This window comes from Talpa occidentalis, unplaced genomic scaffold (genome assembly GCF_014898055.3).
Source record: "Talpa occidentalis isolate TD23 unplaced genomic scaffold, MPIMG_talOcc4v2.1 talOcc4.15, whole genome shotgun sequence".
Taxonomy (NCBI): Eukaryota; Metazoa; Chordata; class Mammalia; order Eulipotyphla; family Talpidae; genus Talpa; species Talpa occidentalis.
Window position 1 is genome coordinate 45,918,201 of NW_023601543.1, and position 140,231 is coordinate 46,058,431.

The following is a 140,231-nucleotide window of genomic DNA, read 5'->3' on the forward strand; positions in this document are numbered from 1 at the left end:
GCCTTGTGGATCCCCTTTGAATCTGTCCCCCAGGGTTGACAGGGAGCCACTGATAATCATCCTGGAGAGAAATCACTCCCAAGGCCCCAATGACTTCTCCAATTCTAATTCACAGAATGGGAAACAAATATCCCTGGGGAAGGAGAGGGGCCCTACTCTGTCAGTCACCCAAGACCAGAGTCCACATATCTGATGCCACACTGGATTCAGATAAGAGAAAGAATTTCAGCATGTTAGAGGTCAAGCCTCCTCCCAGCCCCCAGTCCAGGATGAGGGCAGGGTTGCAAAGGTGGGTGGTGGTGGCAATGGCAGCAGCAGCGATGGCGGCAGCAGCAGCAGCGAAGTCTTTGTCGGTGGTGGTGTTGGCAGTGGCAGTGATGGTAGCAAGAGGAGAAGGAAGTGTTATTTTTGCCATTTCATTAGGAGGCCCGAGGTGCTGAGAGAAGGCTTCAGTCACAGGAACCCAGAGCACTGGGAGGGGAGGGAGCGGGAGTTGGGGGGTAGGTGGCAACAGCGACCAGATTAAGATTGGAAAGGCCTTAGGCCCTGCAGGGGACCAGCAGAATGCAGCCCAGACTTGTACTACTTTAAAGGCACCAGGCCGAAGGAGCAGCAACTCAGAGCAGCAAAGGCACCCTGCTGGGAGGTCTGTTGGGGCAAAGGCCTGTGTAAGGGAGGCAGGGTGGGAGTGCTAACTGGATTTTTTATTTTTATATCAAGACACTGTTTAAAATTTTTACAAAGGACAAACTCCATGGGTTTCCGTTAGTGTTTTAAGAACTTTTCTTTAAAAAAAAAAAAAGCCAACAACAACAAAAAACATGGCCTTTTTGAAAGAGAAATGACAGACACAAAAGAGACTCTGTAAAGAAAATGGGGTGAATTTCTGATAGCATTACCCCAAGGGCAGAGGCAGAACCCAGATTATACCCAGGAGCCTGATAATGACATGGCCTCCACAGAACCTCATTCGCCAAATCTGGTGTCCCCTGGTCTAGCCAGACTTATGCTCCTGGCCTTTGGAAGAAGCAGCAGCTCACCGGCGGCTGCTGCAGCCCTCCATGGAGACACAGAGATGGCTGGGGATCTTTCCCCTGTATTCCAGCCCCATCCAGCATTATCCCCTTTCTCCTTCCACCCCATGGTCTCACTCAAATCTGTTTCTTTCTTGGGGTCCTGTTCCTTGGTCAAATTGTGTGAGTATTGGTGGTGGTTGCTGGGGGAGGGATCCAGAACCAGAGAGGTCTGGGCCTGGAGCCCTCCCTACCGGAGCCTCTTTGCACACATGGTCAGTTGAAGGAGCATTTGTTCCATTTTTTTTTTAAATTCAACAAGACCCAGAAAAAAAGACCAGGTCTGCGGGAGAAAGAGCTACTCTGCTCTTTAAAGCTCCCAAGTCTGGAGTTGGTCGGTGGTGCAGTTCCAAGAGAGGCGGAAGGTGAGCACCAAGGGGTTGTCCAGCTGGTGCCTTCGGGCCCCCCGGAGTGTGTGTGGCCAGGCTCTGGGAGCTGGCTGTAGCTGCTGCTCCCTGGGTCCGTGGCTTCCCAAGGGTTCATTTGTGTCCCCATTTGTAGGGCTTGTTCAGGATTACTTCCATGTCTGTGTTTTTGTACATGCGGGTGCATGTCCACACCTGTCTATGTTTGTGCAGCTGGGTCTGCTGTCAGGTGTAGGTGCGTGCGTATACATATATGTCTGTAAGTGTCTGTGTGTGTGTGTGCGCGCGCACGTGCGCCTGCATGTGTGTGTGCATGTTTCTCCATGGGTCTGGGAGGGAGCCAGAGCATAGGCTGTGCTCTAGCTTGGAGCTATACCCGGGTAGTGGAGTGTGAGTGGGGCAGCCCAGTACTGTTGAACCCTGCAGCAAAGGTGTTATAGGGGTGCAATGTTTGCAGCCCTACCAGGGAGTTGGGAATCATAGTGATGGTGTTGGGGGTCATGAGTGGGATGTCATCTGGAGAGCGCCTCAGGGTCAGGGTGTAGTCAGGCAGTGCAGTGAGTCGCAGTGTATCGTGGGGGGGGCCAGCCTCACATTCATGGTGGGTGGGGCCCAGCTGTAATGCTGCCAGCTCCTCCTCAGGAGCAGCTCCCAATTCAGGGGCCCCGGCTCCCCTCTGAGGGCTAGGCTGCCGCAGGGGCTCCTGACGCCGTTTGTCCTTACGGTAGTAGAGGGCTGCAAAGGCCAGAACATTAAGGAACAGAAGGGAGGCCCCCACAGCGATGGTGACACTTAATTCAGTGGAGTAGTCGCGGGGATTTTCCACCAGAAGTGGTCCTGCATCCTGATCCCCATTCCAGGACCCTGGGGCATTCTCGTTGCTGTAGGCAGGTGAGATGGCTGGCCGCTTGGTGCTCCAGGTCTTGCCGTTGGGCCTGCGGGTGATGTGGGAGCTGTGGGTGGTATCCGGGGGCGGCACTTTGGTGGTTGTGGATGTATAGTGGAACATGTCATGCAGGTTGTATAGGTGGGGCACCAGATGTTTCCAAAAGGCCACCTTAGTGGCCCGGTAATGATCTCGGACTCTGGGTTTCAGCCCGATGTGAAGGTAGAGCTGGTCTCGGGGATTATATTTAGACCAGGCCACTTCCTCAAAGCGGTTGGCTTTGGTGTGAATGAACTTGGTGTCCTGGGGGACCGGCTTGTTGGGATCCCTGCAATATCACATGGAAATCTGGGGTCACCACTCTACCTAGATGAGGAAAGGGCCCAACATTCTGCTTCTCGCCCCTACCCCAAACCTCGTTTCCAATCTGAAACCACCCAATGTTTCCATCTTTTTCAGGGTCCCTCCCTCTGTCCACATACCTCCACTTCCCCAGGCCTTGAACTCCTATTGCCCATGGTGCCATGGCAACCGTCTCATCCTTCTACGTGCTCATCCTCTAAGATCATGCTATAGACCACTTTTCTTCTCACAGGCTACTAAGCATCCACCCATCTGTTCAGCTGCCTGGTTTCTTCCAAGAGCCCTTTAAAGGCTCTTTCTGGAAGTATTTTGTTCCCACTTCACATGGCCTCTGATCCTCTAACCTTGAATCCCATATTTCTGCTAGTACTCTCTTTCGCTCCTGCTCAGTCCTAATGTTAACTGAGTTCTGAGCCTCAACATTTTTGAGGGGAGAAAAAGACATGAAAGGCTCAAGAGAGGGCAGGCAGGGAGGGGCAAAAGAGTAACCAAGCAAGATTTGGAGAGTATTTTAAGAAGAGAGATGAGGGAAGAGGTTTAAATGGAGAGGCAGAAGGGAGGGCATATGGGGCCCCAAAGAAGAATCCCCACTTTCTCCTTACCCTGTCTTGGCAAAGTTGGTCCAGTAGGTCATGACAACAGCACTGAGCATGACATCATTCTTGGAGAAGTTGCAGGGGAAGAGGTCAGTGGGACCTACCATAGGGACACCAAAAACGTAGGGTACTTCATCCCCATGAGCTGCATCTGACCAAGCAGGCTTCATGAGGCTCTGGCAGTGATGGTAGAAGGCGTAGAAGTAGGTTGGTGAGCCATAGCGGGCGTGCAAATCAGCTGTCACTACTGAAGGCTCCACCCACTGGTGGTCAGTAAACAGTGCCACCAGAGTTTTACGACGGGTCTCAGGGTTGTCACGGTCTGCCCAGTCTGTGTACATGAACTTGATGGTCTCTCGCAGGGTGTCTTTGCCCTCAGGATAGCCATAGAGATTGTCCACAAAGTTGGAGACTGAATAGTCAAAGTCAGTGCCAGAGACACCATCTTCAGGGTCCACCACCCCTTCCACAAACTTGAGCCCCTCGCCCTGGTTGACGCCCAGCATGATGTCATAATTGAGGAACTCACCCTGTTCCATGAGGATCTCGGGGTCATCAGGGATGACGTCACCATCGATCACAGGGCCAAAGGCCACATGGTAGCGAGCTGGCTGGATGTCCTGCTCTACCAGCTCCTTGGCACTCTTTTGCCGAAGACAGTCCACCATGTCCACTGTGTCTAGCACATTGCAGCCCACCTTGTCTGCCAGCAGGCTGGTATACTTCACTGGTTGGTAGTTCACGGCCCAGCTGGACAGAGCAGAACCACTTTGGATGATGGCCCTCTGGAAAAGCCCTACAGGAGACAGGCAGCACCAGGTCAGTTCCTTTGAGTCATCCACAGCCTAGGCCTCCCTTGTTTGTCCCCGAGGGACAATGAAACACCTCCTCATTCCTTTGTCACTGAGGCTGCCCAATGGGTAGAATGGGCCAGGAGGGAGACATAACCCTCTGAAATGCGGCGATGGGCTAGGGCCAGGCAAGGGGTTGCAGACCTCTTCCCTTCTTGCCTCCTTGTCCTGGGTGATGGTTGGCAACTTGGGGGTTAAGGAGATGCCAGGGAGAATTAACCCCTTGGGACCCAGGCACCAGCTTTCTTATGTTCCCTCTCTTTATCTCTCCTTGTCTTTCCCTCTTGCTTCCTGCCCAGCTGGGCCCAGCTCTGTGCCAGCGCACCACCAGGGAGCTGGCACTTCCACCACAAAGGGGTCTTTTTCATGAGAGATGAGAAATACAGGCAGGAGCAAGCCTCACATTCTGTGAGTTTGGGGAAGAATTCCCAAGGGCAAAGGCCTGGGGGTCTGAAAGGCTCCAGGAACATACCCAGTTTGCAGTCTCCACAGAGACTTTCCTTTTCCTGAAGCTACTGATGCCTCAGGGCCAGATTTCCCCTTCACTGAGAGGGAGCCAGTCCCCCAGACTCAAAAAGTAGATGATTCTTCCCCTGACCCTAGGATTAAAAAGGGTATCAGTCCCTCCCTGGCCCCAGCATTCCCAGGAGGAGCCGGCCTTTGGACATACAATTCCATTCCTCTAGGAGAAAGGCAGTTTGCCCAGGTGGGAAGAGAGGTAAGGAAATATAGATTACTACTTAAGAGAGTAATAATAATAATCAAAAGATTATTCTTCATGAGTCAGTTATAGAAAGAGCAAATCATTAAAGCAGTTAGGTCTCAGGGGACACAGATCTCCTGTGAGATACAGCAAAGACCCATTCTAGGAAAAGCCTTCTCCTCAAGGAGGAAAAGCCCCTCACCAGAGGAGGCCCTGTTCCTCTCTTTGGATACAGCCTGTCACTTCACACTTTGTGGCAAAAAGACATTCCTGTTCCCATTCCTGTCACCTAGAAATATTCCAAGGTGGGGTGTTCTCTTGCCAGGACAGTCCCTGGAGGGACAGAGACAGAATTTCTAGGTCATAAAACGTGATTTTGGGCTCTCAGAGAGACGGGCCTTCTTCAAAGAGAATATCACTAACTCATGGGGCAAATCAACCCCACCAGCGAGAAAAATCAATGCAAAAAGTGTCCTCTCTCACAGATGCCCTTACTTTAGAGAAGGACACACATTTCAGGTAGATCTATTCTTTGTGAGATGCTCACCTTTGCCTCTCAGAGGGAGAATGTGCTCTGTGGCCCAGAGGAGGAGAGAATATTTCTTTTTTTTTTTTTTTTAAGATTTATTTATTTATTTATATAAGAACGGGGTACAGGCCAGATGCGCGGGAGGGTGAGAGGCTTCACCAGAGACAGAGCAGGGAACAGAACAGGCAGACACGAAATACACTGCTGAGGGGAGCAGTGAGCAAGGCAGGAGAGGTCTGCTGCGCCATGTGGGACCCTTCACAGCCGGCGGGGATCAAACCAGCACTGCAGAGGCTGCAAACAGCTTCACAGTGCTGTGCTCAACCGCCTGCGCCACCAGGGGAGGCCCAAGAACATTTCTTGCTGAGTGAAAAAGGGCTATTTATCCCCTTGGGAGAGTCACTGGCAGGGGGACCCACTGTGAGGAGAGAGGCTTTCCTTCCTGTTAAAAATGAGGGTCTCAGGCCTCCCTGGTGGCCTAGGGGTTGTTTCAGTGCTGTCACAACTACTATGGCCTGAGTTAGATCCCTGGCTAGGAGCTAACCCACATGGCTCAGCAGACCTCTCCTGTCTCGCCTGCTCCCCTCAGCAGTGTATTTCAGTCGATCTGCGGCTCTTCTCCCCACTGTGTTTCTAGTGAATCCTCTCACCCCCTGCACCTCTGGCCTACACCCTAGTTCTTCTACACATACACACACAAAAATAATAAACAAATAAACAAATAAATACATACATACATACATACATACATACATACATAATAATGAGGTTTCTCTGGCCTACAACCCAGTTCTACACACACACACACACAATGCATACATACATACATAAATTAAAATGAGGGTTTCTCTTAGGTGGGCTGGACAGCCTGGGAGGAAGTCTGAAGGCCAATAATGGACAGCAATCCCTCAAAATAGTCCTCTCTAGAGGTTTGAGGTCCTTATTCTGGCCAGTCTCCTCCCTCAGGGGCAGTTCCCTCTTGCATGCACTTGTTCTTTAGAGAGATAAGGCAGAGAATGAGTGGTTTTTTACATCTAAAAATTAATATCCACCCTAGCTCTCTACCCTGACGTCACATGTTCTTCCCAAATAGAAAGATTTCCCCTGCTCAAAAAGAACTATTGTCCTTTCAGAAAGAGACATTTTACTTCCATGCTGCCAAATAAGATTACCACACCAGAAGAACATTATTTTCTGGGGATGTAAATGGGATTCTCTCTTCCCTCTCTCACATTGGGTGGTTCCATAGCATAGAAATGGAGGGCTGGCTGATTCCCCTGGGTGTCCCTGGGGCAGAGAGCTGGGAGCTCAGGAAGGTGGGAAGCCTGAGGCTCAGGATGGGCAGCCAACACTTTGCTAGTTCACGTTCTCCCAAGAGCTACTCACCCTCGGAGTGGTGGGACAGCGTAAGGAGGCTGACACAGGATGCTCCGATGCCTGAGCCAAAGACAGTAATGCGGCGGGGGTCACCACCGAAGAAGGCAATATTCTCGCTCACCCAGCGGAGGGCCTGGATTTGGTCAAGGAGCCCATAGTTGCCTTTGGCAGCCTGATCTCCAGTGCTCAGGAAACCTGGATTCAACAAAAGGCAGGAGGAAGTGAAAAGGGAGGCATGAGGATTGGGGCTGTGATGGCCAGCAGGGCCGGGGGCCTGAGGACAGAGGATGGGCTGGCAGCACAGTGCTTTCCACCCAGCTGACATCAGCCACGGACCCTATCTGCGAGACCAGGCAGCATCAATATGGGAAAAATCAATTCCCTGCCGCCCACCCATTCTCCAGTTTGGAAGAAGTCACCAGGCCCTTTGAAGAGAATGTCTTGCATTCACTAGAGACAAGCCACAGGAATCTCCAACAGCCAGGAAGGCAGCTTCTGCCCAGATGCACTCTCTGGGACATTAGCCTGCCACCCGGCAAGAGAGCGTGGAAGGGCAGTGATGCTGGAGTCAGATGGTCCCTGTTCGAGCCCTGCCCACCACTCACTAGCCATGTAACTGTGGGCAAGTGATTAAAAACATCTGTGAAATGGCGATAAAAATACTGCAGGATTGCACCATGGAGAAAATGAACATAAGCATCTTTAGCATGCTCAGCACATTGTCAGTCTACTGATACTTCTCTTTTCCTTTTCTCTCTGGGGAGAAAGCGAGGACCCCTTGAAGCAACAACCTTTACACTCTCCTTGCCCTTCCTATGCAAGTTAGTCCAGCTCCATCTCTTTCCAGAACCTTGGATGCCCCCCGCCATCCCTTATCCTTCGGGCAGGTCCTCATTTCTCTTTCTCCAAGACATAACAAACCAGAAACTCTGGGATGGGGCCCAGCAAACTGTATTTAACGAGCTCTCCAGGTGATTCTGATGCCTGCTAAAGTTGGAACACCACTGGGTTAGACAAGCTTTTTCCTCCAGTGGAGAAATGGGGAAGCCAGTGCAGTGTGTTACCACAGAAACAGGTTTTCCCGCCCACCCACTGAGATTTGCTGCTGAGGAGACATATCACCATGGAGACTACCTTCCCACCCACCTGCTGGGATTTGCTGCTGTGGAGACTTGTTGCCATGGAGACTACCTTCCCGCCCACCTGCTGGCTATCCCACAGAGATGTCCTATATTCCCCCACCCTGCTTCCATTTTAGACTAATCCTGCCGCCTCATTTCATCTCCCTTCCCTGGTCCTTAGGCTCCTTGGGAGGTTCTGTCTTCTCCTGCCAGAGGCTTTTGGAGGGGTTCTTTCGAGGTGGGTAGCCGAGTTGCTCCGACACATTGGAAACCCATACCTGGATCAGTGTTTTTTTACTGGTGAGTTAAAAGCTCATCCTCAGTACCTGGAATCAACTTTGTGAGAGGACATGTTTTAGGAGGCTCCCTCAGCTCACAGAGGGCTCTCCAGGATTCTGGGTTCACAAGCGGAAGCTGAACTCAAACAGTCCCCGGCAGGCCAAGACCTCATCACTGTCTTTCTCTAGCCCTTCTGTTTCCAGCTTTTGCAGAAGAACTCATTTCCCCCACTTCAAGTGTGTTAGTGATTTACCTCTGGTGCAATTAAGTATGTAAAGAACTTGGTTATTCCTCTCAGACCTAGTCACAAGCCCTGTTTAGTCCCAGGTTCCCAATGAGGAAATGAGAAAGAGTTAGAAAAAGCCTGACTGAGAATGAATGGATAAGCCCTTGTTCTTCTAGACAAGGCAACCAGCATCTGCTTTGCCTGGCCCATTCACTCACTGAAGCTGCTCCTGTGAGTCTTAAACAGTATGCTGACCAAGATCCAGAGCAACTGTCCAAGCCCTGAGACACTCTGGCAAAAATCTCTAGGTGCTGGGCCTCCCTGGTGCCACAGGGATTAAAAATCTCAGCGCTATCAAGCTATCACCAGCCACTGCAGCATGAGTTAGATCCCGGGCCAGGGAACTACCCAGATGGCTCAGCAGACCTCTCCTGCCTTGCCTGCTGCTCCCCTCAGCAGTGTATTTCAGTCAGTCTGCCCATTCTGCCTCCCCACTCTGTCTCTGGTGAATCCTCTCCCTCCCCCTCCCCGCTTCTCTGGCCTACACCCCAGTTCTTGTATGCATAAATGAATAAAAATAAATCTTAAAAAAATCACTAGGTGCTTCTCTTAGCCCACTTATTCTTCCCTCCCTCCTCTCTCCTTCTCTCACATTATCTTTTCCTTTTCTCTTATTTAGGCAATAGCAGACTTGGCTCCAGCCTTTGCCAACGAATCACTCAGTGAAATGTGTCAAATACATCTGTCCTAATCAGCAGGAAGAGCCTGCAGTTGGATGTAGTAAAGTAGGCGTCTCTCACATGTACTGATTCTCTGGGTTAGGAACAAAGGGTTGAAAGGGTTGAGTGCAGGATTTGACCATCGGTCTCTGCTCCTTCAGACCCCAAGTCTCCCACAATAAGGGGTGCTAAGCATGTGGATTATGCCAGGTCAATCATCCCTACTAAAAGAGTTCTGCGTGAAGGGCTCTATAGCACTGGATAGAGCAAATGCAACTGGTGGCAAGCTCGAACAATCCAGTAGTTTGGGAGAGCAGTCACTTACTGCTAGTTCCCCAGTAACCCAATCATCCCGACAGTACTTGAGAATCAGGACTGAAACATCAAACTCTACAGGCTGTCAGAATAAATCCCAGTCAGTCTCCCTGAGAACAAGTTTACACCGCAGGAAACGGTGAGCTGCTTGTTAATAGAAGGAGGCAGAATCTGGCACATTGTATCAAAACCAGATATCTGTGTCACTCAAGACTTGACATTTACCAGGTTTTCAGTTTGCCTGAAGGGCACCTGAGCAAGGATATTGAATTAAATTCTGGAACCCTGAATAAAAATTGGCAGGCCCATACTTTCTCAGCCCCAGGGATATCAACATCCTATGTATTATATCCTTTCTTGTGTTGGTCTCAAGTCCAGTAGGGGCATCTCAAAGAATAACTACCCCTCTGCCTTGGGCTAACCTGGGACCTCCAAGTTCATGAATCATCCAAGATGCCTAGAGTAGCACCTTAAGAGTGAGCTGTCTGGGCCTGCCCTGGTGGCGCAGAGGTTGAGTGCTGGGTTGTGAGGCTGCCCGCAGCCTCTGCAGCGCCAGTTCAATCCCGGGCCACTGGCGGGGGTCACACCAAAAAAAAAAAAAAAAGAGTGAGCTGTCTGCTTGGGCTCAGTGCAACAGAAAGGCTGATGGCATGGAATTGGGGTCCCAAAGCAGCCACTCACTCTGAGAAAGAAATCAAAAAAGCCTCAGCCACACAGCAAAATCCCCAAGCGACAGTGACAAACACAAGTTCTACAACTGACACCAGGAGACAAAACATATTGTATGTACCCAGAATCCAATCGATGGCTTATTGGTCACCTTCATGTTCCAGAGCAGGCACTGAAGGGAACTTCTGATGGGGAGCTTCCAACCAATGATCAGTTTATGACTTTTTCTGAGGTTTGGGTAATAATATTTTGATCATTAACCACTTAAGCCCAAAGAATATTTCTACCTCCAAATGTGCTATTCTGGTTATTCAGATGAGAGGAGGTGGTAAAGTGGGGGTTCTTAATCTGAGTTTCATGGATGAGCTTTAGTGGAACCCTTCAAATTGTTTCTCTGTGTGTATGCACACGCACACTTATTTTTCTAGGAGAGAGTCTCTGTCTGGGAGCTTTCATCAGCATCTCAAAAGGGTCCAAGACTGCCCCAGAGGTTAAGAACTTCTGCTATAGAAGCTGCAGACTAGAGCAGCTGAGGTGTGGTGGAGTAATCAGCAAATCGGGATGTTATAGGGTGTGTTCACCAGCTTGTGGCTGACACTTCCAATCCTACATGAATCTCTTTCCTGCCTCCTTTATCTGCATCACTCTTGTCCTTTTCTCTCCTCTTTTTTCTTTTCTTCCTTACTTTCTTTCCTCTTTATTCCTCCACATCCACTATCTCTTTTCATTCATCCCTAGCTCATTTAACAATAGGGAACTGAAGCATATTAGTCTTCTCTGTGCTTCCCAATAAACCTTATCGAATGGAACTTTGTGTTTATAATTTGTAAAATCATCTGAGTTGAATATTTTCTGTCATTCTCTTGAAGAAAATAAAGCAGCAAAATTTCATCTGGCCTCCCACTACCACGCATATATGCCTGCATACCTGTGAGTGTTCGTTACTCCAGAAATTGTGTGGCCTTAGCATGAGGGTTTACAGTCACTTTCAATGGCACTGTTTTCACCATCAGACTCAGATGTCCTTTCTCAACAGGACAGAAGAGCTTACACGAGTCTTGCCATGATGTCTGGGGTGACTCAGAAAGACAGAGGGACTGCAGAAGAACCATGAAATCCAAAGCCCACCAGACAGTAAAGAGACCAGAGGGGCACCTGCATGCTTCATGTGGGGTATTGAGGTGCCACTGAAGGGGACACAGGCTCCACCTTTTTTCATGGGATATAACTTCTCCTGTCTGAACCCAAAAAAGTGTCCTGCCGTTCCACATAGTACTAAATAGGGTTAGCCAATAGGACAGTGCCTTCCTCTGTACATCCAGAAGTAAAACACAGTAGCAGGGCCTCTGGGATTCAAACTGGCAAAGAAATACACTCCAAAGCAAATTCAAAGACGATCCACTCAGCCAGCTGGTCATGGAGTAAGCCAGACCTAACTGCTGGCTTAGCACCCAGACCTATGGACCTAACAGAGAGCTTACACTCCTCTTGGAACTCTGAGGCTACGAACCCTGCAGGGGAGAGGTTGGCTTCTTCATACTACCCTAGGGATACGGGGCTGCATACTCCCTCTAAGACCTGTGTGCTTAGTTGCCCCTCTGAGGTACTTGTTTACCTCAAGACCTTGGCCATGGAGAGGTACCATCCATCGGCAAGGGAAGGTACAGGGTAGAGTGTGCGGATGACAGAGCATGCGTGGGTAGAGGATGATTGGGTGCATTTGAAGAGGCTTTTGGAAAATCAGTGTGTATGTGTGGGAGTGTGTGTGTGTGTGTGTGTGTGTGTGTGTGTGTGTCATGGGATGGGAGCGCAGGGGTTTGTATTCATGGAGGGAATAGAAGAAATGTGCATATGTGTATATATGGGCTATGCCAAGTATGGAGTGTGCATGCATGAGTGTGGGGGTGAACAGACGTTTGTGTACATGTGTGGATATGCATGGAAGGTGTGGGTAAATGCATATGTATATATGTGTGTGGTCAGGTGGGAAGGTGTACCCATGTATGTGTCGGGGTATATACGTGGGGTATGTATGGGAAGAGTGTATATGTATGCACATGTGTGTATGTGTATGTGGGGATCTATGCAGGGAGCCTTAGGGTGTGTGCACATGTGGAGAGAATATATAAGTGTGATGCATGATTCAAGTTCAATAGTCCCTTGCCTTAAAAAAAAATAGGAATGATGCATGGGATATGTGTACAGATGTGGAAGCAGAAAGAAGTGGTATGCATGTGTGTGGCTAGTATTCGTGGATGAGTGGGCTGGGGAGGTGTGGCTGAGCAGGTATGCACATATACAGGAGGGAGGGGAGTGCTGCCTTGTGTTTACGTGGGGGAGGCAAGCGATGTATGTGTGTGTTTATGGGCATGTGGAGTGGGTGTGGAAGTACAGTGTGTAGGGGGATATACAGAATGCTATATGTGAACATTAAAGATACACACATGTGGGATTTAGTGTGGATATGGATATGCAGGATGTGGGTCATTGTGTGAAGCATGCATGTGGAGGTAGAGGGAAGTGTGGATGTGGTTATGTGTAGCGTGTGTGGGTGTAGATGTGGATACAAGGTCTAGAGAATTGGAGGGAGGAATTTATAAGAATGTGTGTGTATGTGTGTGTAGAAGGTGAGTGAAATCTGTAGAAGTGGGGTGTGGATGCACAGTATATAGAGGTACACAAACAAGGATCTGCATGTGAGAGAGACTAGATGTGTAGAGTGCATATGGCATGGGTATGTGTGTGTGCATACGTGTGGGGGCTGGAGGTGTGGATATGGAGGGGTCTATGTGTGTACGGGTATATGTGTGTGCTTCTGGGGGACTGAGAAATGATTGGATATAGGAGGGTGTGAATGTGTGAGTCTGCGAGTATATGGGTATGTGATTTGCTGGAAGGAATATCTGTATATATGTGGGGTGTTTAGGGGTGAGGACAGGACATGAGAAAATTAAGGGACTCTACAAAACTCAGTCAAGCAAAAGTCCAGAAGCAGAGGCCTGGCTTGAGACCTAAGAGAAGGTGTGAGATTTGGATGGAAATTCTACCAGCATCTAAACATTCCAGGAAAGGGTCTGGGGACATGGGGAAGCTCTCAGCACTTGGGTAGGGGTCAAGTGGGATACCATTTTGGCTATGGTAGTTAGCACCAGCTAGAGAGCCAAGACCCCCTGTTCTGAACTTCCCAGCATTCTCTCCTCCCTCCTTAAGAAACTAGGCTTTCTTCTAGGTGCCTCGTAGGCCTAGAGTCCTGGGACCTGACATACCTAGCACTCCAACACGGTAGTTGAGGGTGATGACGATGACGTTGCCATAACTGGCGAGGACGCTGCCATCAATCATGTTGCCTGTCCCTTCCATGTAAGAGCCTCCATGGATGTAGACCATGACAGGCTTAGCTCCACTGTCCCGGATGTCTGCAAGGAGAAGGGGTGAGACACAGGCTGGGTTAGATGCCCTTCCTCCCCCACCCCTGCCAGCCCTGGGTGGGGGGGAGCAGCAAAGCTATCCCAGGTGCCAGGACACCACCACCAAGTCTGAGGGCGGGACTCATGCTCGTTCTGGAGCTTGAGCACTGGCCAGAGACGGTTAGACTCCAGTGATGTTTTGAAAGACTCTGGTTTTAAGCATCTCCTAGCTCAAGGCAGCCAGGCATGCCTGATACAGCTGGGCCTACCTAGGCCATGGCTAGGCCCCGGGGACGGTGGGAGGTGGGGGGACAGGTGGAAGCAGAAGGGCTGTCCCTTGGCTTGATCTGGTGAGTCTGCCCTGGGCACCCAGGAGTCCTGGGACCTGACATGGCTTTAGAGAGTAGGGGCTGTGGAGCCCTGAAACCCCCAAGACTAAACCAGTAACATGGAAATATGGCCATAGGCAGCAGCTGGCCCCCCAGTGCAGACAGAAACAAAAGGGGTGGGAATAAGGGGTGGCACAGGGAGAGAACAAGGAAGGAGGTGGGGAGGGGGAGTGAATGGCAGAGATGGGGTAGGGGGAACCTCATTGACATGGTTTCTCAGCCATGTGTCCATTTACCCCATTCTCCCTGGGCATCAGGCAGGCTTAACAGGAAACACTGGGGATGGGGGAGAGGAAAGAGGCAGAACTTAGAATGAGAGAGCCTGCCCCCAGTCAGCATTAAGATGAAGATGGAGCCTCTCCAGAGACCATTCAACAAGGGAACTTCAAAAATGGCTGCCCCCAAGCCCAGGCAACATGGCGGGACTGGGCAGTCAAGAGCAGGCTCCTAGCCTGGTCGACTCTACCTGAAGCCTCTCAGTCTGTGAGCTGGATCAACACTCTGCCACACAGAACAGCCTTACAAACCAGAGTGGGCCCCCTGAGCTGGCTGGCCCCCCAGGGATGGAGGGGCAGGGCCAGGGCCTGGATGTTTTCCAAGGAGGAAGGAATACTTGTTCAACTGTCATCTGAGGGCCTTATGCTGCTTACTGACTGGGCTGTGGTGTCCTGGAGTGTAAACCCATAGTCTTTCTGGCCCTGGCCTGAACCTACCACAGCCCCAGGCCTTGAGGTCACATCTCTCTTCCTGGGAGAAGGCTCAGGAAGTTCTAGGTGGTTCTATTTTCCCGCCCCTTTGGATGTCACTGCCTTACTCCTCAGTTCAACATCCGGTGAGACTCCTCTCCCAGGAGCCAGTCTCCCCATGAAACACAGGTGGGTCCTCAACAAAACTCAGGCCTCTTCTTGCCATCCAGTTTCCTTTGTGGACTCTCCTTACCTTCCCCCAGACCTGAATTTTCCCTTCTCTCCCTGCTGTTTAGTAGAGCCAGGTGACCATGAGCCACAGAAGATGGGGGAGGAAGCCTTCTCCAGCTTCTACAGTAGGACTGAGAGGGGTGGGGGACCCTGGTGAGGAGGATGCCCTCCCCATAGTTCTGCTGTGGTCCCTTGCTCCCGCCAGCTATGTCCATCGCCCTGGAACTCCCAGTGGCCAACCAGGCCAAAGATGGATGAACAGCCAAACGGCCTTATACATAACAGAAACACACCAACAGACGGACAGACAGACAGATGGGGCTTCTCCCCATCAAGAGGGGGAGGGGCTCTGTGCCATGCACCAGCCGCCGCGCCCTGCAGCCCCCAAATACCTTCATCTTCATCCCCGTCATTATCCGCTAAGTCCTCGCCCTGTTTCTTAGCTCCGGATCCTGGGGACCAGACACGGGGAGACACAACAGCACAGAACAGAGAACAAAACAGAGAGAGAATTCAAAAACAGCATGACTGCAGTGTGGCCCAGCGAGCCAGCTCTGGGCCTGGGCCCAGGACAGGCAGGACGGATGGCAAGAACTGAGGGAATGGGTGGGCTGAGGCCCAGAATTTCATCAGGATGATGGTGTTGCAGGCCCCTGCTGTGCTGGCCTCCCTGCACCTTCCTGGCCTGCCTCCTTGTCCCCAACAGCCCATCTCAACCAACTCCCTTCCCAGATAAGGAGGAGGTAGCACCAGGTGGGCCAGGGCACAGAGCCAGAGACCCCCAAGGGAAATAATTTCTTCTGGGTGGAAGGGGCTGCATGTGTTTACACAGGCAGTTGGAGATGGAGAGCAGGGGCAGGTACTGAAGGGCAGAGGCCGCACTGCCAACATGTGTGCATATGGAAGTAGCTGCCAGGGCTGAGATGGGTGCTGGGGACCCCAGACCTGAGCTGCCATGGCTCAGTAGGAAGACTCAAGCTGGGCCTCAGCTCACCCTGATTCCCAGAGGAGAAAATGGGAGATGATGTATTCCCTCACTGGGGCCCCCCTGTTCTGGTGGGTGGCAAAAGGGCTCTGTGCCCACAGGAGCCAGGCCTGAGAGCATCAAGCATTGCTGATATGTAGAGAGAGCCTGAGAGTGAGGGAGGGAAGGAAGGAATGGGAAAAGGAGAGAGGTACAATGAGAGAGAAAGAGAGAGAGAGAGAGAGAGAGAGAGAGAATGGCAATAACTCCTACCATGTACTAAGTTACCAAGTTCCAGACACCCTACACCTGTTTGATCCTCACACCCCAATGGGATAGGTACTATCTTTATTCTTGTTTCACTGATGGGAAACTGAGGTTCAGAGAGGAAAAGTGACTTGCTTAAGATCACACAGCTAGGAAGCACTAGAGGTGAGATTCAAATCCAGGTCTGCTTGACTCCAAAGCCCATGGTCTTTCCACTGCACCATGCCACCTTTCTGAGATGGGGAAGGGGAAGAAAAAAATGAGAAAAGAGGTGGAGCATGGAGGGGCAAGGAAAGGAGGGAGAGAGAGAAAAGGAGAGACTAGAGGAGAGAGAGAAGCAACATTTAGGATCTGGGGTAAGCTGGCACCAAGTCTCCTTCCTGTTCTAAGGAGCCAAGAAGTGCACCTTGAGCAAGGCTGTGGAGAAAGGGGGCCTACTATTGCCTGCATGATGGTTAGTGTGTGGAAACAAAAGTCATCCTACTGGCACCCCAGGGCTTACCCCACCCTCCTATCTGTGACACCAGATACTCTCAGACTGGAGGCAGCAAGTACCCCTTTCTCAGCTGTTTGGCCTCTGGTGACCAAACTCCCTTACAGCTACTAATCAAGACAGGAACAGCCCTCACATTATAAAACGGCTTTGAACACAAGCAAGAGTCCAGCCCGAGGGGCAGAAACCGCCTCTGGCTTCCTGAGGTACCTACCATCTTAACACCTGCCAGTACAACCCTCAGAAACTCTGTGGGACCTGGGACACCATTACCCATACCACATCCCTACCAGAGGACAACCCCCTAAACTGAAAGGAATCCCTCATTCCCAAACCTGATGGAGGTAGAGGTGGGAATGTGGTCTTCCCTAGGAAATCCTTTCCTTGCCACAGGTCCTGACTTAGAAGATGTGTCCCCTTTTTCCCCCTCTGGGAGTGTCCCTGGGTTCCTGCATTGCCCCAGTGTCCTCCACACAGATGCCTTTGTGGGTGCTTCATCTTAATGCCTGCCAGGTACCTCCTTGCTGCCATGCCTCTCCCCAGGCCAGCTCCACCACCATTCCCCATGCAGATGCTGCTGCTGCAGGATCCCAGCCAGGCCAGCCCTGCCTAACCTATGCACGCCAGCATGTGTGGATAGGGATGTGAACTACTTGGGCAGAAATTGGTACTGGGGACCCTAGTTCTGCACTACCTGGGTCCAGTGGGCAGACTCAAGCTAGATGTCAGTTGACTCCCATAGGAGAGAATTCAAGATGAAGCTTTTCCTCTGGTCTTCCTTGTTGGGTACCCCTTGGTCTAGTTAATGGCAAAAGGGGTTCATGCCCACAGGAACCAGGCCCCCCAAACCAAGCATTGCTCCAAGATGTGGAAAGATATCTGGGCATGAGTCTTCCCCCAAAGACAAGATCTGTAACTGTTCCAGTGGTCAAGAGGCCTTGGCTAGGGACCTGATCTGAACAGCGGAAAGATCAAACGCCCTTTCCCATGTTGTCCCTCCCAGCTTAGCCGGGGGAAGCGGGGCTTAGGGGAACCAATTGAGTTTAAATACTAGGCCAAGAGATTCTTCACAGCAGCGATCAGGTCTTCAGTCATTTCTTGATCTGTCCTCTACCTCATATCCCGACAGCACCTAGCACATGGCCTTGCCCACGGTGACCAGTCATGATTGGGAAATATTTGCATTCGAGTGGAGCTTCCAGTCAGCTCTTGAGCCAAACTCGCAGGGCTGGACTGGACTGCCCTAGGTTCTCCTCTCCCTGGAGCCCTAGGGAGATCATTCCTCCCGAGAAATGGTAGTTACATGTCATCGTCTCCTTCCTGAGCCCTCAAGTAGGTAATTCATAGGAACTCATTTAAGAAACACTTTTCCTGAATTCATTTATAGGCCAAAGGAATGTTAAGGCCAGAATGACCCCCTACCACCTTCATCTGTGGAAACAATTTCTGAAAGGAAAAGATTTGCCTCAGATCTCACTGTGAGTTAGCAGCACAGGTGGGACTCAGTCAGGCTTTGCGGTTCCCAGATCTTTCTGCAGCACCGATGCTTCTTCATTCACACACACACACACACAAAATGTTTACTGATTGCCTACCATGTGTGAGGTCTGGGGCTGGGTGGGGGATGTGGTGGAAGTCTACCCGGAGGTGTAGCAGGCCTCACCCATGCTTGGGTGTGCATTGAAAGCACTCAGCACACAGGCTGCTCAGCATGTACATTCTGGGCTCTGCCCCTAGATCCTAACTCAATAGGGAGCATCCCTGTCCAGGCAGCCTGAGAGCCCTTCTCTGGGGCTCCCTGCCCTAGAATTTCAAAGGCAAACCAACTCCAAGTTTGCAAAAAGAGTTGCAGGGATCAGGCTAAGATTTCCCACCTGTTCCTAAGGTGGTTACTCTTTCCGATTTGGCCCAACCCATCCATACTTTGCCAATTTTTTTCAGAGTTGGGGCGGGGAGAATGACCAGGTGGGAGCCACTTCTGCGGCTACAGTGGAAAGAACACTGCCCTGAGGGCCAAGAGTCCCAGGTTTTGGTCCCACCTCCGACACAGACCAGCAACAGGGCTGTGAGCAGCAGCAAGTCACTCCCCTGGGCCTGTTTTCCTCACCTGTAAAATTGAGAGGCTCATTCCTGCCTTAGAAGCTTCCAGAGATGTGAAGACCTTATGAGGTTAATTATGAAAGCACTTTGCAGAAAACCCAAAGTGGTATTAGAACAGGGAGAATTCCTCTATAGCAGGAACAAATTCCTCCCAGCAAGAGGGGGCATTTTCAAACAAAGATCTCACGTCCGTTTAGAGTCACAGTTCCCAGAGACCTCCAAGGTCAGCCGCCACACCAGTCTGGGTCACTCAGCTACACTCTGGCTAGCGGTGGTGGGTGGGATGGTGGGATTGCTCAGCCTGTGTGAGTGGGCGTTTGCTCTAAACTTCAGGGCTGGAGAGTTGAGTCTAGGCTTTTGACCCAGGGAAGGACACGAAGGGAAGAGCCGGTGGCACCCACACTAGGAGAAGGGCAGAGTCTCTGGCTCCATCTTGGCTGCCTAGTTTCTCCTGAGGTGTCTGGGAGAGAAGCACTGGCTCTGTCTTTGGCCCATACATTAGGGTGGAATTTGGGGGCTGGTGAGATTGGAAGAAATGGGACTGCTGCTTCTGCTCTGAACCTGCCTGAGGCCCCCAAATCCTCCCTGAAGAGCAGCCAGGGCCCTTGGATGACATGGAGCTTATGCCCGCTCACCGACTGCCCCCTGAGCCTGGGATACTTGAAGGAAGGCTGGGTCCTCAGGGGCAAGGGCAGGTGGGCAGGCAGCCCTCCCTCTCTCTCTCTCTCCCTCCCCGCCGGCTCGCTACCTACCTCCTTTCCTACAAATTTTCTTGTTGGGCTTTCGGGCGCATTCCTTGGAAATCCGCTTTACTGTAAAATGAATAAAAAACTAAAAAATAACAGGAGGCCTCTGCCCAGGGGCATGCACCCCCCACCCCCAGGCCCCAAGAGCTGCTCTGCAGGCAGCACATGGCAGAGAGCCTGGCCCACCATCTCCTTATTTCTGTTACTTACCTTAGTGTGACCCCCGCGGGAGGAGGCATCAGCTAGTGAAAGAGGAGTCACCTAAGCAATGCCCACCAGGCTTGCCCCCCGCCCAGCACACACAACCAGCGCCCTTGGCCACACACACCTACACCTTTCCAAGCAGGTGGGATGGCAACAGGGGGGCCTGGTGGAGCCAGCATCCTCCCGCGGGCAGCTGCCAGCAGTGACCCATACTCCCCCAGGGACTCCCCATCCAGCACTCTGGCCCTAGACCTGTCAAAGCTCTCAGGACTGGCCAGGTCCCTCCTGAAAACAGTGTCACTCACACATGGGAGCTCAGACAAGGCTGGGAGAGGGAAGAACAAGGAGGCGGAAGGGGGAGGCCAAGCAGAGTGATGGTTAGAAGCATTTTCATAGACAGACGGATGCATGCTGCAGGGCGCACAACCACATGCCAGCCACAAACACAACAGGGCAGGTGGGAGGCAGGAAGGGCACAGTGCCTGGCCACTGCACTCACCATCCTCCGTGGGTACATAGACATTCAGGTAGAGGCAGTCTTCATTGGGCTCCTGGATGTAAGTAGCGACGATATCCAAGTTGGCAGTGAACCAGACAGGCAGCATGACTTCGGGCACAGCTGTGTGGATGTTCTGGGGGCACACTGGGGGAAAGTGTGTGGCGTTCCGGATGCCGGACCAGGATGGGGGTGGTTCAGGGGGCAGGAATCGTTTCTCGCCGATAGGGGGAGCTGCGTAGGGCACCCCCAGGTATTGGTCCACAGGCCCCAGTATCTCACTGGGCAATGGTACCCGGGCACCCCTTAGCTTCCCAAAGTGAGTATTGACTGTGGGTGCCGGGGCCTGGGTGCTGGCCCTTAGCACCAAGCTGAAGAACCACAGGGTGAGGCACAGGCTCCGGCCAACTGTGGGCTTGGGGCTCAGGGACAGTGAGGGCAGGCCAAGCTGCAGCCACATGTTCCGGGCAGGGGGACTGGCAGGAAAGGCAGACTCCAGGGTCACAGCATCAGCCCAATAGGCAGCCCCTTCATGGCCACACTGACTTGAACCTCAAAACTGAGCTCTCAAGGGACAACTACAGGTGCCCAGCAACGACGAGAGTGGTCTTCCAAGCACCACGGCTTCAGAAAGGGGACTCCCTCAGGGCCAGACAGGCCTGTGGAAAGAGGGAAGTAGTCGTCATCCAAGATGGTCAGTCTTTGGGGCCCTGCAGGGCTTCCACTATTCTCTTGCAGTTAGGAGAGGTCTCACATGCTCAGGGCTCCAGGGACGCACAGATGAACTCCACTGCCAGTAGGAACCACTCTATGCGCCTGGCGGTTAGAAAATTCAGGGGGATTGACAGAGTGACAGTTGTTGCCACTGCAAATTCCCGGTGCCCAACTTCAACTCCTCAGCCAGTGGAACTCACGGGGGAGCCAGAGTGGTAAGTAGTAGGAGGGCATGGAGTGATGGAGTGATCTGGAAATGGAGCTCAGGACCCTTGTGTGCTGCAGGATCACTGAGCTTTTGAGCCCCAGAACCGGTAACCCCACACAGGAACAGCCACATCAAGGAAGGAGAGGAGAATTAACCTCACTCCAGTCTTTCTAAGGCATAAAAAGGGAAAGCCACAGATAGGCAGAGTCTGCAGGGAGAAACTTCACCTTCAGGCAGGGCAGGGCAGCCATTCACCAGAGTCCCCAGACCCTCCTCTGCCCCTCCTCAGCCCTCATGCCTCTCAAATTGTCAAGACCTGGTCCATTTCGTGGGCTATCTCTAATTCATACAGAGTGCCAGAACTGAGGCAGAAATCGTTTTGCCTAGCACCCTAGGCATTGTTGATGCTTAGCCAGTGTAAAATAAACAATGAAGTATGGGGAGGGTGGGGGGAGAGGCGCACACATTGAGAGACTCATAGAAATAAACTCACAAAGACTCAAAGAGGCAGAGAGGCAGTGAGAGATCAAGCCAGGATGGCAGACACTGCGATATTCACTCACAGAGACATACATTCCAAACCCACAGAGATTCCCTCATATAGTCCCACATTCTTAGAGAGAGAACCTCATAGGGCCAGAGACTAACAGAGAGATACATTCAGAGACACACAGACACCTACTGAAATATAATCACACACACCGCATAGGTAAATACCCAGAGACACATGCAGCAAAATAGTAACACATAAGTGGGGACAGAAACAGTAAGACATTCAAGACACACACCTTCTGATACATATATTCTCAGGCACACATAGACACTCCTGCATGGACACACACACACACACACACACACACACACACACACACACAATTTCATTCCCCCCCCCATTTCTCCTGCCTTCAAAGACTGCAGGCTTACTCCTTTAAGAAGTGACTGAAGGGGTGGGGGAGGGAGATTGGGAACGCCCCAGCAAGCCACCACGAGAGGGGAATGAGAATGTCAGAGAAAGACAACGAGACACAAACAGAGAGAGAGAGAGAGAGAGAGAGAGAGAGAGAGAGAGAGAGAAAGAAAAGAAGAAGAAGAAGAGAAGAAGAAGAAGAAGAAGAGAAAAAGAAGAGAGAGGGAGGAGGAGGAGGAGGAGGAGGAGAGGAGGAGGAGGAGGAGGAGGAGGAGGAGGAGGAGGAGGAGGAGGAGGAGGAGGAGGAGGAGGAGGAGGAGGAGGAGGAGGAGGAGAAGAAAAGGAGGAGGAAGGGGGAGGAGGAAGAGGAGGAGAAGGGGAAGAAGGAGGAGAAGGAGGAGGAGGAGAGAAAGGAGTAGGGAGGAGAGCAAAGCAATTAAAAGGGTGGGGGCTCAGAGGCTATGGGGAGCAAAGCATGGGGGTGTAGATCTCAGACAAGGACCAGAATGCACCCGAGAGGGAGGGAGACTGTAGGGAAGAGGAAGGAAGGGGTAGGAGTAGGGAGGTGGGGCAGGAGGGAGGGAGTGTATGTGTTTGTATGGGGGGAATAGTCGGCAGCTGAGTTCACACAATCCCCCCATTCACTGTCTCCATGGCAACTCTGGGGCACAGACTGCTCATTCACACGGCTTCCCCGCCAGCAACCCCCCCACCATTAACCCCCTCGCTGCTGCCCCTCCCCACAAATTCCATTAACCCTTTTGGGATGCCTCCCCCCTCCTATAACCCTTAGGCGCCAAATGTCATTCCCCTTTGAGTCAATTCCTTGTAGCCCCTCCCCTGCGAACACCTAGACAAATCAACCGACCCCCAAACGCCCTCTGTACCCTAGAACCCACTATGAGTCCCCAAGGCCACGATATCCATCCTGGTCCAACTTGCAATTTGGGAGAAGACAAGGGGAGGCAGCAATGCTGGGGATTAGAATGGCATCTGGGGGCTCCGGGAGCCAGAGCAGTATTGGGTGAGGGGCATTGTGCAGGAATGGACTGGTATTGAGAACTGCAATACTGGGGGCTAGGGGAGTTCAGAATGGTATTGGGGGATGGAGCTGCATTGGAATGGGGGAGGATAGGATAAAGGCCTCCGTTGGGGGGGCCTGCAGAGAGTGGGGGAGGGAACCTGGCTAAGAGATGCTACCATGGAAGAGGGATGGGGCTGCACTGCGGGGGAGGGGGGCTGGCAATATGCAACGCCAGAATAGGGCTTGGGGCCCTCAGCAGGGGTATTTTGATGAGCATGCGGGCCGGGCTAGGAAAATAGAGGGGCCACAGGCGGGAGGATGGTAGGGATGCGGGATTCAGGGAGGAGGTGAAGAGAAGCGGGGGAGGATTGAGGGGTCCGGGGTGCTGATGGAGAACACGGGGTTGAGAAGGATGGGGAGCACTGACTGGGGCGTGGAGGAGCCCGGGATTGGGAGGGAATAGGATCGGGGCAAGGTATGGGCAGCTAGAGGATGAGAGACCGGGGCAGGCGGCCTCACCTGTTCCCCCGGCTGTTGCAAGCGACTGTACCGGGCCGCGGACCACCCATATCGCCTCCAGGCCAAGGGCTCCGCACCCGAATCCCCGAGATCTGTTCTCCGGCAGCCTGGCTGCTGTGCCCGCGCACCGAGGGGGCGCGCTGCGCGCGCCCGGACACGGGGGGCGCGGTCCCTGCCATTAACTCCTTTTGTGCCAGAGATGGCTCAAGTCCTGGGGCATGGCCCAATTCTTGCAGTACTCCAGCACCCAACTTGCTCTCTCTCCCTTCCTCCCTCTCTCCCTTTTTCTCAGCAGTGCCCTCTCTCTCTCTCTCTCTTCTCTTACAAATGCACGCACGCACGCACGCTCCTGTGCCCTCGCGCGCGCGCGCGCGCGCGCGCACACGCGCACACACACACACACACACACACAGCCCTTAAGTCAGACAGGTGATCTTCCAGGTATGCTAAACTTTACCTGCAAAGCATGAGAGCCTTAAAGGGAGAAACTGAGGCACTGCCTACAGGAACCCTTAGCTATATTCCACAAGGGCCCCCCTGCACTTCCCTCGGCATCCCTCACCTCTTTTGAGCTCCAGCACTATACTATTGAAGCACCAACCAGGGTGTGTGTGTGTGTGGGGGGGTGCTTTGCCCTCATCTTGTCACTGTCCCAAAGGTCAAGGCCTTTCTGTCAGCTCTGCTAGAGCACATCAGTGTCACCATGCCACTTGTCTGCCAGTTTCAATCTCTCCTTTCCAGATCCATCCATCTTTGTGTCTTGTTTCAGTATGTGGTACACCTGTGCTGTTCACCATCCCCCCCACCCCACCTCCAGTTGCAAGTGTTCCTTGTCCAAGCAAGTCACTACCCCTGCATCTCCTCAGAATGTACCAGAGAATGGGTCAGAAGCAAGCTGGGGTCATGGCTGCCTTTGCCTTACTGGACGCTCCACTCCTTGTGCACACAACTCTTTAAACTTAAGTCCTGTATGAGCAAGGGCTTTTTGGACCTCAAAGAGGGGTTGTTTTTTTTATTTCTTATAACTTGAGTATTATTGATGCTCTTGGTTTTACCAGCATACTTGGCACTTCCCAGTGATGTGGGGTAGCTATCCCGGATGTTCTCCTGAAGTTGTCAAAGCTTCCTGTACCACCCACCCACAAGGCTGGGGCTGGTCCCTTCCAGTCGCAGCTAGGCACACCAGAAGACTCCATTGCAGTCAGCTAGCTGGCTCTTCTAGATAGCCTGAGATCTAGGGTGCAAAACCCAAAGGCCAGGAGGCTGCGCATGGCCCTGAACAGTTCCAAATGTGACTCTGGAGCAACAGTTTTCAGTTTCCTCTACTGTAAAATGGAAGTGAGCAACTGTCAGCTGGGTAACTGCCAAGGAAGGTCATGTGAAAACAAGTTGTTCTAGCAACAGAGCAGAGCAAAGGGTGTTTCCTTTTGCTGGCCCCCTCTTACTCCTAGAATCGCACTGTCCTTGCATACCTGTTCGATGGTGATACTTGCCAACGGAGGGCAATTTTTCATCTCAGAAATGTGACTCTCAGGGAAGCTCTCTATCTAGGATACCACTTGGTGCTGGGGATGGGGACCCACAAGGTGGCAAAAGGGCAGGCAACCTCTGTCATCCCCACAACCTGTAACTTGTCAGGGCTCAGCATGAGGGGTATAGAAGAAGAATCAGATTCCACTGATTTTTCCTCTGGTCGAATGATTCCTCCCTAATCCCAGTGGCATAGCCCCTATGGAGAAAAGCTGTAAAGAGCTTCAACAATGAAATGAGAAGGTAAGCTGTCCTCCCTAAGAGATGAAGGGCCCAAACCTTAATATGCTGCCAGGTGGGAGAGGGAAGAGAGAGCAACAATCCAATAGAATTCAGAAGATGGAAGGTAAACAGGGGAGATGATCTGAATGGAATAAAGGCTCTGACTTGCTAACCCAGCCCTCCCCCTGACCCAGACCCCGGGATTCTCCCAAGTGCCCATCTTCCCAGACATGCAGATCTCACACACTCCCTTTGCAAAGAAGCTCTGTGTATTGGGTGCAACAGCTCTGGGGTCTCTATATAAATAATATACAAAACCCAACAGCTCAATGCCTCACATTAACAAAAATACTAAAAACGCATTAAAAATGGAGCCTGAGGGAAGAGGCCCAACCACTACTGGTGCCAGCCTGGGAGGGGGATTGGGAATTAAGAGGAAAGGGTGGGCCACATCCAGTGCACAAGCGGTTCCTCCACGTGGCTCAGTAGCGTCCAAATATGTTGGTACTGGGCTGTGGCTGGGTATCTGTAGAAAAGGAGAGGTTATCAGGGGTGGGAGAGCAAGCAGGGCATGGGTGTGCATGAGGACCCACCCCCACTGATTCTATGGGGCTCTCCCTGGAGGAGGGGCAAAGGCAGGCTTACTGGAGAGCTGTTGTTGGAGTTGCCGAACCAAAGCAGCTGTCTGTTGCTGTTGCTGCGTCTGCTGAAGCCCCTGGCGCTGGAACTGAGATGAAAACACAAAGCAGAGGATTGAATTTGAATCTTCACTACCTCTCCAGTCTCATTTTTCAACCCCTTTTTAGAGAGCCATAGCTAGCCTCCCCCTCTCTACCCCCTTGGACATTGTACCCAACCTAATCCACTGGCTGCACGCCCAAGCTGCACAGCTGTCCCTGAGCCCAGGACTGTCTAGTCCGGCAGCTACCTGGGGCTGGGACTGGGGCTGGGGTTGGGGGGGAGCCGCCTGCTGCTGCTGCTGGTGTGCTTGTTGTTGCTGCTGCTGTTGCTGCTGTTGCTGCTGCTGCTGCTGCTGCTGCTGCTGCTGCTGCTGCTGCTGCTGCTGCTGCTGCTGCTGCTGCTATGAAAACACAGAGATACTTCTGAAGGGGAGAGAGGGCGCTGAGTCTCAGCGATGGGAGGGGTGAGGACAGGGGAAGAAGCAACAAGGAGGGAACTCTGAGTCTACTGCCTGCTCTCCTGAGAAAGCTGCAAAGAAACCAAATCAAGAGTAGCTAAAAAACAAGTCCCAACTCTCTCCCATCAGGAACCTCTGAAAACAAAAGGAGGTGGGGAGGAAATTCACTTCTCAGCTCTGACTCTGGGCCAGTCACTCTACTTGGTGCTTTACAACCCTGCCTCAGCCATGCTAACCACCTGGCTGAGCAGGCACTTCTTCCTGGGCTCCCAGCGGCCAGATGAAGTTCCAAGGTCTTACCCGTAGGATCTGCTGCTGCTGCTGCTGCCGGATGTGGTACTGTTGCTGCTGTTGTTGCTGCTGTTGCTGCTGTTGTTGCTGCTGTTGCTGCTGCTGCTGTTGCTGTTGTTGCTGCTGGGGCTGTTGCGGCTGCTGCTGCTCAGGCAGGATGGAAGCCGATCGGACGCCAGCCTGGACACCCTGGGCACCCAGTGGAGCCATGGTACCTATCATGGGTGTTTGCTGCAACGCCTGGTGGGAAAACCTATAAAGATGAGAGGCCTAGAGGTCAAGGCCTGGCGCAGGGTGGGGAGAGCGAGTATAAACCCTGGGTCCCCAACCGGAAAGAATCTTCTGCAAATCATTTCTTCCTGTCATGAATGTTTTGGGTTCTGACAGTCTTCTAGGTTGGGGAGTAAAGGACAAAGACAATTGTTTTTGTTATTGTTGTTCCCCAATAACATTTCAGGGCCTTAAAGACTATTGAGGTCTGCTACTCCTTATACTTTCTTTACCCTAATCTGTCATCACTGCAACAGGCTGCTGGCTGGGCCCATCCTAAGCCTTCACTTACCTCCCCCATGCATGTAATCGATATTAATCTCCCAACACACTCAGCACATCACATCATTTTCCTGAGTAAGAGTCCTTTCTGGGATTGTGTCTCAATTCTACATAGAGCAGTCACGGCCCTGTATCAATCTGCCCACTCCCTACTTCTCTGGCAGGTTTTTTTTTTTTTTAAGATTTATTTATTTATTTATGCGAGCACTGGGTACAGTCAGAAGTGCGGGAGGGTGAGAGAATTCACCAGAGACAGAGAGGATAGCAGAACAGGCAGACTGACGAAATACACTGCTGAGGGGAGCAGCGGGCGGCAGGAGAGGTCTGCGCACCATGTGGGACCCTCACCTGGTGGCCGGGGATTGAACCAGTGCTGCAGAGGCTGCGGGCAGCTTCGCAGCCCAGCACTCAACCACTGTGCCACCAGGGAGGCCCTCTCTGGCAGCTATTTTACACTCCATCCAAGTTCTTCTCCTTCCTGTCCTCTCAGCCACCCTGCTCATTCCAGTCCCCATGTCTTTGCTCACACTTTATCCTCAACCTGGAATGTCCTTCTTTCTCCTCTCCACAAATCCAAATCACAGCTATCCTTCAAAGGCCAACAGCAGTCATGAAACCATGATGTTACTATCCCACACTTTTTCTGAATTCCCTTTTTCTACCATAGCACACAGCTGCACACCTGATTACATCTTTTCTCACTGTGTTCTCTAAATGTTTTTCTGGCTCATTTCCCCAAATACAGTAAAAACTCTGTGGTCAGGGACTTTGTATTCTTTTTATAACTTTCCTCACCCCAATTGGTCCTAGCAGAGTGTTGGCCACAGGGTGAGCAGTTGGTCAACACTTCTAAGTAAAAGATCTTTCCTCTGGCCTACTCTGCATGTTCTACATCCTAACCCACAGAGCCCCAAGGCACGAGGATGGTGTCTTAACTGTGGCTTGACATTCAACATGGCGGGAGGACTCATCTGCTAGTCTGTTCTGGTGGTAGACTTTTCCAATACTGGCTTGATGACTCCCAAACATGCAATGCACCTATAAACCACAGCTCTTTCCTTATCAGAGTTCTATCAATGATTTCCCCTCTCTGGGGCTTGCAGAAATTTTGGAGAAGGGTGAAACACCTGGTTACCAGGATCCCCTCCAGCTCGGCATTTTGTGGCCACAGGCTATATGACTACATCAGAGTCCCTGACATCTCCAAATGGTCTGTCTGTCTAGTTGCATCACCTGTAGGAACAGGTTTTCCCAAGTCAAATGCTCCCTTCTATGTCAGTGTATCCTCCCAGTCCCCCTATTCCCTTGGGTACCTTTGAGTGGAGGTGAGCCCATGTCCATAGGTTGGGGCCTGCTGGTGCACATAGCCACTGGGCCGCTGTTGCAGGTGGCGAGTAGGATCTACAAGAGTAGGATTGGTAGAAGGGTGGGTGCTCTGATAAGGCTGGCTGGAGTAGTTGGGGGGCACCATGGTACCTGCGGGGCCTGCGTGTTGCTGCAATCCCACATGAGAAACATAAGGAGTATAGCCCTGGAGGAAGGACAGAGGGAGTCAGGGCTAAGAGTGAGCAGAGTTGCTTGCCTGCAACTCCCCAATTCGCACCATCTCATGCCCTTACCTGGGAGGTCTGCAAACCATAGGAAGAGCTGGGAGTCATCTGATGGACTGATGATTGCCCCAACATCCCCTGACTCTGCTAAAGGGAAAAAGGAGACAAACTCAAACTCAGGAAACACTTTCCGCCATCTTGTTTCTTGTATCTCCCACTCTGCATCTCCTAGCGAAGATCTCATGAGTCTCCTCAGTCCTGTGACCCTCAAAACCCCCTCTCCCTGACGGCCCTCCCTATTGCCCCTCTCACTATCTTTGCCTGGAGCTGTTGGCGAAGACGTTGCCCTTGGGGCACCGCAGGCTGCTGCTGTCGGTACACAGAGGTCTTGTAAGAGGAGGGTTCCAGTCCCATGACGCCAGTCATGGTTGTGGGCAGCACTCCAGGGTAAGGTGGTCGGGTTGGCAGCTTCTGGATTGGTAACCTTACAGGGCGGTATGGGTCCACACGTGGGCCACCTGGAAAGAGGAACAGGCTGACCTCTCTAGGCCCCTTGTCCCTCTATCCTCTGCTCAGTCATCCAGAGCTGCTTGGAGGAGTGCCACCATCCCTTGGGCAGGAGGGGCTTTCAGATAATGCCCTCATTTCCAGTGGTTAGTATTCACCTGCAGGGAGTGGCTGATTCTGGGTGTAGAGGCCTATGGAGCTCTGCCGGTAGCTAAGGTGGGATATGGAGCCAGGGTTAGCGTGGTGCAGGAGGTCTGGAGGCACCGTCACACCATAGGGGCCGCTCCGCCCTGGGCCCATTCCATAGTCCTGCGTGAGTGGCAGAGGAAGAAGGTGAGTGGGCTAGAGTTGAGGGATGGAGCGAGGTGGAGTCAGGGGTGAAGTGGAACCCAATGGACACAGTTAATTTCTGTGATTCTGATGGAATCCCTTCCCCCACACACCCCCACTCCCCACACAAAGCAGAGAGCGGAAAGAATGCTAAGGATGGAGAAGTGGTGGGAAAAGTGTACTGGGCGGCACTAGCCTCTGTCTTGGTGGTTGGCTGGCTGCGTTTCTTGCCCTTGGTGGACTTTTTCTTGCGTTCCTCAGTACTGGGTGGAGCAGCCCCAGGTTTGTCAGTTTTGGGGGGCTCTGGAGCCTTTTTCTCAGGTTCTAGCAGCGTGGGGGCAGGGGGTTCCTCATCTTCTGGTGGTAGCGGCAATGGCTCCAGGTAATAGGCCCGGGGCCGGGGCCTCAGGTGTGTGTGGTAGAGCAGCAAGCGCTGCTGCTCCTCTCCTCGGGCCACTCGCCGGTCGACCCGGACTGTTCCGAACCAGCCCCAAGAGAGTGCTGCTGATGGCTTCAGTCCCTCAAAAAGATCCCAGGGGGAGATCTTTTGTTTGGTGGAAACCTGCAGACCCTGCTCCAGAAAATGAGAAACAGTGAGCTGTTGAGACTTGGAAAACAGAAGACAGACCTTGAGGACTTGGAGGAGAGAAAAAATATCTGTGGGCAATAAAAGAAAAAAAAGTCATGGGTAGATACAGGTAGATGGTGAGTGGAAGACAGACATGGACACACACACATAGGAAGGAGAGACAGGAGAGAAGAGGGTGCACGGGTAAGGGGAGCAGAGAGGAATACACAGTCACAGGCATTGATGTTCAGGGGAAGACAGACAGGCAGAGAGAGAGAGAAAAGGCAGTGAGAGACTAATGACAGGCAGAGAGAGAGAGAGAGAGAGAGAGAGAGAGAGAGAGAGAGAGAGAAGTGGAGAAGGAAGTGGAGACAGACAGACATAGGCAAAGTGGGAATCTGGTAGAGACACTCAGAAGGACAATATGCATTGTGCAATGTGAGTACAGAAGTGTCTAAGAACACTTGTAACAAAGATGTTTCTAAGAAAGCTCAAGGAGGGAGGGAGGGGAACACAGATGGTCTGGGAAATGAATGCAATGTATATATGGGTTGGACTTTGGATTTTAAACTCTGCAACCTCTTCTTCCTCTCCCTCTCTACTATACACAATGATTATGGCTGCTCAACTGACAGAGAAAGGAGAAAGAGAATGTTGTGGGATATGGGTGGATGTGGGAGAGAAATACAGCAATAAAAGAGATACAAGCTGTCAGACAGACAGATGGGTGGGGTACAGGCAGGGATGGAGTAGGACAGCAGGCAGGTGGGGCAGAGGAAAGAGGAGGAGGGCTGCTGAGAAATGAGTGGTATGTTAAAAGGTGGGTGGGGGTGGTGAGAGGAAAGCAGGGGTTAGGGGAGACTCAGGAAGAAAAGTGAGACTCCAGAAATGGGGAGAAGAAATGTAAATCAAATCAAGTGATTAGCTCAAAACCCAGGAAATGGTTTGGTTCTCGCTGGCAGAACCAGATGGACTCCTGAGCCTGATAAGGCTGCTATAGAACAAGGTCAACACTGGGAAGGTTCTTGACCCAAAGGGAAGAGGCGGTGAGGCGGGGAGTGTTGGGGGCAGGGAAGAAAATGGAACATGCCTCCTTCTTGAAGATGGAATCGAAGCCAGCAATCTTGTTGCCCTTGGTGTCTATAAGGGAGCCCTGTGGCTCACACGTGATGACATCTCGGTTTTGCTTGGGCAGTGGCAGCAGCTGGCGAACCTTTTCCAGACTGTCTGATTGGTGTTCCCCCAACTCTTTCTGCAGGCACAGGAAGATGGGATAAGAGTTCAAGGACACAGAAAGTCTCAGGCAACAGCACATAACCTGGCATGATTAGCTGAGTTAATCCTCATTGTCTGAATAACAAAGAAAAAAATGGATGAAAAGCAATGGTGGCTGGTGGGCTCTGGCCGGAACACAGTCCCAGAGGCTAACTAGCAAACACAAAGTCAGGGGAGAAGGAGCTAAGATTCAGTCCCCCAGGCCTCACCCTAGCCAATTTGCTCACCCGAAGCTTCTTCACCAGATTCATGTATGCACGTTTGTTTTCCTCCATGCTGCCCTGAGAGATGCTAGACATGTCTGCAGCCAGGGTCCCGTTGATGAGCACACTCAGCATGTCCAAAACAGTAGTGAAGAGTTCACTGCAACAGGAGAAAGGCAGAGAGGTGAAGACAAAGGCCTCAGGGTGAGACATAAGCTTAAGATGTCACCCCAGGACACCAGAAGCGGGCAGGGAACCCAGGACCTGGGAGTCCCCAGTATCAGCCACATCAGCCATACCAGTCGCAGCAGGTTGTGCCCCTGGTGTGGGGGGAGGGGGCCTCTTAGGTACAAAACTGAAGGGAGAGGGCGGGCATGCTTTACTTGTTGGACTGCATGTCAACAGTGCCGCTGATGATGATCTCCAGAAGCAGCACAGCCCACTCCGTGGTCTGCTGGGTGCTGCGCTGCACCGTGTCAAACATGCCCCCCACCTGCCGGGGCCACAACAAATCAGTCAGATGGCTCAGGGATGAAGCATTAAGGGAAAGCTTAGATTAGAACCTGGGCTGGGTGTGAGACCTGAGGTCACGTTCCAGTTTTACCTATGAGTTGTCTTGTGATCTCAGACCAATGAGATAATTCTCGACATTGCTGGGCCTTGGTTTCCTTACTTATAAGACGATACAAGTTGGACTAAAGGATGTCCGGGATCCCATTCAACATTCCAAAACAGATTTTTAGAGCTTCTAGAGCCCAGTCAGGATCTACAACACTGAAGCAGGGTCCCTGCAGGGATCCAGTCCCCTGAACCACTTTCAGGTCCCGCATCCTTTAGGAGAGCTGAGTAGATATATGATGACCCAGGAGAACCTGGCCCCCTCCCCCCAACCCGCCTCCCAGGCTGGGTTTCTTTGCTCTGCAGTTTTAGCCCCCTCCCATACCTACCCCATTCCGGCTCCCCCTCTTACCAGGTTGAGCCGTAGTTTGAGTGCCTCATGCATTAGCTGCTTTGGTTTACAATCATCTAAGTACTGGTCATCCCGCCAATTGGTGACAATCTAAGACAGAAACGAGTACAACACACACTTCAGGGATCTTGTTTCCATCCTGAAGTACCCGAGGCATTCAGCAGAAAGGACTGAAAGTTCAGGTACACATTAGCCTCTTATTTTATTTTTTTAAAGATTTATTTATTTATGCATAAAAAAACTGGGGTGTAGGCTAAAGGTGGGGGAGGGGTAAAAGGATTCACCAGAGACAGAGTGTGGAGCAGAACAAGCAGATCTACTGAAATACACTGCTGAGGGGAGCAGTGAGCGAGACAGGAGAGGTCTGCTGTGCCATGTGGGTAGCTCCCTGGCCAGCCGGGGATCAAACTTGTGTTGCAGCGGCTGGCAATAGCTTGATAGCACTGACATTTTAACCCTGGAGCCAACAGGGAGGCCCCACATTGGCCTCTTAGGTGCATCCTTCTCCATCTTCCTGCCTAGCTCTGAGGCCCAGAGACCTGTACCTGGTGCACCTGGCTGAAGAGAGAGGTGAGGAGTCCCTCACGCTGTTCATCCTGCCCTTTCAGACACGTCAGCACCAGAGATAAGAAGGGCTGCTGGCTCAACAGGGACATGCTGGAGATGGGAGAAGAAAAGAACAAAACCATGGCTTGCAGATCTCAACTTCTAACCCAATTCCTCAAAGGCCCAGACTCCACTCCCCTGAGAGCTAGCCTCATGCCCATTCTTATTCTGTGATTTTTCTACTTTTCTATGACTTTTATACTCAGCCAACAGCCCCAACTTTTCTTCTTCCATGGGCTTGTCTATCCTTTCCACCCTTCAATCCTGGTGATCCCCCTGCCCCCAACCCACCCAGAGCTTCTTTACCTCTTCTGCTTTTGTCGATCACGTTCTTTGCGTGAGGAAGAGGAAGCCAGGTGCTGGCCCTTCTCCAACTCCTCCCCAGCAGCCTTTAACACATGTCCCTGGACTGAGGTAGGCAGTTTAGCAATGAGAGGGGCCACCAGCCATACGCCAGAGCGCTCTAGAGAGCTGGAGGACAGATGGAATATAGAGGGTTACAGAGGAGCCAGATAAGGTGGAACAATTCATCCTCTCCTTTCCCTGATGGACACGCCTGGCATCTCCATGTGGCTGGAATCACGTATGCTACCAGAAGAGAAACTCATAAGGGGATGGGTCCTAACATGTTTCTACCCAACCTGAGCACAGGCTTGGTCTTGCTGCTGCTGGGCATGTTGCTTGCGGTGTTTCCAGAAGATGACCCTGTCTCCGCTGACTGTTGGAAAACCTCGATTGTAGCCTTGGCAATATTCTCTAAAAGGGAGTTCATCTCCTGGGGAGGATGAAAGGCACAGGGGTGCTAAGTAGATAGCTGGGGCAAAGGAAAACAAATGGTAGAACAGAGAGGAGATGAGAGTGGAAGGTGGCATCTATGGAAGTTGATGGGAGGTAGGGACCAACTCTGCCAGGTGCCCTCTAGCACCTCCATCTCTCTCCAACTCCCCACGACCTTCCCCTTTACATACCTCCTAGCAGTTATGACCACAGAAACAGCCTCCAACCACCGCCAACCTTCCCCACAGCTCAGAGCCCCAACACTCCCAAAACCCATTTCCCTGATCATCTGTTCCACATGTTTGCCATCTTCCTGTCCTCTCTTATTTCTCTCAGCTCAAGAGCCCAAGAGCAGGACCTAGGTTCTTCTCTGGTAGCCCACCTCCCTGACTCATGGAGCCAGAAGTGGGCATGGGAAAGGGAGGACTGGGCACCACTCACATTGTTAGGGGTCTGCTTGATCATGAGCTGCAGCTCCAAGGAAGACTGGCGCATGGTCCACTGGTCCAAATTCTGTGATAGAGACCCCACCCCCAAGCTTATCATCATCATCATGTCACCCCCAGCCACTCATCAACCCTGAGGCCAGTTCCTGCTCTCTCACAACCTTGAATCACACATGCCTAGTGGTCTGACATGGACCTCCACGACCCTGTCTTTATCAAAGACTCCACGTAAATCATCCAGAATGGTTGAAAAACCTATCCAATCTTAAAGCGTTCAAGAAAGAGTCACATCTTTCCCCTAGTTTCCTGTTCCAGAGTCTCACATTCCTTAGCATCAGGAAGTATCTGCTAATGCTTAACCTAAATCCTTGATGTTAAAGTTGAAGCCTGCTTCTCCTGTTTTAGAGCAGCTGCTCAAAGTCCTTTAGAGACCCAAAGGCTACAGTTAACTAATCTCTCTTCAGCTTTATCTCTTGCAAGCTGAAGAGAGCTCACTCCTTTAGCTTGTCCTCAATGACTTTATTTTTCCACCTTTTGCAGTCACCTGAATGTCTGAAGTAGTGTGGCAAAGCAGAGAGTGCACACGTGTATCGAGGTTCATGTACTAACTAAACTTACTAGCTGTGTGACCTGGGGCAAGTTACTTAATCTCTTCAAGTCTTGCTTTCTTCAACTGGTCAGAGATACTCATACTCACTTCACAGGATTATAAAGATGAGATGAGAAAGCATACGGAGGGGGAGGGCCAAGTAGAGTACCCAAAACAAAGCAGATGCTCAATCAATAAGAGTAACTGTTACTACTTGTCACTGAGCAGCGACCAAAATGCCAAACCTACAAGGCCCCAAACTAGGCCTGCCAGATGTTCTGCTTCCCACTGATAAGCTATGTAGTCCCGCTCCAGAGAGCTATACTCTCACCCAGTAGTCCATCTAGTCTAGACTATTATTGACCTGACTTTTAAACCCACGTTAGAGCTGTTTCTCTCACCAACTTTCACCTACATACTCATTCGCCTTCCTCTCTACCTAACACCCGTTCTTTTTCTCTCAAGGTTCCCACTGTTTCACTCCAATTCTGGGCCCCACTGCTTCCTCTAAGACCTTCATCGTCTTGGCCTACCTGGAGAATACGCTTAATACGTTGCCGCTGGGGGTTTTCCCCATCTTCATTGTCCAGCAGTCGATGTGGATAGCAGATGAGCTGCATGAGGCGCTGGGCCTGGGCACTACTCAACACCGGGTCTTGTAGGTCATTGCTGTCCTCACACAGCGATTTAAGGCAACGTTCTCCTACCCATTCCTGAGGAAGCTGATCATCAGGGGTCTGGGGGAACTAGTAGGGGGCCAGATGTAGGGGGATGGACTGGGGTCTGGTGAGGGGCATGATGTATGGTAGGGAGGTGGCTTGCTCTTGGCTGGAAACAGGACTATATTACACAGAGGCATTTAGGAGGTATGGGGGGAAGGTGAGACTGACCTGTTGGCAGATGCTGCGTAGCACGTACTTGGCATAGACATCCAGACTGGCTGTCTCCACAGAGATGTTGCGGCCACTCTGCCTCCGACCGCCACTGCCACCTCCTCCCTCCTCCTCTGGAAGTTCTTCTGCTCCTCCTGTCACAGTGAAGCCCGAACCCTTCAGTTCCGCATCCCCTGTGGTTCACAGGCAGGAGATAGGGAGGGCAGAGTGAGATCTGAACACCGTGTGGAGACCCACCCTGGGCCCACAGAGGGAGCAACTCTCCAACTCCTGCCCCATGGAACAGAAATACACCTCCCTCCCTCTTCTCCTCCCCAAAGGTCAGAGACCACCTTCAGGAGAGAGACTGTCCTTTGTAGTTTAGCTGGCATTGCACCCTCTACACACTTCTGGCACTGCTTCCCCTTCCTACCCCCATACCAAGTACAAACACAGCCTTGAGAACAGCAAACACAGCTCCATCCACGATGCGGTTCTGGGAGGCGGCCAGCAGGTGGCGGTCACAGGAGGAGCGGATTCCTACGGCAGGCTTGTCTGGGGAGGAAGCTGAAGTCAGGGGAAGCAAAAGTAGAATCTGTGGGGTGGGGCAGCCATGCTTTCTACTGCCGGTTGCCTCGATGGGGTCACCTACTTCCATCTGACTGGCAAGGATTGAGCTGAGGTGTCTTGAAAAGGTGGAGGAGGATGCGGCAGGTAAGTCTGGCCCCTGGTTCAGAGTCCTGCTCGCTGCAAGCTATAAAAAGCCAGACAGACCACATTGAAGCACGTGTAGGCAAACTGTATATGGGTTTGCAGGTGATGGGGGCTCCAAGGGGAGACAAGATAGGGTGAATAGAGAATAAAAAAAAAGGTAAGAAAAGGTAGAGGGGAGGTGGCACAGTCAACTGCTCTGTAGTCTGGGGTGAATGGCCCTGGGGTCTAAGGGTCAAAACACAGGAAGATTAGGCTACCAAGATAGGGTTAAAGACCCTCCCAGCTTGAGGCACACCACAGGATGGCCTGGTGACCCCAGGGAACCCCAATGGACAACGAGAGTGCAGCCATCAAGTGTGTACTGCAATGTAGAGTGCAGAAACTAAGGGTCACGGATTGGCAGATCACCAGCATTAAGGAGTGAAGGGATGGCGGCACAGCGAATCAGGTCTTCCAGGAGCAAACACTGCCGCGCGATGAGGATGGCAACAAAAGTAGCCAGGGAGTCGTGAAAAGACAGATCACTAACCTGGAGGAAAAAGCAGATGGAAGTGGTGACTTGGTGTGGGGAGAGGGTGCCTATTCAAAGTGGTATGTCTCCAGTCTCCAGCACTCTGTTCCTCTATTATCTGAATTCCTGTCACCAGATCCCTGCTCAGGTAACTGCCATGGCCCCCCACCACCTTTCACCATTCCCCAGCAAGACCCTGCCAAGTCTCACATCTACGTTGCAGAGGAGGTCATTGAAACCACAGGTGCCATTGTTGGAGGAGCAGCACAAGGCCTTTAGGACTCCTAGCCACTCTGCACTCAATGACTTGCAATAGCCAGTCAGCTCTGCACACAGGATTGCGATGTCATTCACCCTGGGGAAAAGTACAAATACCCTCAGGAAAAACCCTGTTTCATAAAACCTCAGGCTCATTAACTTTTCATCTCCACCTAGGCAATAACCACGGCTGCAGTAGCTCCCAGGCATCTCATTCCTCCCACTCTCAGGCAACAGTGTGGTGCCCACACTAGCACGGCCCGTACCTATCGGGATCATGGTGCCCCACACAGACGTGCATGAGGGCGTTGCAGACAAAGCTGTAGCGGTTAGCAGGGTTCTCGCTAAGACTCTTGCCTAGCCCCGTGTAAGTGAAGGTGTGAGCTGCAGGGTTCTCCAAAGTGTCGATCATGAACTCAGGTGCCCAGCGCATATTGGATTCTGATGGCTCCACGTTGCAGTAGATGGTGTTCTTCACCTTGGAGCAGAAGTCGCTGCAGGGGTGGGGGAAAAGAAACAGTTCGTCGAAGAAGGTCTGGTGGTACAGGGATGGTCAGGGAAGGGGAGGAAGAAACAAAGGAGAGAGTGAGGGACCAGGGACATTGGGACAAGAAGGGAGATGGGACAAAGTAGACTGGGCAAGAAAGGAACCCAGGAAGACTAAGGCACAGAAGCCTGTGGAGGCAGGGAGGCAGAGTGTATGCCCCATGGAGGTGGGCTGGAGGCAAGGTCGACAAGGAAGAAGGCCCACTCTCCGGAACCAAGAATACATGGAGGACGCCATCCCTGATGGACCCTGCAGAGACAGCAGGGTCTTGGGCTGTGTTGTGCTCCTGAGTTAGGTGGTCATGGGAAGGAGATGGGACTAGATCCCACTCTCTGTCCCTTACTTCCGTCCTCCCTTACCTGAAGAGCTCCCCAAATTTGCTCTTTAAATGGCTACAGGAGGTGTACAGATCATAGAGATAAGCAAGGATACAGCGTTCTGCCGAGGAGCCATCGGATCGGTTCATCCCATGCTTCACTACACCACACAGCCTGTCATGAGGGGATAAGGTCAGCAGGGTCAGCAGATAGTGGGCAGGGGCCGGGGCACAAAGGTCCCAGGACACAAGTCTCTTGGCGATCCCTTTCCCCTCCCCTACCTGAATGGCATGCACTTTCCCACAGTGAAAGCCCCACATGTTCCTCACAGGTCACTTCCACCAGGCAGCACCAGAGCCCTGTGTGGCTTACCCCTCAAAGACCTGTGCCATCTGGTCCTGGTTGAGGATGAGGCAGGCATGATAGTGCCGCAAAACAGCTACGATGCACAGGCACAGGCTGGTAGTGTAGCTGCCGACCAGATCGGAGGATTTGAGAAGCAACTCGGCCTCAACTACGCTCAGTTCATTCAGTAGCTAGCAGAGCGAGTGGGGGGTAAGAAGTGAGAAGAGGCCCCTCGTGTTACACATAATCCACTGCCTGTGAGGAAACTGGCGAGGCCAGGCCTGAGCCCCTTTCTGCAGGAACCGCCTCAGTCCAGAAGGGCCCTGTTGCCATATGCCACTGTCCTTTATTCTATTAACAACACATGCCTCATCGACGATCTAACCAGTCTCCAGGATACAATTCTATGAACTCCACAGTGGGAGGACAGCTTGTTCCCAATGTTCTAATCCGTCCCTGGGGCCTCCCCGGGGAGCTCTTGAGTCTCTATTCCTGCCATCTTAGCTCATGTTCCACTCCCCTGTGCTAGTATTTCTGCTCCTCCAAATAGACCCGGACACTGGCTTAAGCCTCTACTCCTGTCCTTATGGCCCCATATAGCACAAACTCCTTCCACCCTTATCTCCCCAATGTCCCCACCTGAATGGCAAAGTCGATGAGGCCACTGATGCTGAGTGAGTATTCCATGAGGTCGAAGATGAACTGCACATGCTGCACCAGAGGCAAGTGGTATGACATGCCAAGGGCAAAGCTCGTGATCTGCTCCAGAACATTCCGGGAGACCTGATAAGGGCAGTGGGAATGAGTGAGACAGGGAGTGGTGAGACGTGGGAAGAACCAGGGAAGCAGGAAAGGATGATGACGGCAAGGGATGAGATGGGGAGGCTTGGTCTGCCTGGGGGTAAAAGATAAGAAAGGCAAACAGGACACGGGGCCAGAATGTGGGAAGGGGGCTGGACTTAGGGCCACACCTGAGCTGTGACCTGGTGTTGGTCATAATGTGAAAGGTGCTGGAACTTAGCAAAGATATCTTCAGCAGTGGGGAAGGCTTCAGGCCTGTTGCGCCGCCGCTTCTGTCCATCCTCCCCACCTGAGGGGACAGTCGAAAGGGACCAGTCAGGACGGGAAAGAAAACTAGTTGATGAGGGGTGGGGAGGGGGTTATGGAGAGAAGGATATGGGAGGGAAGGAGGGAGGGAAAGGGAGGGAGAGGGAAGGAGGGAGAGAGGGAGGGAGGGAGGGAGGGAGGGAGGGAAGGAAGGAAAAGGGAAGAAGGAAGGCAGGGTCAAGGAAGAAGGGATGGGGGAGGGACGAGGGAAGGGGACAGTGAAGCAAAGGTTCCGAGGACCACAGACTATGTGGACCTTAGAGGAATACATACAGGGAGGTGCTAGGTGGAGGGGAGGGAAGGGAGAGGGAGGGCGGGCATATGGGGCTTACTGTGAGGTACCTAAGAATGTCAGGTCTCCAGGATTCAGAGGCACAATAGGAGCAAGCTGGTCTGCAGAGGGGGGGAATGAGGGGGGAAGTTTCAAAAGGACTAGAGCTCTCAGGAGACTCCAAGAGACAGGACATTGGGACATGGCTGGGAGTTCCCTATGCTGGGGAAGGGAAGACTGACTAGGGCGTTCTTTGGGGGAGATCTGTTTGCGGGGCCTCAAACCCACCAGTTTCTGCTGTTCCCTTGCGGTTCAGAACCTTCAGGATATCCTTGGTAATTTTCTTGATGGCATGGCGGGCATCATCGCGCTGCTTTCCCACCCCAAACAGTACGACCAAGCGCTGGTTGCACTCATGGCTGCATGACTCCTCCTGCATCCCAGCAGCACTGTCAGATGCCAGCATGGTTCTCCTGCCCTCCTCTTACAAGCATGCTCCATGCCCCTCAGCACCCCTCTGCTCAAACCTTCCCAACACACCAAACCAACACCCTCAAGACCAGCTCCAACCCCTCAGCACAGTCCTTGGACAGAAACCTGGGCTCAAAACAGATGGTCGCAAGGTGTTGGGGAAAGGTACCTGGGGGATGGGAAAGTGTGTGGCATACTGCACGTGCCGTGGCTGGTCATAAAGAACCCCAAGGGTCCCTTCTATCTTCTCCTTGGGTGGGGGCTTCACCTCCTTTTCAACATCTGGTTTCTCAGGGGATGGACTGCCCTTCCCCTCACAGGGCATGGTAGGGGAGAACAACTGAGAGAAAGGCGAGAGGGCAGAACATTTAGAGGAAGCAAAGGGGGTGAGGGGCATAAAGAAACCCCCTAAAGAGGCACAGAGGAGGACGTCAGGAGCTGAATTCTTCCATATCGGGATCCAACTTACTGAGAAATCAGGCTTCTCCATATCTTCAAAGAGTACACTGGAACTAGGGTCAATATCCATAGATTCTGAGAGCCCTGGATCCTGAGGGCACAGAACATAAGCAAAGCTGCTTTAGCCTCAGGGAGCTGTTCCCCCCATGGAGGGAACCTGACAGGGGAGTTGGAAAGAGGAGACCATATTGGGCAAAGTACTGGATCTGGATTCAAGACTTGACTTGACCGGGTCACTCAGCCACCTCAGGCCTCAGTTTCCTTCATCTTTAAAGTGAGGATTAAGAGGACCTTGCAGAGCTGCTGTGAGGATTGAGTACAAAATACAAATTGATGTGAGAGTGCTCTCTGTAAACTCCAAAGCAGTACACAGACACCCCCTCATCACTAAGTCAAGGATACTCAGAGGCCTTTGGGAACCAGGAGGATGGGAGTGTCAGAACAAACTATCTAGGGCAAGGAAAAGCCCACTCACCTCCAGCTTGCTACTGCTGCTGCCCTCAGCCTCCTTGCGTTCTGGGTCATCGGCAGGGTCATCAAAGGGGGAGGGAGGCCGGGGTCCTGGGGCTCCAAAGGCAAGGTCCCCTCGGGAGATGAGGGTGCAAGTATACATGTTGTGGGAGAAAACATCATGTCGAATCAGTTCACAGAACAGCAGTACCAAGTTAAAGAATTCCACCCGCTCACTCTCACTCCGGGGGTCCGCTGGAAGGGGGGAAATGAGAAAAGAAGGGTTAGGAGAGCACAAAAGAGGTGAGCAAGAAGAGAAGGACACAGCTAAGTCTTGGTGCCTGCAGAAGACCTGAGGTAGACGAGAATAGGAATTACCAAAAAAATAATTTCTACAAACTGCCAAGGGACAAAATGTGGTGGGTTACTGCACCTCCTGCCCCCCACACCACCCCAGAGAGAAACACAGCATGTTTGTTGCTATTACACAGTGAAAGTGCTTCAATCTCGTGTTCTTGCTTTCATTCTCCCTTTTATTTCTCTACATTGTTAAACTAAGATCATCAAAGAGCAGAATTATGTCTATACGTCATTCCGCATAAAGTGCAAGACAAAGATAGACCAGAAGGCCCTTAAATATGCTTTCTGATGCCAGTGAAGGTTAACAGTCTAGGCAGCGACAACTACAAGGTACCAGGGGTCCATACTCAGCATGGGAGCCTGTGTATCCAGAAATTGCAGAAGGACATCCTGGAAAATGGGAGCACTGGGAGCAGAAAGGGAGCCAGAGGCGACAGACCCCTTCTCATCTGCTGCTTCTGATTCTCCACAACGCTGTAAGACAACAAAACGGTTGGTTTTTACCTGTTCCTTCGCTCCTCCAAGTATAATCCTTGAACTACCACCTGTTTTGCTTCCACCCCAAGTTTACTTCCATTTCCCCTGACCTCCATTTTCCTTACCATCTCTCTACTGAAGCCTTGACCCTTTCTGACATCAATCCATTCCTTTCTTTCTACCTTTGCCTCACCTCCTTTAGGTTTTCTACCATTTTTCTGGCTCTCGCAACTTCGACTTTGGCCCCACGACCAGCTCAATCTCTGTCTCCAATCTCAGCTGTCACATCCCCCTTGCCCAGTCTCATCTTCTTAGCGCTGCCCCCTAACCTCAGCCTCAATCTCTGCCTGTCTCTTCTCCAGCAGCTTGGCCACCACCATTGCACGATGACGCCCAGAACGCTTGCAGCTGACGGCCCATTCACACAGTAACGATACCACGGCATCATCATCTGAGGAGATCTGGAGACCAAAGAAAGACAGCACTATGTAAGGTAGGGATGGAGACAAAAAACCGCATTCTGATTTTGTCATGACCTTAAGAGCCCCCCCCCGCCCCCAGATCCAGGAAGACCGTCTCTTCAAACATCCTTTAGTTTTAGTGCCTCACCATGCCTTCCCCTCACTCTTGCTTTTGCAATGTTTTTCAGTCCTTCTGTTCCCCTTCTTGCTTACCTCGTGCCCATCCTTGCTAGGCCCCAATCCAAAGATTCGGTTACAAAGGGAGTCAAGAGAGTTGCTGAAGTCTGAGCGCTCGAAACTGTGGCTGTCTAGCACTTCCAAAGTATGGAGAACCCGTCCAATGGTGAAGCCTAAGGAGGAAATGCATTAGACAGTACTTAACTACAAGCCCAGTGCGTTCCAACTCTCAGATCTACATGTCCTTACCACCCCCATCCTTTCCTCACACATATTCTCTTCTCCCTATTCTCTGACACCCACCTGCAGTAGCTTCCTGGCACTTATCAAAGGACCAGCGAACCTCAACTGCCTGTCCTCGTTCCTTGATCTGCTGCTCAATCTCCCGCAACTTTGCACGGACCTGCAATATTGAAAAGGAGGGCTTTACCTATGGACCAAAGCATACAAAAGGCTAAACTAAAAAAGAACAGTGATAGACTCCAAGGCACTACTTCTGAGAATAGTTTGATTTAGCCTTGCATGCTGATCTGGCAGTGCTAGGCCACTGGCCAAACTTACCTGCTGAGTGAAGGCACTGTTGCCCTCTGGCATAGGCAGGTTGGAGGGGGCAATAGGCAGGTGGTCAAGAGGTGAACCAGTCTTAATTCGGCTATCAGTCAGAGAGTAGTGCCAAACCAGGGCACTGGGACAACACAGGAGGATGGTCTGCCAGACAGAACATCTAAGTCAAACTTCATCATCACAGCTACCTCTCTAGAATCCCATACCAAGACCCAACCCTTAGACTCCTGACCCAAAGTTATTCTGAGGGCCTCAGTTCATCTTGGAGCCTCTCCCCTTGCTCATTCTCCTAAAAGGCTTGGGCCTATTATGTAACCCTTGAAGGGCACTAACTAACTAGTATACCCCTTGCACGAGAAGCAGCAATTACCAAATGAGTATTCAGTGTCTACTCCCACCTTCATTTAGAACAACCCCCATTCTCTAAGATGGCACCCAATTCTTCTCAGACTTCCTTGGGCCTACCCAGTACCTACCTGAAGGATACAGCTGAGGCCAAAAACCAGGGGCCGGTGCTGAGGGCACATAAGCAGATCACTAAAGGGTGTGGTGGGCATATTGCTAGTTGGGGGCTGGGGAGCAGGGGTGGTGGGCAGTGTGCTTGTTGACTGAGCAGACATAACATGTGACGAGTGACTGCTCACACCATCCAGCTGCAGGGCCAGTCTCCGGGTACAGAAGTAGGCAAGGCGGCGGGAGAGGTATGCAGACTGAACGAATTCCCCAGAGTACTGTGAAGACATGATGATCAAAACCCCCAATTCTCTTCTCCCAGGGACACTGCTCCCACATCTTATTTCTCCTCAAATCTTCCTTGTTAGCCACCGCCCCCCACCCCCCGCCCCCAATTCCAGGTCTTACTCGAAGCAGCAAGGGCAGCAGCAGTTTAAGCAGTTCATCCTCTCCAGGGCGGATTTTCTCGAAACACTCAAGTACCCAGGTCAAGAACTCATGCCTGTCCAGCATGCCCTCCTATGGGTAAGCAGGGGTGGCAAGAGTATTAGTTTAGCCTGGGGACAATTAGAAAGAGGCAGATAAAGTAAATGAAAGGACAAAGAGAACCGCAACTGGGACAAGGTAGCAGGCAGATTCTGTTCTATGCTGGCAGAGTACATGTGGTCAGTTCAACCCATGCCCCACGTGCCATGCCCTACTTCCTACCTGAAACATGAACATGGCCAGCTTCTCATTGTAGTCCCACTGCCGAATTGCCACCTCTACATCATGGGGCAAGGGCCCTATAGTAGAACCACAGCCCCCAGTGCCTGCAGGCCCTGGCCGATAGTATTCAGCCATCTTCTGTAGTTGCTCCCATAAGTACTTGGTGATGATCTGAGTCCATTCTAGAGGAAAGATGGAAAAAGGACAATTTCATACTGTTCCTCTGCTTTCATACTGTTCCTCCACTCGTCACATGTTATGTCTGCTCAGTCAACATCTTCACTTTCCCACTGCCACACACCATATTCCTAAATCCTATTCATCCTTAGACTTTAGTCATAAGCTACCTTTCTAAAACCTTCCCAGGCGTCCCCCCAAAAAAGTAACCTTTGTGTCCAGCAAAGTCTCAGAGAACTTTCTGCCTCCTCTTTGGACAACTTACTACTTTCCATGTGACTCATACATATGCCTTAGCATCCCCAGGAGACTGTAAGCATCTTAAGAGCAGGGATTAATGCTGGTCATCTTTATAGCCCAGTACATGCACACAGAAGACATGCAAGATACTGCTTGCTTGCTAACTGAAAGAATGCAAGAGATAAGCAGAAGCAAGAATCTAGAATGAGGAAGGTGAATAATTCCAAGGGTCCCTCCCTTACTTCTTGAAGAGATCAGTGGTGGTACCACTGGCATCAGGAGTTACTCACCCATGAAGGGGTCGACGACATGTCTCTTCTTAACCTTGGTCTCAGTGATTGCTGCATAGTAGGCACAGGTCATCTTAATGAGCCAGGCGGCCCGCATCACAGGCACTGTGTATTTGGCTAAGTACCCAAACACTTCTTCCTTCTTACTGAAAATGGGGACCTGGATGGATATCACAAGGAATGAGACCTCTAGTACCCCCCTGATCTGGCATCCATGTAGCTCAGTCTGGGAGTAAAAGGATACCTAACCTGTGCTGCCCCCTCCCCTTGGCCTGAAGAACAGGAAACAGTATCTTACCTTTTTGGCCAGTTGTGTGAGTGGCTTGGTGCCAGCCAGGTCAGTGAACCAGGTGTTAATGGCACTCTGGGATCTTGCAGTCACCAGCCAGAAGTTGTCTTTCTGGTTCACTTGGGGCTTCCTGCGGCCAGTGTCAGGGAGGGTGTTACAACGTAACTTCTCTGCAATAATGCTGCTGAAGTTGGAACTGATCTGGGGGAAGAAAACCATACTTCAGGGTGGAAAGAATGGGCAGAGATTTGGTTGTGTTTTTGATGGGCAAATGCCAGTGTGGTAGCATTAGGTTATGAAGGAAAACTCAGCTGTTTAGGTTGTCCCTTTAAGTCTTCCCCACTCAGGGCCTTTGCTCCTTCTCAGATTCTTCCAGCCTTTTCCTTCAGCCTGGCAGGGTTGTCTCACCTTGGCAGGATTGAAGTTGACGTTTTTGGCACTGCCATGTTCATCCCCAGAGACAGCAGGCTGGTTATTGAAACCTTGTTTTACATTCAAGGCCGTCAGTTCATCCTGAGGCAGAAAAATGACATTTTCGGGTTTTTATTTTCACGTTTGGGGTTGGTAATGGTGGGAGAGGAGGGCAGGAGAAGAGAAGGAAATGGGGTGGGGTAGGTAGGAGGAGGATTCTTAGTAGAACAGATTGTTATTTCAAGCTAGGCCCTTATATTCACTTGGACCGCACCCTCATCCTCGACAACCTCCCAGCTCCCCACCCCCCCAACCCCCCCAACCCCCCCCCCCCCCCGCTCCCCAGTCACTAAGATTCCCAGTCACCCAGTGCTGCTGCTCAAGCTCAACATCACTCTTCCCTGGCAAGCAGTCATAGCTCACCGAGCTGCCTTAGACAACTTTCTGAGCTGTGCGTGTTTGGAGGGGGGTGCCTCCGGCGTGGTCTCTACATCAAGCCCTACTCACACCCGGGCACACCGCCCCCTCCCCCCCCAGATCCTACTCTCCTACACCAGCTCACTTTACTCTTCCCCCTTTCGGGACTTTCGCTCTCAGCCAACCGCCCCGCCCCCCCCCCAAACCATCAATGCTTCCTCCTATGCTGATCGCTTGCCCCTGGTCCCTAGGGAGTCCCGATTTTTGAACGCACCTCCTTCTGTTTGGGATCTTGAGGGTACACATCTGGAGGCCCAAGCCGCGGCCGCTTCAGGGGCCGGTGTTCGTAGCTCAAGATCCCGAAGGCCGCCATCTTGCCCAGCCCGTAGCGCCAGAGGCGCCAGCCGGGGCAGGCTGGGGTGGGGGAGGGGGGAGAGAGCAGAAAAAGGGGGCGGCGGTTTCGAGGACGGCGGCCGAGAGACAAGGGGGCACGTTAGAAACTCTCGATCATTGCCGGAAAGTACCGAGGGAAACCGAGGGACGCCGGGAACCGTCGGACAATGCCGACTGCAGCGGGGGCGGGGCCCGGCCGGAGTGGGGCGGAGCTTCGCACCAGAGGCTTCTTCCTGGACTGGGCCGCGCAAGATTGTTGGAGTCGGCAAAGATCAGTGAAAGGGCCAGCGCCATGAGCTGCGTGCGGTGCTGGCACTTGAGCCTGCCAAGCGGGAGGCAGCCTCGGGGCTCAGCCCCGGCTGGAACCGGGTTCCCGGCGCCTCGCTCAGTTCTTGGCCTACAATTGGCGTACTGGCTGGTAGTCGTATTGGTTAGGAACTCCCGTACTTAGTTTCCGCATCTGAAAAATGGGTGCACTAAAACCTCCTTCAAAGGACCATTGTAAAGTTTAGAAACTCTAAGCATAAGTAAGCAGCCATTAAACTCCTGAAAGGCAGACTCTAATCCCTCAGGTCTTTCTGGCCCAGCACTGAGGGGCTTAGCCTTTTTTGTTGTTGTTGTTCTTTGTTTTAAATTCACAGTCCCTTTAAAATGCTGATGGAAGCTTTGCGGGTTCTTCCTCCTTCCCAGAAAGGAAGGAGGAACCTTCTAAGCATGGGTCCTCCTTCTCAGAAAAATGCACGTAGAGACTTTGTTAAATATTTCCCTAGGAGTCTTTAAAGTACTTGAAACACAACAATGTATCTCCTAAGTATCCACGAATTCCAGGTCAAGAACCCTTGCAGTAGCGAAAGAGGCATCTACTAAATGTCAGATATTTTGCAAACTTCTCTATCCTCAAACAACTAGGCGAATTAGGGAGTATCATTGTATCCATTTTGTTCATGATGAACCTGACCTTCAAAGAGTTCACTTCCCTGATAATATACAGCTACTAAGTAATAGCACTGAGACTAGGATACCTTCTTGACTCAAGGTCATATTCTATTATGGCATCTCCTTTTTGAGAAAAAACAGTGCTATAGGGCCTCCCTGGTGGCGCAAGGGGTTACATCGTCTTCACTACCATGCTAGCTGACCCACATGGTCCTGCAGACCTCACCTCACCTGCCTGCTGCTCCCCTCAGCAGTGTATTTCAGTCAATCCGCCTGTTCTGCTCCCCACTCTGTCTCTGGTGAATCCTCTCACCCCCCTCACGCCCCGCACCTCTGGCCTACACCCCAGCTCTTGTATGCATAAATAAATAAAATAAATCTTTTTTAAAATAGTGCTATATAATAAAGGCAATACATGATAAACAAAAATAATAAGGGTAGCAATAACAAGAGGCCACTGAACCACTATGGGAAAAGTAATTCCAATTTGGAGAAAGGAAAAATATTGGAGGAGCTCATTAACATTTGAGCTAACCCTGAGGAATTTTAACCCACAGAAAAGTAGGGTATGTTAGAACATAAGTACTGTGTCGGGTCACATATTAAAAGCTCAATAAAGGTTTGTTGAATGAACAATTTCTGTAAGTAGTATCTCCAATCATCTCTGTGTTTGAAGGGAAGATAAAACTGGCAACAGTATAAAGAATGGGTTAGAGAGTAGGGAGCCTTAGAAAGTAAGCTCAGTTAGTGGATGCTAGTAATAATCATGGCTAGAGGGAATGAAAGGCTGGTTTAGCACAGTGGCTGTGGTCAGGGAAAGAAGGAGGCTGCTGGGAGAAGCACCACAAAAGTAGAGCTGATTAGATTCTCAGGGTGAGAGAGGCTTCAAGTCTGGGTGACTGAGAGGGTGATGATACCATTAACTGAGATAGGGAACACAAGAAAAGAAACATGTTTGGGGGAAGATGAGGAGTTTGAAGCTGGTATTCTGGTTTCTCCATTTCCACAATCTACATTTAAGTCAGACCTCCTTGCCAGTCTTAACAGGGACCTAGCTCAGGCAGCAGCTAGGGGTGAATACTCTGGTTTGGTAAGGCCAGAGGAAAAACAGCTATCTGTGAGCCCACAGGGGTCAAGACTGTATTTTCCATCCACCCAAGACTGTAGAGCTTTGTCAGAGATTTCAGGATGACTGAGCTAAGGAAGGAGCATAGCATAAGATGGGGCGGGGGGGATTCAGACTCTGAGATAGGAGATAAAATGATTTAGGTGAGAAGATGCTTAGGAGTAGTAGTGATGATGGGGAACAGATTCTTCCCAGGATCTAGGTGGTCTGAGGATTCTTGATTCTGTGACAATATTGTATACCCAGGCCTAACCACCACTTTGCAGTGGCAGCTTTATACCTACACATTAGATTTAACACCTAATCTGCCAGAGGACTTTGCCTGTGTCACAGCACACATTTGCCACACCCTCTGTAGAACCCTGGTTTTCTAAGGTTCTTTCCACCGGAAGCTATGACAGAAGGAAATGTGTGGGTGGGGAAGGGTAGAGGGTGAGGGGCCCAGGTTCCTGACACAGTCTACACCCAGGGAACGACGAGAAAGCGCCATGTTGAAGTCACTATCGCCACTCAGATCCTTCTTATTCCTGCAGCTGCCCCTGCTAGGGGTGGGGCTGAACTCCAAGGTCTTTGCATCCAGTGGGAATGAAGACATCATAACTGGTGGGAAACCTGGGGCTGGTGAGAAGGGAGGCTGTGGGAAGGGACCTTGTGGAAATGTGGAAACTGCCACTAGACATTACAATGATACAGGCAGAATTTAAGAGTGTTGTGGGGGGGGGGGCAAGGGAATGATTCCTGACCTCATACTGCTCCTTCTTCTGACCACCATTTCTTCTCTTCCCCTCCCCCACTTCATCTTCTCCCCAATCCAGATTTCTTCCCGACCTCTACCCCCACTGGAGCCCATGCTATTTCCACCCTGCCCCTTCCAGTGGTTCAGTGTTTAGTGTTCAATGTTGAGTACATGAACTGCACTTGGAACAGCAGCTCTGAGTCCCAGCCCACCAACCTGACTCTGCATTATTGGTATGAGAAGGGACGAGGGGATTGCACAGGGGAGGGAGAGGAGGTGGTTGGATGAGAGACTATATGGTGACCAAGAAAGAGGGTAGTCAGTACCCCAGGCTCCCTGCTAATTTCTCCTGGGGCAAGTCATAAGTCAGTTCAGAGGAGATGGGGCTGCACCATGGATTTCTGTGGTCCCCAAGTTTACCCCACTGTTGCTCTTCTGTCAAACCTCTCTCCAGGTACCAGAATAATGATGAAGTTCGGGAGTGTGGCCACTACCTAATGTCTAAAGGCATTACTTCTGGCTGCTGGTTTAGAAAAGAAGAAATCGAACTCTATTACACATTTTTCGTCCAGCTCCAGGACCCACAGGATCCCCAGCGCAAGGCCATACAGACACTGAAACTGCAGAATCTGGGTAATTTGGAAAGGTGGTTAACTGTCTGGGGGTATTACAAGGTACTGGAATATTTGGGATGGTTTCTTTTTGCCATCAGGGCAGAAAAGAGGCAATGAGGGACTGGGATGGGGAAGGGGAGGGTCTGGTGCATGATCTTCAGGATCCTGACTTGTCCAGCCAGGACATTGAACACACATGCACACATATCTCCAGTGATCCCCTGGGCTCCTGAGAATCTAACACTTCGCAACCTGAGTGAATCTCAGCTGGAACTAAGCTGGAGCAACAGCTACTTGAACAAATGTTTGGAGCACTTGGTGCAGTATCGGAGTAACCGGGACCAGAGCTGGACCGTGAGTGACTGGACACCTGAGCATAGAAGTCAAGGCCAAGCAAATGGGGATAAAGGATTTAGCCAAATGGGAGGGCCTGTTGTGAAGCTTTTGTTGTATGCCCATTCTCTGCCCTGCTCCAACTCCTTTCCTTGTCATCTCCATCGAGTCTTCATTAAGATTTCTCTCCCATACCCAGAGATAGGCAATTAACACTTAAGAGGATCAGGAGAAGAGGCAATTGACCTAGCCAGTGAAGGGAGTAGGTTTGGCTTGCCAAGTCCAGAGGAAGGGAGGAATGGAAAGAACAAGACGACATGGGTGGGGGGTAGCAGTTTTAATTTCCCCTTCTTTTATAGACATCTATGCTTTTCTTACCCTCTTTCTCCCCAAGGAACAACCAGTGGATCACAGACATAGCCTCTCTCTACCTAGTGTGGATGCACAGAAACTCTACACATTCCGTGTTCAGAGCCGGTTTAATCCGCTCTGTGGAAGCGCTCAGCTTTGGAGCGAATGGAGTCACACAATCCAGTGGGGCAGCAATACTTCAAGGGGTGAGATGGGCCTAATGCATGGCTCTGACCTATGAACCCAGCACTGCAACCTTTCTAGCACCACTGTTGTTTCCTCTAACTCCCTACCCTTAGGCCTCAAAGTTGTTGGTCTAGCTCAGCTCACTTTTCAACCCTAACCCCCAGGAAGCAAGGTCATTCTGAATAGGGTTGAGTCTGAGTGTTGTTGGGGTGGGGGGTGTGGATTGAAAAAGAAGCCAAAGAGTGCTTAAAGGGGAGCATTTCCAGAAGATGGCAAGAAGATGGCTTTGGAGTCAGACAGATCTAGGGTTTAAACCCCACGTCCTTTACATACTATCTCTTTGACCTCGGGCACATTACTAATCTCTTTGATTCTGGTTTGCCTTTTTTTTTTTCCATCTTTGAAATGGTGATAATAATTGTTCCCCTGCTGAGGAATTTTGAGGATTAAGTATGCAGAGGGTGTCTAGCTCAGTGCCTGGCATCAGGTTGGGTCTCTACAAACATTGGCACATATTAGGGGCACTACAAATGCCAGATTCCTTTTCCTTGCTTCTACTCTATAGAAAATCCTTCGCTGTTTGCATCAGAAGCTGTGTTCATCCCCCTTGGCTCCATGGGATTGATTTTTATTAGCCTCATCTTTGTGTACTGCTGGCTGGAACGGTGAGATTTGGGGAAGCCCAGAAAAGTGAGGTGAGGGTGGTGGGGAATAGCAAGAGGGTTACCGGGTCTACAAAGCAGAGGCCAGGACTGTAAGGAAAGAGAGATCACCAAGTGGGCATGGTGACAGATGGAAGCTGCAGACACAAAATACAGAATCACTTTACACCACATGGCAGAACAAGGAGAAGGGTAATCAAAGAACTTAACCCATGTGCTCCTGCTCCCCTTTTCTCCCCCCTCAGGACCATGCCCCGAATTCCTACCCTCAAGAACCTGGAGGATCTGGTTACTGAGTACCACGGCAACTTTTCGGTGAGAACACTGTCATACGCAGACTGCAGTCTGTCAACTGTCAACTGTCTACCAGCAAGACAGAGAATGGGGAGGGAAGCAGAAGCAAGGGGAAGGGGGGGGGGCGCTTCACTGTCAGGATGTGGCCAACTGATGCGGGTATGGGCTAGACAGAGAGACACAGGAGAACTGATTATAGATTGATTGAGGCAGAAGGAAACAGTGGTATTGGGGGCCAGCAGTGTGTGTCTCTTCTGTAATCACAGTGGTTGCTGATGCTGTGACAGCTCCCTTGGCGCACAGCCTAGGCCTTTTACTTCTAGTCCCTAATTGACCTCTGACCCAGAGATCTCTGTCTTTAGGCCTGGAGTGGTGTATCTAAGGGATTGGCGGAGAGTCTGCAGCCAGACTACAGTGAACGGTTCTGTCATGTCAGTGAGATTCCCCCAAAAGGAGGGGCCCTAGGGGATGGTCCTGGAGGCTCTCCCTGCAGCCAGCATAGCCCCTACTGGGCTCCCCCCTGTTATACCCTGAAGCCTGAGCCCTGATACTGACTGTACCCCAGAGTCTTATAGCCCAAATTTGTACTAACTTTCCTCACACACCAGCCTGGGTCCAAATCCACCTTTCCACCCCCCTATCCCTTGACAGATTTTGAATTTTGTGCCCACCTGTAACTGTGCCCTCATTTAGTATTGCCTACTTAACCGCCTGCCCCTTTGCCCTGTACATGATTCTCATCTTCCCTAACCCAGCCCTCCTCTTTATCAAATCCTTTCTCTTTTATCCCTCCCTCTTCCCATCTACCCTCCAATTGTTCCTGAATCAATTCAAAATAAAGTTTCTGTTGATAATCATCAAGAATGTCTATTGTTGGGGTGGGGAGCCAGGGAAATGGGGGAGGCATGGTACTGAGGGTTGGACGTTGTAATAGACTAACACTATGGCAGCGCCAGTACTACTAACTCAGAGGATGACTGTTCTAGAAAGCGACTTTTCTCTCTATGCCTGGTGCTCCTTCCAAGATCCAGTTTAGAGCTAGGTTTACATGTTGCCCCCATCCCAACAAATCTTACAGACCTCATCCAGGTTCATCTCTCCTAACCCTGACTCCACCTTGCATCACACATACCACTTCTGATGTCATAATCCCTCTACTGCTGCCTCAGGCCCCACCCCTAGGGATAGTGGACGGTTACAACTGCCAGTAGCACTCCCCTGTCTGCCCTGTGTGGACTTCTTCAGATACAACCCATCTGCTTCTTCAGTTCACCAATCCTATGGCCCACTTGCCCTCCCCCACAAGACCTCTAGAACACCCTCCTCCTGTATGATTGCTCAATCTTCTCTCTGAAGAGTGACATCTTGACAGCATGTTTATCTTTATCAAACATGGAGGTGAGGGGCATCATAGAGATCTACTCTGTGTGTCAGGCCGGGGAGGTTTGAGGGTGGTAAAGACCACAGGAATGGCATATCAAGGGAAGGGCCATGTGTCCCATCCTTTCTTCTCAGATAATCAGCAATTTCTGGCCAATACCAACTGCTCTGTCCTCCTGTTGCTACATTACACACGCAGTAAATTGGGGTTGGCTAAAAAAGGTGAGGAGTTTGGGGAGGGGGCTAATGGCCAAGGGTCAAAAATAGTGGGGTCACATCCAGACCCCAAACCCTCCTTCTGATAAGAAGATGGTTTCTTGAATCTATTCCGTATAGGATCCCTACCCCCACCCCATTGCTCCCACTCCCAGAGGTGCGAAGGGTGTCTCTGGATTCACCAGAGATAGAATGTGAAACAGAACAGGCAGACTGACTGAAATACACTGCTGAGGGGAGCAGCGGGCGAGACAGGTCTGCTGTGCCATGTGGGTAGCTCCTGACGATAGCTTCACAGTGCTGTGCTTAACCCCTTGCACCACCAGAGAGGCCCCCACTCCCTTTCTCTAGTTGCCCCAGTTATCCTGTGGCCTCCCTCTAGTCACCATCGATTTGTGTGATGAAGCGGGGACAATGAAGATGCTTTTCCTGATCAAGACCCCTTCGGAGTATGCCACCAAATACCTTACGGCTCGAAACACCTACTACGTTTGTAAGATCGAACGTGGGCCACCAGGTAGAGTCTTCGGAGCATTCCCCAGGGATAGAGCAAGACCCTCAAGGTGGATTGTGAATCTTGTCCTTAAAATTGGGCACCCTCAACTAGATGCAAATTGACCATGTCCAGCAGTCTAAGAAAGATCACTTTTTAAAGACTATTGGCTAAGTTCACACATACCATGCCCACCACCTGATCCTAGGGATGGACTTAGTGGGAGGAAAATATGGTACACCACTTCAAGGCAGTGTTGAGTGTTAAGGTCCTGAAATCTTGGAAGGGTGGAGACTGGGTGACAGGACTAGGGATAGTGCACTGCTGTATCCACAGGAACCAGATTGGAAAATGCCTACAAAGCCTTTGTGCCCCTCCTGAAGAATCCCGAACCTGAGCTAACAGGTAAGGTGCATGATGAATGTGGAGAGAAGAGCACAGAGAACACTGCACACAGCTGGGAGGTGGAGAATATAGGGCGGGACTAAGGTATTACAGCAGGTAGGATCACAGGATCTTAAGAAAGAAGGAAGAACATCTAGGTCAAATTTAGGAGGATGTGTTGCTCAAACCAGGCGCAGTGGGCATGTGTCACCTCTCCCCCATCTTCTCGGCCATCTTTTCAGTATATCTCCCTACCACCACCCCATTATTTCCTCTTCCCCTTCATTCTTTTCTCTTGGTGTCTTGGTGTCCCAATTCCCACTGAAAAGGGCAAAGCTTAGGCTCCTTCAGGTCACTCCTCAGCCTAGCTTTAGACCCAGTTACTCCAACTGATCATTTGAATGACAGGAGGAATGAGCATGGCAGGTCTCTAGGCCTTGGATGTGGGAATATTTTTTCCTGGTTCCTAGATGCCTTGCGCACACAGTGTGACTTCCTGGAGCGAAGCCGAATAAAGTTGCTTAGAAGCCAAGAAGCCAAGAAGCTTGCTCAAATTGAATCCTCTATGAACCTTCCAGTAAGACTTCCTAAATGTGGTCTGTCCCAGTACCCACCTTTTCCCACCAGCCAGCCAAAGGTTCATCTACCCTGGCTCTCTGGGCGAATTTCCATTCTAAATCTGACATCGATGCCCGAGGCCTATGCCCAACCTCTCTTGTCCTGCCTTTGGCCCTAGTTGGTAGAAATCATCCCGGAAGCGGCCGCTTATTTTTTTTTTTTTAACTTACTTACTGACCTTTTCCTTTCCCAGTCCAAGTCATCAAGATCTGATGAAGATGGACCCGTTCGCAGGGGACCACCTTATAGGACCAGAGTGGAATTTTACAGGAGGGATAGACATCGTTAACTAAATAAAATGACCAAGTGAGAGCAGTGATACTAGGTATGAAATGACTGGAATTTTATGTGAGCTTCCTTTTTTGAGAAATATTTCTCCCAATATCTGCACCAAGGCATAATGGTGCCCCAAGCACCATGTAGGCCCTCGGAGTGGGTAGGAACGGCAGGAGCACGCACATGGGTGGGGGTGAGGAAGGACTGTGAAGTCTAGTACAATGAGTCTTTAAGGGATGGAGTAGGGGGTGGGGTCTTCTCCAACCAGACTATCTCCCCTAGGGAGGCCTATCAGCCATCTACTCCTGCTGAGGTTAGGTGACTAATCGGCATCTCCCCCACCCCCCAACTCCACCACCTCTCCCAGCCCGGAAATTCCCCCACCCCCCATCTCTCTGCCTCTGGGAAGTCCCTCCTCTGGCTCTTTGCCTCCCCCTCTTCCTCCCCCTTATCCGAGGGGAGCAGGGAGGCAGCAGAAACCAGAGCAGGTTATAGGCATTTATTGAATTTATTCATTTATTGATTTGACACACTTCTCCACTCCAATCTAGCACATGATACAATCTGGGTAGGCCAGGCGCTGACACAGGAAATGATGGGAACCCACAGCAGGAGTGGGGGAGGGGACAATGCAAAGGGGACTGGGGGAGGGGCTGCTTTGGGGGCTGGGGTGGAGGAGCCCCAGATGGCCTCCCTGGCAGGTGCTAGTAAACCTGATCCACATTCCCTTCCATCCCCACTCATTTCTCATACCCTCAGCCAAGCTCCCCAGCTCCCCCTTCCTTGTTCTACCCCTCCCCATTTGCCAACACACACACACACACACACACACACACACACACACACATACTCACATTCACACACACACACATGCATGCACCAACGAGCTTCCACATAACCCCTGTAGTCAGGCAAGGGGAAGAAGGGCAGGGACAGCTGTCAGGGGCCTTGAACAGGGAGGTCTCTGTACCTAACTTTACCACCCTAAATCCTTCCTGCCTCTTTCCCCCCTCCCATCCCCTTCCCAGGCCACAAACTAATTCCAGGCCTCAGGCCTCCGACACACTCTCCCACCATAGCACAAACCCACAGTGATTGGGCCAATGGGAAGGTGTGGCTGCACCCCAACACCACACACTCGCAGGCACAGGTTGACAGAATAGGGGACCTGGCTTAGCTCTTTCCTTAGGGAAACTCCAAGCTAGCTCCACCCAGACCATGTTCTGGTCCACATGAGTGCTCTTCTCCTGGCTTAGTGCTGTTCCCTACTGCTGTTCTCTACCCTCTCCGTGGGCCTGGAGCTCTCTCTCCCACTTCCCCGTTTCCTGAGTACTGTCCGTAGTGTTTGCATCATATCGCTTTGACAAGGCCTTCAGAAAGAAAAAAGCACTCTCCCCATCACTAGCACCTTGCTACTATTAAAAATCTCTATATTTGTGTTTAGAGTTCTTTAAAAGTTCAAAAAAAAGTCTTTCTGTTATCTGCAGCCTTCCAAGGGTGATTTGGCCTGGTGAGCCACTCCAGTGCTCAGACCTTGACCCTTCCAGGTCCCCGCTTCCTCCCCCAACCCTATTGGCTTAAGGGGCCACTGCATAAAAATCCCAGGCTCAACCTAGCCTGGACCAGCTTAGATAAGACTCTACAAAAAGTCCTGCCCCAAAGGCAGGGGTAAGGCCACTGGTGACTTCACATTTCCAACAGCATTGCCCACCCCTGCTACAAGGCCCAGGGGGTAGGAATGGGGGGGGAGTCAAGGATGGCTCCCAAGAGGGGGCCTTACCCCCTAATTGGCACAGTGAGAATAAACCCTCTCCCTTTCTCCCACCCTTTCCCTCCCCCCGCCCCAGTCCCCTTGAGGCAGCTTTCCTTTATAATTTCCTCAACACCCATGTGAACAGACCCCACTCTAGCTCTAAAGTAGGGTCCCAATTCCCGGGGAGGGGTCAAGGGTAAAGAGTGGATTTGGACACGCCTGACTCCACCTCTGAAGCAGGGGCCAAAGCTTCCAGCCATGGCTCAGGGATCTGTGGGAAGAAGAAATGGAGGACAAAGTAAGAGGCTCATCCGGGACATGACAAGTTTCTACCATCAAGGGTCACACTTTGTAAGGATGGGTGCTGCTGGGGGGCCCAGAGGTCCTATCTGGAAAGGAAGCCACTCCACTATGACATCTTCCCTCTAATCCCTGGGATTCTGGCAATTCCTAGTTCTAAATCTCCCCCTTGCTCAGATCATGGGACTAGATGGGCACCCAGGAGTGGGTAGAGGTTGTGAGAGGCTACCGTGATCAAGGGGTGCCATACCTGGCTCAAAGTTGAAGTCCAGTCCCTCGCCCCCATCCATGAGGTCGCTGATAATGTTATCCATGTCACACTCCAGGTTCTCCATATACATATCAAGATCTAGATCCTGAGGCATTCTGTCTTGGCTTGGAGCTTCAGTAGGGGGTGTGAACATGGGAGTCCCCAGGGTCTTGGGGACGGACGCATCCCCCATGACTGGAGGGGGTGTTAGCATAGAAAGGCTGGGAACCAGACCACTTGGGCCTGCAGCCTCTAGGGGCTTGGGACACAGGCCAACTCCTGTGGCTACCTTACTGGAAGAAGGTATCCCTCCCAGCAACAGAAGTGTTGGAGCTTGGGACAGAATTGGATCTACCTGGGTCATGAGGACATCGGCAGGGGGTGGTGGCGTGTCAGAGGTGAGCAGGGCCTCCAGAGACTGGGAGCTTGAGAAGCACCCTTCTGCTGACAGGGGCCCCTCTGCTGGGCTAAAGAGGGAGGTGCTGTAGGTGTGCAAGGGGCCCGGAACCCCAGGATGCTGCAAAGAGAAGCCAGAGAGACTATTCCGAGATAGCAGGGAATGGGAAGATGCAAGATTGAGCCCGTCTAACAGCTCCAGGTCTTCATTAAGGGTAGGGGGGACTCCCCCGGCGTAGCTGCTGACAGAGGCTGGCATTTCCTCCTCTGCCAGCACCTCAGGCTCTGGTCTCATGGGGGAGAGCCGAGTGCTGACAGTGCTAGCATTTGAACTGCTCCGTGGACGGAAGGCGGTCCACACATCGGCTTCCTCACGGCTTCGAGAGCAAGGGCTACCTGACCACTTGGAGAAATGGCCCACAGGACTCTTTGGAGTGGCACCTTCAGGTGGAGCTGGCAGCACGGTTGGTTTCTTCTTGGGGGCCTTGCTGCGGCCACGGAGCAGCTTGCTGCTGCTATCCATGGAGGCTGCCCTGCGGCGGGGTGCCTTGCCACTCTTGCCTCCCTCCGGGTTCAGCATCCACCAAGAGCTCTTGCCGGTGGCTTCGTTGTGAACCTTGATGAATTTGCTGTGCAGGGACAGGTTGTGACGGATCGAGTTCTGGAGGGGACAGAGGCAGCAGGAAAGTGGCATGAGGTGCATGTAGGGGAGGTGAGTAGCCAGCAGTCCCATCTAAAGGGATGCTGGGGGGCCTCCCTGGTGGCACAGGGGTTAAAGACAGTGCTATCAAGCTATAGCCAGCCACTGCCTCAAGAGCTCAATCCCCAGCCAGGGAGCTACCCACATGGTGCAGCAGACCTCTTTTGTCTAACCTGCTGCTCCCCTCAGCAGTGTATTTCAGTAGATCTGCTGTTCTGCTCCCTACTCTGTCTCTGGTGAATCCTCTCACCACCCCCCCCCCAGTACCTCTGGCCAATATCCCAGCTCCTGTATGCATAAATAAATCAATCTAAAAAAAATACAGGGATGCTGGGACACAGAAGGGCATTCCTGGAAAATCAGAGCTAGTTGAATCAAGGGGAAAATGGGCAGGTGCAGGGGCAGGGACTAGGAACAAGGGGGGAGTTGCAAACAGTTCCCACCTAGAGACAAGCTGCGCAGCCTCTGCTCCAGACTTCTCCACACAAGGGTTTGGGAGACAACCTGAATAACAACCTATTGCAGAGGGCCAGGCACCCACCCTGGAAAGGTAGCTCCTAGCAAGCTCCTGGCAAGGTAGTCCCCCCAATCTCTGGGGGAGGTGTCTGGGGTGGGCGGGCATGGGGGAGATGTGCTCCCAGCTCAGGTAGGAAAGAGCACTCCACAGCTCCACCCTGTTCCTTGAGTGCATGCTTGGGTAGAGTTTACAGGACAGGGCAGAACACCAACCCAGAACTGACCCACCCTGTCCTGAGCCAGTTCTCTGACTAGGTGGGGGGCCTGGAAGCTCAGCCTGACTGCTGCTCCATTCCTCCCAGGGCACTCGGGACCCAGATCTCTGTAAAATTTAAAGATTCCTTTAAAAAAAACTTTTTTTTTTTTCCTGGGCCTTCCTGATAGCACAGGGGTTAAAGTCGCAGCACTATGAAGCTATCTGCAGCCACTGTGGCATGAGTTTGATCCCCAGCCAGGGAGCTAACCCACATGGCACAGCAGACCTCTCCTGTCTCTCCCACTGCTCCCCTCAGCAGTGTATTTCTGTAGATCCACCTGTTCTGCTCCCCATACTGTCTCTGGTGAATCCTCTCTCACACCCCCCACCCCTGCATCTCTGGCCCACACCCCAGTTCTTGTATGCATAAATAAAAATAAATCTTTAAAAGAAAAAAAAAAACTTTTTTTAAGATTTCTCTCAATTTGAGGACATAGGTCCTTCACTGTCCTTAACATTCAGGCCAGGTTTCTTACTGTGCCACAAACACAAAAGGCACATTTCTCCTTCCCTCCTTGTTCTGGGAAGGCTCCCCTTCCCTAAAGTCTACAGTTTATCAAGATCAAGTTTAAGTCCCTGCTCTTTCATAAGGTGGTTTGACTCTTGCAGCCAAATTTCTTACACAGTATTTTCAATCTGTTCTACAAAATTTTATCGAACCTATATTGTGTTGTTTATAGTTTTTGATTAGTCTCACTAAATGGAAGTGCCAAGGACATGGATCACGTTGTCCAGCTGGGCAGTCCCCAACAGTGAGTGCCCCTCAGAGTGCCAAGTTCCCAGCACGTACTCAAGCTGCCGGTACAGAAGCTATACTATTTGTTGCCTGATTGGTGGGTGAGCCCTGGGTGATGGTGGTGAGGCTTCCCTTGAAGGTCTGTTGGTTCCTGAGTGCCTTAGATATTGTTCTCCCTTCTTCCCTGGCTGTTAATATTTTGTAAGAGAGAAGTTTTTTCCAGGGGTACAAGTTGCTGAGACTGGCAGCTTCTTGAGCCCTCAGAGCAGCTTATTTCTCCTGGTTTCCCCAGGCTAGTCACACCATCCTTTTGTGTTTCTTCCCTTCCACCCCCAACCTCCCTTGTCCTCCCTACCCCTTTCCCCTACTTCTCAAGAATTTGTGCACAAAGATCTCTAACCTTAGGGGCATTTGACCTCCCAGATGGAGCTTAGTGTTTAGAAAATAGGGTGGAGCCCAGAAGGGCTGGAGCAAATAGGAGCTGAGGTTCTGAAGAGTTCGAAGTCTCTTTCATGTTCTGACTGGTGCTCTAGATAGAGACCTTTTGCCTAGGGAAAGATGCTTAGGAGCTTCTAGTTCCAGGGTTCTTTAGCTTGGACAACTCCATGTTTGCCTGGGACCCTGCAGTAATGGCACTTCCAATTACTATGGCTGCATGGACACTCCTAGTTCCTTCAAGGAACTAGTTACTAAGGACCACAGTGACTTCTGGTACCATGGTTCTCCCCCTTTTCATCCTCTAACTCTGGGTCTACCAGGAAGGCCCATTCCTTGCCCTGCTACACAGTACCCATGAGGTCCATTTGTTCATCTCTTTTTTAGGTCTCAGAACATGTACAACCTCCTCTTTGGAAAGGTCAGCTCTCAAGAAGCTCATAATTACCCATTATAAGAGGATGACTGCTAATTGATTCCCATGCCACCTAAATTGGCTTTTTTTTTTTTTGGTTCTAAGTGAGTGTGCCGCCCCCTGGTGGGGTGGGAGGAACCCTGGCATATCACCAGGCTTCCCCCTTGGAGTGGGGGACCAGGGAATGAGACCCTTGGCGGACCCAGGGTCTACTTGATTTGGCTTTGCCATCATTCCAGAGAAGAGAATCTGGCAGCACAACTTCAGAAAGAGCATATGATTTATAGTTAGACCCGAGTTCAAGTCCTTATTCTACTATCAGGAGAGTTTCCTAGCCTTTCTCTACCTTATGTAAAATGCGGAATCTCAGAATTGCCGTGAAGATTAATAAAATTAAAAAGGGAAAAACTACTTTGTAGACTAAAAAAAGTCCCATATATGTGTAAATTATAAGGAGGGGACGATACTCTTACAGCATAAATAACAACTCCGGAAAATGAACTTAAGGGAAAAGAAAAACAGCTGTGTAGGCTGCTTCCAAGGAGGGGATCTCTTTATGAACAGAGATGGTGGTGTGGCAGTCTACCCAGAAATAGTGCCAAGGGTCTCTCAGTCAGCTGTCCTGTTTTCTGTTCTGCCCAACCCCTAGGGACACTGCAGATCTTATCCCTGGGTTTCTTATGCCTAGGGGATGACCCACTGTTCATTCAACCTTCTGGACTTCCTTGTTTGCTGACCTCACCACTTATGGAGAGTACAAGACATCAATAGGAGTTAAGCCTCCCCAATCTTGTGATTAGAGCAATTTGTGAGATCTTTTCTCAGTTTCTTCATGGGAGACCAAAGGCACTGCCAACCTGTGCTCTAACGTCTATCTATTTTCCTCATGACTAATGTTCCTCAACAATAAATGAAGACGTTCCCAAATTTGGGTAGTCCCTTATGAGGAGGGAGTTTCTTGGTATTATCTGGTAAAATTGAGACAGGTACCAGCTAAAACCCCTCTTCCCTCCTTAGTGTGTAAGATCAGCTGCCTTACCACATAAATATCCCATAAAAGGAAAGAAACCAACCTTTTGCCTCTTCACTCCCTCTTCTCAGGTAGTGAGCAGTTCCAGAACAGTACCTCACACTGAGGTTTTGGAAGGCAAGCAGGGAATCCAAGTAATCCCACAGGAATGGGAGAAAAGGTGTTGGGGTGGGAGGTGGGGGAGGAGGGTAGGCTAGGTTCATGTGGGGGAATCCACACAGTTCCTGCTGTACATAGGATAAAGACTTCTCTGTGGGAATAAGTGTTTGGGGTGGCCCAAGCCAAAGTGCTGGAAGTGTTGAGCAGTGAGCAGAGAATTAAAATTTCTCCAAGGCAAGGACAGTGTCTTATTCATCTGTGATCCTTCAGCATCAAGCATTGAGCCTGGTATATACTATGTTCTAAGTAAATGTTTGTCTAATTGACCATTGAAGGTGGATATCTGGGTTGGGGCTGTTAAAGGGGCCCCAGAGTAGAAGTAAGGAGGTTAGGGGGCCCAAGGGCATACAGTTTTGGGACTGTGGTAAGGGGTCATAGTTACCTTCCATCCTGCTGAGCTGTTGCTGTCACCCTTGTCCTTGAAGTAGGGCACAGTGCGGACCATCCACTCATAGATCTGGGCCAGTGTCAGTCGCTTCTCCGGGGCGCTTTCAATGGCCTGGCTGATGAGTTCTGCATATGACTGATTTCCCCAGGCATTCCGGCGGGAGCCTCCCTTCCGAGGACCTGTTACAGCTCCTAGGATCGCGGGCTGGGGGCCCCCTGCCGGCTCTGGAAGCCGAGAGGGCAACAGGATCGGCTCCGAGCGCCCCTCCGGGTGTACCTTCTCTCCCAGACCTGGCTCCACCTCGGGCGGTTCGGAGGGCTCGGTAGCGAGCTCAGGTCGGGGAAGGGGCCAGGTGCAGGAGCGGGGACGGCTCTGGGGTTCGAAGTCGGGGTCGAGGTCTATGATCGCGTCAGCCTCTGTGGCTGAATTCTCATTCCCTGGATCCATACGTGGAGTTGGACCTCCGCCGCTCAGCGTTCAGAGGAGCCTGCCACAGTCCCTCACGATGCCTCCCCCGAGGGGGGAAGCACTGAGGGCCAGGAGGCACATTCCTGCCAGTCTTCAGAAAGTCGAGAACTCCCCCACTCCGCGCGCTCCGGGGCACTAGCCCCCTAGCTGTTCCTTCCACACACAGTTCTCTGATCCTCTTCTCGACTACAGCCTGCAGCCTCAGAGCTCTTTCCGAGACACCACCTGTAACCTCCGCCTAGCGAAGACACTTTTTCTCCAACCTCTCACTCAGCTTCCTGCTCTTTTAAACCAGAGGTACCGTATCCTCTCAAATATTGCGCTCCCATCCCCGAAAGTCTCTTTAGCCGCAGTTCCCTCCGCCTTTTAAGTTGCTGCCCCCCGGACACTCCTCCTAAATTTCCTCCACCCGGATCACTGCCCTCCCCCACGCCCCGCTCCCCGCGTCACTTGCCCCTCCCCTGGCTCCCCCTCCCCCCCGCCTCTTCCCTTCTCTCCACTCTTAATAGGGTCCACTTCTCCGCCACCCCAGTCTCTCTTACTCCTGCACTGATTCCCCGATCAAACCCCCCCACCCCCCGCCCCCCGGGTTTCCCTTTTGTTTTGCTCCAAGCAGCAGCCCCCGCCTGACGTCTCTGTTTACCACTCGCTGGGGCAGCCATCTGCGCACGCGCTTGAAGAGCCAGCTGGGAAATCGAGTTCTTTGGTAGTGCCACCCTGGTCAGGCTTGCGGACTACATTTCCCGTCCTCCCTCGCGGCCAGGAGCCAGATAAAGAGCGGCAGGAAAGCGGCGTGGCAGGATATAAGGAGGTGGAACTTTAATTATTAGAGGTCGTCGCGGACTTTTTCTTTTCTTTAAAAATCATTTCCCACCTTTCCCTCCATCCTGCCTCCTCCCTTGTGTTTTGAGGTCGCCTAGGTGACCGTGCCAGACCTTTCAGTTCGGAGAGTGCAAAAGGGACAAATGCGGTCTCTACACGAAGCAGAAAACCATTAAGCAAGAAGCAAATAACTGACTAGAAAATGGGTTCTATCCCTATTGGGGACTTGGGTGGAGGACTGTGTAACAGAAATGGTGAGCTAATGATAGTATCTCTCCCCTCCAACCCCCTCATCTCCCAACCTCCAACCCCACTCCCCACCACCCCTGCCCTTCACCTCTCCACATGCAGTTCATACTGACAGTGCGGTTGCTGACCACTTTTCTCCACTGGCTATTCTGGCTTTCCCCTTAAATGTTGATGTTCTCCAGGTTCCCATCTTCCTGGGCTTCGCTTCTCAATCTCAATAGGTCCCAAGTCGAACTCATTAATATTTCTTCCTTCACCCACTCCCCTATCCTCTGGCTATCCTTATCTCTGAATTTGGTTAATGGTTGTCCCTGTCTACAAGCTAGTGTCCCAAGCTAGACTTGCCCGTCACCTTTTCATCTCCATAACTTCCTACATCCAAATTCCAGTTCAAGACCTTATTTATCACTGGATTAAGCTGCGATATCATCTTAATTGGATCTCCTGTCATCAGTCTTTCCCCTATTACACTTTATGTTCCCTGCTGCCATTAAACTTACCTTTCTAAGAAACACTCAAGATGATAACAGCTAACACAGAGCACTTATTATGTGTGAGGCAGTGTGCTGATTGCTCCACATACATCGGTTCACTTATTCCTCAAATCAATTACCCTGTGAGGTAAATACCACTACTCTCACCATGTTACAGATGGAGACACTGATGCTCAGGGATTTAGTGACTTGCCCAAAGTCACAAACTAGGGGGCAGGATCATTTACATGTGATCATAAAATTTCTTTGCTTAAAATTTCCTTTTTTAAAAAAAAATATTTATTTATGCATACAAGAGCTGGGGTACAGGCCAGAGGTGTGGGGGGTGAGAGGATTCACCAGAGATAGAGTGGGGAACAGAACAGGCAGAATGACTGAAATACACTGCTGAGGGGAGCAGCGGACGAGACAGGAGAGGTCTGTGGCGCCATGTGGGTTGCTCTGCTGCCGGCAGGGATCTAACCAGTACTGCAGAGGCTGCGGAAAGCTTCACAGCGCTGTGCTCAACCCCCTGCACCACCAGGGAGGACCTTAAAATTTCTCCCCAGTGGTGCAGCGGTTGAGCGCTGGGTTGCGAAGCTGCCTGCAGCCTCTACAGCGCCGGGTAGATCCCCGGCTGCTCCGCGGCCACCAGAGGAGGGTCCCACATGGCGCACAGACCTCTCCTGCCACCCGCTGCTCCCCTCATCAGTGTACTTCATCAGTCTGCCTGTTCTGCTCCCCACTCTGGCTCTGGTGAATTCTCTCACCCTCCCGCGCCTCTGACTGTACCCAGTGCTTAAATGAATGAATGAATGAATGAATGAATAAATAAATCTTAAAAAATTTTTTAAAAAATTCCTTTGATTTCCCCCCTTTGCATATGTGATAAAGTTCTCACTCCCTAACAGGCATAAAATTTTCTTCAGATTCAGGTCACTTCTCACCTTTTCTGTTCATCTTTCACTGGGCACACTAAGTTCCAACTCTTTCAGACTCTTTCCCAGAAATGTAATACTATTTTATACCTTTCCCTGCACATCCAGGGGTGTCCTCTCTTTGATCAACCCCTCCCCAAGTCTCACATTCTGGAAGACTCCTATTCACCTCCCCCTTTCTCCCTCAAGTTCAGTTAGTTTTCCCTTTTTTTGTACAGGTTTGTACAGCACTTTGTACAGGTTTATGTTATACAGACCCTCCCCAACCCCTCAACTTGTGATGAGATTACATCCCAATAAACCCAAATACGCTGAAACTATCAGAAGGTGAAAGTGCTAACTGGGAGTTCTGGCTAGCTTCTGCTGTGCTCTCTCTCTCTCACAAGTGTATTATTTCATACTGAATGCATATAGTTTTCACGCCATCGTAAAGTCAAAAAATCCTAAGTTGAACCATTATAAGTCAAGGACTGTCTATATGGCATAAGCCATATTGTATTGTAATTATTGGTTTCTCTTCCACTAAACTGAACTCCTTGAAGGTAGGGGCAAGTTTTATGTATCTCTGTGGCTCCAGTTGGGGTCATATAGTAGACATTCAATAAATGTTGGTCAAATGGATGGGAATAGAATGACATCACACTTGTACATTTGACAATTTTTAAATAAATGTATCATATATATTATCTGCCTAGCCATGTCCTAATTTTCCTGTTAGACAGCAAGATCCTAGGGGCAGAGATTGTAATTTAACTTCTCTGTATGGCACCTTGCAGTGTACTGTGTACTTTGTTGCTTGATATATGCTCTGTGATGACCAGGCTCTCCTGTCAGGAAGGAGAGATAGCCACACTACCTGGGATTTTTCATAGGTGGCAGCACATGGGACCTTCAGAGTGGTATTTGCCTGCTCAAGGTAACATGACCATTTTGGCTCTACATATTTCTGCCTCTTTCTAATCCAATATGCATTTGTCCTACCTCTGTCATGTACAGGGTAAACAGAAAAGCACTTATTCCTGCCTGAGGTCTTGACTAGATAGATGGATCATAGTGGCTCACAATGCCTGCAAACATTCCTGCATCTGGAGTACTGGGAGTACTGGAGTACTGGGTATTTAGTGCTGCGTGGGTTGTGTATTTGATAAAGGAGAGAGCCTGGTGGGCACTAGGTCACAGGGAGATCTCTTCTAACTGAAACAAGGTATGGTGGCAGATCATGTAGAGCTGCTGAGACAGGGAAATGCTTGGGTGGGGCAGGCATCTGCCCTGGCTTGAGTTATATAATATCTTACATTGTCTCCCTTTGTGCATTTGTTTGAAAAGGTCCACCTCTCCACCAACTCATATCCATCACCTTCTTAAATTTCTATTTCAAAGCTCAAAACTTATGTGCTCTTGGAAACTTTACCCAACTAGCTCAACCTGACAGATCACTTACCTACTTTGTATCTCCTGAACCTTTGTGAACTCAGTTTGTATTCTTTAATTTCTATTTTAAAAGGATTTATTTTATTTATTTATGCATACAAGAACTGGGGTGTAGGCCAGGGGTACTGGGGGTGGGGTGTGTGTGAGAGGATTCACCAGAGACAGAGTGGGGAGCAGACTGGGCAGATCCACTGAAATATACTGCTGAGGAGAGCAGCCAGCAAGACAGGAAAGGTCTGCCGCACCATGTGGGTCAGCTCCCTGGCCAGGGGCTCAAACTCAAACATGTGCTGCAGTGGCTGCCTCTAGCTTCATAGTTCTGAGACTTAACCCCTTGAGCCACCAGGGAAGCCCCTGTATTCTTTAATTTCTGCTTGTGGTTACATGGCTTTTTGTTTCATGAGGGCATATTGTCTCCCCAATTAGGTTATAGACTGCGATCAATCAACAAATGCTTATTGAGCCCTTACTGTTAAGATGAGAATATACTGGGCCTCCCTGGTGGTGCAAGGGGTTAAGTCACAGAACTATGAAGCTGTCCGCAGCCACTGCAGCATGAGTTGATACCCCACATGGTGCAGCAGACTTCTCCTGTCTCGCCTGCTGCTCCCCTCAGCAGTGTATTTCAGTCAGTTCGCCTGTTCCACTCCCCACTCTGTCTCTGGTGAATCCTCTCACCCTCCCGCACCTCTGGCCTGTACCCCAGTTCTTGTATGCATAAATAAATAAATCTTTAAAAAAAAAGATTTGAATATACCTTGAAACCCTGCTAAGTGAAGAACGATTGTAAATGATTGGACCCAATCATTAGGAAGCTGGGTTAAAAATCAGTGGAATGGTGAAAAAACACCAGGACTTTTTACGTTTCTAGAGAGGTCAGGGTTATTCCCCTTATTGCTGTGGGAGTATTAGAATATACATTAGTCAAGAGACCATTAGCAAGATGGCCTTGGAAAATAGAAGAGACATTGGTCAGGAAAGAGGACTAAAAGGAGCCTCCCAGAAAACCACTGTTGTCATAAAGTATGAACAGATATGGCAAGATATGGGGAGCCATAGCCCTTTTCCCCAGTTTTAACCCCAGAGTTTATTATCTCAAATGGCTCCCCATTCACCACCATTTTTTCGTCTCTTGAAGGTCACAGGGGTTTGGCTCTCTGTCTCTTTCACTGCTGCCACCACCTACTCTTCTACTGGGTGCCACCCCCAACCCCCAAGCCTGCTACCAAAATGGCTTTATTCATTTGAATCAAGATAGACATTTCCCCTACTTCTTTCTTACCCTGCCCAGCTCTGAAAAAAACACACAACCCCCACCTAGCATTTGTATAGGATTTTTGTTAGTAACTGCAGAGAGAGATGCAGGTTAACAAAAATAACAAGGAAGTTTGAGGAATCTCATAAAGTACCACCTCTACTTGTCCCTGGTCTCCACAGATGTGTGTGGAATACATGTATTTTTGGTAGCACTTTTCTCTAAGTCCTTCTTTATATGTTTCTGTGAAAGATTTCTAGACCTTCTCTTAGAAGCCAGTACCACCCTTGCATTCTGTTGTTTTTCAAACAATATTTTTATTTAATAACCCTTTCTTAAGGGTTTACTGTTTTCCAGACACCAAGTTAGGTGTTCTTTCAAAAGTTGCTCCCCAGACTAAAGTCCTCAGGATTAGCCTCAAGTATATTTGAATTGGCATCACCACTAACTTCGAGGCAATTTTCAGTCCCTTTTGGACCCTGGAAGTCAGTCCAGTGCAGTGAAAAGAGCACTAGATTGAATTGGGAACTCTGAGTTCTTGTTCTGGTTCTGTCACTAACTAGTTGAGTGACGATGACAATTATACTGCTATCAAAAAGTAGCATATATTATATATATATATTTGAAAGATTTATTTATTTATACAAGCACTGGGTACAGTCAGAAGTGCGGAAGGGTGAGAGAATTCACCAGAGCCAGAGCGGGGAGCAGAGCAGGCAGAAGGACTGAAGTACACTGCTGAGGGGAGCAGCGGGCGGCAGGAGAGGTCTGTGCATCATGTGGGACCCTCACCCGGCGGCCGGGGATCGAACCAGTGCTGCAGAGGCTACAAGCAGCTTCGCAATCCAGCGCTCAACCGCTGCGCCACTGGGGAGGCCCTATTATATTTTTTAACATTTTTTTTTTATTTATGCATAGAAGAACTGGGGTATAGGACAGCGATGGGGGGGGTGAGAGGATTCACCACAGACAGAGTGGGGAACAGAAAAGGCAGACTGCCTGAAATACACTGCTGAGGGGAGCAGCGGGCGAGTCAGGAGAGGTCTGCTGTGCCATGTGGGTGCTGCAATGGCAGCCAATAGCTTGATAGTGCTGTGTCTTTAAATCCTGTGCCACCAGGGAGGCCCCCGCATATATTGAATTTTTATTATGCATTAGGCACTGTGACAAGTGTGTTATATGGATTATCAGATATAATGCACACAATAAGCATGTATGTTAAATGTTATTACTATTTTCATCTCACAGGGGAAAATGAGACTTAGAAGGGTAAGGGGATCTACTTGAGGATTGGAGTTAATAGATAGTAGAGCAAAAGTCCAAATCCAGGCAGTCTGACTCCAGAGCCTTATACAAGTCAGCTCACCTCTTCTGGCCTTGGTTTCTTCTGTTGTAAAATGAAAATCTGTTAGAGGATAGTTAGTTTTTCCTAGCTCTAAAATTCTGTTTCCTGTGATCTTCAATGTGGGCACTTGACCTCAGGTTGTCTTTTTGACCTGAGGTTACCCTGAGCTTGCACTTCACATCACACATATTTGGTCCTGGTCCCCTGTAGGAATAAGGTCCACAAGCTTCATTGCTCAGGTTTGGGGCTCACTTGAACTAACCTTAGAGCTTCCTCTTTTATTATTCCTGTAGACCTCTATATTTCCAACCTTTGAAAGTCCCCTGACATGGTATTCATCAGGGTTATTCAAAGAGTTCCCAATACACAAAAACATGCTTATGTTTTAAAGTTATGTAAAAAGAGCAGTGTAATACCTTATATACTATCTGCTCATAATTTTGTTCAAAATACATTGAGAAAAGATAGGAAGAAATTTCCAAAAGTGCTCACAGTGGTCATCTTTTTACTTTCTTATAGTCTTCCAATTTACTATGAATATATATATATATATCATATAATATCTATCTATATATCACTGAATATATAAATGGGGGAAATGCTTTATATTTTTTCCCTTTCTGTGAGGGTTTGAGGCACTTTGCCAAAAAAAAGTACAAATGTAAAATGATTATAGAAATGGAGCATCAGAGGCATGGAAAAGAAGAGGTAGCTAATGTGCCATGACTGAACATTAAATTACCTTTTTGCAAAACGAGGGGGGAAGGGGAAAACACTTTAAATTACAGAATTCTTGTCATCAGAAAGACACATAGCAACTCAAGAGACAGAGATTTTCTGTGACCAAATTCCTTCCCCTTCCCCGGCCCCAAGTTGTAAAGATGGGGTTGCAGAAAGCAAAATTTTTGAAAAAACGAAACACTCGTAATCCCATTGCTTTCATACAATTTTCATCTTTGCCTATCAGATTTCAGTTCTTATCCACAGACACAAATAATTTTACAAGGTTGCAATTAAAGTCTAATATACCATTTTGTGTTCTGCTTTGTTCAATGAACATATCATAAACATGTTTTCATAGACTTCCAGAATTATAATTTTTAACAGCTACATAATGGTCCATTGCTGGCATTAAATTCCATAAGAAATTTCTCTTGTGGGATTAACATAAGTGACAATGGCCTCAGTAACAGTTTCATAACACACACAGAGAGATTTTCATATTGCTTTCTTATAACTACCCTGGCTAAAATCCAAGGGTGTAACATTCAAGCGTTTCTGTAGGGGCTGAGCTAATACAGTTCAGGCATGTAACCTTCTGGTACTCTAACTTGATCTGAGGACACAACTTAAAATGCCACCTAAAGGAGTGGATGGATAGAATGTCCCTTACAATGTATTCCATAAATATCTCCTCACATCCAGGCTTTTGACAGGACCTCAGTGGCTGACCACGCTTATTCTCTGGTGAAGGCCTGAAGTGTTGGTATGCTCTGTTGTTGACTGAGGCAGCATCCATATGTTTTGGAAGCCAGAATAACAGGTGGTTGGATGACAGGGTTAACATTCTGTCTTGAAAGTTGAGAAGCCCTACCAGTATTGTTGCCCGCATGGATGTTTACCTCACATCCCCTAGAGGCAAGGTACAGGTAAAGTCAAACTCTTAGGAAATAGCTTTTAGATACGAATTCCATACCACAGAGGAGGGATTTTTGATCTGAACCATCTTCAAAGTTTATAACCAGTCAGGTGGCCTGGACATGAGAAGTTTCGAAATTATTCCAGTGGGCCCATTGGTTTTAGGAGCTCTAGGGTCCCAGTGTGATTGTCAGTATAAATTAGCTGTAGGATGGGGTTTTATATTGACCAATTGAATTTTGGAGATCACCTTTAGGGACAATTAATTGTTTTTTACATAAATGGTGTCGAGCTATTATTTCTGGAATTAATTCTAAACCAGAGATAGTTGCCTCTTAAGAACAACGCCTAATAATATGATAAAACTATGTCAGCAGCATGAAGGTAAATTCACTTTTTATTTATTATTTTTTAATTCATTTTTATTTAAATTTTTTTTTGTATTAAGATTTCATCCACAAACAGGAAACTTTTTAAAAGCTAGAGAAAAAGAAGAAATTATCCACAATTCCTCTATTGTTAACACAACTGTCTTTAGGGTTTTGTTCACTTCCCTTGTTTTCTTCACCACCATATTTTCACATATTTATATTCACATTGTGTAGATGAATTTCTGTCCTGTTTTAATAATTTTAATTATACATGTATACATGAATATATTTTCCTTAAAGAATTTAGAACGTTACATGAAAAGCTAAAAGGTCCTTTTTTTTTTTTTTTTTTTTTTTTTTTTATTTTTTATAGAGGCATGTTTTATTTATTTATTTATTTGTTTGTTTGTTTTGTTTATACATGCACTGGGTACAGTCAGAAGCGCGGGAGGGTGAGAGAATTCACCAGAGCCAGAGCGGGGAGCAGAGCAGGCAGAAGGACCGAAGCACACTGCTGAGGGGAGCAGCGGGCGGCAGGAGAGGTCTGCGCGCCATGTGGGACCCTCCTCCGGTGGCCGGGGAGCAGCCGGGGATAGAACCCACGCCTCAGAGGCCGCGGACAGCTTCGCAACCCAGCGCTCAACCGCTGCGCCACCGGGGAGGCCCACTAAAAGGTCCTTTGGTCCCCATCCCACCCAGCTTTCCTCCTCCTCCCTGAGGTCATGTTCAAATGTATTCTTCCAGATCTCCCACAAAACATCTCTTAGGTAAGAAAAATACGGTATTGCTTTGTTTGCTTTTCTGTGCAATAAGTGATTATCTTTGGTAACTGGCTTTTTTCACACAAAAATATTTTTGAGATCTATATTGACACATCTACTTAATTCCTTTTAGCTGTTCTATTTAGTGAATATGCCACATTTTATTTAGTTATTCCCCAAAGGAGAATTCTTATTTTTTTCCCTGTGTCAAGAGGGCTGATGTCAGCTAAACTGCCTCAGTGTCCCCGGTATCACTCTGAGCACACCATGCAAAGAAACAGCCTGATGTAAAGAAAAAGTCACGTAACAATCACTTAGTAGATGTTGACATAATAGATCCCCAGAGCTCTATCCTGTGAGTTTAGATTCACAATGCTATCCAAAGTTATGATGTTACTGTTCTAGATCTGTACTGTTTAATAAGGTAGCCTCTAGCCACATGTGCCTATTGAGCATTTGAAATGTGGACAAGTAACTGAGAAGCTGAAGTTTGGATTTAATTTAAATTTGGTCACATGTGGTTAGTGGCTACTGTATTGGACAGTGCTGGAGCATAGGATGGTGGAAACCACATCCTTTTTAAGAAAGATTTTTTAAAAATTGATTTATGCGTATAAGAAATGGGGTGCGGGGTTTGGGTGAGAGGATTCACCAGGGACAGAGTGGGGTACAGAACAGGCAGACTGACTGAAATACACTGCTGAAGGGAGCAGCGGGCGAGACAGGACAGGTCTGCTGTGCCATGTGGGTAACTTCCTTGGCCAGCTGGGGATCGAACTTGTGCTGCAGAGGTGGCCAATAGCTTCACAGTGGTGAGATTTAACTCCTTGCACCACCAGGGAGGCCCAGAAGCCACATCCTCTATATTACAAATTATATCACTAGAAGCTCTAAGAAAACTGCATCTACCCTCTAAAGGTTAATGGATGATGCTAAGATCTTGATTCTGTCCTCTTACATGTCCCTCTCTTAAGGTTAAGTCTCCTTGTTCCTGGTTTCCAGGTGGGTTAAAAGATGTATTATCATATGGAAAAGTCAAAGTTGCACAGAGCCTGTCTTTCTGGGAAATGACTGTACTCAAACCAAACCATGTAGAAATTCATTTCTAATCCAGACACCCTCACTTGACATTTAATAAGCTAAAATTCACCATCAGTCATCCTTTAAGGATGGCAGTAGTACAAAGTCAACAGAATATTTTAAACGTTACAAAAATGGCTACAAGCCAGCATTGTCCAGTTAGTTAGGTTGTGTGTCAGAAGTGGGGTTCAGACCCATAGAGAACTGACTTCAGTAAATGCCTCTGGGACTCCCAGAATCCCCATTCAGATATCATTTATCACCCAGAAGGTTCCTGACTGTCCCATATAGCTTGCTAAATCTGTAGCTCATATAGATAGGCATGTAGTTATGCAATTTTCTCAGATGAGGCTCTGGAATGTCCAGATCTAGTGTCCAGTTGATCTCCCCTGGCAGCGTTAGGCAGATATGAGAGCACATGTGGGCTGAAAAATACACAGTCTGTGCCTGGGAGGAATGGTAAGGCACAAGGCACAAATACACATTCTTAACACAGACAAAAATAAGATAACATGAAAAATACACTAACTATGCCTGTTATGAAAATCCATTACTAGCAACTCTGTTTTCATATGTATGTCCACGTACCAAAGAAAACTTACCCTTGTCTTTCCTTCCCTCTCCCATTTCCTGATCTTTTATGTTTATTTTCTCGGATCTCTTTGCTTAGCCTCTCCTTCTGCCTCTGGCAGTTTCCACTGCTGATCCTCTTTCTTCTTTTTCTGGGGCCAGTCTTATAGCATCCTTCAACAAGGTCACACACTCGGTTAATCTATAGGTGGTATCAGACCATTAAGATATAAGTTCAAGAGAAAGAAGGCTTAAACATAGTCCTATTTTATTTGCGATTGTTGTCTAGTGTACCAGGGGACGTCTACCCAAGTTCTATTTTAAAACTTAAAAATAGAGAGTCTACCTTATCCACTGAAGGAGTAATGCACGTTTATTAAAGAAAAAATTATAAAGTACAGAACAAAATTTTAAAGTACTCATGGTCTCATCACCCAGTGAAAATAACAGTTAATATTTTACTATATTTCTTCCAAGTGTTATTTTCCCTACTACATAGATTTTTAAAAAAATGCTATTGTAGGGGCCTCCCTGGTGGTGCAAGGGATTGGGACACAGCTTATGAAGCTGCCCGCAGCCTCTGCAGCACAAATTCGATCCCCCGGCCAGCAAGGGAGCCACCCACATGGTGCAGCAGACCTCTCCTGACTCACCTGCTGCTCCCCTCAGCAGTGTATTTCAGTCAGTCGGCCTGTTCTGCTCCCCACTCTGTTTCTGGTGAATCCTCTCACCCCCCACGCCTCTGGCCTGTACCCCAGTTCTTGTATGCATAAATCAATAAATCTTTTTTTAAAAAAAACACTATTGTAACACATTATATGTACAATTTGTTATCTTAGGGTTTTTCTCGCTTAACATAGAAGGGTATTTTCAAATGATTACATAGGTTCATCAATATTCTGTCAGTTGAATATACCACAGTGTAATCGTTTCCATATTCTTAGATATTTATTTGGAAGTGGCATTAAAATAAACATTAATTGCTAAGGATCTATGTTAAGCACACACAGATTGTCCCAATGCAGTAATTACCGATGTTATTAAAAGGAAAGTGATAGTTCAATGAAAGCTGCAGTTTTTTGGAGAGCAGTTTTCTCTATAATGTTTAAGAGAGTATAATAGTGAATCTTATACAGTAAGTCCTTGCTGAGCTTTTTTTTTTTTTCTATTGTCTTCTAGTATCCAGTTTCTGAGAATTCCAGAGAGACCTTGATCTTTGTTTTTCATCAGTTTGACTATGATACACAGAGGTGCTGTTTTGTTCACATTTGTCCTATTGGCATTTTGCTGAGTTTGAATCTATAATTGTCTTTTGTCAAATTTGGGAAATGTTCAATCATTTTTTACTTCCAATAATGAGAATAAATAAAGAGAATGTCCCCTTTCCTCTCCTTTTGAAACTCTAATCATACATATTTAATAACTTTGTTGTTGTCCTATAGGTCTGTGATGCTCCAATCATTTTTTTCATTTCCCCTTCTGTCTTCATCAAATTGCTGTTGTTAATTCACTGACTATTCTTTGTTATTTCACTCTGTTATTAAATCTATCTAGTTAATTTTTATATCAGATAGTGTGTTCATTAGTTCTAGAATTTTGTTCTTTAGTTCTAGTTCTCTTTCATATTTTCTACTTTTCTGTTGAGGTTTCCTATCATTTTATTCCTTACCAGGTATTTTTCTTTCCATATTGGGCATCATATCAGGGGTGGTATCCATTAATTGTCTTTTCCCTTGTGAATGGGTCACATTTCCTGATTCTTCATACATTGAATAATTTTATTTATTTATTTAAAAATATTTATTTATTTACTTATACAAGCACTGGGTGCAGTCAGAAGCGCGGGAGGGTGAGAGAATTCACCAGAGCCAGAGCTGGGAGCAGAGCAGGCAGAAGGACCGAAGTACACTGCTGAGGGGAGCAGCGCCCCAGCAGGAGAGGTCTGCGTACCATGTGGGACCCTCCTCCAGTGGCCAGGGAGCAGCCAGGAATCGAACAGGCGCTGCAGAGGCTGCGGGCAACTTCACAGCCCAGCGCTCAAACGCTGTGCCACCGGAGAGGCCCCATTGAGTAATTTTAGAGGGTTTCCTGGATATTGTGAATGCTAAGTTGAGGAGACCCTGGTTTCTGTTATATTCCTCTGAAGAGTATGCATGCATTTGTTTCAATAGTCAATTAACTTGGTTAGATTAAGACTGAAACCTCTGCCTTGTCTGTGATGAGTGGCAGCTCAAATCTCATTTCCATTCTTTTATTTTTGAATTTTTAAAGATTTATTTTTATTTGTGCATATAAGAACTGGGGTGTAGGCCAGAGGTGCGGGGTGTGTGTGTGAGAGAGGATTCTCCAGAGACAGAGTGGGGAGCAGAACAGGCAGATCCAATGAAATACACTGCTGAGGGGAGGAGCGGGCAACTTAGGAGATGTCTCCTGCGCCAAGTGGGTTATCTTCCTGTCCGGGGATTGAACTCGTGTTGCAGTGGCTGGCGATAGCTTGGTAGTGCCGAGACTTAAATCCTTGTGCCACCAGGGAGGACCTCATTTCCATTGTTAGTCTTAGATGGAAGCTTCTTTGAGCCTGCTCTATACATCCATGGTCAGGATAAGTCTTGCAAAGAGTTTATATGTACAATTGAGCACTCCTTTCTTTACGATCACTTTCTGAAATATCCCCTCACTTTCTAGATACTGTGGTTGCCCCAGGTCCTGTCCTGTTTTTTTTTTTTTTTTTTTTGGCTAACAAAATAAATCCTAGTGGTGAGATTGGTGACTGCAGTCTACCCTTAGGCTAAAGTTAGAAAAATGGGAGCTTATCCATTTCATTGACCTTATTCATTGACCTTATTCCCTCTGGTATCTGCCTGCTTTTTAATCACTCTTTGGAGCTTTTAGGTATGTGTCTGCATATGGACGCATGTGGGAGCATGTGTTTTGTCCAGAGTTTATTGTTGTTTTCTGTTAAGGTTTTATTCCATTATACTGAGAGTGGAACCTGTTGAGCTTATTTCTTATTTTTTGGGGGGGAAATTATAGCCCTTGACTTCTTTCTTTTTCACCTTAACATTTCTCTATGTTACCACCCATATTCTCCTCTTGCTCCGAAAAGAAAGGCTAACTTGTTAACTTTTTCCCATCACTTGCTGTTTTTGGCAGGACCTACAATTCATCCATCCAATTATTCAGTTATTCATCAAATAAGTAGTGAGCCAGGCATTGTGCTAAGCATTAGGGGGAACAATTGTAAGAAAAAAACAGATTTACTTCTCTGAGCCTGCTTTCTTTAAGGTCATCAAAGGTCTGACTTTTTAGTTGCCAGATCAAATACTTTTTTCTTCAGTCTTTTCTTTTTTTTTAAAGATTTATTTATTTATTTATACAAGCACTGAGTACAGTCAGAAGCGCGGGAGGGTGAGAGAATTCACCAGAGCCAGAGCAGGGAGCAGAGCAAGCAGAAGGACCGAAGTACACTGCTGAGGGGAGCAGCGGGCGGCAGGAGAGGTCTGCGCGCCATGTGGGACCCTCCTCCGGTGGCAGGGGAGCAGCCGGGAATCGAACCAGCGCTGCAGTCGAACCAGCGCTGCAGTTGAACCAGCGCTGCAGTCGAACCAGCGCTGCAGAGGTTGCGGGCAGCTTGGCAACCCAGTGCTCAACCGCTGCGCCACCGGGGAGGCCCTTTTCTTCAGTCTTATCCCCTCTAATTTCATTGCACCATCCTTCATTGGCTGTGGTGACGAACCTCTTCTTAAAACTCCTTTGTATTCCAGCTCTCCCACTTCACTGAATTTCTTCTCTCATTTTCCAAATACTGGAATTATCAGAGACTTTGACCCCTTTCTTTTCTGGTCTGTAGTAGTCTTACGGAATCTTAGTGTTTCAATTACCACTTCTATGCCCAAGATCCAGAAGCCTCTATCTTCAGCCTGGATCTCTCTCCTGAGACTAGGATTTGGATTTCAGCTGTTTGTCTCTACTTGGTTGTCTAACAACTTCATTAAACTGCACTTAGTCAAAATGCACCTAAACCTACTCTTTCTCATATATTTCCTAGTTTGGTTAATTTCTGGAAGCATATAATTAAATAAGAACTGGATCAAGGCAGCTGAAAAAAGGGTTCTTGCATTGTGTGGGACGTTTAACAACAGGGAGAGTTCTAAAATCCCTTCCAATTCTGTGGTTCTATTATGTTTCCAGTACTGTGCTATCCATTTCCTACAGGGAGCTCATGATCAAATTGGGGGAGACAGAATAATTGAGTGATAACTGGTCCCAACTTCACATGCGGCAGGAATTCAGAGAGAGGATATAGTACGCATTGTAATGAGAGAAAACTCAGCTAAGCTCTTCAAAGGCAGAAGTTATGTGTTCTGTTTATTTATATCCCCACAACACCATTCTCTACATACTATAGAAACTCCATAAAGACTTTTTTGAATGATTTTGTAATCATTACTAATGTTTATTGAGTACACATTGAGTGCACAGTTCTTCACTAAATGAGGCAGGGGTTGACCATGATTTGATGTAGTCTCTGACCTTTTTCAATCGGTCAACCAACAAATATTTACTGAGTGCTTATTATTTGTAATACACCCTGCTAGGTATTATCGGGGATGCAAGATGCAAGAGAAATAAAAGCCTTAGTCTCTTCCCTTGGGGAGTTTACAGTATGGTTGGTAAGATGAGACATAAATGCACACAAGGCTAATTAAGAATGAGGGTCAGAGCCAAAAGAACACTGCAAACAATAAGTCTGTAAAAAATTTTTTTTTAAAAAAGTATACAGACTAGATGGATATAGAGGCTTTGTGGAGAAGGTGGGAACTGCATTGGACTTTGAAGGATGGGCATAAATTAAATAGGCTTGAAGTTCTCATAGTTATTAAGAAGATAAAATTCAACACTCACAACAAATTCAGGCTAAAGACCAAACAGATGAAGAACAACTTCTAGGCAGGGTAGGCAACTTACACAAGTAGGTTAGTAAGAATTTGTTAGTAACATTTTATCCCTTCCCACCATATATGCATTTTTTTTTGGGTCTTCCTCTTTTTCTAATATTTTCCTCCATCTTACTCCCTTTGTGGTGACATACAGGGGTAAAAGAATCTTTGAGAGGTAGGTTAAAAGCCTTGGCTCCAAAATCAGACTGTCTGGTTTCAAATACTGGCTTTGCCATTTATTTGCTGTGTGATTCTGGTAGGTTGCTCAATCTGTCTGTGTCTCATCAGTAAAATGCAGATATAAAAGTAGTATATAAGTTGGGCCTCCCCGGTGGCGCAGCGGTTGAGCGCTGGGTTGCCAAGCTGCCCGCGGCCTCTGCGGCGCCGGTTCGATCCCCGGCTGCTCCCCTGCCACCAGAGGAGGGTCCCACATGGCGCGCAGACCTCTCCTGCCACCCGCTGCTCCCCTCAGCAGTGTACTTCGGTCCTTCTGCCTGTTCTGCTCCCCGCTCTGGCTCTGGTGAATTCTCTCACCCTCCCGCGCTTCTGACTGTACCCAGTGCATGTATAAACAAAACGAACGAACAAATAAATAAATAAAATAAAATAAAACATGCTTCTTTAAAATAAATAAATAAATAAATAAATAAATAAATAAATAAATAAATAAAACATGCCTCTATAAAAAAAATAGTATATAAGTCAAAGGATAATTTTGAGGATGAACTGAGTTAAATATATGAAGTACTTAAAAGAGTGCCTAGCACATAGTAAATGTTTAATAAATGTTAGCTTTTATTAAGGGAAGAAGGCTGGCTAATTGCAACATTATTATCTTTCCAGGTTTTATTGTAGCTAGGTAATTCATTATGCAATTAACTAATCTATATGGAAGCAGGAGGCCAGACTCCTGTCAGCTAAAGGATTAGGTCTTTAGCAACCCCTGATAAACATGCATAGACCTCATGCACTTAGGCCACATCACTTTCTCTCAGGCTGCCCTCATCCCTAGGCTATCCAGAGATACTTTAGTAAAATAAATACAATCATCAACTTAAGTAGGTAAGTTGAGTATTTAAAGGACACTTCATCAGCATAGGGAAGGAACTGACAACTTTCAGAAGGGATTTAGTTTAAAGTAAAGACTATCCCTATAGAGGTGCAGGTGAAATTAGGGTTAAATGAACTTCAAAAAGGGGAGAAGTCACTAATGGTAGTAGGCAGTTGAATGGGAGTGTGTGGAAAGAGTGAGGCCCATATAAAAAAAAGCAGCTAATTTCTGTATCCACATTACCTGAGACTGTATTTCATGAGCACGGCTCTCTAGTTTTTCTCTCTGCGCTACCTCTTTTATACTCAGACCCTCCCCTAATTTCCTCCTTGTAGTTCCAGACATCTGACCCACCAAACACCCCAAATTACAGGGACTTTTGATTTGCCATTTCTTTGGGACAGACTGAGTAGAGACTAGAAAGAAGTTCTTGTCAGTATGTTGCATAACATTGAGTTGGAGATTGTGCAATCCCCTTGGGAAAAATTTAAGGGCAGGAAGATAGAAAGGTGTTTACTTGATTCAGGTACAGTATAATCTTAGTACGGGCAGGAGGATAAACTAATGAGATTCCTTCCAACTCAAGGATCCTAAATCTCTCATGTTTTCCCACTCTGGACTCCTTTTGCAAAGAATGACATGGTCAAGGAAACCTAATGGTGAGGAAAATGAGCATAGCTCACATCAAGTTCTGATGTCACCTGTTTGCAAGAAGTATTGACTTTTTTGTGTGTGTGCCATAATTGAGTACAGAGGATAACTGCCTTGGCCAATATCCCTCGTTTACTGTGAAACTCTCTAACTCGCATGAAAAGCATAGAGGCTGTGTGTGTGTGTGTGTGTGTGTGTGAAATGCATGAATGCCAGCTGGTAACAGCTGTTATCTTATTATTACTGCAAAGGATTTTTTCAAATGATAGAAAAATGTATTTGCGTAAGTTATGACACAACTTTTTGAATACTCATGGAATAGAAATGTAATATATTCTTACATCAATTGAAAATTAAAAGTTAACAGTGAAATCATGGAAGTGAAAGGTTTAAAGGGGCCTCACTTAATCACTCTTTTATTTTTTTAAAATTTTATTTAAATTTTATTTTTATATTCCCCATACAATTACAACCCCCTTATTTTGACCCCAAGCCCTCCTTTCCCCACCCCCCACCCCCCATGGAGTGTCTCTGGTTCATAGTTTTTTTGTTGATTTTGATGTTTTCTTTCTTATAGTTATTCTTTTTCCTGGTCCCTTATTTAAGTTTTCTAGATTCCTGCTATGAGTGAGACCATCCGGTATTTTCTTTTTCTTTCTGGCTTGTTTTGCTGAGCATGATCCCTTCCAGCTCCATCCGTGTTGCTGCAAATTGCATGTGTTTATCTTTTGTGAATGCTGAGTAATATTCCATGGTGTATATGTACCACATCTTCTTGATCCAGTCATCTATTTTTGGGCATTTGGGTTGTTTCCAAACCTTAGCTATTGTAAACAGTGCTGCTATAAACATAGGGGTGCAGGTGCTCTTTGGAATTGATGTTTCTGTGTCCTTTGGGTAAATCCCTAGGAGTGGAATTGCTGGATCATATGGAAGCTCTATGTTTAGTAGGTCAAGAAATCTACACACAGCTCTCCACAGTGGTTGGACCAGTTTGCACTTCCACCAACAGTGTAGAAGAGATCCTTTTTCTCCACATCCTCGCCAACATTTGTTGTTGCTAGTTTTTTTAATATGTGCCATTCTCACTGGTGTAAGATGGTATCTCACGGTAGGTTTTTTTTTTTTTTTAATTCTTGGGTGATCACATGATTTATTTATTTATTTATACAAGCACTGGGTACAGTCAGAAGTGTGGGAGGGTGAGAGAATTCACCAGAGCCAGAGCAGGGAGCAGAGAAGGCAGAAGGACTGAAGCACACTGCTGAGGGGAGCAGCAGGCTGCAGGAGAGGTCTGCGCGCCATGTGGGACCCTCCTCTGGTGGCCAGGCAGTAGCCGGGGATTGAACTGGCTCTGCAGAGGCCACGGGCAGCTTCACAACCCAACGCTCAACCGCTGCGCCACCGGGGAGGCCTCATGGTAGTTTTGATTTGCATTTCCCTGATTACAAGTGATGTTGAACATTTTTTCATATGCCTGTTGGCCATTTGCATTTCCTCTTCAGAGAAGTTTCTTTTTAGCTCTTCTGACCATTTTTTGACTGGATTATTTTCTTTGTTTTTGTTGAGTCTCATCAGCTCTTTGTAGATTTTTGTGATCAGTCCTTTATCATTAGTGTTGTGTACAAAAATGTTCTCCCAGTCGGTGGGGTTTCTCTTTGTTTTTGTTATTATCTCTTCTGCTGTGCAGAAGCTCTTTAGATTGATGTAGTCCCAGCTGTTGATCTTTGCCTTCACTATCACTGCTTTGGGTGATGTGTCTGTAAAGATGTCTTTGATGTGCATATCATGTAGTGTTTCACCTATATTTCCTTCTATGTATTTTATGGTTTCAGGTCTTATGTCTAGTTCTTTAATCCATTTTGAGTTGGTTTTTGTGTATGGTGTGAGGTAGTGGTCAAGCTTCATTCTTTTGCATGTAGCAACCCAGTTTTCCCAGCACCATTTATTGAACAAACTTTCTTTGCTCCAATGCATATTCTTTGCTCCTTTGTCAAAGATTAGTTGACCATAAATCTGTGGGTTCATTTCTGGATTTTCTATTTGATTCCATTGGTCTGTGTGTCTGTTCTTGTCCCAATACCATGCAGTTTTGATGATTATGGCTTTGTAGTATAGTTTGAGGTCTGGGAGTGTGAAGCCTCCATTCCCTTCTATTTTTTTTCTCAGGAGAGCTTTGGCTATTTGGGGTTTTTAGTGATGCCATATGAATTTCGTCAATAATTGTTCTATTTCTTTGAAGAATGACATTGAAATTTTGATTGGAATAGCATTGAATCTGTATATTGCTTTTGGTAGGATGGCCATTTTAATAATGCTTATTCTTCCATTCCATGAGCAGGGGATGTCTTTCCATTTCTTTGTGTCTTCTTCTATTTCTTTTAATAGTGTTTTATAGTTTTCTTTGTATAGGTCCTTTATCTCTTTTGTTAGATGTATTCCCAAGTATTTGATTTTTTTTGTTTTGATAATAAAAGGGATGTTTTTTTTTTTATTTCTTCTTCTTCAGATTTATTGTTTGTGTATAGGAAGGTTACTGACTTTTGCGTGTTGATTTTGTATCCTGCCACTTTACTGAACTGATTGATTACTTGAATTAGTTTTTCTGTGGAGTTTTTGGGGTTCTCTATATATATTATCATATCATCTGCAAATAGTTATTCACTATCTTTTAAATTTAGACAACAACAACAATAAAAAAATCCAGCGCATATACAACCACCACCACAATAACAAAAAACTAGTGACATAAAGGAGTTCAGTGTCTGAGACCAGTTATTTAACAAATTATTTGGATCCTTGGGTCTCTGGAAGTTGATAATTCCTGCCAAACTGTCTAGCAAAATATGGTCTTGTTAACTCTAGATTTGAGAGAAAAAGCTTTCACTTACTAACAAATCCAGAAGTTTGTGCCATCCTCTTCGTTATTGTCCTCATTTAATACTTGACCATTATATTAATACTATATTCAACAACTCTATTCGTCAAGTCTTTTCACTTGTTTTTTGTTTTTAATTTTCTTTTGAAAATTTATTTATACAAGCACTGGGTACAGTCAGAAGCGCGGGAGGGTGAGAGAATTCACCAGAGCCAGAGCGGGGAGCAGAGCAGGCAGAAGGACCGAAGTACACTGCTGAGGGGAGCAGCGCGCGGCAGGAGAGGTCTGCACGCCATGTGGTACCTTCCTCTGGTGGCCGGGGAGCAGCCGGGGATCAAACCAGCGCTGCAGAGGCTGCGGGTATCTTCGCAACCCAGCGCTCAACCACTGCGCCACCGGGGAGGCCCTTTTTTTTTTTTTAATCTTCCTCTGTATAAACAAAAACATCAGCTGCAGGACTCTCCAGAGAACCTTTTTTATTTTTATTTTTTTATTTTTTTAAAAGATTTATTTATTCATTTATTTATACAAGCATTGGGTACAGTCAGAAGTGCGGGAGGGTGAGAGAATTCACCAGAGCCAGAGTGGGGAGCAGAGCAGGCAGACTGACAAAATACACTGCTGAGGGGAGCAGCGGGCGGCAGGAGAGGTTTGTGCGCCATGTGGGACCCTCACCGGGTGGCTGGGGATCGAACCAGTGCTGTAGAGGCTGCGGGCAGCTTCGCAACCCAGCACTCAACCGCTGCGCTAGGGGGGAGGCTCCAGAGAACCTTTTTTAAATTTTTAAAAATTCCATTACATACTCTTCAACAGGTGTGGAGCAATACATCAACTCCATGATAGTAAAAAGTTTTTATTTATGTATTTATTTATTTATGTTTATTTTTTAGGTCTTTTAAAAAATTATTATTATTATTAGTTTTATTTTTTACATCATTTTTCATTTTTAAACAATATTTGCTTCCCCGCCCCCTCAGGTTTAGTCCCCATAGAGTTTCCTTCACCAATGCACCCGCGCGCCATCACCTCAGTCCCCTGTATTCCTCCCTCCCGCCCTCCCTCTGATCCCTCTCCCTCCTCCTCCCCTGCAGTACGTCTCTGATTTATAATTGTCCGTTTTTGCTTCGTTGTGTTTTGTACTGTTATTATTTTTTACACTGATGTCTTATTTGGTTCCCCTATGTTCCTGTTATAAGTGAAACCATCCGATATTTTTTCTTTTCCTTCTGGCTTATTTCACTGAGCATAATTCCTTCTAGTTCCATCTACGTTGCTGCGAATGGCATGAGTTTATCTTTTTTGATTGCTGAATACTATTCCATTGTGCATATGTGCCACATCTTCTTGATCCAATCATCTATTTTTGGGCGTTTGGGTTGTTTCCAGGTTTTACCTATTGTAAATAGTGCTGCAATAAACATAAGGATACAGGTGTTCTTTTGAATCAAAGTTTTTGTGTCCTTTGGGTAGATCCCTAGAAGTGGAATTGCTGGGTCGTATGGTAGCTCCATTTTTAGCAGGTTGAGGAATCTCCAGACAGCTCTCCATAGTGGTTGGACTAGTTTGCACTCCCAGCAGCAATGTAGGACATTATGGTAAAAAGTTTTAAAAGATGCTTATACTTAGCAATTACTTCTAACTTCCTGTCACCACTTAGTGAACAAAATCTGACTGTTCATTATCAAAAGGAGTCAACATAACATAAAGGACAATATTTTCAGGGCCTGTTGCCACTTTTTGCTTTCAGCTTGTATAGAGGGAGCACTGCATATTGCTCTGTAGTGGTTACACATAGACAAATAAGACCCCTCATACTGATTTAGCCGAATCATTGTCTTAGTATTTTGACTTTAATCTCTTTGCATTTTCTTCCCAGAAAAATCTGGTATTAATTTTCTTGCTGATGATTTGTATATGAATGTAATCCTTCACAGCCAGGCAGAGCCTCATTTGCCCTCAGATAAACTACACTAACTTTTTCTTTTCCATTGACCCATATATTTCTACCTGCAGCTCTTGTAAAATGGAGGCTGACTCTTCTGCACAGCAAAGGAGACCACAACTAAACAAAAAACACCCTATGGAGTGGGAGAAAATATTTGCAAACCATACATCTGAAAAGGGACTGGCATCAAATATCTATAAAGAGTTCATACAACTCAACAAAAAGAAAACAAATAACTCAATTAAGAACTGGGCAGAGTGGGCCTCCCTGGTGGTGCAAGGGGTTAAGCACAGTACTGTGAAGCTATCTGCAGCCACTGCAGCACTAGTTCAATCCCCCGGCCTGCCAGGGAGCTACCCACATGGCGCAGCAGACCTCTCCTGTCTGTCTTGTCCTCAGCAGTGTATTTCGGTAGATCCACCTGTTCGGTCCCCCACTCTGTCTCTGGTGAATCCTCTCACCCCCCTGCACCTCTGGCCTGTACCCCAGTTCTTGTATGCATAAATAAATATATCTTAAAAGAAAAGAAATGGGCAGAGGATCTAAGTAAACACTTCTCCAAAGAAGACATACAATGGCAAATAGGCACATGAAACCACAATGAAATACCATCTCACACCAGTGAGAATGGCTCACATCGGAATGAAAAGAAACAACAAATGCTGGCAAGGGTGTGGAGAAAAGGGAAACTTCTTACACCTTACACTGTTGGTGGGAATATAGACTGGTCCAATCCCTATGGAAAGCTGTCTGAAGGGTTTTCAAAAGACTAAAGATGTATCTGCCATACAACCCAGCAATTCCACTCTTAGATATCTACCCCCCAAATAGAAAAACACCAATTCCCAAGGAAACCTGCACCCCTATCTTCATAGCAACATAATTTACAATAGCCAAGTTATCAAAACACCCTAAGTGTCCCCAAATAGATGAGTGGATAAAGAAGCTGTGGTACATATACACAATAGAATATTACTCAATAATCAAAAAACTAAACTCATGCCATTTGCAGCAACATGCATGGAGTTGGAAGAGATAATCCTAAGTGAAATAAGTCAGAAAGAGAAAGATAAATACCAGATGGTGTCGCTAATATGTGCAATTATAGAGAAACCAAACTAAGAACTAGAGAAAGACAACCTAAAAAGCTGACTCTTAAAAACCGACAATACAACTGAAGCATCCAAAGTGTGTGTGTGTGTGTGTGTGTGTGTGTGTGTGTGTAGTAGGAACAAAGAGGGAAGGAAGCACAAAGGGCCATGGTGGTGGACTATGGGTGATTTGGTGACAGGTACCTACGTGGCAATACTTGATGGGGAGAATCCTAATGTTACCACAAATAAAAAGAATAAAGTATAACATAAAAAAGGGGAAAAAAATGGAGATTGCCTCTTTCATTGTCACCATTTTTTTTTATAATGGCTAATGTTTTAGTCAGCAGAGAATGCTCAATTTCAACATAAATCTTTCCTTCTGTAACCATTTGTAGAATACCAATTAATCAAAGTTTGATCGGAAGGTGATTGCCCCACTGTAAGCACAGCACAGCTGAACCACTTTTGCAACAGCTTGTTTTTCTGTCTTTTTTGACAAAAGCATAATATTTTCATTAAGTAAATCCCATTCTTTACCCTCAAGCACATCTTCCCTACTGCAACTAAGATACAGGAGGTACACACCGTATCAGAAGCAGTGCGGGTCTGTTTTTCCAAAGAGAGAAGGGTTTCAATGATTTTTTGACATCTTCCTTCTTTGGCTAGCTTCTTACACTTTGGCAGATGCTGGTCCACTATGGTGCTGTAGTCCACCTCCATCTTGACAATGCACCCATCAGCCCACTACAAGTCATCATCTGCCATGGTCCCTGCTTGAGTGTCTCTTGACTTAGCCCTCCTGCAAAAGATTCAATTAGTTCAGTACCCTTTACTTTCTGCTTTCCATCCTATCAAATCTTTCTCTTAATAATAAAAAGGACCATATATTACCCTACATTGTGTACTGAACCTGCACAATTTTCCTAGGGCTATTTGATTTTTAAGTCTTATTTATGCCTTTACTTGCCTGTATATTCAACTACTCAATTTCTATAAAATCCTTCCCTACATCCAAGCTGTTAAATAGATTCAAGTCTCATGGAACTGGAGAGGATAATGCCAAGAGAAATAAGTCAGAAGAAGAAAAACAAATACTGACTGGTCTCACTTCTATATAGAATACAGAGCAACACAACAAAGGGTCAGTCAAAACCCAACCAGTAGTAAACTCTCTAACTGTAAAACTGAGGCAACCAGAGGGTGATAGTGGTGGGGTAGGAGTGGGAGAGGGAAGAGATCCAAGGGAACATGGTGGAGGATTGTGGGGGCACTGGTGGTGGGCAGGGTGTGAAAGTATGCATTTGTAGAGGTTTGAATCTATAACCCTCAGAGCAGATACAAAGATACATACCTAGTTTAGCTCAATAAACATAATTTGGAAAAAATATATTCCAATTGACTTTTTTTAAAAAATGAACAAACAAGCCCTTCTTTGACAACACATTGCCCGCTAGGTAGTGCGCTCCCATCCTAGGCAAGCTTCTCATGAGAATAATTTCTATTGAATATTTCTTCTTCCCCACTTCTGATTCAGTTTTCAATCCACTGCAGTCTGGGTCCTACCTCCAGTGCTCTACCGAAACTACTCTCTTTTAGGTAATTGTCAGATTTAGTGGCCACCTCTCAGACTTTATCTTATTTGACCATTCTACTGTATTAAAAACTATTAAGCACTTACCTGCTCCTTTTGGAAACATATTTTATCTCCCTTTCAGATCACTCCTACTTCTCAGGCCACAAGCTTCTTTTCTTGTGCCTGCCCTTTGGGTGTTTTCTTCTCTAAGTGGAAGTAGTTTTATTTTTCCTGATGAAAAAAGAAGCATATGTTCATTGTTTAAACATCAAAACCTTTAAAAAATCATAAATAAAAACATAGACTCCAACACATAGGTAACCATTGCTAGCACTTATTTATATCTTTTTAGTCTTTAAAAATTATTTATATCATATACAAGAATACAAATGGCATCATATGACAATATTTTTACCAGCTTTTTTCACTTTTTTTGTGGTCATCATTCCATATCAACTAGTATAGATCATTATTTAAAATGGTTACTTAGGAGAACCTTGAATTTTGGCCATTTACACAAATTTACACATGACATTGAATTTTATTTTTTTTTAAGATTTATTTATTTATACAAGAACTGGGGTACAGGCCAGAGATGTGGGGGGTGACAGAATTCATCAGTGACAGAGAGGGGAGCAGAACAGGCAGATGGACCAAAAACACTGCTGAGGGGAGCAGCGGGCAAGACAGGAGAGGTCTGCCACGCCATGTGGGTATCTCCCTGGCCAGCCGAGAATCGAAACTGTGCTGTGGAGCCTGCGGACAGCTTCACAGCGCTGTGCTCAACCCGCTGTACCACTAAGGGAGGCCTGAATTTTATTTTGTTAAAATTTTATTTATTTATGCATAAAAGAGCTGGGGTGTAGGCCAGAGGTGGGGGTGGTGGTGAGAGGATTCGCCAGAAACAGAGTGGGGAGCAGAACAGGCAGATCTACTGAAATACACTGCTGAGGGGAGCAGTGGGTGAGACAGGAGAGGTCTGCTGTGCCATGTGGGTTAGCTCCCTGGTTGGGGATCAAACTTGTGCTGCAGTGGCTGCCAAAAGCTTGATAGTGCTGAGACTTAACCCCTTACGCCACCAGGGAGGCCCCAACATTGAATTTTATTTTGAATTTTATAATGAAAGTGACTGAGGTACAAAGTGTAAAATATAGAACCCACTAACCCTTTGTAAGACTCGTCATATAAACAAATCCATAAGTTAGGAAAATATGGCTACAAAATCATGGAAAAAACATATATGCCTATTGACAAATGACTGGATAAAGAAATTGTGGAATATAGACTCAGTGAAATACTATTGAGCTATCAAAAAAAAAAGAGGAAACCGTGTCTTTTGGCATAAAGTGGGTGGATCATGAGGTGATTATGTTAAGTGAAATAAGTCACAAAGTGAAAGATGGTTTCACTCATTTTCAGACTATAAATGCCAAAACCAAAAAAACTGGCAAAGTACAGCAAAAATATCTTAGACTCTGTGAAAAATACACTGATTGCCAGAGGGAATGGGAGGGTGAGTGAGGAAGGGATGGGGAGGAATGGAATATGACATTGGCAATGGAACTTTGGTGGAAGGTGAGTGAAGGAGGAGCAAAAATATAACCCCCAAAATTAAAATAAAAATAAAAAAAATTACATTCAAAAAGTCATTAAACATAAATGAAATGAAAATGAAAAACAACTCTCTCTGCTATCGCTGACTCCTGTTCTCCAGTTCTGCTATCCAGAGACAACCAGTATTACAAGTTTCTAGATGTCAAGTTTTTTTTTTTTTTTATACATACTGCCAATTTGTCTCCCAGAAATACTGTATGGATTTACACTTTCCTCAACACTTTGTGCTCTCACCAATTTTTTTTAAGATTTATTTATTTATACAAGCACTGGGTATAGTCAGAAGTGCGGGAGGGTGAGAGATTTCACCAGCGCCAGAGCGGGGAACAGAACAAGGAAGTACACTGCTGAGGGGAGCAGCGGGCATGACAGGAGAGGTCTGCGCACCATGTGGGACCCTCGCCCGGTGGCCAGGGATCGAACCGGCACTGCAGAGGCTGCGGGCAGCTTCGCAACCCAGTGCTCAACCACTGTGCCATCGGGGAGGCCCTCTCACCAATTTTTAATACTTCTGTCCTTGCCTCTTCACATTTTGTTTTTATACTGTATGCTGATGACTTCCATTCTCTATCTCTAACCCTGATCATATGCTCAAGCTCCAGGCCAATATTTCTAGCTGTCTGCTGGACATCTCTACCTGAATTTCCTACAGAAACCCCCCCTCCCCGATTTATTTAAATGCTTACTATTTTGCACATATTTTATTTCATTGAATTCTCATAAAAGCCCTGGAGGTAGCTTTAAGTCTTATCACTTCTGTTTTACAGATGAGGAAAAAATCTGGCTAAACTGTTCGAGGTTATGCAGTTAGAAAGCAGGGATTAAAACCTAAACCCCTGGCTCACATGCTTAAGTCCTACACTATATTCCATCATATCTAATCAGATACAAGTCCTACCTATTTTATTACCTCCAACTCGGTCCTCCCTTCCCCTTTCTCCTTTCCTGTCATCACTACCTGATTACAAGTCTTGTCGATACTCTCACAATTAGTCTTAGTCAACTCAAATACTTCGTTTATGTGGTCTGCAAAATAATTCTTCTAGAGCACAAATCTGATTATGTCTTTTTCCTGAAGATCCTTCAGTGGCTTCCTGTCACCTACACCATAAAGCCAGAGATCCTCACCTGACCATTCCTAACTAGTCTACTTCTCTAAGCACTTGTATTACACAATCAGAATTGTTGATAATTACTTAAAAATACCAGGCTAGTTCTTATCTGGATGACTTTGCAGATGCTACTCCCTCTGTAAGAAATTACCTTTTCCCACTCCTCTTGTTTCATGTCTGTCAAACTCAGCTCTCTCCTCCTGGAAATCTTCGCTAATTCCACCAATTATTTATGTCATATGTGCTACTTTGAACATTTGATTATTTTGTATTTGTCACATTATGTTAGTTGTATTTACTTGTCTCCCTCTCTAGAACGTTAGCTCCTTGAGGTCAGGGACTCTCTCATTTAGCTCTAAGTCTTCAGTGTTTAATTTAGCATGGCTTCTGGCACATAAGTAGTTGATTAGTAGCTGTGAATTAAATTGGATTAAATAACTTAATTGTGAAATTATAGGGTCTTATACACTTTTGAAAGAATGTCAGGCATCAGTGATATGGAAACTGTTTTTGAGCAGAAGAGGGCAGGTGCAACCTCTTCTAATAGCACTACAATGAATGTGGTGGGCTGTCCCCCTTTATGTGGGTTATTTGCCCATCAGCCGTATGAATATTACTATTTCTATAGATTTTCTCATGTAGATATGCATTCTATTTCCATTATGGGCTGCAAGCAAACCTCAGAGCAAGGCCAAGTATGGAATTCTGCAGAGTAGAGATAGAAGGTATGAAACAAAGGCTGTCAATTTGTGGAGAAATAATATGAGTCCATCTGGAGTTAGTGTTCATGTGGCAACAGTGGAGGATGAAGGTATGCCCCAATTTTCCTGAAAAGGGAGGATAAGAAATCATCTTTGTTTACCCCCACCGTCGCTGCTTTCCCAGCACCATAATCCTGAGTGGTCAGCTGCGTGTGGAATGAATTGAAACTATCAGTGGCACAAGCGGCAGGGCTGCGTGCTAGGTTCTTGGTACTATTGTGGGAACCCCACCCTCTGGAGAAGGCCCAGGGTTTTCGCGTAAAACCCTGGCTTATTCAGGTCACCCGGCTTCGGCCTATCACCGAAGGATCCTAGCTGGCGGTGCCCAACGTTGACTGAAACGCGGTATAAGCCAATTTCTGGGGTTGAGAAGGGGCGATGGGCGGAGCCGGCCCGTAAATGCTTCCCAGGATATAGGGTGGAGCGTCCGGGGCATGCAGGTTCCGGGGCGGCCACAAACTACGCCCCGAAGCCTGAATGACTCCACCTAGCTACTGAACGCTCCATGTCCGCTGCGCCGCTATTCAGGGCGCGGGGCCCGGGGCGGCGACGTGCGCGAGCGTGCGTGCGTGGGCGCGCGTGCGCAGCGCCTCCATCAGTGGCCTGGCTGGTTATTTTGCAAGCGGGAGGGGCCGTGCGCGCTCCTGCCTCCGGTCTCTGTCCCCACCCCCTTCCCTGGTCCGGTTCTTTCCTTCGGAAAGATGTCGGACACGGCCGTAGCTGACACTCGGCGTCTTAACTCGAAGCCGCAGGACCTGACCGACGCTTACGGGCCACCAAGTAACTTCCTGGAGATCGACATCTTTAATCCACAGACGGTGGGCGTGGGCCGCGCGCGCTTCACCACCTATGAGGTTCGCATGCGGGTGAGTCACGGGGTGAGGGGGACCGCTGAGGGAGGACTGGGCGGCTGGGCGGGGAGGCGGGGAGGGGGGCGGGTGGCTGCCATGGGGACGACAGAGCAGACTCCCGGAAGGGTCATTTGGAGGTTAGGGGCATAATAGATTTGGAGAGAGGTCAGCAGACTCGGTTGTGGCCCGAAGGTACCGAGAACTCCTGAGGGGCACGTCGGACCGGGGGATGGGAAAACAAGTACCCATGAGCAAGAAGTGAGGCGTGGCTGACTAGGGTGGGGAGGATGGAGAAGCTTAGAGTGAGGTATAGGAATCATCACGACTGGAGCGACCGAAGGAGGGGAGGGAGGGTTTCAGAGGGCGGGGGGATGGAAAACCTGGGCGGTATGGCGCTGGGTCCCATAACCAAACTAGGTTGTGGGAAGTCATTCGGAAGACTGAGGGCAGGGAGGCCGGGCATCTTCCTCAGCAGGTCTCCCTGGGATGGAGTTAATTTAAGCAAAGCCTGGATTAAAAGGAAGGTAGACATCAGGAAAGGAAGACCTTGACTTGGTGAAGCAGAAATAAAGGAGTCTCCTTGAGAGGGAGTGCTTCCCAGACTTGTGTCGAATTAGCATCTGAGGGAGAGCCGAAGTGTTAAGTGCTTAAGTTTTCTCAGATACCACATGCTCTGGCTCCCAGTGGAAGCTGGCCTGGCTTGCACCAGGAATGGTGGATTGTCAGTCCCTGCTCTCTTCCTGTGCTGATTCTTTGAATTTGAAGTATCCAGAATGTTCACTTCAATATTTACTGGCTCTCATCTTGATTTTCTGTAGTGTAATGTAAAGTACTGTCTTTAAGCCCTAGATTAACCTTTTGAATCCAGACCCTGTTCTGTAGTTACTTGAATAGATGACATTTCACAAATGACTTCTTCCATTGTGCACTACCGAGGACTTTGTTCTCTAGTTCTTAGTACACAGTGCAAAGATGGGATGTGCAGATAGGATACTTGGTTGGTAGGTTCTTTTGCCAGTTGACATGGTTATAAACAAAAAATTTTAGAGCCATTTTCTAATATTTTCTTCTCAGACTAGAGGACTTGAATATTCTTTGTGACAGCATGCTGCACAAACAGTATTTGAAGACCTGAAAGAGTGTATGAGCTTCCATTCATGAACAAATGAATGAACGAATGAATGAAATGAGTGTTTTCCTACTTTGGCTTTCACATCCAATGGAGAAATGATGATCCCAAATTTCATGTTTGTCAAAGTTCAAACTAAAGAAAGAAAAGTGAATAACAAGAAACAAGAAAAACTTGTCTATATAAGAACAACTTGAAATCATTTCTTTGGGGAAGAAAGGAGAGTGGATCCCTCAAAATATGATAATATCTGGAAGTTATTAGTGCTAGAGAGAACTCAATTATCTGAGGAAGCCTGGGCATAACTTGCTCATTATAAGGACTCTGGCTAACGGGGTGCTGGGAGACATTGTCTCATGCATTACCCAAGAGCCTTAGGGATGGTGAGTGAATTAGTTCTCTACTTCAGGCATTCTAATAAGAACAGGGGCTGTTCTTCTAGGGCCTACAATGTGCCAGGTATTGAATTAAGTTTTAGTTTCTAAATCCTTGACAAAACCCCATTTTACAGATAGGAAATTGAGGAGAACTGCAATTTAGGTAACTTGCCCATGTATACATATCTTACAAGTGGCAGAGCTAGGCTTTGCACTCAGCTCTGTCTAATGCCAAAGCTCATCATGCTCTTTGCTTTACACTTTAGTCTCTTTGGTCATTGCTTAGTTGCATAACTTTAGTATACATTTTTTTTTTCTACCTTCTAAGCTTTTTATTAGTCCTTTCTGCAATTTCTAATTGTATAGTGATACAGTTCCTACATTTGATGGCAATTCCTATTTCTGTGGGCTTGATTTAATTTGTATATATGTTGATATGTATGACTATATAGGCATTTATTGAACTCTGTTTTGGGAAAAGTTGGTAAAATCATATTTGGTTGTACATAGCTGCTTTTAAGTAATAGATCATGGTTGGCATTATTGGGAGCATGAGACAGAATGGGCTTTGGGAGTTAGGCATTCTGTACAGTAGAAGCAGATGACACTGACTTTTTGTATAATAGCAAATATTTCTCTCTTTTTTGTTCTTTTGTTTCTCTTTAAATATTTCTGAAGCTGTTCTCTTTCATATTCGCTCAGGAAAGAATTCCTCCTCTCCCACCACCCTCAAGAAATGAGTCTGGAGAGGTGTCATGGTGACTTCACATGATGAGTATGGAACAAATGTCAGTTGTCCTGTGAGCTTGAACTTTGCTTCTTCCTCTCCTTTCCCTTGACTTTGTGTTGATCAGAGCCAAAGGGCTGTCTATATCCTATTCTACACAATCCTGACTTCCTCATATGATTTGTAGGTTGGAGCTGGGAGACTACCCTAATACATAGTAGCCCTTTCCTTCGATGGCTAGGTGCTGAGAAGAAAGGCCATTATTGTCACTATCCTGTGGGGGTAGGGAAAGAATAGCATTTTTGTGAATCAAAGAAGAAAGTCCACAAAATGGCAGCATGGTTCAACTGTGTCTGGGAAGAACCTACTTAGTAGGTTGGCTTCTGTAAAAACCAACTATGTAAATACAATAGCGTTTATAATAAACTCTGGTGTAAACCTAGAATGACATGATACTGAAGGACTTTTTTCTTTCTTGCATTATTGTTACACCCCCCAACTTTATTGAGATATAGTTGACATTTAATATAATGTAAGTTTAAGGCATACAGTGTAATGATTTGACACAAGTATATATTTCTTGCCAAATTCTGAGAATGTTCTCTGTAAGGGTTTATTTTGGATAGTTAATGCATGTACATGGTACAAAATTCAAATGATACACTGTAAAACCAACCCCCTTCCCTTTGTCCTCTAGAGGTTCACCTTTCTAAAGAAGCAGCTGTTTCTAGTTTATTATTCTTCTAAAGACTAGTTTGGGCAGTTTTACTTTACATATGTCTGACTCCACATTGACATTCCTTGGATGGCAGTAATCCTGGGTAGAGTTGTAACTAATGTAATTTGACCAATTATTTGGCTTTTGATGACCTATATCTAAAATTGGACCTTGAACAATTTCCAGACTAGAGAACCACAAAGCATGATGTAGTGGGGATTGTGTGAAGCTCTAGCATAGCTCCAACCAGCTCTTTTCTCTTTCTGAGTCAGTTTTACACAATAGAGCAAAACTAGTTTCTTTTATTTCCAGGTGCTTATCTGAATTGGCTTGCAGGAAATACAGTCAGTATTAATACATGTGGCCGGCCATTTCTATGTAGAACTTGTAGACAGGAGTAGAGATTGGGGCTTTTTTGTCCAGGGAGTCCATGTTGGTAGTAGAGCCTTGAGGAGATTCTTAATGATTTGGGAGTAAACTGATTCATATCAGGAAGCAATCTATGGTAAGCCAACTTAATGTGATCACTATTTCTGCTGCACTTATTTTTTAAAATTTATTTTTATTTATTTATGCATAGAAAAACGGGTTTAGGCCAGAAGTATGGGAGCGGGGGTGAGAGGATTCACCAGAGACAGAGTGGGGAGCAGAACAGGTGGATCTACTGAACTATACTGCTGAGGGGAGCAGCGGGTGAGACAGGAGAGGTCTTCTGCGCCATGTGGGTCAGCTCCCCAGATTGAACACGTGCTGCAGTGGCTGGCTATAGCTTGACAGCACTGAGACTTTAATCCCTGTACCACCAGGGAGGTCCTCTGCACTTTCTGTCAATAAAGAGGGTGTAAGCAGATACATAGGGCCTCAGTAAGTCAATTGAGAATTTATTAAATAGCTTGCTTACTCTGCATTTAGGGAGATGGAGTAGTAGTCATGGCTCCTGATTTCAATTAAATTATAGTTCACTTAGGTAGTAGCAAGACTAAGATGAGGCATAAAACAATAGGGATACTACTAGAGTATAAGTGTTATAGGAGTTCAGAGGAGAGGGAGGGAGGCCAATAAATTAAGCTGGTGTAAGGAAAGATTTCCTGAATGAAGTAGGGCTTGTAGAATGGAGAATATTTTGACAGGAAAAGCAGGGGAAGACATTACTTGGAGGTATTTATCTCTTACTCTTTCCAGGGAATCTAAATTCACTTTTCAGTTGAAAATGTAATATATTTACATTATAATTCAAATTGTACAATGAAAAGTGTGACGATTCTACCCATTCCAGCTGTATAGCTTTATTCTCCAAAGTCTATCACTGTTACCAGTATCTTTTTATAAATATTCATAAATATATACATGTGTCTATCTTTTTTTAAAACACAAATAGAGGCAAGCTGTATATTCATTTCTGTACCTTGATTTTAATGCTTGATAGCTTTCTGAACTGGCACATATATCTCTCTTACATTCTTTTCATAATTGTGTAGTATACCACTGTACAGGTGTAACTTAATTTATTTAACCAATTAAAGAATGTGTCCATCAATCATAGGACACATTATTACAAATAATAAAATGCAGTGAAAATCCTTATTTTTACATATTTACATATAACTTCAAGTCTATTCCAGGATGAGTTATAAGCAAAGGACTTCTGATCACGAACTGTGACAAGCCTGGATGTGGTAAGGATTGATGTTCACCAAGTGGTATTTTGAAAGGGTTATGGAGCATGATCCATAGGAGCTGTCTTCATTGGTTCCTGTCCAGATGGTTATGACAGGTGGCCATCTGTCATTATTACCATCATTATTACCAACATTATTTACCATCTCTCTTCTCTCATTCTTCCTTCCCTATAGACAAACCTACCTATTTTCAAATTGAAGGAGTCCTGTGTACGAAGGCGCTACAGTGACTTTGAGTGGTTAAAAAATGAGTTGGAGCGTGATAGTAAGGTATGGCCCCATTCCCTGTGTGTTACTGTTGGAGGAGGAAATTCTTCTAGATTGAGAGGGCATAAGAAAGATCACCGTCTGTAAAATCTTGAAAGCAACGGAGAGGGTGAACATACTTTATCTACCAAATTTCTGTATATTGGATCTTTGAAACTTGAAAGTAGTAACTTCAAGACAAATTTCAAAGAAAAAGTAATACTCAGTGGCTAGTGAAATCATCAACTTAATGCCTGTGGGAGCTAAGAATGGAAAATATAGTGTTAAGGAAAGTCCTAGCTAAATTCTTGGTTGGGTGGTTAAGGAAAGGGAGGAATGTTTGGAATTTATTTCCTTTCTTTTGAGATAGTAAACCTGTCTTCCCACCAAAAGAGTTGTATTAATTTTTAATACAACTCTGGTTCTAAGCCATCTTGTTCTCACGGGTCTCGGCTGGTGGGTCTCAGCTGGTGCATGTTGCTGGCTCTGGGACAGGTTGGACCCTAAACCTAGTAGGAAATGAGGTACACAGTGCTTCACCATCTCATTTCCTTTCTGGCTTCTCCCATGGGATTGGTATTCTGTTCTCTTCCAAAAGATTGTCGTACCACCACTGCCTGGGAAAGCCTTGAAGCGACAGCTCCCTTTTCGAGGAGATGAAGGGATCTTCGAGGAGTCTTTCATTGAAGAAAGGAGGCAGGGCCTCGAACAGTTTATTAACAAGTAAGTCAAGTTCCTGGGAGCTCCTCTTGCTACTTTTGCCATCATGGTCTTTTCTGTATGTTTCTTCTATCCTCTTTTATAAAGGGTAATGTGGCGCAGTGGGTTGACTGGACAGTAAAATTCTGTTCCTTTGACCAGAATTCTGATCCTATACTTCAGGGCCTGAGCAAGTGCTGCACGTTGGATGTGTCTAGGGGTTTCCTGACCTTACTGCTCCCTCCCCCTCTACAATATTAAGGTTGAAGTGGTTCCCTGCTGCTGTCCTCTACTTGCTAGAACCTTAGGACTGGCCTTGCCCTTCCTCCGCCGTTCACACCCCCATCCATCTGTGAATTCTCTCTGATCCCAAATAATACTGATAATCATCTTGGTCTCTTTATAGAATTGCTGGCCACCCACTGGCTCAGAACGAACGCTGCCTACACATGTTCCTGCAGGAGGAGGCAATCGACAGGAACTACGTCCCTGGGAAGGTGCGCCAGTAGGAGTGCCTCTCACCACTTGACCTCTGCGTTCCTGCTGAAATGACATTGGTTTTTACACTAAGCCTCTCTCTCTCTTTGATCTGAAGTTGGCTGCCCATCCCCCGGCCTGATAAACTGTCTGGTATTGTGCTCCTTGGTACCTGACTGCACCATGGGCACTCTGCTAGGATCCTCTTCTCTGAGGAGAGATGGGAAACCACAGGCAGATGCCCTTTGGGATTGGGGTGGGTGGGTGGGAGGATTGAACTGGAAGGCAATTTCTTGGGCATTTACCCAATCTAGAAGGCTAACCTTGGTCGGTGGGTGGGTCTTGTGCTGGTGAGGCACTTGAATACATAATGATGCTGCAAGTCCAGGGAATTTTTCTTACTCTTAGGTTTAACCAGGAATACTGAGCAGGGAAAAGCCCTGCCTTTCCCACCTGCATGAACTTTTTCTTCTTTGAGAAAGTGGTAGAAACCCAAAAACTCTTTGTTTTCTCTAGGCCTGCTCCCAGTTTTCTCAACAGTTTCTTTTCTTCCTTTCTCTCTCCCTTGTTGCTTTTCATGGCAGTAATCCTAGAATCTAAGCAGTCTATTGTGTGGAGCAAGGTGTGTGGGTTTTCCAGACCCATCATCATGGCTGCTTCAGAGTCAGAAGAAAGCCATAGGGCAGTAGGGGAACTCCTGTTGCCTAGACCCTCTCCTTTGTGGCACCCCAGTCTGGCTGCCCGTTCTTGCTTACAGCTGGTGAGTCAGTGTGGGTAAGCAGTTCTCCCTCCCCAAGTCCTTGCTACTTCATGGGTTAGCTTTGCAGGTTTGGTGGCTTGAGGGGAGGGGGTAACTCACGACTGCCAGGTAACTCCCTGAAAAGTGGGAGTGGTTCATTTTTTAGGTACCTACCATGGTAGGGAAGGACATCACCACTCTTCCTTCCATTTTCCCATTCCCCCATCCCATTTAGTGCTGCCACAGGGCAGAAGCACATGAACAAACCACACAATCTCTGACTTCTAAGCACTTTGAGCTGTTGAATGGGGCTTAGGGGCAAGAGTTGTCGCTGCCCTCCTCGGCTGGTCACAGGGTTATTGAACTGCCTGCACTGTTTTCCATGGAACTCCAGCTTTCCCTCCAGAAGTTGAGCTGAGGATAGCAGCTTGGCATGGATATCTCAAATCTTTTGAGTCTGAAGCAGCTTCTTGAGGCTGGCAAATTTCCTGGGCAGCTGCCTGGAAGATAGTGGTTTGTTTCGGGGGGGTCCAAGTGGTGGGATGGGAGCAAGTTAACTCTGGTGTCAGGTCAAAAGTGGGAGCTCTTTGCCTAGACTCCCTACATGAAAGAATTGGCGTTCTTTTATACAGGGCCTTTTGGGAAAGGATTACTGATTCTGACAAGATCCTAATTGGAGATATTAGGATTGGATTTTGACATGGCTTTGGAGTCCATCTAAATGTTGACTTTCCCTGAGACAGATGAGCTCTTCAGCTGTCGCGCCTGTGCCAGGGGCTGAGCAGCCCCTAGAGAGAGGCTCTGCTCCCTTCCCTATTTCCCCAGTGTTGCTGTTGTTGCTGCCTTTTTGATTTGTATCCTGTTACTGACTTTTTAAAAAATTCTTTTCATGTGAACAAGTGCTGAGAGCCTGAGGCCTCATTTCTGCTGTGGATACATTTCTGCTGTGTATATATCTTGCCTCGGGGCTTTTATTCAGCAAACTGTTCATTCTTCTGTCAGACAATGTCATATTCAATTCTGTTCATATTAAACCACTGTGAAGCAAGCCTCTTTTCTTCTGCTTATGTTATAAATTTACTGGTTTTTAGTGCCTAGAATATGATGGGTACTGTGCAGAAATCATGCAATGTGGTCAAGAGTCCTGAGGTGATAAGTTTTGCATTTAAATTAAAAAAAAAAAAAAGCCAGAAACCTAGCTGCCTGTAGTCACATTTACCTATCTTTCTTGCAACTCAAAATTGACTGTCACAGAGGTAATACCTCTGCTTGCAGGAAGTAGCTGTTAGGACTCAGAACCTTTGGTTTGTGTTAGATTTAGCAAATTTGGTTTTAAGCTCTGTGGTTTTGTGATAGTTTGGGCAGAATATATTTAGAGGATGTGTGTGTGCGTGCGTGCGTGCGTGCGTACATGTGTATACATATGCATGTATTAGTGTACTTAAATGCATGTGGGCATGTGCTCATCCTCCAACACACCCATACACCACCTATAAGCACTTTGTTTCATGGGATTTTTACCTCAGCTGATATTTTTTTTTTTTATTTCAAATAGATTCGATTCAGGCAGAAAGGTGAGTGTATCCTGATAACTTTTGATGGGTGGATATTATTATCTGACCAAATGTGTTCTGAAATGGCATCTTACACAACTGGGTTTTGGAAAAGGTTTGTCGTTTGGAAAGTCAAAGCTAGTTTTAATCATGTAGTTGAACATGGGAAGGTGTAGAAAATGATGTGTTTAAAAAATGAATTAAGGCGACTTAATGATACATCTAAGTAGAGGAGAGGGGCCTGAATTGAGGAAGTTAAGAGGTTTGGTAGTTTACGAATTAGATAAAGATATCTGAGGGGATAGGGAAAAGTAGATGTTTTTGTGAGATAAGAGTAATGTTACCTGCAGAGGCAGCAGAGTTAGAGTGAATTAAGACATTAACTACAAAAAGCAGATATAAAATAAAATATTAACAAAATGTTGGACAGATGGCATTCTTTTAATAAGTACTAATTGCGGGGCCTCCCTGGTGGTGCAACAGGTCAAGACGCAACCTATGAAGCTATTAGCAGCCACTGCAGCATGAGTTCGATCCCTGGCCAGGGAGCTACCCACATGGTGCAGCAGACCTCTCCTGGCTCACCCACTGCTCTCCTCAACAGTGTATTTAAGTCAGGCTGCCTGTTCTGCTCCCCACTCCATCTCTGGTGAATCCTCTCACTGCACCCCCCCCCAAACCTCTGGCCTGTACCCCAGTTCTTATATGCATAGGTGAATAGATCTTTAAAAAAAAAAAAAAGTACTAATTGATAGCCTTTTGTTTGCTCAGTGTTATGCTAAGGCTGGGCTGGGCCAGGGGTAGGGTGGTCATGGTACAAATAAAATGATTACATTCTCTGTCTTCACAGACTGTATTTTAGTTTAGGAAATGTCTGTCTATATAAGATAAGAAAATGCTAGAGACAAAATAAGAGGTCCAGGCAATCTAGTTAGTAATACAGTCTTTTTTTTTTTTTTAAATCATGTCAGTAAATTCCCCCTTTTTGGAATTAACTTGGCCATTTTAGCACAGTCACTGGGTCCAGAAAGAATCTCAGTCCAAGCCCTCTGACCCATCAATACTGAGAAGAGGGCCTCCCCGGTGGTGCAGCGGTTGAGTGCTGGGTTGCGAAGCTGCCCGCAGCCTCTGCAGCACCGGTTCGATCCTCGGCTGCTCCCCGGCCACCAGAGGAGGGTCCCACATGGCGCGCAGACCTCTCCTGTCTCACCCGCTGCTCCCCTCAGCAGTGTATTTCAGTCCTTCTGCCTGTTCTGCTCCCCGCTCTGACTCTGGTGAATTCTCTCACCCTCCCGTGCTTCTGACTGTACCCAGTGCTTGTATAAATAAATAAATAAATCTTTAAAAAAAATACTGAGAAGAAGCATGTTTCTATAGGAAATTCAAGCATTACACATTCATCTACATGTTTACTACTAATGAATTCCCTTTCTTCATAGCACAGAAGCAGTTCAGCCTCACACTGGAGCCTGGGAGACAGACTAACAAATACTTAACATAGTAGCTAGACTCAAAAGTCCAAATCTTCACATTCCAAAGATACCTTATAAACCTTTGACCCATTCTTTGGGATGAGCAGTTGAGCTAGTAAAGGGTGGGAGAGGTAGACAGCATACAGGCTACTCTGGGGTTTTTATTTGATGAGCTATCCTAGGTGAAAAACTTCTATGTTCAAGTATATGCTGTACTAAGTTCAGTAGAATTACTTTCTGTTGTGGAAATGCAGACCAGTTGCTCACTGAAATGGATGGTTCTTCATATCCTTAAGGACTGTTGAGTCACCGCTGGTCTTAGACATAATTGCAGTTTTAATTTTTCCTCACTTGGCTCATTTTAAACCCTTTTATCTTTATTATTCTGAATTTTTCCCAAGGCCCTCACATGTCTCTAAGTCATAGTCAAAAACTGGACACTGCTTTAATTATAACTTGAAGGTTAGGTGGTGTTTAGAGTCCATTTATACATTGCAGTATTCAAGTTACTTTTAAAATATAAACACTTTGTGACTATTTTAGCTTGTGGTTCTTTGCCACTCCCTTCCCAACCACCCACCATCCCTCATTCCTCTTATCTTTTTTTCCCTTGCTTATACAAAAGAACAATCATTCTTTATTTTCTCTATCTGTCTTTCTATCTTCTGTTTATACTTTCGAGAACAGAAAACTAATTTCTTATGAAACAGAGAAAACGGGATAATTATTAACATTACAAAAGGATTCTTTAAATCATGGCTGGCTTCCTTTAAATAGATGCTTCCTATGGTGGTGTGGAAAGTATTTGAATGTAGATCATCAGTTACTTGATAAAGAAAAACTGAAGGTAAAAGATTAAGAGGCACTGCCAATTGAAGGTCAACCAGAAACTGGATAAAACCATAGTACTTAAGTGAACAGTAAATACAGTTAGATTCATAGGAATATTTCCTAATATGTCATCAGAATGAAGGCTTGGGAAGATCTGAAAATAAGATTAGGCCTGGTGTAGAAACCTGGATTCTGAAGTTGGCTATCCTGTTAGATGAGCATAGCACCTTAAGCAAATTGCTTCACCACTCTGAATCCATTTACTCTAAAATGAGGGGATTTGACTGAGTGAGATCTAAGGTATCTTGAAGCTCTAATTTTTATGGTTTCCCACCCTTGCCAAGGAATTGATTAAACCTTGAAGGTGATGCCAGCAAAAAGATGAAGGCACACTGTTTTCATATGATAAAATTTGCTGTAGAGCAGTAAGTTTCCTCTCCTGGAAATGAAGACTCTTCATTTAATTCTGATTAGATTTTGCTTGCCCACGTCCTGTTGTATCCAGTCATGAGTACCCAATTGAAACTCAATGGTGATTTGATTTACAGTTGCCCTGGTTTTATCCTTGGTCTTCTGGCTGAAATTTTTTTAATGAAATAGTCGCTTCATCCCTATATGGAATTACTTGTATTTAAAATATATAAATTATACTTCGATTATTCTGATTTTAAAAGTACCTATTTTGTTAAAATGTTTTAGTATGGTGACAAAATTTAAAAGAATCTAATGCTAACTGACAATATGCAAACAAAATGTTAATGTATAAAAAAATATTTCGCTACATCTCCCTCTCCACTTCCATTCTCTAAGAGTAATCTAATTTGGTATGTCTTCCTAGACATTTTGCTTATGCACAAATATATGTAAATGTATATTCATTTACATATATATGTATGAATAGCCATACACTTTTATGTAGTTTTTTTTAAACAAAATGGGATATTAAATGTACTATTTTGCAACTTAATTTTTTCATGTTGCAATGTATTGTGGACTTTGTCACATTAGCACATGGAAATTTTTTAAAACAGTGGCATACCTTCGTGTTACAGTACTATAGCAGCTCAATAAACATTTCTTCATTCAGCAGCTCTTGCTCTCTGAGTTTGACTCTGCAGAGTTGTGGTTGCAGAGGTGCAAGTCCTTCATCTACAGAGCTGAGATCTATGTGTTTAAGGAACCACCAAATGGCGAGGACCTAATAGAACCCCACAATAATCCAGTCTACCCAATGATAGTTGGGCTCTCTGAAGTCATCACCAAAACTTTCTAATTACCAAAGGTACAACTTACCATGCTATTACATTGAGCAACTAATTGTGCAGCTTAAGCACTAACTAGCTGAGTGATTTTTGGTGAACTACTTAATTTCTCTGAGCCTCAGTTTCCATATATATAAAATGGGCACGATATTGGTATTTACATCACAAGTTTGCTGTGAGAATTAAATGAGATCATACAGTAAAGTGCTTAGTCCAATGGCTGGAAAAGAGAGAACTCATGGAACAATACCAAAAAAAAAAAAAAAGGCATAACATTTCATGGTACCATGTCATGATTTAATTATTCACTCATCAATGGAAGTTTGTCTCCAATCATTCACTATTACAGGTAATGCTACATACAACCTTGCTTGTGTATTTATTTCTGTAGGATGGATTTTGAGAAAAATTGCTGGGTCAAAGGATGTGGGCATTTTACTTTTTTTTTTTTTTAAAGTATTTATTTATTTATTTATTTATTTATTTATTTATTTATACAAGCACTGGGTACAGTCAGAAGCACGGGAGGGTGAGAGAATTCACCAGAGTCAGAGCAGGGAGCAGAACAGGCAGAAGGACTGAAATACACTGCTGAGGGGAGCAGCGGGTGAGACAGGAGAGGTCTGCACGCCATGAGGGACCCTCCGCCGGTCAGGGGAGCAGCCGGGGATCGAACTGGCGCAGCAGAGGCTGCGGGCAGCTTCGCAACCCAGCACTCAACCGCTGCGCCACCGGGGAGGCCCGCATTTTACGTTTTGGTAGGTACTACCAAGTTGCCTTTAAGAGTCAGTTTAAGTTTCTGTTTATAGGAAGTGAGAAGTAAAGTTCCTGTTACCACACAAAAAGATTTCTTTTTTTTTAAAGATTGATTTATTTATGTATACAAGAGCTGGGGCACAGGCCAGAGATGCTGGTGGGGATGGGGGGCGGTAGGGTAGGGAGGGAGCGGGGGTGAGAGGACTCACCAGAGACAGAATGGGGAACAGAACAGGCAGGCTGACTGAAATACACTGCTGAGGGGAGCAGCAGGGGAGTCAGGAGAGGTCTGCTTCGCCATGTGGGTTTCTCTTTGGCCAGCCGGGGATCGAACCCATGCTGCAGAGGCTGCGGATTGCTTTGAGTGTGGTGCTTAACCCCTTGTGCCACCAGGGAGGCCCTCCACACAAAAAGGTTTCTTTGGCAAAATACTGAACAATCGATAATCAGACATTTTGATGAAGATGGTATTTCTTAGTTCTAATTTGCATTTTGTGGTACATTTAGTTATAATACCACTATCAAGTTTTAAAATCGCCCTCTCCCCCCGCACATTTAATTTTAGTCATTCCAGCAGTATTTATCGCTGCTAATTGAGCATTCTACCTCTCCTCATTGTGGACAAACTAATGCTCTTGAGACTCTGAATGTTATTCTAGGTTTCTTCCCACCTGATTTAAGGGGAAAGGAAACATTTAGTCCGGTGGCAAGGCAACATCTGAGACTCTCATGACCAATACTTTTCTGAGTTAGGTACTACTTGAGGCTAAGCCCAGAACAACACTGACAACTCAACTACAGATTCATTTGACCGTGTGGCCGACTTCCTTAGAGACTAGGGGAAATAACTGATTTGCCTCTTGGGCCACCCCCTCTCCAACGTAGAGCTCCGTTTTGGTTATTTCTCCCAGCTCCAAACCGTATATACCAGGCAGAGACTCTAGATCGAGCGTGAAACAGGAGGATGAGCCATCAGGTCTCGGCCCTTTTGATTGGCAGTACACGTGCCTGTCAGAAACAAGCATTTAGTTGGACCTACGCAGTGAGAAGCACAAAGCTTCTGATTGGCCTCAATCTGAAGGATGGGCCATAGGGAGACCTGCTGGTTGGAGTAGAAGACCACTGGGAAAGCTGTGGTGCTGCTTTCGAAAGTGAGTCCCCCCTCTCCCCTTTCCCCTCTTAGAAGAGGCGGCAGGTTCCCTCGTAGCTCTAGCAAGCAATTAGGTAACTGTGCCCCTTCCGCAACCTAGCTACCCTCTACCCCCGTCACGCTTCTAGTGTCTAAGGGTGTCACCGGTTGTGTGAAGGCCACTCTAGCTGTAGTCTCCCTTCTGGTGCTTAGGGAGGTCTTGCCTTAGCCTGTCGTCTCTTACCACCCAACTTGGAGCACCTCAACTCGCCGTTGAGGTCACGGGTCTGGACCCTGAATGGGGCAAGAGTTAGCAGGCTTCTGGCGAGGTTCATGATGGCTGTGCTCTGCGGCGCTGAAGGTCTTTGTATTAGGTTCTGGGTCCAGAGCAGGAGGTACCTGACCAGATGACATCTAGGTGGCCACCATCATTTAAGCTAACCACCCCTTCCATCACCTGATTTTACCCCTTGTGGCTCCTTACTAGACTCATCAGCTTCAGAACCACTGCTGCAAATGCATTGGTCCTTTCAGCTTGGACTCAGGGGGAGTCCCCTTTCTTCCCTCAATGTTGGTGGATTTGCCCTCCTTGCTTTATCCCCTTTTTCCTAATTATTTAAAGTATACTAGTACATTCTCCTAGTTAAAAAAAAAATACACATAGATGGGGCCACACTGTGGCCATTACCCACAATCTATGTCCTCTTTTGCTGTTCGCAAAGGTACTAGCTGTTAGCAATTGGTATGTATTCTGGTAACTTTATTTTCTTTGAAAATACATTGTGTTGTGTTTTTATTTCTACAAAAAATTCTACCATACTATACATATCCTACAAGTTTTTTCATTCAATGTTTTAGGAACTTTTATTTCACTACATCTAGATTTACACCATTTTAAAAAATGACATAATATCCCATAGTATGTCTATAAAATGGTTTATTTACCCATTTCCTTGTTGGTAGACTACTGGGTTTCCCCAATGGTTTGTTGTTACAAGCAGTTCACTAAGAACATTCCTAAGTACCACTCCTCTAATTTCTTTAGAGTAGTTTTGTTTGAACTATATGTTTTGGCTGAAGCAAAGCACACAGATCTGTAATTAGAACAATGAGGAATATTTAAAAAATTATTAAAGGAACATAACACTGTTTTGTAAGTTCCAGGTGTGCATCATTGAAAGTCAATATGTGTATATACTACATTAAGTTTACCGCTAAAAGTCCAATTTTGTCTTTCACCATACAGTTGTCCCCTTTGTCTTGATTTACCTTTTCCCTTCTGGCAACCATGAAATGGCCTTATAGTCTAAAAGTTTATTTTTGGTTTATTTATTTTATCTGTTTATTTTCTCTATTTACCACATGTGGGTGAAATTTTATGGTGTTTGTCTTTCTTTACCTGGCTTATTTCATTAAGTAATATCTTCTAGGTCCATCCATGTTGGTGCAAATGGCAGTATTTCATCTTTTTAATAGCTGAATAGTACTCCATTATTTATAATGAATAAATAATACCACATATTCATTCATCAGTAAATAATGCTGCAATAAACTTGGAGGTGCACGTTTCCTTGAATTAGTATTTGCGTAATTTTCAGGTAGATACCCAGAAGTGGGATAACTGATTCATATGGAATTTCTGTGTTTAATTTTTTGAGGAATCTCATACTGTTTTCCACAAGGGCTCCACAAATTTACATTCTTAGCAACAGTGTATCAGGTTCCCTGTTCTCCACATCCTCTCCAACACTTGTTTCTTGTTTTTTGCATAATAGCCATTCTCACCAGGTGTGGTGTTGTTATCTGTTAGGGTGAGGGGAACCCCGGACTCCCAAACCCACCTGCTCTAAATGGGTTCTGCCATGTGCCACATCATGACAAACATACTCTGGTGCATTAGGCCTTAAATATAAAGGAACTTTAATACAATTAGTGTGCAATAAAGAGAAGAGATGAGAAAGAGTATAGGTTCCAATTAAACACCCCAAATTACCCATCCCTTCATGGGCAAATGCCCAGCCAAACAGGGTTGGCCCTAAGCAACAGGGCAGCTGAGGCCCAAAAGCTTACCACAAGTCTGAAGTACTTTCTGGTGGGGACCCATAGGAAAGGGGCAGAAGGGGCCAGGCATGATTCAAAGGAAAAGAGCAAAATGAAAATCCAAGTCAAGATAAAGGCTGCCATTGTCAGCTTCCCCATGGGTCTCTCACCCACATCTCTATATCTTTCAAGTGTCTCCTTCCATGTTCCCCTAGTTTCTGGTACAAGGCTGAGAAGTAAGCCCAGCTTCTTGACATGCCTCTCTACTCCAGGTGCCTTCTCAATCTCCTCCCTTCCTTCTCCCTGTCTTTTCTAGCTTCTCTCTACCTAGCTCCACCCTTCCTTGGGTGGGGCAGGGAACCTGGAACCTCTCCTTTCCCTGGGGATTACCCTGTTACAAGGTGATAGCTCATTGTTGTTTTGAGCTAGTAATAAAAGATGAGGAACATCTTTTCATGTACCTGTCAACCATCTGTGTATCTTCTTTGGAGAAATGTCTGTTCAGATTATGAGGAGTATTTTAATAGCCCTTTCAGATAATTCTGAATAGTCTTTAATACTGCATCAATCTTCAACAAATGGTAGTTTTTAAAAAAATACTTTAATGTAGATTTTAAAATCACATCGACGGTATCAATCAACTTTCCATACTTTGTTACCATTAAAACCTACTAGTCTACATTGTACTTGAATATTGGCTTCAGTCAGTTATGTAGATCTTTCAAATGTTGACACAATTCATTATACATGCATTGTCAAAAAAATCTCATTAATATCATTTCCGCTCTCCTCAGAAAAGTCTTTAAGTATTAGAAAGTTGCCGAGCATATGATGGACGTGCAAATTTTCCAAAATTGTAATTTTTCCTTGAAAGTTCAAAATTTCGGTTGGAAACCAGGCACCTCCCAATCCCCCTGTAGAACTAGGAAAGGGCACACTCTGCAAACAAAGGTGAGCAGGATAGTGCGCTCGCCAACCAAGGCTGTGGCAGGCCCTGCACCCATATTTTGGGACTGAGTAGAGCCAGGGCAGGATCCACCATCAAGGTGAACTGCGGTCCCTGGAAGAGTGCAGCCCCTGAGCCATTGTTGGAAGCCAGGGACCCCATGACCCCCTTCAGAAACTGAGAGGTGGGGGGCTCTGCAAACAAAGCCAGGGGCCCCACAATTCCCTTCTGGAATTGAGTAAATACAGAAGGAGGGGATCTTTAGGGACAGTGCCCATCAACATATCCACAGCATCACTACCCTTGTGGAGTTTTGGTGTAACAGTGCTGGAGTTGGTCTGGGCATCAGATCCCAACATGCCAGAAGGAGTACCCCAAAGAGATGCCTGCCAGTACCAGTGGCACAGAACAAATGCATAGAACAAATTAGAAAACAAACAACAGGGAGAAGGAAAAATACAAATAAGCAAGCCCTCAGGGGAATGACACACCACAAAAAGAAAATCAGCCACCAGAACTCAATAGCAATGACATCGAAGAACTTCTCAGCCTGCAAGATAGAGAATTAAAAATAGTCATGATTAAAAAACATAAAGAAGACAAAAAGGAAAAGAATGATATGAGAAAAATAATTAATGAGCTGAAGAATGAAATTGAGTCCCTAACGAAGGAAATGAAAGAAACGCAGGAGATTAAAAGATTAGTGGAGGAGCTGAAGAACTCTGGGAAAAGCAATGAAAATAGAATTGATGAAATGGAAGAATGAATCAGTACTCTTAAAGATACAGAAATAAAAAGAATCAAAACAGAAAAGGAAAGATAAATACAAAAGAAAAAGAATGAAGAAACACTTCGAGAACTATCTGAGGAAAGGAAATATAAGGAAAGGAAATGAGGAAAAGAAATATAAGAGTTACAGGAATCCCAGAGGAGAAGCGAGAGACCAAGGAACCAAAAAACTAGTCAAGGAGATAATTGAAGAGAACTTCACAAGCTTGAAGAAGGAGATGAAAATAGACATACAGGAGGAAGCTAAAAGAACACCAAATTACCACAATGAAAGGAAACCTACGGCAAGACACATAATAGTAAAGCTTCCAAGAGTCCAAGAAAAGGAAAAAAAAAATGAAGCTGACAAGGGGGATGAAACAGATAACCTATCAGGCTGACATCAGATTTCTCTGAAGAAACACTATGGGCAAGAAGAGAATGGAGTAACATATTCAACAAACTCCAAGAAAACAAGTGCCAACCAAGAATACTTTACCATGCAAAACTCTCCTTCCTCTATGAAGAAAAAATAAGGAACTTCTTAGACAAACAGAAACTCCAGAAATTTATTATGACTAAACCCCCACTCCAAAAATTACTACAAGAAGTCCTAAAGCCAAAACCAACAGAGGAATGAATAAGAAGAACAGAATAAGGCAAGGAATAAAACCACAAAAGACAGCAAAATAGCAAATACAAATGCCAGCATATCAATATTAACTCTGAATATAAATGGACTATTATTATTTTATTATAATAAAATAATATAAATCCATAAAAAGACACAGAGTAGCAGGCTGAATTAAAAAACAAAATCCAACATTCTGCTGTCTCTAGGAAACACATTTAACTACAAAAGATAAGCATAGACTGAAAGCAAAAGGTTGGAAAACAATCCTACAATCAAATGGACCCAAAAAGAAGGCAGGAACAGCTATACTTTTATCAGATGAAATAAACTTCAAACTGAAAAAGGTATTAAGAGACATAGATGGACACTACATTATGATTACAGGGACAATACATCAGGAAGATCTAAGACTCATTAACATATACTCACTAAATGAAGGAGCACCAAAATATATCAGATAATTATTATCAGCTCTGAAAACAGACATTAGAGAAAATATATATATATAGTAGGAGACTTCAACACCCCACTCTCACCAATGGATAAATCAATGAGACAAAAATTAAACAAGGATACTAGAGCCCTGGGCCTCCCTGGTGGTGCAAGGGGCTAAGCAGAGCACTGGAAGCAATCTGCAGCCTCTGCAGCAAGAGTTTGAGCCCCCGTAGGCCAGGGAGCTACCCACATGGCACAGCAGACCTCTCCTATCTCACCCACTGCTCCCCTCAGCAGATTTCAGTTGATATGCCTGTTATGATCTGCTTTCTGTCTTTGGTGAATCCTCTTACCGCCCTCCTTCCCTGCACCTCTGGTCTGTATCTCAGTTCTTGTATGTGTAAATAAATAAATCTTTTTTTAAAAAAAAAGATTGCTAGAGCCCTAAATAAAGACCTAGACTTCATAGGCTTAACAGATATCTATAGGCACTGTACCCCTCAAAAAATCCCAATACACATGCATGCATCATTTTCCAGAATGGATTAGATATTGGGCCACTAGACATACATCAACAGATACATTAAGATCAAAGTCATTCCAACTATCTTCTCTGATCATAAAGTCATCAAACTAGAAATAAATCATGAAAAGAAAGCAAGGAACCCTCCAACTTCATGGAGATTGAATCCACACTACTTGAAAACCATTGGTTTAAAATGGAGATCAAGGGGCCTCCCTGGTGGCGCAAGGGATTGAGCACCGCACTATGAAGCTGTCTGCAGCCACTGCAGCACGAGTTCGATCCCCGGCTGGCCAGGGAGCAACCCACATGGCGCAGCAGACCTCTCCTGTCTCACCCGCTGCTCCCCTTGGCAGTGTGTTTCAGTCAGTCTGCCTGTTCTGTTCCCCACCCTGTCTCTGGTGGATCCTCTGACCCTCCCACATATCTGGCCTGTACCCCAGCCCTTGTATGCATAAATAAATAAATCTTTAAAAAAGAAATAAAATGGAGATCAAAAAAGAAATTAAAACGTACTTTGAGTTGAATGACAATGAGGACACCGCTTTCCAGAATGTATGGGACACAGCAAAAGCAGTAATAGGAGGAAAGTATACAGCAATACAGGTTCCCATCTAGAAACAAGAAAGAACTCAAAGAAACAACCTAATCTCCCATCTCAAAGAACTAGAAAAGAACAAAAACCCTCAAAAAACAGTAGAAGAAAGGAAATAATAAAAATCAAAGCAGAAATAAGCAAAATAGAAATTAAAAAAAAAAAACAACAATCCGAAAGATCAACAAAACCGAAAGTTAGTTCTTTGAAAAAATAAAATACACAAACCTCAAGCCAGGCTCATGAAGAAAAATCAGAAGAAAACACAAATAAATGGGATCATAAATGGAAGGAGAAATTACAACAGACTCAATAGAAATCAAGAGAATAATCAGAGATTACTATGAACATTTATATGCAAACAAGTTCAACAATCTAGAAGAGATGGACAAATTCCTGGAATGATATACTCATCCAAAGCTAGATAAAGAAGAAATAGAAGACCTAAACAGACCAATTACAAGCAGTGAAATTGAAACAGTAATCAAAACACTCCCCCAAAACAAAAGCCCAGGACCAGACAGCCTCACAAATGAATTCTACCAAATGTTCGAAAATGAACTAGTGCCTATCCTACACAAACTCTTTCAAAAAATTGAGAAAGAAGGAATACTACCAAATATGTTCTATGAAGCCAATATTACGCTACTATCAAAACCAAACAAAAACAACAGAAAAAAAGGAAACTACAGGCCAATCTCCCAAATAAACACTGATGCAAAAATCCTCAACAAAATCCTTGCCAAAAGAATCCAACAATGCATCAAAAGGATAATATACCACGATCAAGTGGAATTTATCCCAGGGGCACAAGGATAGTTCAACATCTGAAATTCAATTAATGTAATCCAACACATCAACAAAAAGAAAAATAAAAACTGTATGATCATATCAATAGATGCTGAGATAGCATTCAACAAAGTCCAACATCCATTTATGATGAAGGCCCTTGAAATATCGGGATAGAAGGAACATACCTTAACATGATAAAAGCCATATACGACAAACCCACTGCCAATATTATTCTCCACGGTGAAAAGCTGAAGGCATTTCCTTTAAGATCAGGAACAAGATAAGGATGTCCACTCTAACCACCGCTTTTCTTTTCTTTTCTTTCTTTCTTTTTTTTTTTTAAGATTTATTTATTTATTTATACAAGCACTGGGTACAGTCAGAAGCACGGGAGGGTGAGAGAATTCGCCAGAGCCAGAGCAGGGAGCAGAACAGGCATACTGACTAAATACACGGCTGAGGGGAGCAGCGAGCACAGCAGGAGAGGTCTGAGCGCCATGTGGGACCCTCGCCCAGCCACCGGGGATGGAGAGGGCGCTGTAGAGGCTGCGGGCAGCTTCGCAGCCCAGCACTCAACCGCTGTGCCACCAGGGAGGCCCTCACCACTGCTTTTTAATAGAATACTGGAAGTCCTAGCCAGAGCAATAAGACAAAAGAAAGACATACAAGGAATCCAAATAGGGAAAGAAGAAGTCAAACTATCACTATTTGCAGGCAGTATGATAATATACATAGAGAACCCTAAAAACTCCACAGAAAAACTAATCAAAACAATCAACCAGTTTAGTAAAGTAGCAGGATAAAAAATCAACACACAAAAATCAGTAGCCTTCCTATATACAATCAGTCTGAAGAAGAAGAAATAAAGAAAACTATCCCTTTTATAACTGAAACAAAAAAATTCAAATACTTGGGAATAAACCTAACAAAAGTGGTGAAGGACCTATACAAAGAAATATTAAATCATTATTAAAAGAAATAGAAGACACAAAGAAATGGAAAAACATCCCCTGTTCATGGATTGGAAGAATTAACATTATCAAAATGGCCATCCTACCAAAAGCAATTTACAGATTCATCACTATTCCAATAAAAATCTCAATGACATTCTTTAAAGAAATAGAACAAATATGGATGAAATTCATATGGAGCCACAAAAAACCTCGAATAGCCAAAATGCTCCTGACTAAAACAAAAGAGAATGGAGGTATCACACTCTCGGACTTCAAACTATATGACAAAGCCATTATATTTTAAAATGTATGGTGCTGGAGCAAAAACAGACACACAGACCAATGAAGCTGAATAGAAAGCCCAGAAATAAAGCCACACTTATATGGACAACTAATCTTTGCAAAGGAGCAAAGAATATGCAATGGAACGAGGACAGTTTGATCAATAAATGGTCCTGGAAATACTGGACCACCATAAGCAAAAGAATGAAACTAGACCACTACCTCACACTTTGCACAAAAAAACTCAAAATGGATAAAAGAACTGAATGTAAGACCTGAAACCATAAAGTATATAGAAGAAAATATAGGTAAAATACTACAAGACATACATCTCAGTAACAACTTTACTCATCCCCCCAAAGTAAATAAGGGGAAGGAAAAGATAAACAGCTGGGATTACATAAAACTAAAAATCTTTTGAACAGCAAGAGACATTAAGCAAAACAAAAAGATACCCTACATTTTTGCCCTCCATGCAACTGATAAGGGATCACAAAGGTTTGCAAAGAACTCATATGACTCAACAAAAAAAAGTAAACAATCCCGTCAAAAAATGGGCAGAAGAACTTAAAAGACACTTCTCCAAAGAGGAAATGCAAATGGCCAACAGGCATATGAAGAAAAGTTCAATATCCCTCGTAATTAGGGAAATGCAAATCAAAACCACAATGAGATACCACTTTATACCAGCAAGAATGGCACATATTAAAAAACTAGCAACAATAAATGTTGGCGAGGATGTGGTGAAAAAGGAACTCTCCTGCACTGTTGGTGGGAGTGCAAACTGATTCAACCACTATGGAGAGCTGTGTGGAGGTTCCTCAACCTACTAAAAATGGAGCTACCATATGACCCAGCAATTGCACTCCTAGGGATTTACCCAAAGGACACAAAAACATTAATTCAAAGGATACCTGCACCCCTATGTTTATTGCAGCACTATAATAGGTAAGATTTGGAAACAACCCAAAATGCCCCCAAATAGATGACTGGATCAGGAAGATGTGGTATAGGGCCTCCCCAGTGGCGCAGCAGATTGAACACAGTGCTATGAAGCTGCCCACAGCCTCTACAGCGCAGGTTCCATTCCCGGACAGCCAGGGAGATACCCACAAGGAGCGGAAGACCTCTCCTGTCTCACCCGCTGCTCCCCTCAGCAGTGTTTTAGGTCCATCTACCTGTTCTGCTCCCCATTCTGTCTCTGGTGAATCCTCTCACTCTGCTGTGCTTCTGGCCTGTACCCCAGCTCTTGTACAAACAAATAAATCATTAAAAAAAAAAGATGTGGTATATATACACAATGGGATACTATTCAGCAATCAAAAAATATAAACTCATGCCATTCACAGCAACATGGATGGAGCTAGAAGGAATTATGCTCAGTGAAATAAGCCAGAGGAAAAAGAAAAATATCGGATGGCTTCACTTATAGGAGGAATATAGGGGAACCAAATAAGGGATCAGGGGGAAAAATGAGAACAATTTTAAAAAATTAACAGGCAACTATAAATCAGAGACATTCTTTAGGGGAGGGGAAGGGAAAGGGATCAAAACCGGGGAGAGAAGAGCACAAGGGACTATGGTGATGGGGTGCACGGGTGAGTTGGTGGTGGAAATCCTATGGGGACTACACCTGAGAAAAAGCAAATGTAAAAAATAAACAATGATGTAATATATATATAAATAATTTATTTTAAAAATAAATGAAAATAGGGCCTCCCCGAGGGCGCAGCGGTTGAGCGCTGGGTTGTGAAGCTGCTCGCAGCCTCTGCAGCACCCATTTGATCCCCAGGTGATGGGCGAGGGTCCCACATGGCGCGCAGACCTCTCCTGCCGCCCGCTGCACCCCTCAGCAGTGTACTTCTGTCCTTCTGCCTGCTCTGCTCCCTGCTTTGGCTCTGGTGAATTCTCTCACCCTCCAGTGCTTCTGACTCTACCCAGTGCTTGTATAAATAAATAAATAAATAAAACCTTTAAAAATAAATAAATAAATAAATATATAACTTAATTAAAAATCAGTAGGTTCAAGTTTTTATCATTGGCACCAGATACTGTCAGTTACTTTTCTTCACTTTGTCCATTTTCAGGAAAATGCCTGCCAAATTCCCAAGTGTGAATACCCATTGTTTATCTGTCAGTTATTTCAAGAAAAAATTGGTGTTCCCTGAAAAAAATGCAACTAGTTCAGCTCACAAAGCAATGTTACAAGTGCTTTTCTTTGGGATAACTATTGTACTTTGGGATGTAACAGAAGTGCTTTATCTGTACTTCTTGTTTTGTTACACAGAATATTAGAAAACCACATACTCAAGAATGAAGAGTTAATAATTGTTACTGATTCATCAAGGATATTCCTAAACGTGATGGCAAAAAAATATAACTACTGATACATTTCAGTGCCACTGCCTTGATGAGCATAAAGGCACCAGGAGCTTTGTCCACCTTTGCCTTTTCTTTTCCTCCCACTTTTGCTTTTGCACCATCAGTGCAAATGTCAATACTGTAAAAAAAAAAAAAAAGAAAAGAAAAGGCAAACAATGTCTTATTACTATTATGAAAATAGTTTTGAATCACATAACCCCCCTGAAAGATTTCTGCAAACCCCCAGAGATCTGTGGACCATATTTTGAGAACCTTGAAACATCTGCTCTAGGGTGTATGCCTACTATGTGCAATCGTAATCTTAGTTTTTGTCCCAAAAACTACTCTTTCATCTTTTTCACAGCTGTGTAGTACTCCATCGAGTTCTATCATACTTTTTAAGTCCATTTATCTGCTGATGACTTGGTTTGCATCCATTTTAGGCTAATTCTGTGAATATGGGTGTGCAAATATCTCTTCAAGAATTGCTTCCATTTATTTTGGGTGTCTATATAGAAGTAGAATTGCTGGATCATATGGCAGTTCCTATTTCCCTTTTGATGGACATTTAGATCAGTGCTACTCTGTATTCCACAGATTTGTGGGAATCAGGAACTATCCCCCATCTACAATGAAATAAGCACAAAAAATTGAGAGTAGGCATTTAAAAACTTATATAGCAATTTGGTGTTGCTGTGACATCCAAGCACACGACCACTTTTCTAGTAATCCCTTTCTTCTCTACTGTACAAATGTGTAAGTCCATAGCAGATTGAAAACTTAACAAAAAAGAAAAATTGGTCATTTATGGGACCTCCCTGGTGGCACAGTGTTTAACGTCTCAGTGCTATCAAGCTTTCGCCAGCATGATCCCCAGCCAGAGAGCTAACACACATGGCGCAGCAGACCTCTCCTGTCTCGCCTGCTGCTCCCCTCAGCAGTGTATTTCAGTAAATTCACCTGTTCTGCTCCCCACTCTGTCTCTGGTGAATCCTCTCACACCCCTGCACCTCTGACCTACACCCCAGTTCTTGTATGCATAAATAAATAAAAATAAATCTTTGAAAAAAATTGGTCATTTGCCATATACAGTTTGAAAGTTACTGATTGAAATTGTTTTTGTTTTTTCCCCATTAACTCTTTTTTCCCCTCAAGTTTTATTGATTTACCACTAGTTTACATAACTGTATAAATTGGGGAGTATAACTTCACACCCAAATGTACACATTTCTCACTCACCCCCACCAACTCTTCAGTGGTCACAACCCTATCACCTTCCTCCCCTGCTCCTCTCCACCCCCTCTGGTAACCAGTATGTCTTTCTTTCTTTCTTTTCTTTCTTTTGTTTTCTTTCTTTCTTTCTCTTTCTTTCTTTCTTTCTTTCTTTCTTTCTTTCTTTCTTTCTTTCTTTCTTTCTTTCTTTCTTTCTTTCTTTCTTTCTTTCTTTCTTCTTTCTTTCTTCTTTCTTTCTTTCTTTCTTTCTTTCTTTCTTCTTTCTCTCTCTCTCTCTCTCTCTCTCTTTCTTTCTTTCTTCCTTTCTTCCTTCTTTCTTTTCTTTCAAGATTTATTTATTTATTTTATACAAGAACCGGGGTACAGGGCAGATGCGTGGGAGGGTGAGAGGATTCACCAGAAACAGAGTGGGCAACAGAACAGGCAGACTGATGAAATACACTGCTGAGGGGAGCAGTGGGCACACCAGGAGAGGTCTGCAGCGCCATGTGGGACCCTCGCCGGCCGGCTGGGATTGAACCGGCACTACAGAGGCTGCGGACAGCTTCACAGCGCGGTGTTCAACCTTCTGTGCCACCAGGGGAGGCTCTCTTTTTTATATTTATTTATTTATTCACACAAGAACTGGGGTACAGGCCAGAGGTGCAGGGGGTGAGAGGATTCACCAGTGACAGAGTGGGGAGCAGAACAGGCAGATCCACTGAAATACACTGCTGAGGGGAGCAGCAGGTGAGGCAGGAGAGGTCTGCTGTACTGTGTGGGTAGCTCCCCGGCTGGCCAGGGATCAAACTTGTGCTCCAGAGGCTGTGGATAGCTTCATAGTGCTGTGCTTAAGCCCTTGCGCCACCAGGGAGGCCATAACCAGTATGTTTTTCATAGAGTCTAAGAATTATTCTTGTTGTTTGGCCAGTTTGTTTTCTTTGGTTATTTGTATTCCACAAATGAGTGACACCATCTGGTAACCATCTTTTACTTTCTGACTTGCTTCCCAGTAAGTCTTTTTGTGGCCATACCCTAGTGTTCTCTCGAGTAGGTTATGAAGAATAGAATTATTGTATTAAAGGGTATGCACATTTTATATTATGATAGTACAAAATTGCTCTCCATAAAGACTGAGTACTTCAACAGTATATTAAAACACCTATTTCCCTATACCTCTGTCAACAATTGATAATCTTTTAAAACTTCTGTTAATCTGTTAGACAAAATAACAGTATCTTGTTTTAATTCATAATTCTACTTGTCAATTTATGTATCCTCTCATATTTTCATTAATATTTGTGTTTCCTCTTTAATTAGTTGCTTGGTATATCTTTCATTCTATTTCTATTGGAAATATCTTTCTATTGGAAATATCTTTCATTCTATTTCTATTGGATTGCTAATTTTTTCTCATTGACTCATAGTAGTTCTTTGTATTTTGGATATGATTGTTTATATATGTTATAAACATATGTCTATATATGTTACAAATGTTTCATAGATACAACCTATCTTCTTCTGTATTTATGATATTGTTAGAATAAAAACATTCAATTTCAATGTCAAATGTATCATTCCTTTTATGATTTTTGCTTTTTTTGTCTTGTTTACGAAGGCTGTTCATACTCCAAAGTTTTAAACATATTCATTTATAGTCTCATATTTCTTCCACCTTTTTTTACAGCTGTATTGAGGTATATTTGATGTATAATAAACTATACATGCATAAAGGATATAATTTGATGAGTTTTCAACATTTGTACATACCCATGGAGCTATCACAGTTTAAATAATGAACATGTCCATCATCCCCGCACCGTTTTCTTGTATCCCTTCTTTCTCATACATTTCTAAGTTTGTGTGCATATGTATGTGCTATTTTTTCTATTTTAAATTAAGGTATCATTTGCATATAGTAAAATCCATCCTTTTTATTATATATATCTGCAAGTTTTGACAAATACACAGTCATTTAACATCACCACATCACTACATGATAAAGAATAGTTCCATTACTTCAAGAAATTTCCCAGTCCCCCTGCTTCCTAGTAATCACTGCCAGTTTTCTATCATTATAATTTTGCCTTTTTAGAATAATCATATAATACAATCATACAATATAGAACCTTTTGAGAGTGGCTTCATTCAATCAGTACAGTGCCTTTAAAATTCATCCATATTGTGGCTTGTGTCGGGAGTTTGTTCCTTTTGCTTGAATGGCTTTCTATATGGATGCATCAGTTTATTATTCCATTTCCCAGTTGAGGAACATTTGGGTTGTTTCCAGTGTTTGGGGATTATAAGTGCAGTCACTATAAATATCTGCATTAGGTATTTGTGTGAACATAAGTTTTCATTTCACTTGGGTGAATACCTAGGAGTGGGATTGCTAGGTCATGTAGTCAATGTATGTTTAATTTAGAAACTGCCAAGCTGGAGGAGGGAGAGGGGTCAAAAGTGGGGAGCGAAGAGCACAAGGGACTGTGGTGATGGTGCATCGGTGCATCGGTGCATCGGTGATGTGGTGGTGGGAGAACTACAGGGACTACACCTGAAGGGAGAACAATGACTTAAGAAAATAAATTTTTTAAAAAAAGAAACTGCCAAACTATTTTACAAAGTAGCTATATACTTTTGCATTCCTTTCAGCAATGTATGAGAATTCCATTTGCTTCCAGTGCCCCAACACTTGGTAGTGTCAGGTATTTTTTTTCCTTAAGATGTTCTAATAAGTGTGTGATGGTATCTTGCTGAGGTTTAAATTTGTATTTTCCTAGTAATTAATGATGCCGAGCATCTTTGGAATAGTGTCTGTTCAAATCTTTTGCCCCATTAAAAAATTCAGTTGTTTTCTTGAGTTTTGAATTCTAATATATTCTGTGTACAAGGTCTTTATTAGCTTTGTAATTTACAAACATTTCCTTTCAGTCTGTAGCTTTTCTTTTCTTTCTCTTACCAGTTATCTTTTGAAGAAAAGTTAATAATTTTGATGACAATCAATTTTTGGTTTTGGTTTTACATCTAAGAAATCTTTGTCTAATACATGTTGTTTCTGAGTTATTTTTTAAGGTTTTATTCCCTAAACTGTCTAGCACTGATTTTTGTGAATGATGTGAGATATTGCTATAACTTAATTTTTTTCCAAACAGGTAGCTAATTGTCCTAACACTATTTATTGACGATGCAATCATTTGTTTTTATGCCAATTTCAATACTGAAATTATTGCAATGGCTTTATCATAAATTTTAGTACATGATAGTACAAGTCTTTCCTTGTATTTAAAACATTTCTTGGCTAATCTAGCTCATTTTCCCTTCCACAAGAATTTTTAGAATCAGTCAATAAATTCCACAAAAGATCTTGTTTTTAGTTGATATTACATGGAGTTTTCAATAATTTACATTATTGAATTTTCCCAACCAGGAACATGGTATGTCTTTTTATTTAGGTCTTCATTACTTGTATATCTCTCCCTTTACCTTGACTTAAAAAAAATGTTTTATGCTATTTTGTAATCCTTTATTTCTCTTTCTCATCTTTAAACATGTTGAGTGTAGGGATCTTTTTGTCTCATCTCTATATTACATAGAGACATATAGCAGAGGCATGTAATAGGTCACTCAGTAATTTTTTTTAAGATTTATTTATTTTTATACAAAAATTGGGGCACAGGCCAGAGATGCGGGGGAGTGAGAGGATTCACCAGAGCCAGAGCTGGGAACAGAACAGGCAGACGGACAGACGGACCGAAGTACACTCCTGAGGGGAGCAGCGGGCGAGACAGGAGAGGTCTGTCCTGCCATGTGGGTTTCTCCCTGGCCGGCTGGGAATCGAACTCGTGCTGTAGTGGCTGCAGATTGCTTCATAGGTTGTGTCTTAACCCCTGCGCCACCAGGGAGGCCCTGCTCAATAATTTTTTGAAGAGCAAGTTACACTATAATAAGTGTTTAAGAGTTTGATTAAAAACTGTGGGTTTCTCCCCTCCCCCATGCATAAATATACACAGACTTATGCATAAAATTTCAAGGGATACTTGGACAGTCCCCCTGATGCCTAGCCATAAATCTCATGTTTAGTACCCCCAATCAGAAGTGATAAATCCTATAATAGTGGTTGTATAAATTGCTATGAGACTTAAGGGAAAGATTCCATAACTCTACCACAGGGTAGATATAAGGGAAAACATCACTGAAAAGATAATTTTGGTCTGATACTTAAAGAATGAGTAGGAATTTCATTAAGACTGAAAGTACAGTTAGCTTGAAAGCCAATTTATCCTGTAAGATTCTTTGATCATTTGCCTTTTTTGTTCACCTTTTCTTGAGCCCATTTGGGGTTCCTCTTACCCTTCTACACCTTCTGTTACTCCCATTCTTCCACCCACTGTTGCCTCTTGCTATATCTTTGCACTGTGTTTTCTAGAAAGCTGATTTCATTGTAAATAAACTCTATTGTACCCTACATTTCTTTCCACTTGCTTTAATTAGAACTTGCGTCTCCCCAAGTGTATTGGGCCTCCCTAATTGCTATGGCTTTTGAGTGAAGTCTTCACATAATTTATTGAACCCATGTCCTTACTGATGAACATTAAGGTTGTTTGCAATTATTTTACAGTTACAATGTCACAATGAATATCTTTTCATATACTTGTGTATGTATGAATTGTATCTAGGATAGATTTATGGAATTGGAGCTGCTGAATCAAATAGTGTGAACATAAAAACCTTGATAAATACTGCCAACTTTTTATGCAGAAAGTTTGTTTTAGTAAGTATTGTTACCAACCACACACAAGAGTGCCCATGTTCTTATGCCTTGCTGATACTAGATTTAATTTTTTTAGTCATTAGTTTTCATTTGTTTCATGGAAGTCATCATCATTCTTGTACTTTATAGCTTGCAGGCTATTACTATTAACCCTCAGATTAAAAGTCTCTCCTCTGAGGTGCATGTCTTCTGGCAGTATTACATTTTATTACTTCTTGATATAGTCATTTATTGACTTTTTTTATTTCCTATAATCTTTGGAGAACTTGGGCATCTGACTCTCATTCTTCCCTCTACCCAAACTCCTGTTCTTCACTTCCTTGCTCTGTGGTAGGACTGGCCAAGCAGCACCCTCACTTCACCGTTTCTAGACCACATCGCTAGTGCTTTTCTCCCTCTATTTCTGCAACAAAATCCCTCAACCTGATCCTGGATTTGGTCATTTCCTGGAATTACTCTACTGAAAATATAAAATTCTGTGATCTCTCTGTCCTCAGTTTTGCATTTTTCCAGTTTTCTTGCTGCCTTAACCATTTTGTAATTGCTCTTCAGATCTATATTCCTTTCATTTTCTTCTCTGAAATGTGTTCTTGCTATTTTTAATGTGTTTTATAGAAGATTTGCTTGATACCATAAACCTAGAACCTGGAGAGCCCTGTAATCCTATCACACTAAGATAACTACTATTAAGAATTTAGTGCTGGGCCTCCCCGGTGGCTCAGCGGTTGAGTGCTGGGTTGCGAAGCTGCCCTCAGCCTCTGCAGCGCCGTTTTGATCCCCGGCTGCTCCCCGGCCACTAGAGGAGGGTCCCACATGGCGCGCAGACCTCTCCTGCCGCCCGCTGCTCCCCTCAGCAGTGTACTTCAGTCAGCCTGCTCTGCTCCCCGCTCTGGCTCTGGTGAATTCTCTCACCCTCCCGTGCTTCTGACTGTTTCCAGTGCTTGTATAAATAAATAAATAAATAAATCTTAAAAAAAAAAAAAAATCATTGTTTAAAAAAAAAAAAAGAATTTAGTGCTAAAGCCTCCCTGGTGGTGCAAGGGGTTAAGACACAACCTATGAAACTTCCGCAGCCACTGAAGCATGAGTTCAATCCCTGGCCAGGGAGCTACCCCCATGGCGCAGCAGACCTCTCCTGACTCACCTGCTGCTCCCCTCAGCAGTGTATTTCAGTCAATCTGCCTGTTCTGTTCCCCACTCTGTCTCTTGTGAATCCCCTCACCCCACACACCTCTGGCCTGTACCCCAGTTCTTGTATGCATAAATAAATAAATGTTTTTTTAAAAAAAGAATTTAGTGCTAGTTTTCCAGAACTTTGTCAATGCATATATTCATATGCAATCTTCATAAATATGGCACAAACTACATTCCACAACTTCCTTTTTTTGCATAATATATTTTAAAATCTTTATCATTTTACTGAATATAGCATCAACTCATTCATTTAAAAAACAATTTTATTTTTGACCAATACTGTAAATATTTAAAGTATATACAATGTGATATTTTGATATATGAATACATTGTAAAATGATTACTATAATGAGGGCCTCCCTGGTGGCGCAAGGGGTTAAGCACTGCGCTATGAAGCAATCCGCAGCCTCTGCAGCACGAGTTCTATCCCTGGCTGGCCAGGAAGCAACCCACATGGCGCAGCAGACCACTCCTGGCTCTCCTGCTGCTCCCCTCAGCAGTGTACTTCAGTCAATCTGCCTGTTCTGTTCCCCACTCTATGTCTTGTATGCATAAATAAATAAATCTTTAAAAAATTATTACTACAATAAAATTAATATACCTCCCATAGTTACCATTTTGTGTGTGTAACATCTACTCTGTTAGTAAATTTCAAGTATATAATACATTATTACTAACACATAATACCTTACTATTAACTGTGCCATGCATTATGGTCACCATGCCCTACATTATGTTTCCACTACTTATTTATCTTATAGGTGAAAGTTTGTGCCCTCTGGTCAATAGCTCCTCTTTCTCCCCACCCTCAAGCCTCTGGTAACTACCATTGTACTCTCTGATCTTATAGCAACTCATTCATTTTAATAGCAGCATAGTGTTACATTGTATCCATATACCAGCTTTTTTTAAAGCCAAATTTAAAGATTTATTTATTTATGCATACAAGAGCTGGAGTACAGGCCACAGATGCGGGGGTTGAGAGGATCCACCAGAGACAGAGTGGGAAACAGAACTAATAGGCATCTGGGTTGTTCTAATGTTAGACTATGGTAAAGTTACTATGTTCTTTATTTACATATCTATGTGCCTATAGAATATTCTATAGGACAGTTTTTTCCAAAATGTATTGCTGTGTAAAATGTACACATTTAAATCTTTAATAATACATTTATATAGGCTTCAAGAGTCTATCAGTTATACTCCTGCCAATAGGGCATGAAAGTGTGTTTTCCCCATGTACTTTCCAATGTCAGTGTTATAATTTTTCATCCTTACCATTATGATAGGTGAGATACATTCTTTATTTTATAATCCATTTTGTTTGCATTTAGCAGTGTGTTCTGGACATTTTTCTGTCAATAAATATAGATTACACTATCATTTTAAATACTGTGTAACTTTCCACTCTATTGATGTAAATTAATTTTTCACTCAATGGGCGCTTGAATCATTTTCAGTTTTTTGCTATTACAAACACTTGTGAGGACCATTTTTACCCATGCATCTTTATGTACTTGTCTGCTTCTCTCCTCAAGTAAAGTGTAACTACTTGTTAATACATTTATTAACCAACATTTACATCAAAATCTATAGCTTCAGATATGGGATAATTTCTTGGGTGGAGTATAAAGAAACAAAAACAAGGCAATAGATACAATGAAACCAAGCAAACCCTTGAGATCTCATTGCAGAAGTGATTCTACCAGAAGGGGAGAGCAGGTGGTGGTGGGAAAATGTGGGAAAAGGCCCAGTGGGTTATGGCAGAGGATTTAGTTATTAATGTATTAGTGGTGTGTTGTGGTAACATACATCTGAAAAGGTGTGACCCGCTACCCCCAAATTATATGCACTGTTGTGAACAAATATTACCTCAATGATAAATGATACAATTTAAAAATAAAAATGATTTACTTTTTAAAATCTATAACTTAATATGGAGTAGTTTGTGTAATGCTTCTCTTGCTCATTTTTTTGAGATTTTTCCATGTTAAGTGTAAGTATTATGATTGCTCCTTTTTGGGCAGCAGCTCTTCTGCCTGCCTGTGACCATGCAGGTGTTTTTCTTGGCCAAACATCTCCCTTTGCAAAACAGCAGAGGCAGCTCTCTTCCCAAGGCTGCCCGCCTGTGACTATGCAGAACTCTCTTTTAACAAACCTGTCTCTTTTGGGGCATCTCTTTTTGCCCACTTGTGTCTGTATAAGTGTCCTTTATTGTTCTTTCCCTTTTTATAATAAACCTGCCCTTTTGGAGACAGACAGACAGACACACACACACACACGATTGCTCCTTTTCCCTGGAAGGGATCATGCTGAATGAAATAAGTCAGAAGGAAAAGATAAATATCAGATGGTTTCGTTTATAGGTGGACTATAGAGAAACTGAGCAAAGGATCAGGAAAAAGATACAACTTGCAAGCTGACCCTAGATCTGAGGCATCCAGCAGGGGAGGGAGGGGAGAGGCATCAAAACAGGGGAGGGAAGAGCCCAAGGGACTATGGTGATGGATTGTGGGTGCTATGGTGGTAGGAGAAATACAGGGATTGCACCTGAGGGGAGAAATAAAATAATGTCCAAAAATTGATGTTAGAAAATAATAAAAATTGTTCGTTTTCATTACTGAATATACAATATTTCATTGTATGAATATGCCACAGTTTAACCGTTCTATTGTTGATGAACGTTTGGATTATTTATAGTTTTTGGCTATTATGAATAAAACTGCAGTGAATATTCTAATACGAATCTTTTCAGGTCTCCCCTAGTGGCTGAGGTGGTTGAGCGCTGAGCTGTGAAGCTGTCTGCAGCCTCTGCAGCGCCTGGCCTCCACCGGCCAGGAGGGTCCCACATGGCTCAGCAGACCTCTCTTGTCTCGCCAGCTGCTCCCCTCAGCAGTGTATTCCAGTCTGCCTATTCTGTTCCCTGCTCTGTCTCTGGTGAGACCTCTCATCCTCCTGCGCATCTGGCCTGTTCTTGTATAAATAAATAAATAAATAAATAAATCTTAAACACACAAAAAACAAATCTTTTCATAAACCTATACTTTCATTTGAAGAGGGGGGATAAATGCCTAGAACTGGAATTTCTAGGTTATAGGATGGATGCTTATTTAATTAATTAAGGTAATATTCCTTTACATAGTTGATTGTATTTGGGGAGGACAGGACCCCCCCTTCAAGCATTATTGCCATAGTGAACCCGCCACTAAAGCACTTGCTGCCCACCACCTTAGTCCATTGTGATGCCCCCCTCCCACCCTGCCCTCCTCCTCCCCTTCTCCCACTCCTTTCGATTCCTCTGCTCTATAATCAATTTTCCAGGGTTAGTTTTTAAGTTTGGCTTTATCTATCCCTTTGTTTAGTTTTACTATATTCTACTTATAAGTGACACCATGTGGTGTTTATCTTTCTCCTTGTGACTTATTTTGCTTATCATAATCCCTTCCAGCTCCATTCATGTTGCTGTGAATGGCATGAGTTTCTTTTATTTTTGATTGCCGAGTAGTATTCCACTGTGTATAAGTACCACGTCTTCTTTATCCACTCATTCATTTTGGGGCATTTAAGTTGTTTCCATAATCAAAAAAATGGTCGCAGGTGCTAAATAAGCACTTGTCCAAAGAATACATATAGATGGCCAAGAGGCACATGAAAAATGGTCATCATCACTTATCAAGGAAATGCAAATCCATGGCCTCCCTGGTGGTGCAGGGGTTAAGTCCCAGTGCTATCAAGCCATCACCAGCCACTGCAGCATGAGTTAGATCCCCACCAGGGAGTTAAATCACACGGCACAGCAGACCTCTTCTGTCTTGCCAGCTGCTCCCCTCAGCAGTGTATTTCAGTAGATCTGCCTGTTCTGCTCCCCTCTCTGTTTCTAGTGAATCCACTCACCCCACCCTTAGCCTCCCCCTGCACCTCTGGCCTACACCCCAGTTCTTATAAGCATAAATAAACAAAAATAAATCTTAAAAAAGAAATGCAAATCAAAACCACAAGGAGATACCACATACCAGTGAGAATGGCCCATATCTAAAAGACCAGAAATAACAAGTGCTGGTGAGGTTGTGGAGAAAAGGGAACCCTCCTACACTGCTGGTGGGAATGTAGACTGGTCCAGCCCCTGTGGAAAGCTGTGTGGAGGTTTCTTAAAAGACTAAAAATGGATCTTCCATATGACCCAGCAATCCCACTTTTAGGTATCTACCTGAAAAATACAAGAATGCTCAGGAAACCTGTACTCCCATGATCATAGCAGCACTATTTACTTAAAACAATAGCCAATATGGAAACAACCTAAGTGTTCACAAACAAACTAGTAGAGCAAGAAGATGTGGTATATGTACACAATGGAATACTATTCAGCAATCAAAAAAGATAAACCCATGCCATTTGCAACAACATGGGTGGAGCTGGAAGAATTTATACTAAGTGAAATAAGCCAGATGGAGAAAGACAAATACTGAACGGTGTCACTTATATGTGGAATAAAAACAAAACAAAACAAAACACTAAAGGATCAGGGAAAGACAAAATTTAACACCAACCCATAAAAACTGAATGTAGATCTTTGGCTTCTGGAGGGGGAGGGAGAAGGAAGGGAGGGAGAGGAGTGAAAACAGGGGTGGGGGGAGAACACAATGGACTATGAATGCATTGGTGGTGGGAGAGCTATGGTACCTACACCTGAGGCAAGGGCTGAATCCTATACTGTCAAAACACTAGCAAGGATGTAAAATAGTGGTACTTCAGTAAAAATAAAAAAGCATCAGTCACTCCATGGTTATCCACAAATCATTATGCAAAAAAATCCCCTGCAGTATAATGGTCAAAATTAGGAAAATTAACATCGATAACACCACTACTACTCTCTATTATCAGATTTTACTTCTTATCCCAATAATGTCCTTCACAGTAATTTTTGCCAATCCAGAATAAAATCCAGGAATATACATTGAATTCATTTGGCATATCACTTTAGGTTTCTTAAATCTGGAATATTTCCTGAATTAATTTTTTTCTTTCAAGATTTTAGCATTAAATTTTAAAAAAACTTACTATTTTTTATTATTGTGCTTTTTTTCTCTTTCTCTTCACCACCATCCCTTATATCTCATTGCCCCCTTTTCGTACCTTCCTTCTTAACTTCAGAGCCCTCACAGTATTCGTTGATGTTCACTAATTTTTTTAATTTTACTTTATCAATCATCTTCTATGTAAATGTCCAGTATTTATTTTTATCATTCTGACTTGCTTTACTGCACACAACTCTCTCAAATCCCACTCATTTTGTTGAAAATGGTTACATTTCATCTTTCCTTATGACTGAATAGTACTCCATAGTGTGGATATGCCACATCTTCTTTTGATTTTTTTTTAAAGAGAAAGGAACATTTTTTTTTTAAAATTTACTTATACAAGCACTGGGTACAGTCAGAAGCGCGGGAGGGCGAGAGAATTCACCAGAGCCAGAGCAGGGAGCAGAGCAGGCAGAAGGACCAAAGTACACTGCTGAGGGGAGCAGCGGGCGGCAGGAGAGGTCTGCGCGCCATGTGGGACCCTCCTCTGGTGGCCGGGGAGCAGCCAGGGATAGAACTGGCGCTGCAGAGGCTGCGGGCAGCTTCGCAACCCAGCGCTCAACCGCTGCACCACTGGGGAGGCCCCAATGCCACATCTTCTTGAACTGATTGTCTATTGATGGACATTTAGGCTGCATCCATGTCCTAGCTATTATAAATAATGCTGCCATGAACATGGAACAAATGGTCTTTTGTGTTGCTGGTTTCATGTTCTTTGGATAAATATCCAAGAGTGGTATTGCTGGGTCATGTGCTATTTCCATTTTTAGTTTTTTTTTTTTTAAGATTTATTTATTTATTTATGCAAGCACTGGGTACAGTCAGAAGCACGGGAGGGTCAGAAAATCCACCAGAGCTAGAGCAGGGAACAGAACAGGCAGACTGACGAAGTACACTGCTGAGGGGAGCAGCGAGCACAGCAGGAGAGGTCTGCGCGCCATGTGGGACCCTCGCCTGGTGGCCGATCGAACTGGCGCTGCAGAGGCTGCGGGCAACTTCGCAGCCCAGCTCAACTGCTGTGTCCCCGGGGAGGCCCCGTTGTTAGTTTTTTAAGGTAAATCCAGATTGCTTTCCATAATGGTTGCACCAGTTCACATTCCCACCAAGAGTGTAATAGGGCTCCTTTCTCCCCATCCTCTTCAGAACTTGTCGGTCTTTTTAGTATGTGCCATTCCCACAGGTGTGAGATGGGATCACATTGTGCTTTTCACTTGCATCTGTCTTACTGGAAGTGACGATGAACACTTTCATATGTCTATTGACCTGGATAATCTCTTTAGTTAATTGCTTTGTTCCTGTCTGGTGACTACTTATTTATTGGGTTTTCTTTTTTATTGTTGGATTGTGTGAGTTTCTAAAATATATTTTGGATATTAACCCTTATCAGTTGAATATTGTGTGACTATTTTCTCCAATTCAAAGGTGCCTTTTTAGTCATGCTGTATTTTTTCACTGTCTACAAGTTTTTTAGCTTGAAGTAATCTCAGTTCCCTTGCCATAAGGTTGAGCCACCAAAAACATCTTTATTGTTGATGTCATGAAATGAATTGCCAATATTTTTGGTATACTCCTGCATGTGCTTACAACTAGATTGCAATAGAACAAAGTCAAAAACCCCTGAAGGTAAAATGGGCAATCACAGTATACTGAAGGAGCAGTGGCTCAGCAAAAGGGGTAGGGAAAACTTTAAATGAACTGTGTTTATAGTGATACCAGAGCAGTATAACCCACCAGAGAGAGGGGCAACTGCTGTGTAGAACACCCTAGAGTTGGTGACTCAGGGGCACATGGCAACTTCGGGAACTCTTGAGATCTGATACCATATTGGATAAGGGACATTCAGAGGGTGCACTGTTGGAGAACTATATTAGCAGGAGTGAAGAATAAGGATCACTGGCTTGAGCCTGAGACTTTAAATAGAGAACAACTAGAGTCTTATCTGTAGGAAGAAATAGGTCGTATCACCCATGTTTCCTCATAGATGAGGCTACTACTTGAAGCCAAGACGGGGATACTCGAAACACCTGCCACCCATCTGCCACCTGTCTTGGCTAAAACCATTATCACAAATGAATATTTGCATAAATCAGAGTTTAAAGCATCTGTTAATAATAAGCACAAACACCCTAGGATAAGACTCTGTACTGAAAAAAGAACAACTCCCAGTCTGTGACCCCATATCAGCTGTGCCCAGCACTGCACCTAGTGCTCAAAAATAGCGTAAAGTAAAAACTGACATGAGAGTATAAGAGATACTTAGACTGACATGCTGGTCCAGATAAGGGGATCACTGTAGATCCCCATCACACTACTCTGGTACCCGCAGCACAGCAGGAAGCTTGAATCCCTAAAGCCTATAGCCAGGAGGTGATCCTCTGGTGACCTTCACCCTTGATCTTTTTTTTTTTTTTTTACTTACCCCCTCTTACCAGCATCAGTTCTAAGATTACTTCAAAAGGTACAAAGGCAATAGTCTGTAAGTCTAACTCTGTTACAACCCATAAAAACAAAAAATGAAGAAACAGAAAAGAATGTACGACAAATGCTGGTACAGAAAAACAAAATCCCAAGAGGAGTCTCAATCCAGCAGAACTGTGGCACATGACTGGAGAGGAGGTTAAGGTGACAGACAATGCTTACAGAACACGACAACAACAACAGAAGATATAAAATAGCAATAGAATAAAAGTGAAGAAAATATGAGCTAATTACAATTAGAAGTAATGGATTTAAAAAATAAAACTGAATTTGAAATATAATTTTTCACTGTCAACAGCAGACAAATGCAAGCAATGGAGAGAATTAATGAGACTGAAAACACAATGTCAGAGAACATGCAAATAGAACAACATAGAGAAAAAAGATAAAAAAATGAAAACAGCGTAAGAGAGAAATAACGAACATTTCATGAGGGGTTCAATCTCTAGTGAATAACTTTATATGGACATTTATTCTCTAAGATCCTGAACCTGCCTTTCTGTGTTTGAGCTTCTAGGACTTCATTAAGTTTCTTTATGCTTGTTATTCTAAAATATTTGTGTCTTAGGCCCTCAAATAATGTGTCATTTCTGCAGTTTTCTGAACTTCTTCTCTTTGAGCTTTCCCATCTCACGTTCAAATGCCCCTTGTATCCTAGGCTTGCAGGTTGCCTTATTTGGGGTGCTTTGGCTTTAGTTTTGTCTATTTTGTTTAACTTGTCAGTGGGTGAAAGAGGGAGGGGAAGCTATAGTCTCCTTTCCATCTTGGTGGGGAAGGACAGCTGTTCCAGGGCGGGATTTTACACTGACCCCTGCTGCATGGAGCCCAAGTTCTGAGGCCGCTCCTCTTCGTCACTCCTCTCCGTGCACCGGCTCTTTCAGATCTTCCAGCAGGGAGCGGGTATCAGAGTCTGCCAGCCATTCTGCAGGCAGTCCTCGTCTCTGCCTAAGTCAAAGGTCCCAGCACCCATAAACATGATGTATCTGCATTCCACCCTCACTGAAAAGCTTCCCTGCGCGCGATGTGTGTGCCGCAGTCCCTAGTTCGTTGGGCTGATTGAAATGGCTGCTGCCCTGACTACAGCTCCCCATCCCTTTTCCTTTTCTGCTTTTACTGTGAGCCACCAGTCTCAAATGAAATATCTGTGGGTCAGTTCCCCCCACGTTGGTAATCAACTGGTGAAATTTCCTGTAGGTAGCTTTGGTTTTTTTTCAGTTCTACTTAGGGGAGCGTTTTATCAACACCTCCCTATTCTGCGGTGCTGTGGGTGGAATCTGGGTCCAGTAGGTCATATTATCAGTTTACCAGTTCCGGGTCTTTGAAATTTCACTTTCCAAAATTCATGGCCAAGAACTGAAGCTGTGTTTTGGACTCCCAGGCAGGAGTTGCTGTCACCACACTTTCGTGTTACTCAAAGTTTGGGCCACAGACAAGCAGTATGAGCATAACCAGGGGGAGTGTTAGAAATCTGGAATTATTTTGTGAGGGATGTTCCCTCACCAACTAGGTCCTTTTGGTGTGCTAAAATAGACAGTTTGTACATAATTAGCAAGGTAAATGTGTAATACTTTTGTGATTGTGTTTTAAAAGTTTATTTATATTAGTAATTTGGTGCCTTAGAAAATTTTCTCAGAGAAACCATTTATAAGTGGTGGTTTTGTTTCAAAAATAGCAAATAAAAACTTAAATCTACAGGGTAAACGAAGCATTACATGCAAGCAATAAAAAATATAAAATATGTTTGTAATATTAGTTATTGAAAAAAGGAAAACTGAATGGGTTTTTAAAGTTTAACTTGAGTGCTAGTACTTGAGAGAAAAGCAGTCTTAATTAGAAAAAGAAGTAGATGGATACCCATGGTGGTCTGAAGGGATCCTCTGAATGCTTACAATGGTGTTTAGAGTTTGATGGTGCTGGTTCTTATATCTAAATTTACTAAGAATTTAAGCTATATCAATTTTTGTGACTTGCATTATGCTCAGGCTCCTCTTATACTCAGCAACCAGAGATCATGATCAGGTCAAATATTTGGATCATAAATGGAGAGACACATTTTCCAATATGCCAAGAATTAGGGGGAAGTTATATGTGAGTCAAGTGAAATTAACTGAGCCAAGAATGGTAAAAGATAAAAGGAAAAAAGAAGGAAAATATTAATGGCAGTACTCTAAGGAGGAGGGAACAGTCCAGGTTTAGCACACAAATGAGGTGCCTGTTGTGCTGATCCTATATTTGCTTGACCCTGAAAGTGAGTGCCAGTTTCTATTTGTGCCCTCAGACAGTGACTTGAGGTCTATCAGTTGGAAACAGAGCAGTGAGAGGCATGGGAAGACTAGATATTAAGGCCCTAGGAGTTCTAGTAACAGAGGTCCTGGGTACAGGCGTTCAAATGGAATCGAAGATTCTAGGGCTGCAGATGAGATCCCAGACATTATGTGACAGGAGAATAAAGTTCAAAATAAAAGTAGACTGAATATTGGGGGTCAAGAAAGGCTTCATAGGCCTTTCTTGGAATCTAAATGATAAATCAGGAAACTCTTCTCAGGCTAGAAAGGTGTGAGAAGAAGTATGATAACAAAGACAAAGGAAACAGTAAATACAGAAGGTTGGAGGTATGAAATAGGATGTTTAATTGCTGGAATTTAGGGAATGGTAAGAGATGAGGTTGGGTCTGCATTTTGGATAGCTTTATAGGCCATCCTCTAGATTTAGACATTTATGATCACATGGTTTTTGCCTTTTCTTTTGTCGATATGGTAAATGGCATTGATTTGAACCATCACTGCATCCCTGGAATATATCCCCCTTGGTCATGATGTATGATCCTTTTAATGCTGAATTTGGTTTGCTAAGATTTTGTTGAGGAATTTTGCATTTGTGTATATCAGAGATATCAGACTGTAGCTTTTTTGTTTTGTTTTGTTTTGTTTTGTGATGTCCTTATCTGCTTTTGGTATTAGAATAATGTTGGCATCATAAAATATATTTGGAAACATTCCCTCTTTCTCACTTTTTTTTGAAGAATTTGAGAAAGGTGTAAATTTGTCTTTAAAGATTTGTTATAACTTACTAGTAAAACCATCTGGTCCTGGGCTTTTGTATTCTGGAAGACTTTTGATTACTATTTCAATTTTTTTTTGCTTATAATTGGTCCGTTTAGGTTTTCTATTTCTTTCTGATTAACTCTTGGAAGGTTGTATGCTTTGAAGAATTAGTTCATTTCTTCTAGATTTTCCAATTTGCAGTAATAAAGACATTCATAATAGCTTATGATCCAATTTCTGAGGTGTCTGTTATAATTCTCTCTTGTTTCTGATTCTATTTTTTAGAGTTTTCTCCTTTTTTCTCTTCGTGAGTCTAGCTAGTGAATTATCTACTTTGTTTACTTTTTTAAAGAAATAACTTTTAGTTTCATTGCTCTTTTGAACTGTCTTTTTACATCTACTTCATTTATTTCCACTCTAATTTTCACTATCTCCTTCCTTCTGCTGGATTTTGGTTTCATTTTTTTTTTTTTTATCTTTCCTAGTTCCTTAAAGTGTAATGGTTTGAAGATCTGTTTCGTTTCTTGAATTAGACCTGTATTGCTATATGTAGCCCTCTGAGTACTGCTTTTGCTATGTCCCATAGGTTTTGGTATGCCATGGTTTCATTTTTGTTTATCTGCAGGTATTTTTAAATTTTGTCTTTGATTTTCTCATTAACCCAATAGTCATTCAGTAGTGGGTTGTTAAGTCTCCACATATTAGAGGATTTTCTGACTTTTTGTGATTGATTTCTATTTTGATACCATTGTGATCAGAGATGGTGCTTGATATGATTGATACTTCATTGATTTATTTGCATTTGTTTTATGATTGAACTATTGGTATATCCTGGAGACCATTTTATGTGCATTTGAGAAGAGTGTGTACACACTTTGGGGGGCATAGTGCCCTATGAATCTATAATAGCCCCATCTGGTCTAATTCCTCATTGACAGCTATTGTTGTCTTAATTGTTTTCTGTCGGGTTGATCTGTCCATTGATGTAAGTGGGGGTGTTGAAGTCCCCTATAATTTATTGTGTTGTAGCAAACTTCTGTTTTTAGGTTTATTAATAGTTGTCTTATATATTTTGATGCTCCTTTGTTTGGTGCATATGTATTTATGAGTGTTATGTCTTCCTGATGTATTGAGTCATTAATCATTATATCATGTCTATCACAGTCTTACCTTTTTTTAATTTTTTAATTTATTTTTATTTTTTAAATTTTTAAAAAATATTTATTTATTTATTTATACAAGCACTGGGTACAGTCAGAAGCACGGGAGGGTGAGAGAATTCACCAGAGCCAGAGCGGGGAGCAGAGCAGGCAGAAGGACCAAAGTACACTGCTGAGGGGAGCAGCAGGCGGCAGGAGAGGTCTGTGCGCCATGTGGGACCCTCCTCTGGTGGCCGGGGAGCAGCCAGGGATAGAACTGGCGCTGCAGAGGCTGTGGGCAGCTTCGCAACCCAGCGCTCAACCGCTGCGCCACCGGGGAGGCCCCTGACTACCTTTTTTTAACTGGAGGTTTATTTATTCAATATAAGTATGGTTTTCCCTGTGGTTTTTTTGGAGGGAGGGTATTCTCTATGCTTTTAAGATTGTTTTCCAACCATTTACTTTGAGCCTATGCTTATTTTTGGAATTCAGATGGGTCTCTGGAGACAAAAAAATATGATATTTGTTTTCTGATGCAACCAGTCAGTCTGTGCCTTTTGACTGGCAAGTTCATTGCATTTAAATTTAGAGTGATTATTGATATAAGAGGATTTGCTACTGTCATTTTTTTTCTTTTTTTCTTTTTTTGGTTTTATATTTATTTCCTTATTGTTTTTTGTGGGCCCTCTTCCCTTTGATTTAGATAGAAGTACACTGCTCAACATTTCTGGTGTTTGCAAACTCCTTTGGCTTTTGCTTTTCTGGCCTATATTTTTCTGGCCTTTATTTCTCCCTTGTATCTGAATAAAAATCTTGCATTTTTATCTTTGCGCATTTTGAGTACATCATTTTATTCTCTCCTTGCCTTTGGAGTTTCTGCTGGGAAGTCTGATATAAGCATGATGAGAATACCTTTATAAGTTACCTGCTTTTTCCATCTAAGCTGCCTTCAATATTCTTTCTTTGCCTTAAACTCCTGCTAGTGTTACTACTATGTGTCTTGTCAATCAAGTTGCATTTAGATAATCGGATTTCTTTTTTTATTTAATATAATTTATTTATATTTATTTTATATTATTGTTCATTTTTGTGCAATGTTTACTTTCTCCTCTCAGGTGTAGTTCCCATAGAATTCCCACCACCAATTCACCCATGCACCACCCCCATAGTCTCCTGTGCTCTTTCCTCCCCTATTTTGATCCCTTTCCCTCCCCCTTCCCTGAAGAATGTCTCTGATTTATAGTTGCCTGTTAATTTTTTTTAATTGTTATTATTTTCCTCCCTGTTCCCTTATTTGGTTCCCCTATATTCCTGTTATAAGTGAAACCATCTGATATTTTTCTTTTTCCTTTTGGCTTATTTCACTGAGCATAATTCCATCTAGCTCCATCCATGTTGCTGTGACTGGCACGAGTTTATCTTTTTGATTGCTGAATAATATTCCATTGTGTATATATGCCACATCTTCTTGATCCAGTCATCTATTTTGGGGCATTTGGGTTGTTTCCATATCTTACCTATTATAAATAGAGCTACAATAAACATTGGGGTACAGGTATCCTTTTGAATTAATGTTTTTGTGTCCTTTGGGTAGATCCCTAGAAGTAGAATTGCTGGGTCATATGGTAGCTCCATTTTTAGTAGTTTGAGGAACTTCCACACAGCTTTCCATAGTGGTTGGACTGGTTTGCATTCCCACCAGCAGTGCAGGAGAGATCTTTTTTCTTCACATCCTCACCAACATTTGGATAACTAGGATTTCTTTTGGCTTCATGGACTGGTCTATCTATTTCCTTCCCCAGGTGTGGGACATTTTCCTCTATTCTTTCCTTGAGTAAGCCCATTGTTCCCCCTCCTTTTTCCCTTCTGGAATATCCATTATTCATATGTTGGTTTTCTTACTGGTGTCAGATAGTTCTCAGATTGCCTCTTCATTTTTTTTTTCTTTTTACATCTCTTTCCTTTCTTCTCCCATCTGGATCCTCAGTGCATTACTGTCTTTGAGGTCACTGATTGAATCCTTCATTTGATACATTCTACTTCCATACATTCTCTAGAGTTCTTGATTTTATTTATTGAGCTCTTTACTTCCTGAATTTCTTTAATTTTCGTATTGAAAGTTTCCATTTCTGCCTTCTTTTCATTGATTTTATTTCTAAACTCTTTAATTTGTTTTTCTGAGTTTTGTTGTAGCTCTTTGATTAACTTTTCTCAGTTCTCTGTGTTACTTTGACTTACCTTCCTGAGTTTTCTTCTATCTCTTTGAGTAAATTTATTATAGAAGTTCTGAAATCTCTAGCTAATAGGGGATATAACCTTTTATACTTTTTTAAAAAGATTTATTTTTTATTATTTTTTATTTATTTATACAAGTACTGGGTACAGTCAGAAGCGCGGGAGGGTGAGAGAATTCACCAGAGCCAGAGCGGGGAGCAGAGCAGGCAGAAGGACCCAAGTACACTGCTGAGGGGAGCAGCGGGCAGCAGGAGAGGTCTGCGCGTCATGTGGGACCCTCCTCTGGTGGCCGGGGAGCAGCCGGGAATCGAACCGGCGCTGTAGAGGCTGCGGGCAGCTTCACAACCTAGCACTCAACCGCTGCGCCACCGGGGAGGCCCAACCTTCTATACTTTTTTGTTTGGATTCTGTAGAGTTGTTCTTACCTTGTGGTGGCATACTGTTTTGTACTTCAGTTTTCCCTATTTTATTATTGTTTTAAATATCTTTAGGAGTAATTTAGGGTATTAAGCTATTTTACTTTCCCCAAAGGTGGTGCTGTGTTTCTTTTTGATTTTATTTACTTATTTACTTACCCTTTTATCTATCTATCTATCTATCTATCTATCTATCTATCTATCTATCTATCTATCTATTTTGTTGCTTTCTGTATCTGCTCAGATCTGTTTTGTACTTACTGAGTCAGCAGTCTGGTGGAGGAGCTTGAAGGCATCTAGATGTTAGTGTGGATGAGTTTGGGTGGGACTGGCTCATGTTTGTGGCACCACAGTATCCCTTTTCTCTGGGGTTTGTGATGAGACACAGAAGTCCCTGTGCTCTTGGTGAATCTCACAAAGTTAACACCAGTTATGACAGGCTCGAAGTGGAAGCTGAGATCAGAATGTCTGTTCTGCTATTATCTTTCCTAGGAACTCATCTGTGTGGAGCTTCCTAATGCCTCCACATGGCTTTTCCCTCTTTCAGTGGAGTGTGCCTTCACACAACTTCTGCTCCACCTTCCCCAGGGTTCCTGGCTGAGCTGGCAGCCATGCCACTTGAGTCCCCTACTCCAGACCATAGTCTCTAGGTTCCTTTCTCCATCCACCTCCTGTTTGATGTTGCATGAATCTCCTCAGTGCCCACCCTGTTGACATGCACTGGTAATGGCTATCCACAAGACAATCAATCTTACTCCTGTCTGTGGACTTTCTTAACAGTGTCCCTCTGGCTTGCTGCTGCAAAAACTAACCAGTGGGGACCAGACTATGCCATTGCCTTTGCCAGCACCTTTCACATCTGCTTACATTAACAGGGTCTGCTCCATTGTTTTCCAGGGTCTGATGGGTCTGAGCTGCTTCTGGGTCCTATCCTGGGACTCAGTGGTTTCTGCCAGGGCCTACCTCTATCATGCTGCTTCCAGTTCCTATCCTGGGACTCCCTGGCTTCTGCCAGGACCTATCTCTATGACGATGCTTCCAGGTCCCACCCCAGGGCTTTCTGGTGTCTTCTGGGGTCCATCACAGTGGGGCTGCCCAAGTTCTCACTGGGTTCCTTGGTATCCTAGTTCTGCAGGGCTGCTTCTAGTTCCTACCTCAGAGCTCACTGAGTTCTGGGGGTGGCTAACACCATTGGGACTTCTTCCAGGTCCTATTCCCAGGCTTGTTGGGGTCTGTTGGAGCCTACTAAATTGGTGCCACTTGCCACTTCTACTCTGCTGCTCGTAGGGCCTGCCAGGCTTCTGGGGCTCACCTCACCTATCCAAGCTATCAGCTTGGCCTGTTCCATTGCTTGCTGGGGTCCTCCTTCTCTGGACGTTGTTCCTAGCATGTGCTATAATCATTTGTTTTTCCTTCAGGAGTTATTTTCCTTCAGGAGTTATTTTTGCTGTAATCTAGCTGTGATTATATGGAGCAGGCGAGCCCAGCATTTTCACTGCTGCTATCTTGATGTTCCCCCTTTCTGGGCTTCTTGAGGTGGGTCATTCTTACGGATGTAAGATGGTATCTCATTGTGGTTTTGATTTGCATTTCCCTGATGATAAGTGATGATGAGCATTTTTCATGTGCTGTTGGCCATCTGTATGTCTTCTTTGGAGAAGCAGCTATTTAGTGCTTCTGCTCATTTTTCTATTTGGTTATTTGATTTCTTTTTGATGAGTTGTTTGTTGAGTTCTTTGTAGATATTAGATATTAACCCCCCTTTTTAAGATTTATTTATTTATACAAGCACTGGGGTACAGGCCAGAGGCATGGGAGGGTGAGAGAATCCACCAGAGACAGAGCAGGGAGCAGAAAAGGCAGAAGGACTGAAATACACTGCTGAGGGGAGCAGCGGGTGAGACAGGAGAAGTCTACCACTCCATGTGGGAATCTCCCTGGCTGGCCTGGAGGTTGTGGACAGCTTCACAGCACTGCACTCAACCTGCTGGCCGCTGCCGGCTGCCGCCAC

At 45.6% G+C, this 140,231-nt stretch overlaps 6 protein-coding genes and 1 pseudogene across 18 annotated transcripts; 3 read left to right on the plus strand and 4 right to left on the minus strand.

Annotated features, from left to right (window-relative positions):
* Positions 1-683: 683 nt before the first annotated feature.
* NLGN3 (neuroligin 3) lies at positions 684-23,551 on the minus strand. Of its 4 annotated transcripts, XM_037512283.2 has the most exons (8): positions 23,428-23,551; positions 20,059-20,714; positions 19,362-19,421; positions 15,178-15,237; positions 13,339-13,488; positions 6,753-6,938; positions 3,290-4,079; positions 684-2,652 (listed from the first exon to the last, which is right to left on the minus strand). In XM_037512283.2, the coding sequence occupies exons 2-8, from the start codon at positions 20,513-20,515 to the stop codon at positions 1,809-1,811; spliced, it is 2,547 nt and encodes an 848-aa protein (XP_037368180.1). In that variant the 5' UTR covers positions 20,516-20,714; positions 23,428-23,551; the 3' UTR covers positions 684-1,808. The 4 variants fall into 4 exon arrangements, with proteins under 4 accessions (XP_037368180.1, XP_037368181.1, XP_037368182.1 ...); XM_037512284.1 differs by lacking the exon at positions 19,362-19,421; XM_037512285.2 differs by lacking the exon at positions 15,178-15,237 and having other exon boundaries at positions 23,428-23,544.
* A 1,849-nt stretch (positions 23,552-25,400) lies between these two features.
* MED12 (mediator complex subunit 12) lies at positions 25,401-46,761 on the minus strand. Of its 10 annotated transcripts, none has more exons than XM_054695681.1 (46): positions 46,602-46,761; positions 45,908-46,012; positions 45,509-45,700; positions 45,211-45,370; positions 44,504-44,685; positions 44,204-44,314; positions 43,819-44,073; positions 43,340-43,486; positions 43,082-43,181; positions 42,815-42,951; positions 42,470-42,601; positions 42,011-42,137; positions 41,329-41,558; positions 40,864-40,944; positions 40,564-40,734; positions 40,212-40,356; positions 39,995-40,045; positions 39,517-39,635; positions 39,185-39,328; positions 38,573-38,736; positions 38,243-38,374; positions 37,603-37,830; positions 37,289-37,433; positions 36,976-37,096; positions 36,506-36,607; positions 36,295-36,408; positions 35,872-36,047; positions 35,515-35,694; positions 34,388-34,459; positions 33,811-33,944; positions 33,476-33,640; positions 33,109-33,220; positions 32,564-32,653; positions 31,977-32,086; positions 31,618-31,753; positions 31,206-31,367; positions 29,744-30,118; positions 29,376-29,526; positions 29,023-29,228; positions 28,780-28,857; positions 28,637-28,691; positions 28,474-28,561; positions 26,618-26,861; positions 26,108-26,260; positions 25,825-25,906; positions 25,401-25,705 (listed from the first exon to the last, which is right to left on the minus strand). In XM_054695681.1, the coding sequence occupies exons 1-46, from the start codon at positions 46,698-46,700 to the stop codon at positions 25,662-25,664; spliced, it is 6,507 nt and encodes a 2,168-aa protein (XP_054551656.1). In that variant the 5' UTR covers positions 46,701-46,761; the 3' UTR covers positions 25,401-25,661. The 10 variants fall into 10 exon arrangements, with proteins under 10 accessions (XP_054551656.1, XP_054551655.1, XP_054551651.1 ...); XM_054695680.1 differs by having other exon boundaries at positions 36,295-36,420; XM_054695676.1 differs by having other exon boundaries at positions 28,474-28,691; positions 29,032-29,228.
* Positions 46,762-49,259: 2,498 nt separating this feature from the next.
* Positions 49,260-52,799, plus strand: IL2RG (interleukin 2 receptor subunit gamma). The gene is made up of 8 exons (XM_037513038.1): positions 49,260-49,385; positions 49,598-49,751; positions 49,973-50,151; positions 50,347-50,486; positions 50,860-51,022; positions 51,568-51,667; positions 51,910-51,979; positions 52,321-52,799. Exons 1-8 carry the CDS (start codon positions 49,271-49,273, stop codon positions 52,504-52,506), a joined length of 1,107 nt encoding a protein of 368 aa, XP_037368935.1. The 5' UTR covers positions 49,260-49,270; the 3' UTR covers positions 52,507-52,799.
* Positions 52,800-53,115: 316 nt separating this feature from the next.
* CUNHXorf65 (chromosome unknown CXorf65 homolog) lies at positions 53,116-55,385 on the plus strand. Its single transcript, XM_037513039.1, has 6 exons — positions 53,116-53,356; positions 53,474-53,560; positions 53,937-54,071; positions 54,384-54,452; positions 54,902-55,008; positions 55,243-55,385. Exons 1-6 carry the CDS (start codon positions 53,332-53,334, stop codon positions 55,336-55,338), a joined length of 519 nt encoding a protein of 172 aa, XP_037368936.1. The 5' UTR covers positions 53,116-53,331; the 3' UTR covers positions 55,339-55,385.
* A 1,769-nt stretch (positions 55,386-57,154) lies between these two features.
* On the minus strand, positions 57,155-63,534 carry FOXO4 (forkhead box O4). The gene is made up of 3 exons (XM_037512288.1): positions 62,654-63,534; positions 57,629-58,685; positions 57,155-57,349 (listed from the first exon to the last, which is right to left on the minus strand). Exons 1-3 carry the CDS (start codon positions 63,104-63,106, stop codon positions 57,342-57,344), a joined length of 1,518 nt encoding a protein of 505 aa, XP_037368185.1. The 5' UTR covers positions 63,107-63,534; the 3' UTR covers positions 57,155-57,341.
* A 16,611-nt stretch (positions 63,535-80,145) lies between these two features.
* LOC119245627 (26S proteasome non-ATPase regulatory subunit 12-like) lies at positions 80,146-91,093 on the minus strand (annotated as a pseudogene).
* Positions 91,094-92,272: 1,179 nt separating this feature from the next.
* SNX12 (sorting nexin 12) lies at positions 92,273-104,864 on the plus strand. Its single transcript, XM_037512290.2, has 4 exons — positions 92,273-92,545; positions 97,335-97,430; positions 98,005-98,129; positions 98,512-104,864. Exons 1-4 carry the CDS (start codon positions 92,381-92,383, stop codon positions 98,612-98,614), a joined length of 489 nt encoding a protein of 162 aa, XP_037368187.1. The 5' UTR covers positions 92,273-92,380; the 3' UTR covers positions 98,615-104,864.
* The last annotated feature ends 35,367 nt before the right edge of the window (positions 104,865-140,231 follow it).

What these genes read in the sequence shown, in the direction of transcription:
- IL2RG (XM_037513038.1), top strand. Translation starts at nt 49,271, where the DNA reads ATGTTGAAGTCACTATCGCCACTCAGATCCTTCTTATTCCTGCAGCTG. An exon ending in GAATGAAGACATCATAACTG is followed by an intron (nt 49,386 to 49,597) that starts GTGGGAAACCTG and finishes TCCCCAATCCAG; the next exon opens with ATTTCTTCCCGACCTCTACC. An exon ending in GGGCAGCAATACTTCAAGGG is followed by an intron (nt 51,023 to 51,567) that starts GTGAGATGGGCC and finishes TCTACTCTATAG; the next exon opens with AAAATCCTTCGCTGTTTGCA.
- MED12 (XM_054695671.1), bottom strand. Translation starts at nt 46,700, where the DNA reads ATGGCGGCCTTCGGGATCTTGAGCTACGAACACCGGCCCCTGAAGCGG. An exon ending in CACACTTTCCCATCCCCCAG is followed by an intron (nt 40,357 to 40,563) that starts GTACCTTTCCCC and finishes GCTGGGATGCAG; the next exon opens with GAGGAGTCATGCAGCCATGA. An exon ending in AAGACCAAGCCTGTGCTCAG is followed by an intron (nt 33,641 to 33,810) that starts GTTGGGTAGAAA and finishes TCTGTCCTCCAG; the next exon opens with CTCTCTAGAGCGCTCTGGCG.
- SNX12 (XM_037512290.2), top strand. Translation starts at nt 92,381, where the DNA reads ATGTCGGACACGGCCGTAGCTGACACTCGGCGTCTTAACTCGAAGCCG. An exon ending in CCTATGAGGTTCGCATGCGG is followed by an intron (nt 92,546 to 97,334) that starts GTGAGTCACGGG and finishes CCTTCCCTATAG; the next exon opens with ACAAACCTACCTATTTTCAA. An exon ending in CTCGAACAGTTTATTAACAA is followed by an intron (nt 98,130 to 98,511) that starts GTAAGTCAAGTT and finishes GTCTCTTTATAG; the next exon opens with AATTGCTGGCCACCCACTGG.
- CUNHXorf65 (XM_037513039.1), top strand. Translation starts at nt 53,332, where the DNA reads ATGTTTATCTTTATCAAACATGGAG. An exon ending in GATCGAACGTGGGCCACCAG is followed by an intron (nt 54,072 to 54,383) that starts GTAGAGTCTTCG and finishes CTGTATCCACAG; the next exon opens with GAACCAGATTGGAAAATGCC. An exon ending in AATCCTCTATGAACCTTCCA is followed by an intron (nt 55,009 to 55,242) that starts GTAAGACTTCCT and finishes TTCCTTTCCCAG; the next exon opens with TCCAAGTCATCAAGATCTGA.
- NLGN3 (XM_037512283.2), bottom strand. Translation starts at nt 20,515, where the DNA reads ATGTGGCTGCAGCTTGGCCTGCCCTCACTGTCCCTGAGCCCCAAGCCC. An exon ending in TGACGGGGATGAAGATGAAG is followed by an intron (nt 13,489 to 15,177) that starts GTATTTGGGGGC and finishes TTCTCCTTGCAG; the next exon opens with ACATCCGGGACAGTGGAGCT. An exon ending in ACCAACTTTGCCAAGACAGG is followed by an intron (nt 2,653 to 3,289) that starts GTAAGGAGAAAG and finishes GTGATATTGCAG; the next exon opens with GGATCCCAACAAGCCGGTCC.
- FOXO4 (XM_037512288.1), bottom strand. Translation starts at nt 63,106, where the DNA reads ATGGATCCAGGGAATGAGAATTCAGCCACAGAGGCTGACGCGATCATA. An exon ending in ACAGCTCAGCAGGATGGAAG is followed by an intron (nt 58,686 to 62,653) that starts GTAACTATGACC and finishes TGTCCCCTCCAG; the next exon opens with AACTCGATCCGTCACAACCT.